Consider the following 144,179-nt stretch of genomic DNA (forward strand, 5'->3'; position numbering starts at 1 on the left):
AGAATTGAATGCAATACTCCAGATGCAGCCTAACTAAATTCTTATTAAGTTGCAATACAACTTCCCAGCTCTTGAACTCTCAGTATTACTAAACTATTTTAAAAAATAGTTTGCCATTTGCTCTTCATAGTTTTTTGTGCATCTCATTTGGAAAATAACTTCTTTCTCAAATTGTTAGTATTTGAAACTATAACCTTTATTGTCATTATGATAACCAGTCGTACCATATGACTTACTTACCACCCAATCAACCAATGTAGTCACTTTAAGGGACCTATGAAACTCCAAAGCAATTGACTGCAAAGTCTTCCTTCTTCATTTCTGCTAAAACTGAGTCACAGAGAGATATATCATAGAAACATAGAAACATAGAAAATAGGTGCAGGAGTAGGCCATTCGGTCCTTTGAGCCTACACCGCCATTTATTATGATCATGGCTGATCATCCAACTCAGAACCCCGCCCCAGCCTTCCCTCCATACCCCCTGATCCCTTTAGCCACAAGGGCCATATCTAACTCCCTCTTAAATATAGCCAATGAACTGGCCTCAACTGTTTCCTGTGGCAGAGAATTCCACAGATTTACCACTCTCTGTGTGAAGAAGTTTTTCCTAATCTCGGTCCTAAAAGGCTTCCCCTTTATCCTCAAACTGTGACCCCTTGTTCTGGACTTCCCCAACATCGGGAACAATCTTCCTGCATCTAGCCTGTCCAATCCCTTTAGGATTTTATACGTTTCAATCAGATCCCCCCTCAATCTTCTAAATTCCAACGAGTACAAGCCCAGTTCATCCAGTCTTTCTTCATATGAAAGTCCTGCCATCCCAGGAATCAATCTGGTGAACCCTCTTTGTACTCCCTCTATGGCAAGGATGTCTCTCCTCAGATTAGGGGACCAAAACTGCACACAATACTCCAGGTGTGGTCTCACCAAGGCCTTGTACAACTGCAGTAGTACCTCCCTGCTCCTGTACTCGAATCCTCTCGCGATAAGTGCCAGCATACCATTCGCCTTTTTCACTGCCTGCTGTACCTGCATGCCCGCTTTCAATGACTGGTGTATAATGACACCCAGGTCTCGTTGCACCTTCCCTTTTCCTAATCGGCCACCATTCAGATAATAATCTGTTTTCCTATTTTTGCCACCAAAGTGGATAACTTCACATTTATCCACATTAAATTGCATCTGCCATGAATTTGCCCACTCACCCAACCTATCCAAGTCACTCTGCATCCTCTTAGCATCCTCCTCACAGCTAACACTGCCACCCAGCTTCGTGTCATCCGCAAACTTGGAGATGCTGCATTTAATTCCCTCATCCAAGTTACCCCCAATACCGTGTGCTTTAAGTTTGCACACTAATCTCCTGTGTGGGACCTTGTCAAAAGCCTTTTGAAAATTCAAATATACCACATCCACTGGTTCTCCCCTATCCACTAGTTACATCCTCAAAAAATTCTATGAGATTCGTCAGACATGATTTTCCTTTCACAAATCCATGCTGACTTTGTCCGATGATTTCACCGCTTTCCAAATGTGCTGTTATCACATCTTTGATAACTGACTCCAGCAGTTTCCCCACCACCGACGTTAGGCTAACCGTTCTATAATTCCCCAGTTTCTCTCTCCCTCCTTTTTTAAGAAGTGGGGTTACATTAGCCACCCTCCAATCCTCAGGAACTAGTCCAGAATCTAACGAGTTTTGAAAAATTATCACTAATGCATCCACTATTTCTTGGGCTACTTCCTTAAGCACTCTAGGATGCAGACCATCTGGCCCTGGGGACTTATCTGCCTTCAATCCCTTCAATTTACCTAACACCACTTCCCTACTAACATGTATTTTGCTCAGTTCCTCCATCTCACTGGACCCTCTGTCCCCTACTATTTCTGGAAAATTATTTATGTCCTCCTTAGTGAAGACAGAACCAAAGTAATTATTCAATTGGTCTGCCATGTCCTTGCTCCCCATAATCAATTCACCTGTTTCTGTCTGTAGGGGACCTACATTTGTCTTTACCAGTCTTTTCCTTTTTACAATCATGCAAACGTGCCCTTTACCCACTGAATCTATACCACTCATTTGTACTAATCCAACATTAATTCCTTTTTCTATTCTTCCTGCATTCTCATCCATTCCTTCTCTACGTGCCCACTCACTGGGACAATTAAACCAGCAACATGCACGTCTTTGGGATGTGGGAAGAAACCAGACCACCGGGAGGAAACCCACTTGGCCAAAAGGTTGTCTGCTGAAAGTTCAGAGAAGACATCAGAAGAACTTCAGCCACAGTACATAAAGAAATTTTGGACTGATTTGATGGTGGAGATAGATGTGTCAAATGGCCTCCTTCATCAAAGTCTATCTCTGAACTTATATGTGGACTCTGTGAAAATACTGTATTGAAAACATGGGAGCCAATTTGAATCAACAAAATCCCCTAACGACAATGCCATTGTAACCCAATAATTAGTTTTTAATGGTTATGATTGCTTAATGGTAATTGTATGTTTGTTGAGGAAATGTTTTGAGCAGGGCACCTAGAAAATCCTACTGATCTCCTTCAAATCTGACTGTACAACCTTTAGCACGTGCCAAGAGTATAGTTTGGTTATTTTCTGCTGTCAAATTGTAAAGTTGACACTCATAACTCTGGGTAGTCTACCAGAATTCATCCGAGCTTAAGGAATTTAACCTGCAATTGCCAAGTGAGAGTCTGACTATTAAGCTATGGCTAGCATCTAACCATATTGTAGTAAAATTGCGATAGGATAATATTACGTGTAGAGATGGGAATTGGAAAATACCTGTATTGTACACTATTATTTATTAAAAGTCTTTGCTTCTACTCTAAGACCAGCTCCTATCAAGATTTAAAAACTGATCAGTTTCCAAAGATGAATGTAAAAATATCAATCAAAAAGTACTCCTTATTTGGAAGTGAACAATGTATTCCTTTCAATGTCTTTTATATTAATGCTGCTTGGTCGGTCTATTGATCCATAAATATTCTGGCTTAAACAAACAATAAATTATCTGAGACATGAAGTATGGGAATGTCAGCTCTCCAACACTTATTTTATAAGATACATTGGATATTTCTTCCATGTTTTGATCAATGAGCACACTTGGGTTTGGGAAGGAGAAATAATGGCAGAAGTGATGAAGTAAAGGAACTGCACCAAACTAAATGTGAGAACTCAATGACAAGTTAAACAACATCAGTCTTTCAAGTGGGCCAGCCAGAATGACTTAGGGGTAAAAAAAAATGTGAACAGAGTCCAATTTGAATGAAGTTGAAAAATTGTATCAGTTAGTGGCCTATTTCAGTTTTACAATGACATTTTATTAGTAGAGCTTGTAAGTTTTCACTTTGCACTAAGTCCTGGCAAGACCATCTATAACAGAATAACTGAAAACTGAGCTGATTATTTTTAGAGAAGACAGAAGATACAGGTCTATAATTGTTAATATTTTTATCTGTGCTCTCCAGTTCCCAAGATGAGTCTATGTCTGTGTTCATTCTGAAATGGCTTGCGACACTACTTAGATTGCAGGAACTGTCCTCAATCTCCTAAATTCAACTGTCAGCATTAGATTTCATGTACTCCCATCATGGTCCCATTCAATATAACATAACCCACACAATAATTGCTCTTCAATTTTCTCATTCAGAATTTCAAAATCGATTAGCTTGGCAATTTTCGGTGCTGCCTGCTGACTGGTGCAGCAATATAATTAAAAGGTATATACTTCATCACAGAATATAACAGTGGAAGTGACTCCTTAGTCAATGTTATTGAATAAGAACAGATCTAAAAGCAAAATATTGCAGATGTTCATAATCTGAAATAAAATTGTAGGCGTTGAACACCTTAGAGGTAATATACTAAGCAATGCTGTGAATAACTCTTGACTTGAAAGAGGATTTTCACATTGAAGAGTTGGTTTCACCTTTGAAAGATAAATGTAAAATGGGTGAAAATAAGCTGCAGTATGTTCCACTGCATATTTCCTGTCACAATAAAATTCAACAGAGTTATAAAACAGGCTCTGCTACCCATTTTACATCATCAATGGCATGCTTAGAATTGTACATAATGTTCTAACTGTCGCCCAATTAATCAGAATCAGAATCAGGTTTATTATCACCGGCATGTGACATGAAATTTGTTAACTTAGCTGCAGCAGTTCAATGCAACACATAATCTAGCAGACAGAGAAAAAAATAAAAATAGTAAATAAAATAAAACATAATAATAAACAAGAAAATCAGTTACATATATTGGATAGATTTTTAAAAATCTGCAAAAACAGAAATACTGTATTTAAAAAAAAGTGAGATAGTGTCCAAAGCTTCAATGTGCTTTTCATAGACTTGTAAAAATTACATTTCTGATGCATTGTATTACATTTCTGATAAAACGAAAGTGTTGTCTCATGTGGGTACTGCAACTTCAGGCCAGTTGTCTTCTGAATCAGATGTTAATTCAAGACCATAGCTGTTTTTACCTGAATATATTAGGTGACACACCACCAGACAAGTGGCTGTTTTGCGTTTGTGTTCTGGGAAATATTTGTTACCAAGCAATTTATCAAGAAAAATACAGAATTGCTGACCATAATGTGATAGAGCACTACAGCACAAAAACAATCCCTTCAGCCCATCTAGTTTGTGCTGAACTGTTCTTCCGCCTAGATCCATGGACCTGCACCTGGGCCATAGCCCTCCATACCTCTCCCATCCATGTACTTACTCAAACTTCTTTTAAATGTTGTGCTCGATCCCAAATCCACCACTTCCACTGGCAGCTTTGTTTCACACTTGCACCACCATCTGAGTTAAGTTCCCCTTAAATATTTCACTTTTCATTCTTAACTTATGACCTCTTGTTTCCAGTGTCACAAAACCCTAATGGAAAAAGCCTGCTTGCATTTACCCTATCTACTCACCTCATAATACTTCTATCAAATCTCTCCTTATTCTCCTGCGCTTTAGGGAGTAAAATCCTAATCTATTCAACCTTTCCCTATAACTCAGGTCCTCAAGTCCCGGCATTATCTTTGATAATGTTCTCTGTAGTGTTTCAACTGTTTTCAGTCGTATTGATATTGTTCCTGTAGGTTGTTGACCAGAGCAGCACACAATATTCCAAATTTGACATCTCCAACGACTTACACAACTTCAACATAACATTCCAACTCCCGTACTGGATACCCTTATTTATTAAAGCCAATGTGCCATTAGCTCGCATGACACTATCTACCTGTGATGCCACTTTCAAGGGGTTATGGATCTGAATTCCTAGATTCCTCTGTTCTACTCTTCTCCTTAGGGTCCTACCGCTCACGGTGTAAATCCTACCCTGTTTTGTCCTTCCAAAGTGCAACATCTCACACTTGTCTGCATTAAATTCCATCTGACCTTCTTCAGCCCATTTTTCCAGCTGGTCCAGATCACACTACAATCTATGATAGCCTCCTTGCTGTCATTATTGCTGTCCCAAATCTTGGTATCATTTGCAAATTTGCTGATCCAGTTTACACATTATCATCTAAATCATTAATATAGATGACAAACAACAACTGACCCAGCACTGAACTCTATGGCATTCCACTAGTCACAGGCTTCCAGCCAGAGAGGCAACCATCTCTAGCTTCTCTCAATAAGATAATGTTGAATCCATTTTTATTACTTCAAAGTTAAGCTACAAATTTTGAAGTAAATTTGTTATCAAAGAACATATATGTCACCATTCATAACAGTGCGATTCATTTTCTTGTAGGCATTCACAATAGAAAAAAATATACAATAGAGTCAATGAAAAAGGGGCAGAGTGAGGTGATGATGGCACTAAACAGCGACTTCTTTTCTTGCATCTTTGGAAACAGCTCTATATCTATCTTTGATATCTCTTTTTTTCCTTTTCAAGGTTCTTTTGAAGACTGATGTGGAGTTACACTCTGATCTCGGTTCTTTGAGGGAATGGACCTGTTCTCAGGGCCTTGCGAACGGCTGCTTTTTGATATCCCAAGGACGTGGCCCAGAAGACAGTATGCCTTAAAGGTGCTGGATCTTTGTGGCTCTGCAGACTCAAGGCCGGTGCCCCTGATTGAAACGTTGTGGCAGAACATGGAACATCGGGAGTAGTGGGTTAGCTGTGGGCTGTGCGTCCAGAAACCTGAGCTCTCTGGGTGCAGAGCTCAGAAAAAGCGACACAACAGACTTTTAACATCATAAATCAGCCAGTTGTTTGTTATGTCTCCCCTCTTGCTGTGAAACAGGGACATCTCTTTTTCCCTTATTAGGTAGAGAGAGAGCCTGTGGTATGTCAAATTACTGGGTGAACAAGTAGTCTTTGGGGTACTACTAGTCTGTGTCTGTATTGATGCTTTGCTGCACGCTGGAGTGCTTGGTGGGGGGGCACCAATATTTTTTTGTTGGTGGCAGAGGGGTTGTTGCCTTGCTGCTGCTTGTGTGTGGGAGGGGGAGCTGGGGGGGCTTTGGGGTTTCAATGTTTAATTGTCATTTATTCTTTGGGGCACCCCTCTGATTTCATGGATGTTTGCGAAGAAAAAGAATTTCAGGATGTATATTGTATACATTTCTCTGACATTAAATGTACCTATTGAACCTATTGAAACACAAAGACTGACAAACAACCAATGCGCAAAAGAAGTCAAACTGTGCAAATACCAATAAATAAATAAACAATACTGAGAACATTACTTGTAGCGTCCTTGAAAGTGAGTCCATATGTTGTAAAATCAGTTTAGTGTTGAGATGTATGAAGTTATCCACGCTGGTTCAGAAGCCTTATTGCTGAAAGGTCCTGATCCTGGCAGTGTGGGACCAGAAGCTCCTGCACCTCCTTCCTGAGGGATGGCAGGGATTCTTCATGCTGGATGTTGCTTTCTTGTGGTAGTGCTCCTTGCAGATACACTCAGTGGTGGGAGGGCTTTTTCTGTAATAAACTGGGCTGTAGCCACCACTTTTTGTAGCTTTTCTATTCTTCAGCATTGGTGTTTTCATATCAGGTAGTGATACAATCATTCAGGATATTGTCCACTATACATCTATAGAAATTTGTCAAAGTTTTAGATGACATGTGGAATCTGCGCAAATTTCTAAGAAAGTGGATGTACTGCCATGCCTTCTTTGAATTGGCACTTAAGTGCTGGACCCAGATCAAATCTTCTGAAAGGACAATGCTGAGGAGTAAAACCCTGAACAGCTATGATCCCCTAATGAGGACTGGCTTATGAACCGCTGGCTTCTTTCTCCTGTAGTCAATAATCAGCCCTTTGGTTTTGCTGGCATTAAGTGAAAAATTGTTGTGACATCACTCAGTCAGATTTTCAATCTCCCTCCTATATGCTGATTCATCACCTCCTTTCTTTCAGCTGATAACAGTGGTGGGGGATCTGTGCTTGTGGTGATTGTGGAGGAAATGTTATGGTCAATCTGTACTGACTGGGGTCTGCAAGTGAGGAAATTGAGGATGCAGTCGAATAAGGAGGTCTTGGAACTTACTGATGAGTTTTGATTGCTAAGTATTGAATGCTGTGATGTAGTCATTGAAGAGTATCCTGACTTCATTGTCCAGGTGTTCCAGGGTTGAGTGAAGAGCCAATGAAAATGCATCTGCTGTTGACCTGTTGTAATAATAGACAAATTGGAGCAGACTGAAAGCATCCTTAATGCCAAGCACGAGATTGTGTCACAGGCCTTGCTAAAGTCCACTGCATTTCCTTCATCAGCCTTCCTGGTAGCTTCCTTGAAAAATTCTATAATATTTGTTAGACACAAGCTACCAAGCACAAAGCCAAGTTGACTATCCCTAATCAGGCCCTGTGTATTCAAGTACTTATATATTCTACCCCTTAGAATACCTTACAATAATTTACCTGCTAATGATGTCAGGCTTACTGATCTATAATTTTCTGGCTTATTTTTAAAACCTTTCTTGAGCAATGGAGCAGCATTAGCTATTCTCCAGTCCTCTGGCACCTCACCCATGGCCAAAATGGTTTTAATAACTCTGCCAGGAGTATTATTTCTGCACCAGCCTTCCACAAAGTCTGAAGGGACATCTTGACAGGCCCTGTGGACTTATTCACCCTAATTTGCCTAAAGGCAGCAAGCTCTTTCTCTTCAAATATGGTCCATGACCTCACTACAGTTTTGCCTCAGTTCAATTGACTGTCTGTCACTCAAGTAAAGATGCAAAAACTCAGTTTAAGATCTCCCCATCCATTTTGGCTCCATGCATAGATGACCATGCTGATCTGCAAATTGACCGATATCGTCTCTTGTTATTCTTTTGTTCTTAATATATCTGTAGAAGTTCTCTTTCACCTTGTTTGCCAGAGCAACATTATTTCTTCTTTTCGCCCTCTTGATTTCCATCTTAAGTGTTCGCTCACATGTCTTATAGCCCTGAAGCACTTCAATTGTTCCTTGTTACTTATACATGGTATGCACCTCCTTCTTCTTAACTAGAATCTCAATAGCCCTCAAAAACCAAAGTTTCATAGACCTCTTAGCCTTGCTTTTATTCTAACAGGAACATAAGCTCTGTACTCTCTGTATTTCACCTTTGAAGGCCTCCTATATACCAAGCATATCTTTGCCAGAAAGCAACCTATCCCAGTTTGCACTTGCCAGATACTTTCTGACGCTGTCACAACTGGCCTTTCTCCAATTTAAAAACTTGACCATAGTTATCTTGAAACTAACGGAACGATGAACACTAGATCCAAAGTACTTCCCTCCTGTCGCTTTACCTGTCTCGTTCTCTATCCAGCAACGCATTCTCTCTCTGGTTGGGATCTCTATATATTGATTTAGGAAGCATTCTGACATGTTTGACAAACTCAATCCCATTTAGTCTTTTACAGTATGGGAATCCCGGTCAATATGCAGAAAATTAAAATCACCAACTCTCACAACCTTACTTTTCTTGCAACTGTCTGCTCTCTCTTTCTACAAATTTGCTCTTCTTAATCCTGTTGACTGCTGGGAGGTCTATGAAATAATCCCATTAACTTGGTCATCTCTTTCTTATTTCTAAATTCTACCCATATAGGTCAGTAGACGAGCCCTTCAGCTTGTCCTGACTGAGCACAGCCTTCACATTTTCCCCGATGAGAAATGCCATCCCTTTCCCTTTAATACCTCCTCCTCTACCATACCTAGAGCAATGGAACCTGCCCCTTCTGAAACCAATGGCTAAAATATCTTAATTCCATATGCTGATCCAAGCACTCAGTTTATCTGCCTTATCTACAGCACTCCTTGCATTGAAACGGATGAAACTCAGAACATCAGTCCTACCATGTTCAACTTTTCTGTTCCTAACTTTGTATGTAGGCTTAACATCTGCTTTCACCACAACCATTCCACTATCTGCCCTGGCACTCTGGTTCCCATCCTCTGCACTCTAGTTTAAGCTCCCTTGAGCAGCACCAGCAAACATTTCGGTAAGAATATTTGTCTCCCTCCTGTTCAGGCACAAGGCATCCCACTTCGGTTGTTACATTCCCATTTGCATGCCTTATTACATGCTGCCTGGTGGCTGCATTTTCTATATTACAATACCTCAACACCACCTTAACATTGGCAGTGTTTCAAAATTCTTGATGTTTTGAAACTACTTTATGAAGAAGCTTGCTGCCTGGTATGGAGGTGCCAAATGTGCAGGGTCAAAAGAGGCTGCAGAGGCTTGTAGACATGGCTAGTCCAATCACGGGCACAACCCTTCCCATCACAGGGAACATCTTCAAGGTGCAGCACCTCAAGAAGGCGGCATCCATCATTTATGACCCTCACCATCCGTGATATGTCCTCTTCTTGTTACTGCCACTGCGGAGGAGGTATTGGAGTCCCATACTCAACGATTCAGCAACAGCTTCTTTCCCTGCCATCTGATTTATGAATGGTCCATGGAGACATGATCACTGCCTCACTGTTTCTCTTTTGAAGTATGTATGCAAGTATTTACGTAACTCATAGTGATTTTTGTCTCTTACACCACACTGCAGCCAATCCTCTGACAAGTGGATTTCAATGTTAGTAAGTGCAAGGTCGTCCATGTTGGAAGCAGAAATAGAGGATCAGATTATTTAAAAACGCAAACACGAAGAACTCTGCAGATGCTGAAAATTCAAGCAACACATGTCGGTGAACGTAGCAGGCCAGGCAGCATCTCTTTGTCCTGACAAAGGGTCTCGGCCCGAAACGTCGACTGTACCTCTTCCTAGAGATGCTGCCTGGCCTGCTGCGTTTACTAGCAACTTTGATGTATGTTGCTTGGCTCAGATTATTATTTAAATAGAAATATAGAAACATAGAAAACCTACAGCACAATGCAGACCCTTTGGCCCACAAACCTGTGCTGGACATGTCCTCACCTTAGAACTACCTCGGGTTACCCATAGCCCTCTATTTTTCTAAGCTCCATGTACCTATCTAAGAGTCTCTTAAAAGACCCTATTGTTTCTGCCTCCACCACCACCGCCGGCAGCCCATTTCACTTCTCATCACTCTCTGCATAAAAAACTTACCCCTGACATCTCCTGTGTACCTACTTTCAAGCACCTTAAAAATATGCCCTCTCATGCTAGCCATTTCAGCCCTGGGAAAAAGCCTCTGTCTATCTACACGATCAATGCCCCTCATCATCTTACACACCTCTATCAGGTCACCTCTCATCCTCCGTCGCTCCAAGGAGAAAAGGCCGAGTTCACTCAACCTATTCTCCTAAGGCATGCTTCCCAATCCAGGCAATGTACTTGTAAATCTCCTCTGCACAAAGTTTGGTTTCCACATCCTTCCTGTAGTGAGGCGACCAGAATTAAGCACAGTACTCCAAGTGGGGTCTGACCAGAGTTCTATATAGCTTCAACATTACCTCTTGGCTCTTAAACTCAATCCCACAATTGATGAAGGCCAATGCACCGTATGCCTTCTTAACCACAGAGTCAACCTGTGTAGCAGCTCTGAGTATCCTATGGACTCAGACCCCAAGATCCCTCTAATTCTCCACACTGCCAAGAGTCCTACCATAAAGCAACACACATCAAAGTTGCTGGTGAATGCAGCAGGCCAGGCAGCATCTCTAGGAAGAGGTACAGTCGACGTTTCAGGCTGAGACCCTTCGTCAGGACTAACTGACCCTTTGTCAGGACTACCTTCCTTCAATTAGTCCTGACGAAGGGTCTCGGCCCGAAACGTCGACTGTACCTCTTCCTAGAGATGCTGCCTGGCCTGCTGCGTTCACCAGCAACTTTGATGTGTGTTGATTGAATTTCCAGCATCTGCAGAATTCCTCGTGTTTACGTCCTACCATAAATGCTATATTCTGCCATCATATTTGACCTACCAAAATGAAACACTTCACACCTATCTGGGTTGAATTCCATCTGCCACTATCAGCCCAGTTTTGCATCCTATCAATGTCCTGCTGTAACCTCTGACAGCCCTCCACACTATCCACAACACCTCCAACCATTGTGTCATCAGCAAATTTACTAACTCATCCCTCCACTTCCTCATCCAGGTCATTTATAAAAATCATGAAGGAAAGGGGTCCCAGAACAGATCCCTGAGGCACACCACTGGTCACCGACCTCCATGCAGAATATGGCTCATCTACAACCACTTCTGTGGTCAAGCCAGTTCTGGATCCACAAAGCAATGTCCCCTTGGATCCCATGCCTCCTTACTTTCTCAATAAGCCTTGCATGGAGTACCTTGTCAAATGTTGAAAGATTGCAACATGCTTCCATGCAGAGGGACGGGGCAGTGCCTGTGCATGTATTGCAAAAGTTCGTTTTGTGTGTGCAAGTGCACTATTAGCTTTGTTGTTGGCGAGATTAAATTTAAGAGCAGGGAGGTTATGTACGGGGTACAAGTGATACCTCACCTAGAATACTGTGTGCAGTTCTTGTCTCCCAACTTGAATGATAAACTGGCTTTAGAAGCAGCGCAAACCAGGTTCACCAGATTGATTCCGTTGATGTAGCCATAAGGAAAGCTGGAACTTCCTGGGAATTCAGAAGAATGAGAAGGGATTTTATAGAAACATATACAATTATGAAAGGGATAGATAAGATAGAAACAGGAAAGTGAGTGAGACTAGAACTAGGGGACATGGCCTCAAGGTCTGGGAGAATAGATTTAGGATTGAGATGAGGAGAAACTGCTTTTCCCAGAGATTAGTGAATAAGTGGAATTCTCTTCCCAAGGACCAGTAGAGACGGCCTCATTAAACGTATTTAAAACACAGCTGGATAGATTTCTGCATAGCAGTGGAGTTAAGGTCTATGGGAAAAATGCAGGTGGGTGAAGCTAAATCCATATGGCCAGATCAGCCATGATCTTATCAAATGGCAGAGAACCATTGACAAGCCAGATGACATACTCCAGCACCTATTTCTAATGGTTTTTACAGTATATTCTAAAACAAAGATTCCATGACATACTGTATATTAGTAATAATAAACCTGATTCTGATTCTGTTACAAAAGCCATCTTCAAGCAGCTGAGTAAAGATATGGTAGTGAGTTTAGGAATGAGACAGTACAGATTTATAAGCCTTTTGGAGAATGTAGTATTGTATGCACTTTTTTTTGCAATTGTAAAACACGTATATGTATTCTTTAATGAAGACTTACTCTACAGTTTGGGTAGAGTAGGGAGTTGAGCAAAGGGCTCTAACAAATGCAAAAACCTGAAAATGCACGTGGCCTGAAGTTCTGCCTTGATTTATAATTTTATCTTTGTTTCCCAGAACACAGTTACCTTGGTTGAGCATTTTGATAGACTTTTACAGCAGGCTTAGTCTAGAAGCTGAAAGGGAAGAGTTGGAGAGAGGTTAGTGAGGAATGAGGCTACATTTGCATGTGTGGGAAGGGAGGGGTTTTGTAGTACATTCCTCTGTGTGTATGTCTGGTTGGAGGTGTGAGGGCATTAGTAGTTAAATGTTGATGGCTGACTGGATTGTGGGTGAGACTGTAAGTCAGGGAAATCATAGGTTAAGGGAGTCTGGAGACTGAAGGAGAAGACAGGTTCTCTCTCGGGGGCTGAAATTGGAGAATAAAATGTTTATCTAATGGAAGAGGAAAATGGGTACTGGGTCTGTATTATGTGAGCATAAACATTTTGGAGACTTGGTCACCTGTAAGGTCTGTTATAATGCCACATGCTGAGTACACCACAGTTCCATAATAATGGGGCCAGTTTTTGCTATGGGAGGTGTAGGTATGTTTGTGTTTAAGGGCACCCTTAACAGACCCAAATAAATTGTCTTGTCAACTGATTGTCAATGCAACCAACCTTATCAGAGCCTTAAAGTAGTTCATCTTCACTCTGATCTATCTGAGCAATGAAAAATCTGTTTATTGATGACAATTCAACATTCCTCAAGTGCAGATAGCAAAAGGACAGCTCATATTTCATATCTTGGGAGAAGTTCAACCGAATATTATACATTGACTGTTATTCTCCTTTCTTCTACCTGAGAATAGTCATTGGAAAGCTGAATGGAACTGTGATGTGCTTGCGTAATCCATCATATGATGCTCAATGGAAAAACATTGAGGAGGGGATACTTTCCATCCCCATACAGGCAATTTTGGCTGATAACAACCCACAAAGTTACATAAATACTATTGATAACCCATGGGTGAAATGGACTCTTAAAATATGGAAAACTATTATAAAGAATATAAACTAGAGAGAGACATTGCAATTCTTAAATGTTGTGTGTATGACTTGGATTTTACGCCGAACAAACTGGATGCTAGATTTAAGGACTGGACAGCTAAAGGAATAACAGTTATTTGCAATATAATGAAAGAAGGAACACTGTTCAGTTTTGAAATGCTCAAAGAGAAACACTTATTAGATAAACAAGACTTTTATCGATATTTACAGATGCGACAGTATGTTAATAGGATGGTTAAAAATGTAACCAAGGCAAGTACATGTTTGACAGTGCTATTTAGAAAAGCATATAATTCAGACAATGGTAGTAGAATAAATTCAAGTGTGTATAAGGGTTTGTTAAATCTTAAAACACATTTGTCTTCATACATTAAAACAAAGTGGGAGAAGGAAGGAGGGATAATTATATCTGAGAAAGAATGGACAATAATACGGAGGTATCAATGGAAGTGTACCAGTTCACAGAAATGGAGGGAGTTTGGGTGGAAGAACTTGTTAAGTTATTTTATTGCTCCGTCTCAGAAATTCCATTATGATAGTAACCTTCCCGTTTGCTGGAGAAATTGTGGAAATCAAAATACAAACCATTGTCATATTTTCTGGGAATGCCCCGTTATCAAAGACTATTGGAATGGGATACATAATGCCCTACAAGACATCTTTAAATGTGAAATACCCTTAGAGAGTAAGACCATATATTTTGGGTATATACCTCAAAAATGGTTGAAAAGAGATAAATATTTAATGAATATACTGCTGGTGGCTGGTAAAAAGACCCTTACCAGGAAATGGTTATCACAGGAGAGCCCAATTTTAAATGTATGGATGGAAATTACAATGGACATTTACAAAATGGAGAGGATAACAGCATCTGTTAATCATAATTTGGAACAATTTGATTCATACTGGGAAATTGTTTTAACTACATAACACCTCAAAGGCCTGATTTTATTCTCACAGGTCAATGAATATGTTGTTAAAAAAAAGATCACTCCCTATTCTGTACATAGCTTTCTTCTTTTGATTGTTCTTTCTTTCCTCTCCTTTTGATAAGTGTATACCTCAGATAAATATTATGTGGAGATTTGTGACAAATCTCTGTCCTAGAATACTGACGGACATTTACTGCTGTACCATTGAGAGCATACTCACCAACTGTATCTCTGTGTGATATGGCAATTGTCCCATATCAGACCGCAAAGCACTCCAGTGTGTGGTGAAAACTGCCCAGTGGATTATTGGCACCCAATTGCCCACCATTGAAAACATCTACCATAAACGCTGCCCGGGCAGGGCAAAAAGCATTATCAAGGATGCATCTCACCCTAACCATGGACTTTTTACTCTCCTCCCATCCGCTAGGTGCTACAGGAGCCTCTGCTCCTGCACCAGCAGGCACAAGAAGAGCTTCTTCCCTGAGGCTGTGACCCTGCTGAACCTCACATCACAGCGCTAAGCAGTATTGCACCCATATTGTACTGTCTCAGTACTTTTATATTTGTGTGCTGTTGCACTTTTTTTTATTCGTAGTTATTTTGTAAATAACAGTACTCATTGCATTTCTGGTCAGATGCTAAATGCATTTCATGGGTTTTGTATCTGTACTCGGCACAATGACAATAAGGTTGAATCTAATCTAATGATATATATGTACAGTATCTGAAATACATCTTATGGAAAGTTTTGTTTGATGATGAACTTCAATAAAGAATAAATTACAAAAAAAGGAAAGCTGAATGGAACTGCATTACTCCAGTAACTAAAACATAATTCTAAAATGTGAATGAAGTTATATTTAGTCTTATGAAAGTGAGAACACATAATGCAAACAGTGTGTATTTTGTTTAGCATTAAATAGGTAGAAAATGTTGCTAAATCTCTCAATTTACATGTTTAACTTAAATAACCAAAGCTTGAAGAATGTGGACAACCCACATCGACCAATGAGATTTAGCTATCTGGTTCAGGGAGGAGAGCTTTCAGAACGTAAGGGTCATAATTGGTGACTACAGCATCTTTGAGTCATTATAATTACTGTTTCCAACCTGTCTGAAATATTAGCTTTATTTCCAATGGGGAGTTTTTAGGAATTTCAAGACAAGGGGTAGGGGACTACAACAGTATTTGAACTGTGTCTCATAAGAAGGTTGAAATTCAAAAATAAGTTTGCTGAAACTCAAATTTAACTATGCTTTCTTAAATACCTGGAATTGTGCCCCATTGAACTAACACCATAGATCGAACATCAAATGACTTGGAATTGAACCAACTTTGATCATCTTTAGTTAATGAAAATTGATTCTTGCATTTTTTTCCTCCAAACCAAATCACTGAGTTTAACTATCCATGCGCACAAGTTCTTCATCTTTTGCATACTTGCACATGAACTACTTGATCAACATATCCCTGGGACTACCAAAAACAAAGTTATTATTATTTGTTTTAGGTTAATATAACAGTCAGCTACATATTCATAAGACCATAAGATATAGGAGCAGAAGTAGGCCATTTGGCCCATCAAATCTGCTTCACCATTCAATCATAAGCTGATCCAATTCTTCCAGTCATCCCCACTTCCCTGCCTTCTTCCCATATCAACCTACTCTTACCCACACTGGAGTGTGGCACAGGCAGTAATCTCAAAATTGCTACCTTTGAGGTCCTGTTTTTCAGCTTCTTACCAAGCTCTCTCAAAGAGACATCACCCCTTTCCTGCCTTCCCTGCAGTATATCTGGTTTCCATTCTCCTTCCCATTTCTAACAGAGTCTTCAACATAAGCTGTTAATTTTGTTTCTCCTCCCAATGTTGTGTCCTGATCTGTTGAATATTTCCAGCACTTTTTCAAATGAATGAAAATAATTGCTTTCTCTACCATCTGTAGGACCAAACTATTAAATCTGGGCATTTAGATTAAAAAAACCTTGTTAATCTTAAATTTACATTTAATCTCATCTAATGCTCTGTACATATCACAAGAAGTATTTGATTCACACTTCAACAATTCCCCATCTGTTCATGCATCCTTGAACACTGGCGTTGAAATCAGGAACACATGCTGGATAAGCATTTCACCAGACATCACTTACTTGTGCTTGTTAGCGATCATATTGGCTTCCAAAAGGATTGTTGCAAGCTGTCCAAACAACCATGTGTGGAAACTAAATTATTAATTCCATGATACAAAAGGGCATCAAACTTCCTCTTTTCAAATCTTGTGAGCTCAGTGAGGCAGGAAACTACTTGGGTGTTTGTATGTTAACTCAAGATATATATTTGTGCTTGCACCCATTTCTGACACTTCTTATCCAAAGCTTCTCATTTCCCCTGATAGATACAGGTCCTCCTCAAGTTACGACAGGGCTCCATCGCTGTTATGAATGGTTCATAACTCGACTGGTTTATAACTCAGAAATGAGGCTGCGAATTCAGTTCTGACAGCAGCTGGCAATTCTAACCACATCTGCCAAATGCTTGTCTGTACGTATGAGTTGTACATGAATTGGGTGTTTGCAACTGTAATTTATCTGAATGATCTGTTCAATATAATCTCTCAGATCAGTAGGAGTTGTTAATTTAGCTTCTGCCTTGTTATTTTATTGTGTGTGAAAAGTAGCTGAGTGTTGATCTAAATTAATCCACCACAAAAATACTTGTTTTTAGATATGTGTATATTTGCACTATTTTGATGACATTATTTCACCTCCCAATATTCACCAATAATAAAGCTTCAGACTGTGCTTCTCCTGTCTGTCTTCCACCAGCTGCACTTATTGTCAATCCTTAGGAGTATTAAAGCTTCATGTTACCTCTAATATTTCCACTTTGCTTTTGTTTTTAAACTAGTCTGATATCAAATGCTTAGTATGTGGGTGGGAAGGGATGAGGGGCAATCAAACTCACATTCCACCAACATGACATTCTAAAAAATATAAATTACAAACATTTTTGCTGCTAACAATCAATAGGGCATGTTCTTATTTCTTTTAACTTTTATTTATCAGGAAACATGAAATCTGGTTGGTCATTTGAAATATCTATGCTACACACAGGAAAGGGATATGAATTTAACTGGAAAACAACACACAAATGCACAACATTCTTTAATAAACTGAAAATGAAAACTCTAGAAGCTTAAAAACAGAAACTTTTACAGTCCTAGCCATCCAGTACTATTGTAATAATTGGGTCTTTTTGTTCCAGATTTACAAGTACACCACCAGTTGGTTATATTATCTGTACAAATAAAGATCTAAGCACACATACACGTTGCTGTATGCTTTATTGCACACTTACGAAGCTATGCACAAGTTTTCTAAATAAACAAGGTCATCTTATGCAATTTGTCTTGCATAATTTGGCGTGGCTTTACACAGTTTGGTCGGTTTGGAGCACAGACTGATTAGTTTTAACAGATAAGATTATAAAGGCACTTTGAATTATACGACAATCTGAACATTCTTTCCAAAAATGGCCGTTAATTAAGTTATGGCCAATATTTATTTACCATGGGGCTGCATTTTATTTAAAACATGTGACTTCCTAGCAGCTTACAATACACCAAGAATACGCCCTACCCACCAGGAACAGGGCATAATCAGCCTACAAGCAACTCGGCACCCTTGGTAGTTATAAGGCCAGGGTATGTAGCCACCCAGGGGTTCACATATACGTTGGCAGTGTGAATAACTGCGCCTGCACTCAGCACAGCATATCCCCTGGTGATCCAGCATGGGGTCAAAGGTCATGGTAGCACCCTCGCCGTCTAAGATCCTCTGGAATAACAAAAGAGAGATTTTAATGCAGCAAGAGTTTGAAATTACTCTTCCCTTACCTTTGAAAGATCATTCTTTTCCAAGTAATTAAGGTTATAATAAAATCTCACACTATACTGAAACAAAGAAAGAAAAACAACAATATATTTCAGAACTGTACCGAGGTCAAAAACAGATATTATGCTATGAATTTGCAAATTCTTTTACCAAATAGTATAAACAATTTGACAATAGATTGTTAGCCCATATGCCAAAATTTAGTAGAGTATTTATCAATTACTGTTTATAAATGCTTTATTCATCTATTTCATGTTTACTTCATCAGCAGTCCATGTACTGGATTTTCAGTCAGCTGTCATGTTTTTCAGGTACTCCACCTTGTCTCCCTGTCTCCTCCCAGTGCAAGACAATTCAGTTCACTGGCTTCAGGACTTCTGCCAGTGCTACATTGAATTAGATTAATCACCAAAGGTTAATTCTGTTCCTTCACCATCTCTCATCAAGCCCACTCTCTACTCAAATGTACAACTACCCATCACCCCAGCGCGCTTCACCCTGACAGCTGCTAAATGCTGCTTTGAGCCTCTCACAGCAATGTAGAGACAGTGGAAATCCAGACCTTCCCTCGTTTTGGCTGTTTCTCTAAACTAACCGCATCATTCCATTCAATCCAATTCTATAGTGATGGAAAAAGACAGCAAATTGATAATCGTTGTCAAATATACTATGAGGTGGAATATCCATGGTGTTAAAATAGTAATTAAGACACTATGGTGAATTGGAATAATATTTACTTCATTGCCTGAGGAGGTGTGGGCAGATACTCTCACAACATTTAAGATGTGTTTACGCATGCACTTGAAACAGCAACTCAGAGAAGATGATGGATCAAATGGGGTATAGATGGGTGCGTACGTTGGTGAGCTGAAGGAACTGTTTCTGCACTGTATGACACCAATTATTACTTTTAAATACTATTAGAGAACTTTAGTTATCATATTCCTGGAAGTGAATTTTGTGGAAGTTTTTTTGTTCATTTGTCCTGTAAAATTTGGGGTGTTTGTTCAGGAGATTTCCATTGGAATTTTTCACAACGGATAGGAAAATGACATATTTCATCGTGTGCAAAGTTCTGTTGGTGTTAAACTCAGTGGCCACTTTATTAGGTACCTCCTGTTCTCAATAAAATGGCCACTGAGTGCCGGTCAGTAGCCCTCAGCTACCATAGCCCATCCACTTCAAGGTTTGATGCTTTGTGCGTTCAGAGATGCTTTTCTGCACACCACTGTTGTAACGTGTGGTTATTTAAATTACTGTCGCTTTCCTGTCAGCTTGAATCAGTCTGAACATTCTCCACTGACCTCTCTCATTAACAAGGTGTTTTCACCCACAGAACTGCAACTCACTGGATGCTTTTTGTTATTCACACTACTCTCCGTAGCAATTGCTGTGTGTGAAAATCCCAGGAAATCAGCGGCTTCTGAGATACTCAAACCATCCCATCCAGCACCAACAATCATTCCACCGTCAAAGTCACTTAGATTAAATTTCTTCCCATTCTGGTGTTTAGCATGAACAACAACTAAACCCCTTGACCATGTCTGCATACTTTTATGCACTGAGTTACTACCACATGATTGACTGATTAGATATTAGCATTATTGTACAGGTGCACCTAATAAAGTGGTCTCTCAGTGTATATCGGTAATTATCATATAGATTTTATTATACAGTATAATTTTATATGTATCTCAATACAAAATAAATATATCAGTTACTGATTTAATTGCTTTGCTACTTAAATAAATTTCTGTACTCTCAGAATCCCAAGAATAAGTTCCACCGTTCTGTTGCAATTGCACTTAAATGGATAAAGATCCATTTCAATTGACAGTCATGATTTACAATATCCTGGCAACACACATCAAAGTTACTGGTGAACGCAGCAGGCCAGGCAGCATCTCTAGGAAGAGGTACAGTCGACGTTTCAGGCCAAGACCCTTCGTCAGGACTAACTGAAGGGAGAGCTAGTAAGAGATGTGAAGAGATTTCAAATCTCTTATTAGTTCTTCCTTCAGTTAGTCCTGACGAAGGGTCTTGGCCCGAAACGTCGACTGTACCTCTCCCTAGAGATGCTGCCTGGCCTGCTGCGTTCACCAGCAACTTTGATGTGTGTTGCTTGAACTTCCAACATCTGCAGAATTCCTCGTGTTTGCGATACAATATCCTGAGATGCTTTTATATAACTACATATTAAACTCAATGGGGAAAATTAAAGTTCTCCAGGGTGGTGAAGGTGGGGAGGGGGGTAGTGAAATCTTTTGCATTTACTCATGTGACTTGCGTGCTGCAGAAGGCAAAACTTACAATTGTATGTGTGCAGCCTGCTTTCGTTGCTCTGGCTGAAAACACTTTATAGAAAAGGTTATGGAAAGCATAATCACCGGCAAACACTTTGTAGCTTGTGTCTCCTGGGATTGAGTCTGCAGTTCATTCAGCTTAAAATTTGAATTAATCATTGCATCCGTGTGCGGACATGCATCTCATTAATTCCTAAAGAAAGGGTACAAAATGTCAACTTTTACCAAGTTGAAGGGCATATTCATTGACATCATAACATCTTGCCATACAGACTAATTTCTTTGGGAATCTGATTGAGGATAAAATAATCCGTTCAAAATTATGAAATGTATTGGTAGAGTAGATAAGGAGAAAGTGTTTCCAAAGCAGATGGGTCAGTAAATGTAAGGTAATTGACAGAAGGTCCAGAGAGAAAATAAGGAGTTTTGTTTATTCATTACCTTATTGTGTTCTGCAGGAAAGAAAAAAGATACAATTATAATATTCTTAAGGGAATTTGATGTATGTTTGAGTTAAAAAAAACAATGGAGAGCTTTGTTGAAATGACAAAATAAAGGAACACGTTGGGTTGCTCTTTCAAGGAACTGGTGTGATTAGCTGAAAGACCTTCTCTGTTTTATAATTTAAAAATCTTGACCAGTGTACGATGCTAATTTAAATTCTGGCAAGACATATATGACCACCTGGAAGGTCATTCATGCTCAGTAGGTTAATAGCAGCTGCAGGGTAACTATATTTACATACCTTTTAAAAATGAAAATAATTTATACATTCAGAGATATTCAGTATTTATTCTTGATGAAACAGCCAATATGACCTGAGATCTTCTGACAACTTTAAAAAATATCCTTGGCATTCAGATGTCAGAGAGCAGGACACTTAAGTGCAGAGCTGCACTGCATCAAAGTGGCCGTGCCTCCGGCACAGAGTCTGGCCCTGTAGCTCAGAAGGGTAGGGCAAGGAAGAGGAGGGCAGTTGTGATAGGGGACTCAATAGTAAGGGGGTCAGATAGGCGATTCTGTGGACGCAGCCCAGAGACCCGGATGGTAGTTTGCCTCCCTGGCGCCAGGGTCCGGGATATTTCTGATCGTGTTCAAGATATCCTGAAGTGGGAGGGTGAGGAGCCAGAGGTCGTGGTACATATAGGTACCAATGACATAGGTAGGAAAAGGAAAGAGGTCCTGAAAGGAGAATATAGGGAGCTAGGAAGGGAGTTGAGAAAAAGGACTGCAAAGGTAGTAATCTCGGGATTACTGCCTGTGCCACGCGACAGTGAGAGTAGGAATGCGATGAGGTGGAGGATAAATGCGTGGCTGAGGGATTGGAGCAGGAGGCAGGAATTCAAGTTTTTGGATCATTGGGACCTCTTTTGGCGCAGACGTGACCTGTACAAAAAGGATGGGTTACATTTGAATCCTAGGGGGACCAATATCCTGGCAGGGAGATTAGCGAAGGGTACTGAGGTGACTTTAAACTAGAATGGTTGGGGGGTGGGAATCAAATTAAAGAGGCTAGGCGAGAGGAGATTAGTTCACAACAGGGGGATGGGAACCAGTGCAGAGAGACAGAGGGGTGTAAAGTGAGGGTAGAAGCAAAAAGTAGTAAGGAGAAAAGTAAAAGTGGCAGGCTGACAAATCCAGGGCAAGCATCAAAAAGGGCCCCTTTTCAACATAATTGTATAAGGGCTAAGAGAGTTGTAAAAGAGCGCCTGAAGGCTTTGTGTGTCAATGCAAGGAGCATTCATAACAAGGTGGATGAATTGAAAGTGCAGATTGTTATTAATGATTATGATATAGTTGGGATCACAGAGACATGGCTCCAGGGTGACCAAGGATGGGAGCTCAACATTCAGGGATATTCAATATTCAGGAGGGATAGACATGAAAGAAAAGGAGGTGGGGTGGCGTTGCTGGTTAAAGATGAGATTAACGCAATAGAAAAGAAGGACATAAGCCGGGAAGATGTGGAATCAATATGGGTAGAGCTGCGTAACACTAAGGGGCAGAAAACACTGGTGGGAGTTGTGTACAGGCCACCTAACAGTAGTAGTGAGGTCGGAGATGGTATTAAACAGGAAATTAGAAATGTGTGCAATAAAGGAACAGCAGTTATAATGGGTGACTTCAATCTACATGTAGATTGGGTGAACCAAATTGGTAAAGGTGTTGAGGAAGAGGATTTCTTGGAATGTATGCGGGATGGTTTTTTGAACCAACATGTCGAGGAACCAACCAGAGAGCAGGCTATTCTAGACTGGGTTTTGAGCAATGAGGAAGGGTTAATTAGCAATCTTGTCGTGAGAGGCCCCTTGGGTAAGAGTGACCATAATATGGTGGAATTCTTCATTAAGATGGAGAGTGACATAGTTAATTCAGAAACAAAGGTTCTGAACTTAAAGAAGGGTAACTTTGAAGGTATGAGACGTGAATTAGCTAAGATAGACTGGCAAATGAAAATTAAAGGATTGATGGTGGATATGCAATGGCAAGCATTTAAAGATTGCATGGATGAACTACAACAATTGTTCATCCCAGTTTGGCAAAAGAATAAATCAAGGAAGGTAGTGCACCCGTGGCTGACAAGAGAAATTAGGGATAGTATCAATTCCAAAGAAGAAGCATACAAATTAGCCAGAAAAAGTGGCTCACCTGAGGACTGGGAGAAATTCAGAGTTCAGCAGAGGAGGACAAAGGGCTTAATTAGGAAGGGAAAAAAGGATTATGAGAGAAAACTGGCAGGGAACGTAAAAACTGACTGTAAAAGCTTTTATAGATATGTAAAAAGGAAAAGACTGGTAAAGACAAATGTAGGTCCCCTACAGACAGAAACAGGTGAATTGATTATGGGGAGCAAGGACATGGCAGACCAATTGAATAATTACTTTGGTTCTGTCTTCACTAAGGAGGACATAAATAATCTTCCAGAAATAGTAGGGGACAGAGGGCCCAGTGAGATGGAGGAACTGAGCAAAATACATGTTAGTAGGGAAGTGGTGTTAGGTAAATCGAAGGGATTAAAGGCAGATAAATCCCCAGGGCCAGATGGTCTGCATCCCAGAGTGCTTAAGGAAGTAGCCCAAGAAATAGTGGATGCATTAGTGATAATTTTTCAAAACTCGTTAGATTCTGGACTAGTTCCTGAGGATTGGAGGGTGGCTAATGTAACCCCACTTTTTAAAAAAGGAGGGAGAGAGAAACCGGGGAATTATAGACCGGTTAGCCTACTGTCGGTGGTGGGGAAACTGCTGGAGTCAGTTATCAAAGATGTGATAACAGCACATTTGGAAAGCGGTGAAATCATCGGACAAAGTCAGCATGGATTTGTGAAAGGAAAATCATGTCTGATGAATCTCATAGAATTTTTTGAGGATGTAATTAGTAGAGTGGAAAGGGGAGAACCAGTGGGTGTGGTATATTTGGATTTTCAAAAGGCTTTTGACAAGGTCCCACACAGGAGATTAGTGTGCAAACTTAAAGCACACGGTATTGGGGGTAAGGTATTGATGTGGATAGAGAATTGGTTAGCAGACAGGAAGCAAAGCGTGGGAATAAACGGGACCTTTTCAGAATGGCAGGCAGTGACTAGTGGGGTACCGCAAGACTCAGTGCTGGGACCCCAGTTGTTTACAATATATATTAATGACTTGGATGAGGGAATTAAATGCAGCATCTCCAAGTTTGCGGATGACATGAAGCTGGGTGGCAGTGTTAGCTGTGAGGAGGATGCTAAGAGGATGCAGGGTGACTTGGATAGGTTGGGTGAGTGGGCAAATTCATGGCAGATGCAATTTAATGTGGATAAATGTGAAGTTATTCACTTTGGTGGCAAAAACAGGAAAACAGATTATTATCTGAATGGTGGCCGATTAGGAAAAGGGGAGGTGCAACGAGACCTGGGTGTCATTATACACCAGTCATTGAAAGTGGGCATGCAGGTACAACAGGCGGTGAAAAAGGCGAATGGTATGCTGGCATTTATAGCGAGAGGATTCGAGTACAGGAGCAGGGAGGTACTACTGCAGTTGTACAGGGCCTTGGTGAGACCACACCTGGAGTATTGTGTACAGTTTTGGTCCCCTAATATGAGGAAAGACATCCTTGCCATAGAGGGAGTACAAAGAAGGTTCACCAGATTGATTCCTGGGATGGCAGGACTTTCATATGAAGAAAGACTGGATGAACTAGGCTTGTACTCGTTGGAATTTAGAAGATTGAGGGGGGATCTGATTGAAACGTATAAAATCCTAAAGGGATTGGACAGGCTAGATGCAGGAAGATTGTTCCCGATGTTGGGGAAGTCCAGAACGAGGGGTCACAGTTTGAGGGTAAAGGGGAAGCCTTTTAGGACTGAGATTAGGAAAAACTTCTTCACACAGAGAGTGGTGAATCTGTGGAATTCTCTGCCACAGGAAACAGTTGAGGCCAGTTCATTGGCTATATTTAAGAGGGAGTTAGATATGGCCCTTGTGGCTATGGGGATCAGGGGGTATGGAGGGAAGGCTGGTGCAGGGTTCTGAGTTGGATGATCAGCCATGATCATAATAAATGGCTGTGCAGGCTCGAAGGGCCGAATGGTCTACTCCTGCACCTATTTTCTATGTTTCTATGTTTCTATGTAATAGACTATGGAGTTGGCATGCACTGGTTTAAACTAATTAACTTACCACAGAATCATTGAGTTAAACGGCATAGAAATGGCCTTCTGGCTCACCTTGTCTGTGCCAATGATCATGCCTATCTATGCAAATCTCACTTGCTTGCATTAATTCCATACCCCTCTGTGCCTTTCTCATTCAAAGTATTTGTCCAAGTGCCTCCTAAATGTCATTACTGTTCCTGCCTCCATCACCTCTCTGGCAGCTCATTCCAGATAAAAACTCTTTGTATGGAAAACGTACCCCTTGGGTCCCCAGTAATTTTTTTTCTTCTCACCTTAAAACTATTTCAATACCCTTACCATGGGAAACAAACTCTGACTTCTATCTCTAGCTATTTGTGTCACAACTTTATATAATGTATCTCTATCATCTCAGCCTCCTTTTCTCCAGGAAAAGCTGAACCAGCCTACCTATATCTCCCCATTATCCAAGCCCTCCAATCCAGGCAACATCATTATGACACACACAAGGAACTCAGCAGGCCAGGCAGCGTCTGAGTAAAAGAGTAAACAGTCGCCGTTTTGGGCCGAGACCCTTCATCAGGATTAGAAAAAAAATGATGAGGTTAGAGCGAGAAGGTGGGGGGAAGGAAGGAAGATGTACAAGATGGTTGGTGGTAGGTGAAACCGGGAGGGGGGGAGGGGTGAAGTGTAACGCTCGGAAATTGACTGGTGAAAGAGATAAAGGGGTGGAGAAGGGGAAATCTGATAGGAGAGGGTAGAAGACAACAGAAGAAAGGGAAGGAGGTGGAGCACCAGAGGAAGGTGATTCCCAAGTGAGGATGTAAGATGAGAGAGGGAAATGGGAATGGTAATGGTGAAATGAGGCAATTAGTGGAAGTTGGAGAAATTGATGTTCATGCCATCAGGCTGGAGGGTACCTAGATGTGGTGTAAGGTGCTACTCCTCCAACCTGAGTGTGGCCTCATCGCAGCAGTAGAGGAGGCATGCACTGACATGTCAGAATGGGTATGGGAAGTAGAATTGAAAGAGATGGCCACTGGGAGACTCTGCTTTTTCTGGCAGATGGAGCGCAGGTGCTCGGTGAAGCAGCCTCCAAATCTACATCGGGTGTCACCAACATACAAGAGGCCATATCAGGAGCTCAGATACTGTAGATGACCCCAACAGACTGACAGGTGAAGCGTTGCCTCACCTGGAAGGACTTTTTGGGGCCCTGAATGGTAGTGAGGGAGGAGGTGTAGGGGCAGGTGTGGCGCTAGTTCCACTTGCAAGGATAAGTGCCAGGAGGGAGATCAGTGGAGAGGAACTAATGGACAAAAGAGTCACGTAGGGAGCCAACCTTGCAGAAAACAGAACGTGGAGGTGAGGGAATTATGTGTTAGGTGGTGGGATCCTGTTGGAGATGGCAGAAGTTATGGAGAATTATGTGCCAGACGTGGAGGCTGGTGGGGTAGTAGGTGAGGACAAGAGGAACACTATTCCTGCTGGTGTGGTGGGAGGATGGTGTGAGAGCAGATTGTGCGAAGTTGAAGAGATGTAGGTGAGGGCAGCGTTGATGGTAGAGGAAGGAAAGTCGCTTTCTTTGAAGAAGGAGGACATATCATTAATTCTGGAATGAAAAGCCTCATCCTGAGAGCAGATATGGCAGAGACGGAGGAACTAAGAGAAGGGGATGGCATTTTTACAAGTGTCAGGGTGGGAAAAGGTATAGCCCAGTGACATCATTGTGAATCTTCTCTGCACCCTCTTTAGCTTAATCATATTTTTCTTGTAATGCTGTGACCACAACACTCCAAGTGAAGACTAACTAACATTTTTTACAACTGTAACTTGACATCTCAACTCTTATACTCAAGTCTTGGCCGATGAAGACAAACATGGCATTTGCCTTCTTCACCACCCTGTCTAACTGTGCTGCCACTTCCAGGGAAATATGTACTTGTACTTCTAGATCTCTCTGTTCAACAACAGGTCATAGAGTGAAAGTTCTGTCCTGTTGAACTTGCCTCTATGCATCCTATCACCCTTGTCAGAGTGAAATTCCGTCTGGCATTTCCTAAAAGTCATAATTCCACAGCACCTTGAGAGCTTGAATTCGGTTTCAAGAATCTGAAGATAAAGATTTGCTCCCAGTAAAAGTGACTTTACAGCTATCAGATTTTTGTGAAAACCCTGTCTGATTTTGTAGGTCCCATTTTCATACCAATTTAATAGACCATTGAATGTCCTTTGACTGGTTATTCACTTGTATTAAACCATTTAAAAAAACACACTACAGAGTTAAAGAAAAGCCTTTAAGGCCAATTTCTCAAATCAATCAGGACTATGCATTAAGCGCTAGTCTTGAAGACATTGCCCAGATCACAGGAATGAGAAAGGATAGAAAATAATCCTTGCTTTTTCTGTGATCTACGATTGTATAAACTCTTGCTTGGGAATCAAAATCTCACCTTGGCTTGGGAATACAAAGATGATGATGTTTCATCATCGTGGTTCATGGTCTACTTCCACAAAATTCAATCAAGATGATACAAACTTAACAAATACTGCAAACAATTCTTTTCATTATTTGAACTTTACATTTCCATACAGTAATATCATCTGAGTCAAACACAAATAGAAATATATATTAGATTTCTTCCCAGATAACACAAATATCAATGAATTGAATTACAGTACATTATTGTTTAAATTCTGTTCAAGCATTTCTACCAACTCAGACAAGATTATCAAATACCAAATTGAATATTGAATGTTATGAAATTATAAACAGGTCAAAACACTAAAAACAACTTGAGGCAAGTTAAGTAACAAATAAACTATAGCTGGAGATTTAAATGGAAATGAGTAATGCATGCAGAGATTATATAACTATTCAGCATTTTCATAACTAATTTTATTTTAAGTCAATTTAATAGCAAATGTACATTATTTCAATCAATGATAGTTTTATTGTCATCCTTATCAGCTCTTGATATGTACTGTCTAATGCGGGAACTGTCAGATTCAATTATTCATGAGTGGATCATTTATAGCGCATGGCACATTTGAGTTCCGAATGATAGACAGCATTGAGATGATATAATAGTTGCTCTTTAAAATCTCTTCATATTTAAGCCCTTTTTTCTGTCACATCCTAATTTCAAGTCGATATTTTCTTTATTGGGTTGATAGAATGAGGTCTAGTGGCAGCCAATTCCAATAAAGCCAAAATTAGCAATTATTCATTGATTGAAACTGTGGATGTTTTCTGGAATAGGCTTTGGGTAATAAGATAATTAAACCTTTATAAATACAGTAGGTTTACATTTCATTACAGTTAGAACAAAGGAATCCTCCCCTGAGAGGCACATTTAAAATATTCTGCAAGGCCCAGTCCTCTGTCAATTTTCTTTCCATTCTCATGACAATTTGGCAGACAACAATCAAAAACATCCTCCAGGGGATCTGAGTTGTTATTATAGTCACAATGTACCATAACACATGTAAAAATATGCAAGTATATATTGCATATTCATCGTCCTAAGTTAGTGTGTAACATTACAGTCCCTATACAAAATGTCTACTACAATGCTACACAATTATTTTTCATATTCATTGTCCATTACCACAGAAAGGCACATCCATACTGACGGTTAATCTCAATGCATCAGGGGGTGTGTACAATTACCAACCCTTCATACATCATCAAATAAAGACAATTCAGAATTCCATTGAAGTACAATCTTTACAATTCAATCAGATAATACTAATACTTGTAAAATTATATTTATCACTATTAACACAGCAGATATTTAAAGAAGGATACAGAGGATAACAATAATTAAAAACAAAAACTAATCAAAAAAATAGCCAGAATTCCCTTTGTTTATTTCGGACTGTGCTGCCTAACTGGGGCAGGAGATTGTTGTCTAAGTTTCTAACTAGTGTCAGTTGTGTGCACTTGTTTGGCCATTAAACAGTACACCATGCTTGGACTAAACACTTCTTTAAATAGTGCCAATTGCGTGCGTTTGTGTTCAAAAAGCAATGATTTTTGTCACTGATAGAAACATAGAAATCTACAACAGATTACAGGCCGTTTGGCCCACAATGTTGTGCCGACCATGTTAGAAACTGCCTAGAATTTCCCTACCACAGAGCCCTCCATTTTTCTAAGCTCCATGTACCTATTGTTGTGTATGTGGCCTGGTTACACAACAATGCTATTAGTAAAAACACTGGAGACAGGAGCTAAGGTTCATGGTTCTTTACCGGCAGAAACCGAACTCGGCACACATGTACAGATCAATACGTGCCTTATAGCGCATTCAACGACATGTTACTAAAACATAAAGTAGTCCCTTATTATACTGTAGGCTATATGGTACACTCCTCCCCTTTTATTTTAATAGTGTATCAAATTTTTTTTTACTGGGGCACTATGCTAAACAAATATGTTTACCCTTAACATACAAGTGCCTACCATTTGTTTACTTAGCAACTTAATAATATCAAATTATAACAAAGTAACGTAATAATATCAAATTATAACAAAGTAACGTAATAATATCAAATTATAACAAAGTAACGTAATATTATCAAATTATAACAAGCCTTTTTTTTACTTTTGGTCTAAGACCCATTTATAACTCAAGTCACATATATCAAAGTTGCTGGTGAACACAGCAGGCCAAGCAGCATCTATAGGAAGAGGCGCAGTTGACGTTTCAGGCCGAGACCCTTCGTCCTGACGAAGGGTCTCGGCCTGAAACGTCAACTGGGCCTCTTCCTATAGATGCTGCTTGGCCTGCTGCGTTCACCAGCAACTTTGATGTATGTTGCTTGAATTTCCAGCATCTGCAGAATTCCTGTTGTTTGCGTTATAACTCAAGTCTCTGTGGGGGGGGGGTGTCTTCTCTGCTTCTCCGGGTAACGTCTGTTAATAAACTTGTTTGTTTTAATACAGATTTCCATATAAAAGTCATGAAAAGTTGACCTCTGAGCACAGGGAGTTAAGAAGGTATACGCCTCCAACTTGCTAAGAGTTCTAGGCAGCAGATCGCCTCCGTATAATGAAGACTCCTCTGTGCAGCTGTCCTAGATATATACACATCTTTGTGCTATCACTTGTCTTTCTTACCCATATCTCATTTGCTCCATCTGAACTAATTACAAAGCCAATTTTCGTATTCTCTTTAGATTCCAAATAAATAGGCTGACCTTTATGATACCATCTCTTATTGTAATATAACTTCCCGTCTTCTATTCGTGCTTCATATCTTTGTGCCGGTGATTCAGCAGGAGTGCTGGGAAGATGCTCAGGAGAAGATGGAGATGCTGGTCTTTTTGGAGATTTAAGCTTATTGAGAGTTCGCAGGTCTTCCATTATCTGTTCATCTGTTAACAAGTAAGTTAACTGTGCAGGTGCAGGTTTTCATCTTTTGTCTGTAATTGGAACAAGGTCATTAGGTCTCCTCCTTAGTTTCCTAGTCATTATTGGCTTTCCCTCCATAGAATCTCCTGTGAGTTCCATTGTTAGCCTCTCATTCTCAATCATCTTTTTCTTTCCTTCTAACTCTATCTTTTTATCTTCAAATTCCTTCACTGCTGCTTTCTTCTCTTTGATATAATTCCTTTCCACTTGTCCTGTCTCCAGTTGCAGAAAAAGCTCTGCATTTCATACTCTTTCCTTGTATTGTTGATCTAGTTTCTTCATCCTTTTCTGCTGCTCCTGCAAAGTGCCATCCTGTAACTGCCTTTTGAGAGATGTCAATTTTTCCTGGTATATCTGCTCTTTTATTTCCAGGTAGTCTTCATCATCCTACTTATTGGCAATATCTGTCTCCCTTGTATCCTCTGTATCTTCATCTGAGTCAAGGCCACGGATACTGCGTTTGTCCTCATTGTCGACACTGTCTAGCTCCTCCTTGTTGTTGTAATAGTCGACAATGGGTGAGAGGAGAGCTGCGGACATCTTCCCCGCCGAGCTGCCCTCCTTTGTTGACACATCTAGTGCCTTGATGGTGACCCAATCCAACTGGATTTTCCTGAGCCATTCACGTCCCAGCAACAGTGGTCCTCCATTTTTCAGTACATAGAGGTTCAGCTGCTGTGTTTTGTCTCTGTAGGTCACTGTCACTTTAATTTTACCTTTGGGATGCACTTTCTGTCCTGTGTAAGTCTTTAGCGGTAGTTTAGTTTGTTTCAGAGGTATGTGAGAAAACAGTTGTTCGTAGTTGTGTACAGAGATCACTGTTAAAGCTGAGCCTGTGTCCAACTCCATTTTCAGTCTCACGCCTGCCACTTGTGGAGTGATCCTTATTACTCTTCGATCATCTGTCTCTTTCACGCTGTGAAGTTGCAGACAAGACAGTTCACTTTCGTCTGAGTCGTTTTCATCAGAACTGCTTTCTTCCATTTTGGTTACATTGTTGTATTTTCCTTTCTGGGGTTTCTCGTTTCTCTGTATTTTGTCCTTTTTCTGCTGTTTACTAGCTTTGCATACTCTGCCAATGTGGCCCTGTTTGCCACAGTTTCTGCATTCTTTGCCTTTAAACCAACAGTCATCAGGGTCATGTGACATGTTCCCACAATGGTAATATTTCTTTCCTTCATTTCTGTTCAGTGACATTTTATTCATAGCTTATTCCAGAGATTTTTGTTGTGTCTCTGAAGCACCCCGTGTTGCTATTTCTGTTGATATTGCAATGCTCAGCGCCTTCTCTAATGTAAGGTCTCTTTCACCCAGGAGCTTCTTCTGTGTGGTTTCACAGTGCATGCCACACACTAACCTGTCCCTCAATGCGTCTGATAGACCAGCTCCAAATTGGCAATGTTCTGATAATTTGCGCAAATTAGCACAATATTCAGAAATGCTTTCATTTTTGCTCTGATTCCATTTGTGAAATTTAAATCTTTCAGCAATGACCAGTGGTTTGGGGTTTAAATTAAACTTTAGAACTCCTCCCTTGGAGGGTCAGACACGCTGAGCTAATAGGCTGGTCCTGGACTTATTTCCTGGCATAATTTACATATTACTATTTAACTATTTATGGTTTTATTACTATTTAATTATTTATGGTGCAATTGTAACGAAAACCAATTTCCCCCGGGATCAATAAAATATGACTATGACTATGACTTTGACTACTAAATGCTGTTGGAGAGAGTCTACTATTTGCTTGAACGTTTTGTCAGCTGGCTTTTCAGGGGTTAACATGCTCCATAGCAGGCCATATGTTTTTGCTCCCATAATACTGAGTAAGACGCTGGCTTTCTTTTCACCTTTAACACCATTAGCTTCACAATATGACTCCACTCTCTCAATGTAAGTTGCCCAGTCTTCAATGCCACTATAAAATGCTGTAATGCTTCCAATCATGGCCATCTTTGTTATGTTAATTTAGCCCCATTTTCCCCTTTTTTTCTTTTTTTGACTCATGTGTCCTTTTTTGCTAGTGCCACATGCACACTCCGTCTCGATGTGTGTGTGTCGCTCCTTTCTATCTCCTTTCTGGGGCAGGCAGACCCTCAGCCCCTGGGGGTCAGCACCGGCTGTGGTCTCACCTGGACGTGCTGCAGCTCCGACTGTGTCTCTTGGTCTCCCAACGTCCCCGACCCCGGCTGTACTTCCGCTTCCTTTCGGACTCGTGGCCTCGCTCTGCCACCTTCTCCCGCTCCTTGGCCCATTCCTTGCACTCTTATTCCGAGTGTCGGTATGAATTAAAACATGGCGTTCCGATACAATGTAGGTTCATTAACCTCATCGCCAATTTGTTGTTTATGGGGCCTGGTTACACAGCAATGCTATTAATAAAAATGCTGGAGACGGGAGCTAAGGTTCATGCTTCTTTACTGGCAGAAACCGAACTCGGCACACACGTACAGATCAATACATGCCTAATAGCGCATTCAACAATGTGTTACTAAAACATAAAGTAGTCCCTTATTATACTGTAGGCTATACGGTACACCTATCTAAGAGGATCTTAAAAGACCCTATTGTATCTGCCTCTACTACCTTCGCTGGCAGTGCATTCCACAAACCTACGACTCACTGTGTAAAAAACTTACCTCTGTCATCTCCCTTGACCCACTTCCAAGCACCTTAAAACTATGCCTCCTCATGTTAGCCATTTCAGCCCTGGGAAAAAGCCTTTGGCTATCCACATGATCAATGCCTCTCATCATCTCATACACCTCTGTCAGGTCACCTCTCATCCTCTGTCGCTCCAAGGAGAAAAGGCCAAGTTCACTCAAACTATACTCATAAGGCATGCTCTCCAATACAGACAACATCCCATGCACTCGCTCTATAGTATCCACGTCCTCCAACTTGCAACTACAGTTTTATAGTACTGTAGTATAGCAGTACTGTTAGTGTTCCAATTTGTTCTGTATTCATTTAAATGCATAATTTATTACTCAGTTAATTAGTACTCTGTCTTTTTTCTACTTTTTTAACTATTTCCATGATAGTTGGAAATAGGGCTAATTGGACCAAATGTATTGGTCCTGATGTGTCCCAGTTAACCAGAATCCACTGTATTCTTTTGTGTGTAATTCTAAAATATTTTATGAACATCCTGCTAAGAATGATTATTGCAGGATAATTTTCACTGCATTATTATAAGTCTTCTGCATTACACTCTATTTGTCTGACATCTTTTCCAAATAAACTAGGAATGAGTTGACTTTGTAAGCTGAGGCCCATTCTAAAAGGTGAAGAAAGGATTGCAATCCTTGGACTTGAATAGTGCAAAGCTCTAAGATCAAGGGAAATTGATCATCAAGGTACATATACATTACCATTTACCATGTGTGGAAACTATATGTTTCCATATACTACCATAAGATTCTTCCTCTTGTGGGCATTTTGAAGAAAACAGAAATACAGTAGAATTTTATGAAAAATGATACATAAATAGACAGACTTACAAACTCTAATGACAAAAGAAAACAAACTGTGAAAAAAACATAATACTGAGAATACGGGTTGTAGCAAGGTTTTTGAATGTGAGTCTGTAGGTCATAGGTTCAGTTCACAGTTGTGGTGAGTGAAGTTATCCATGCCAGTTCAGGAGCCTGATGTGTGTAGGGTCATAATTGTTCCTGACCTCCGAGAGGGCCACAACCTTGTCACTGGGTTTGAAGGCTTGTGTGCCTTAATGATCCGGAGAGCTATGCAGGCTGGTTCAGGGCTTTATGCTTTGCCTCTTGATAGGGTCACCCACGCCAAACAGGTCAAAGGGTAGAGGGTAGAGTGGTCCACTGGATCTCCAGGTTCAGGGGTTCAGCTCAGGGCCAACAATGCTTACAGGTACAATAAAACTTTTGCTGAAAGAGCAATGAAGAATCCTTCTACATCTGAGTACAATGGTGCTCCTGAGTCTCCACCTGCGACTTGCATGACTGACACTAGTGGAAACTGAGAGAAAGCTACTGACATAATGAAGGAAAACCTGAACACCACCAGAGATGGAGGCCCTTCATTGCTGCCCTAAAGGCCAGTGGTGTACACAGGCAGAAAGTAACTGTTGCTAAACCTGTTGGCGTGGGATATAAGTCCTGCATGATGGTAGCAGTGAGAGGAGAGCATGGTCTGGATGGTGGGGAGTTTTGCAATGCACACAAGATACTGGAGGAACTCAGCAGGCCAGGCAGCTTCTATGGAAAAGAGGAAACAGTCGATGTCTCGGGCCAAGAACCTTCAACAGGACAAAGACTGAACTAGGCTGCCTGGCCTGCTCAGTTCCTCCAGCATTTTGTGTGCTTCGCTTGGTTTTCCAACATCTGCAGATTTTCTGTTGTTTGGGGTGGGCATTTTTGATGGCTGGCGCTGTTTTCTTGAAGCAGCCCGCCACGTAAATGTACTCAATGGTGGGGAAGGCTTCGTCTGTAATGCACTGGTCTATTTCCATCAAGTTCTGTAGCCTTTTCCTTTGAACAATATGGTCAATTATCAGGATACAAGATCAACATAGATAAAACCCAATTACTTCATATAACGTAACAACAGGAATTCTGCAGATGCTGGAAATTCAAGCAACAGACATCAAAGTTGCTGGTAAACGCAGCAGGCCAGGCAGCATCTATTGGAAGAGTTTCAATCGACGTTTCAGGCCGAGACCCTTCCGAAGGGTCTTGGCCTGAAACGTCGACTGAAACTCTTCCAATAGATGCTGCCTGGCCTGCTGCGTTTACCAGCAACTTTGATGTGTGTTACTTCATATAACTATAGCCCACCAAGAGTAATTGAAAGTAGATATCCCTGGGCATGGCAAACAGAGTCTTTCAAATATTTGGGCATTATTATGCCAAAAGATTTGTCAAAATTATCAGAATGCAATTATCAGCCAAAATATAAAAGATTGAGGAAGATATAACAAGATGGAACCTAATTCCTTTTTTTAGTCTCAATTCAAGGATTGAATCTATTAAAATGAATATACTGCCTGGACTGTTATATCCCTTTCAGAACCTACCAACAGAGATTAATCAGAATCAATTCAATGAATGGAACTAAATGTTATCAAGATATATAGGGCAAACTAAAAGGCCTAGAGTTCATCTCAAAACTTTGCAATTAGCCAAGGAAAAGGGGGGAATGGGGCCTACCTTCTCTTAGAGATTATTATTTTACAGCACAGTTGAGAGCTGTGATAATTTGGTGCAACCCATCATATAACACTCATTGGAAAAACATTGAGGAGGGGATACTTCCCATCCCCATACAGGCAATTTTGGCTGATAACAACCTACAAAGGCACATAAATACTATTGATAATCCATGGGTGAAATGGACTCTTAAAATATGGAAAACTATTATAAAAGAATATAAACTAGAGGAAGATATTGCAATTCTTAAATGGTGTGCATATGACTCGGATTTTATGCCGAATATGCTGGATGCTAAATTTAAGGACTGGACAGCTAAAGGAATAACAGTTCTTTGCAATATAATGAAAGAAGGAAAACTGTTCTGTTTTGAAATGCTTAAAGAGAAACACTTATTAGAAAAACAAGACTTTTATCGGTATCTACAGATGCGACAGTATGTTCATAGGATGGTTAAAAACGTGATCAAAGCAAGTACATGTTTGATAGAGCTATTTAGAAAAGCATATAATTCAGATATAGGCATCTGTTAGTCTCATGTGACCAAGGATTTGTGCCTTGGAAGGTTTCCAGTGCACAGGCCTGGGCAAGGTTGTATGGAAGACCAGCAGTTGCCCATGCTGCAAATCTCCCCTCTCCACGCCACCAATGTTGCCCGAGGGAAGGGCATTAGGACCATACAGTTTGGCACCGGTGTCATTGCAGAGCAATGTGTGGTTAAGTGCCTTGCTCAAGACACAACAAGCTGTCTCAACCAAGGCTCAAACTAGTGACCTTCAGATCATAGACGAACGCCTTAACTACTTGGCCACGCACCAACAGATAATGGTAGTAAAATAATTTCAAGCGCGCAGAAGGGTTTGTTAAATCTTAAAACACATTTGACTTCATACATTAAAACAAAATGGGAGAAGGAAGGAGAGATAATTATATCTGAGGAAGAACGGACAATAATATGGAGGTATCAATGGAAGTGTACCAGTTCACAGAAATGGAGGGAGTTTGGATGAAAAACTTGATAAGATATTTTATTACACCCTCTCAGAAATCCCATTATGATAGTAACCTCCCTGTTTGCTGGAGAAATTGTAGAAATCAAAATGCAAACCATTATCATAGTTTCTGGGATTGCCCCATTCTCAAAGACTGTTGGAGTGGGATACACAACGCCCTACAAGACATTTTTAAATGTGAAATACCCTTAGAAAGTAAGACCATATATTTTGGGTATGTACCTCAAGAATGGTTGAAAAGAGGTAAATATTTAATGAATATACTGCTGGTGGCTGCTAAAAAGTCTCTTACCAGGAAATGTTATCACAGGAGAGCCCAACTTTAAATGCATGGCTAGAAATTACAGTGGACACTTACAAAATGGAGAAGATAACAGCATCTGTTAATCATAAGTTGGAACAATTTGATTCATACTGGGAAAAATGGTTTTACTACATAACATCTCATAGGCCTAATTTTATTCTCACAAATCAATGAATATGTTGTAAAAAATCCACTCCGTACTTGTACATAATTTTCTCCTTTTGCTTGTTCTTTCTTTCCTCTCTTTTCTATAAGTGCATACCTCAGATAAATATTATGTGGAGATTTGTGGCAAATATGATTATATCTGAAATACATCTTATGGAAATGTTTGATGATGAACTTCAATAAAAAATAAATTACAAAAAAAAAACTTGATGAAATCAGTTCTGATACTCTCCAATGTTTTAGGTGGCATGCTGAATGTATGGAAACTTCTAAGGAGCTGTAAGCTGTAAATCCACAGAGATCAATTGATTCTGTGCTAATCTAAACCCACTGTGCTACTGCTCTATTTGTTGGTACTTAAAATATCTCTAATGCAGTAAGATGGACACTATAAAGCTAACAATTCTCATAATAGAATAAAGTTTTTGTGAGCATGCTCATAAGATGCTAATAACAGTCTCAGTGCTATTATTTGCTCAATAGAGCTGGGTACAATTACAAAATCTATTTCTTTAATATATTTTGCTTCAGAGGTTGGTAGACCCAGTAGCATTTTGATGGTTATGGCTGCTGAAATAGCCTTTGAAATGCATGATTTTAATTATCAGTTTACTGATATTGTGCGAGTTTAAAGAATGGACAGGTTTTTTAATGTTTTTGCAAGTGTAAATGTGAGCACAACAGATATCCTTTGCAATTGATCTTGGCAATGATCTGTATGATCTGATTGTGCTAAAATCAATCCTTGTTCCTCAGCAGAATGTTTAAAGAGTAGATTTCTGAGCCTCTTTTTACTCCACAGCTTGTTTCTCTGCATTGTAATTTAATATTTCTTACCACATGAAAAGTTCCCGGCCAGTTTTAGTTACTAGCGCTTGGTCTGGAAGGAAGTCCCTGTGGTAGGATGTGCTGCAGATGCATTATAGTTGCATATCACTCAACAGCCTCTTTTGAGAGATGGACAGCAAAGAGGTTTAATCATTTAAATCTACATTTTCCAACTAAGCCTATTTATTCTAAATAGTTCCTATTAGAAGGAAGCTTTCTCCTTTCTTAGCAGTCCCCTAGGATTGAAAATGACTCAGTTTTGTGACTCTTCAACAGACGGGCCATTTGGTGGCTGGGCAGTTTGTTTGGCTGTATGGTCCTTCCATTATCTACACAGGATTTCTTTGTGTTCTCAATTGATTGCCTTGAGGTTCTCAACATCATCCTGGAAGTTCACCTTGGCCCAATTTTCAAAGTAGACATTGGGGATGCTGCATTTCTTCAAGGAAACTTATAGCAATTCCTTGAATCTTTTTCTCTGTTCCCTGATGATCTTCTCCTATGGCAGGGGTCCTCAGCCTTTTTTGCACCGCGGACCGGTTTAATATTGACAATATTCTTGCGGACCGGCCGACAGAGGTGGTGTGTTAATCACGACCAGAATATAGGTGATAAGTCAACTATAAGTCACTTATCAGTGGCTAATACACTCAATTTTGTTTCTAAGGGTTTATCTAACAAATTTAATATTAAACACACAGCACATATTTTCCTCACATGAATATAGTGATAAGTCAATTATAAGTCATAAGGGGGTTCCTTATGTCCAGTCTATTCTGCAATTTAGTTTTCGTTGCATTCATTGCAGAAAACTTCACCTTGCAGCAATATGATGTTGGAAATGGAAGCAACGTTTTCAGTGCTTTTGTGGCTATCTCAGGATATTCAGCCTTGACTTTGATCCAGAATGCCGGCAGGGATGTTATGTCAAAGATACTTTTCAGCCAGCCGTCATTTACAAGCTCGAGGAGCTGATCTTCTTCCCGCGCTGACATGGATGATTCACTGGGGACATTCACAAATGGGTCACGGACCCATTCCTTTGCACGTCTTGGGTCATTTGCGGTTGGGAAGTAATGCTTGAATTCTGTCGACAGCGAAGATAGGTGTTCGCACACCAGCTGTGAGCCTCAGTCTCTCCCAAATTCCCAGCTAATGTTGGGAACATGTCAAATATGACCCTGTGCACAGTTCCAGTTTGGCTGTAAAAGCAGACACTTTATCTGTCAACTTGAAGACAGTTATCATTCTCCCCTGAAGTGACAAATTGAGTTCATTGAGCAGGTTGAAGATGTCACTCAGATAAGCGAGTTTTGCTATCCACTCCTCGTCACTGAAGTGTGTTGCCAGTGGTGACATTTTACCTGAAAGAAATCTCTGTAGCTGCTCTCTTAACTCAAAAACCCTGGCCAGGGCTCTCCCGCTTGACAGCCACCTGACTTCAGTGTGTAAGAGAAGGCGCTTGTGCTCTGCATCCATTTCCTCGCAAAGCTGCTCAAACAGACGTGAGTTAAGGGCTTTTGCTTTGATGTGATTGATAACTTCAACAACGTCACTCAATACACTGTTAAGATCAGGTGACATTTTTCGGCGAGCCAGCATTTCCCTGTGTGTGACACAGTGTGTAGACTGGCATTCAGGAGCAACCTCTTTGACTCAGGTAGTGAAACCAGACTCGTTAAGCCGTTCCAACAGTTGTGCTTCGATGTCCTCCGCAATGTCATCAATTCTCCTTGAAACTGTGGTGGCTGAAAGAGAAACCTGTGCCATCTTGTTAGCTGCAGCTTCTCCCAATAGTTCACGGCACATGTCCTTGGCAGCAGGCAGAATCAATTCTTCACCAACAGTGAAAGGCTTCTTAGCCTTAGCAATATGGCTAGCCACTAAGTACGACACTCTCAGAGCAGCAGCATTTGTGGAGGTGGTGACTCTCAGCACTTGTTTCTGTCCCGCTTGCTCACGTTTTTTCTGCTCAAAAAACTCAATGGGTCTGTCCTTAAGTGCAGGGTGCTTGGACTCAAGGTTCCGAAGCGGCTTTGAGGGCTTCATTGCCTCATTAGACAGCTTGTCTCCACATATCACACACAGGGGGCTTGGAGCGTGTGAGTCACCGGTCGCAATAAAGCCACATTTTATGTACGACTCATCGTATTTTCTGTTGAAGGAAGCTTTCATTTTTTTTGCAGTCTCCGCTTCAGCTGTCTCTGTGTTATCATCATCGTTAGGCCTTTTATATCCCCTACCGTCTCTTCCAAAGAAACTCTCAAGCAATGTTTGTTTTTTACTCATCAAGTAGTTGTAGGTTAATGACCGGCTGATGTCTCCTCGTGGGTAATGACCTCGTGTGCATTCAAGTTCAACAGTGGGCGTGACAGGGAATGAGGAAAGGTGCAGTTAACTCATATCGTTTCCTCGCGGCCTGGTAGCACATGCTTTGCGGCCTGGTGGTTGGGGACCACTGCCCTATGGCATAGGTCAGAACTGGGTGTCTGCTTTGGGTGACCAGTGTCAGATGTACACATGATGTCACAACAATCTGCTGGTGCAAATGAGCTGGTCCAACAGCTTCCATGAGGGGGAAATGGACTGTTGACCTTTGGGTCAAAGGACTGCATCAGGACGAAGAGCAAGAGGTGGGATGGCTAGTATAAAGAGGAGGGGAATATTGAAAAAAAGAGTCCAAGGTGACTGGTTGCCTGAGGAGACTATAAAAGGTTGGACAGTTTGCGCCAGGTAGGGAAGTTGAGCAAGGGTGGAATTGTGAGACAGTGGTTTCTGGATGGTAGTAGGAGGAGGGTAAAGAGAAAGAAGAAAGGGGAAGGCACAATGTGGGAATTTGAAATGACATCACCAACTGAGTGCACCCAGTCCTTAATGCTAGGGTTGTTAGTCTGAGAGAGGACATTAACATTGCTTATCATTCCTGCAAAAGAGGTTTATTAATTTCAAATTTTATGTTTTACATTTGTCAACTTTGCCTATATTTTCTAATGGAAAGGACCCTTCTCTTTTCTTGGCAGTCCCTCACAACTGAGAATTTTGCAGAGAAAACATAAGTGGTGCATTTCCAGTGCCTTGGGATTCATTCAGAAGCACACAGAAAGTCAGGCATCACTGCTGACCAGTAGACCACGAGTTTGTGTCAGCTCTTGATCCTTAAGTACCCACTTCCTCAATTGATCAAGATTGAGCAGATGTATTGGAGCCCAGACAAATGATGGTTGATGAGAAATCCTGATCTTAACAGTTCTCCTGTGGAGAGTTTAATTAATTATTTTCTATAATGTCTCTATTAATCCCTGGAGTCAAAAAAATCTCCAGAAAGAATACATAACTTGTGGTAAATTAAGACTGGCTGAAAACTTTCATTTAAAAACCCTGTGGGGAACCTAGTGTCAATGCTGAATGTTTCAAACAGGCTGTAATCTAGAAGGATGCCTTGAAGTGTTTGTTCATACAAACACAAATTTGTCTTCTAGATCCTTGTAATATCACCAGAGGTAATATAGACAAGGCAATGCCAAGGTAAGTTTTCTCTTGACACTGTGACCCTGTGACCCTATGACTCTATGACCTGTGACCCTGGAACACTATGACTCAATGACCCTGCAAACTTGTGACCCTGTGACTCCATGACCTGTGACCCTGTGACACTTGGGACCCAGTGACTCTGACTCTGTGACCCTGTGACTGTGACTCTGAGACTCTGAGACTCTGAAACCTTGTGACCCCGTGACTCTATGACTCTGTGACTGTGACCCTGAGATCCTGTGACTATGTGACCCTGTGACACTCTGATACTGTGACTTCGATTTCCTGTGACTCAATGCTCTGTGATTCTGTGAACCAGTAACCTTGAGAACCGGTGACTCCATGATCCTGTGATTCTGTAACCCTGTGACTCCATGACCCAGTGGTTCTGTGACCCTTTGACCCTGTGACCCTCCATGACATGGTGAATTCATGATCACGTGACTCTGTGAAACTGTGACTCTCTGGCCCTGTAACTCTATGCCTCTGTGACTCTGTGACTCTGTGACCCTGTGGCCCCATATCCTTGTGACCTGATCATGTGACCTTGTGACTCAATAACCCTGTGACTCAATGACCCTATTACTCTGTGACTCTGTGACATTGTGACCCTGTTACTTCATGACCCTGTGACCCTGTGACTCTGATCTGTGACCCTGTGACTCTGCGATCCTGTGACCCAGTGACCCAGTGACCCTGTGACCCCGTTGCTCGATTCATGGTTCTAGGTCACATAGACACAATGAAGATAGTAAAGCTGAAAGGGAAATTTTTCCACTCAGATTGTCATGAAGTGTAGCTTAGCATATAAGGATTCACCAAGAAGAAATCTGTCCAGAGACATTCAGGGTTAAAGCTTTAGGAATATTTAAAATTAATGAAAAGGAATTGCATACAATATTGGTCAGTTGTACAGTGAAAGTTGAATGAAAATATATGTTGAAGGACAGAGTTAAGAGTTAAAACTGTAATGTATGGAAATCGGAGATCAAATTAGAGTATAACAGTTTGTAGTCATTTACACACAAATCACACCTTGCTGAGTTACAGATAGAGCTTTTACTTGTGCCACTACTTATTTTAATACACTTTTCAATACCGTTCTGGGTTGTGCTGATCTAAGTCTTGACTACTTTTTGCCCTGATTTGAGCAAGGGAAAGCTAATTGCACTCTTCAATTCCACTTCAGTGGGGTTGTCTTCCAATATTCTATTAGTTCTACATTCACCTGAGTCAATACTGATTCCGTGGGAAGGAGGGCAGGAGAAAGGGAATATTTACATTATTTCCACCTTTAACCATCTATATGGTTGAACCGCCTACAAATTATTCCTCTTCTTTTACTCTTTTAATGCCTTGTGGGAATTTCCGAATGATATGCTTTAGTTTATCAGGGAAGGTGTTACTTTGTTTCTTCTTTTTGGTCCTTGGTCACTCTTCACTCTGGTTTGAGTCTGTTTTTTCCCTCATTTGTAAACTTTTGATGCTAATTTATAATGGCATTTCGTAGATTAGATGACAGTTCCATTACTGAGTGCAACCACTCTTTTGGAAAAGGTCACAAGGGTTTTCTCAAATTATACTTTGTAAGTTCAGAACATTTCTTGTCAAATTTACAGTTATTTTTCACTGCGCCGTACAGCACCAAGTTCATGCCAATTATCAACCACTCATTTACACTAATCCTTTACTAGAGCTATTTTATTCCCCACCTCCCCTCAGACTCTATCACTCTCACACTCGGGGTAATTTACAGTGGCCAGTTAACGTCCCAACCTTTGACATGTGAGAGGAAATTGGAGCACCTAGAGTAAACCCATATGGTCAAATTTCAAGGTAGCCTTGACCTTCTATGTTCTCTTTTCTCTCCCTCCGATTCACCTCTGGTTCTCTTAATATGTTTTCCCTTCCCATACCTTCTCCAGCAATCCCACCATTGCCCTTTTTCTTCCCTCCATCTATCTCTATCTACCAGATTCTCTTCTCTACTTGGTTTCTTCTGCTCTCTATCCCTCTGTTAAATGGTTCCCTTCATCATGTTTCTTTCCTTACTAGATTCCAGCACTTGTAGCCTTTGTGTTCCCGCTCATCACCCTTAGCCTCTGCCTCCACTTTCACCCTCACTTCCTCCAACCTAGCTCCATCTGCCCACCATTCCTCACCCCTACTCCTCCCTCCTTCTTTCTATACAAGCTATCTTCCATTTCTACTCTTAGTTCTGAGCAAGATCTTGACCCAAAAAGTTGACAATTATTTTCTCTCCACAGAATCTGGTCCGCCTATTGTGCTCCTCCTGTAATTTGTTACTTGTTATATTTGTGCATGATTTTGGCTAGATCACACTTAGAGTATTGGTTGCAGCTCTGTTTGCCACACCATAGAAAGGACGCGACTAAGCTAGAGAGAGTGCAGAAGAGATTCACCAGCATGTTTTCTGGAATAGAGAGCTTGTATTGAAATGAGAGGCTAGATTATCTTTTCCCTGGAACACAGAAGGCTGAAGGGTGATCTTATAAAGGACATAAAATAATGAGTGTATATATAGAGCATCTAGTCATAGTCTTTTTCCAAGGACAGGGGAGTCCAAAACTAGAAGTGATATATTAAAGAGGAATCTGAGAACCATGTCTTACACATAAGTACAGCTATTTGGCTTAGGAGGTGACACAGGCAGATACACAGATAGGAAAGATTTACAGATTTACATTGAGCCATATACAGGTAAATGGGATTGAATTGGATAGTCATCGTGGTTGGTATCATTGAGTTGGACCAAAGGGCCTGTTTTCATGTTGTATTATTCCAGGAATACCTATATATTGAAATCTCTGGCATGAAAGTTCCTTGCAAAATGCTGCTGGAACTCAGCAGGTCTGGAAGCATCTATGGAGAGGAATAAACAGTTGACATTTTGGGCCAAGACCTTTTATCAGTCATGATGAAGGGCCTTGGTTCGAAACGTCGACTTTCTACTCCTCTCTATAGATGCTGCATGACCTGCTGAATTTCTCCAGCATCTTGTGTCTGTTGCATCTGCAGAATATCTTGTGTTTATGAAAATCACTTTATCTTGAACATCCTGTGGTGGATAAGATGACTAACTGGACCAGCTACACAAATACTGTACATTGACTACAAAAAGTAAGCTTGCAGTTGGGTGTTCTGCAATATGAAATTCATACGGTACTGGTTTGAAGGAAAAGATGAGCTCCTATATAACTATTTTGGTTTGGCAAACTTGTCCATGTTCAACTGACCTAAATAAGTGTGTCAAATTATGTTTCAGTCTTAACCAATAAGTGCGTACTCAAGAGGTCAATCTGATTGGTCTCCAACTGAAAATCAAACTGGAAGATCCACCCCTTAGTGAAATCCTGGTCTGAGGTGTTCAAGTCAGGTGACCCTGACATGTATTTACGAAACAATCAGGAGTGCCAAAAGACAACACCAGTCTAAGTATGGTGAGGCTTGCAAGCTATAACAGGCTATGAAGCAGAGTTAGAAGACATCACTGGGGACAGTATATCCCTCCCAAATGAGCTGGATGCATTCTGCTTGTTTTGTAAAGAAGGTCAGTGAAATGACACCAAATGCCATGGCACCTGTTCCCATGGTCAGCTTTGTAGATGTCAGCTTGGCCTTCCTGAGTTTGAACCCATCGAAAGTAACCACCCAGATGAAACCCCCAGCCATGTCCTCAGATCCTGCATGAGCCAACTGGCAGGAGCATTCAGCCATCTTTAACCAAGCTCTACCCTAATCTCAGGTTTCCACCCGCTTTATGGAGACTACTATCATCCTAGTACCAAACAAAGATCAGATAATGTGCCTTAAGCTCTCCTCTACAATCACTCTGAGCACTGGTGCCCCACAAGGCTGTGTACTCAGCCCCCTGCTGTACTCACTGTACACCCATGATTGTGTAGCCAAGTTTCCAACAAACTCAATATATAAGTTTTCTGATGACACAACAATTGTAGGCCGTATCTCGGGTAATGATGAGTTTGAGTACAGAGAGGGAATTAAGAACCTGGTGGCGTGGTGTGAAGATAATAACCTATCCCTCAATGTCAGCAAGACGAAGGAATTGGTTGTTGACTTCAGAAGGAGTAGTGGACTGCATGACCCAATTTACATCGGTGGTGCGCAAGTGGAACAGGTCAAAAGCTTTACCTTCCTGTTTCTCAGCTCCACCCATAAGGACTCGGTAGACAAGCCCTCTAATCTGTCCTGCCTGAGCACTGCTGTAATATTTTCCCTAACAAGCAATGCTACTCCCCCACCTTTCATTCCTCTGCCTCGATCACATCTGAAACATCGGAACCCTGGAATATTAAGCTGCCAGTCCTGCCTCTCCTGTAGCCAAGTTTCACTAATTGCTACAACATCATAATTCCACGTGTCAATCCACGCCCTCAACTCATCCGCCTTCCCCGCAATACTCCTAGCATTGAAATATATACACCTCAGAAGATTTTTACCACGACTCACAACCTTTCTATCAGCGGATTTGCTTAAACTTTCAATATCATTTATTTTCACCCCAACCACACTGTCAGCTCTGGCACTCTGGTTCCCATCCCCCTGCAAATCTAGTTTAAAGCCTCCCCAATAGCACTAACAAACCTCCCTGAAAGGATATTGGTCCCCCTGTGGTTCAAGTGTAACCCGTCTCTCTTGTACAGGTCCCACCTGCCCCAGAAGAGGTCCCAATGATTCCGAAATCTGAAACCCTGCCCCCTACACCAGTTCCTCAGCCACTTGTTCCTCCTCCAGAGCATCCTATTCCTACCCTCACTGGCACCTAGCACAGGTAGCAATCCTGAGATTACCACCCTTGAGGTCCTGCTTTTCAACTTCCTACCAAGCTCTCTATACTCACTGTCCAGGACCTCTTCACTCTTCCTTGCTATGACATTGGTACCGATGTGCACCACGACATCTGGCTGGTCACCCTCCGACTTCAGAATGTCATGCAATCGATCAGAGACATCCTTGACCCTGGCACCTGGGAGGCAACAAACCATCCTGGATTCTCTGTCACGACCACAGAACCTTCTATCTGCACCTCTAACTATCGAGTCCCCTATAACTACTGCTCTCCTCTTTTCCCCCCTCCCTTCTGCACTGCAGAGCCAGACTCAGTGCCAGAGATCCAGCTACTGTAGCTAGTCCCAGGTAAGTCATCCCCTCTAACAGTATCCAATGCAGTATACTTGTTGTTATGGTCACATTAGTGGGATTGTATTACAGACCACCCAATAGTCAACGAGACTTGGAAGAGCAAATCTGCAGAGAGATAGCAGGCAACTGCAGGAAACATAACGTTGTGGTGGTAGGGGATTTTAATTTTCCATACATTGATTGGGACTCCCATACTGTTAGGGGTCTAGATGGTTTAGAGTTTGTAAAATGTGTTCAGGAAAGTTTTCTAAATCAGTATATGGAGGGACCAACTAGAGGGGATGCAATATTGGATCTCCTGTTAGGAAATGAATTAGGGCAAGTGACAGAAGTCTGTGTAGGGGAGCACTTTGGTTCCAGTGATCATAACACCATTAGTTTCAATTTGATCATGGACAAGGATAGATCTGGTCCTAGGGTTGAGGTTCTGAACTGGAAGAAGGCCAAATTTGAAGAAATGAGAAAGGACCTAAAAAGCGTGGATTGGGACAAGTTGTTCTCTGGCAAAGATGTCATCGGTAGGTGGGAAGCCTTCAAAGAAGAAATTTTGAGAGTACAAAGTTTGTATGTTCCTGTCAGGATTAAAGGCAAAGTGAATAGGAATAAGGAACCTTGGTTCTCAAGGGATATTGCAACTCTGATAAAGAAGAAGAGGGAGTTGTATGACATATATAGGAAACAGGGAGTAAATGAAGTGCTTGAGGAGTATAAGAAGTGCAAGAGAATACAAGAAATAAATCAGGAGGGCAAAAAGAAGACATGAGGTTGCCTTGGCAGTCAAAGTGAAGGATAATCCAAAGAGCTTTTACAGGTATATTAAGAGCAAAAGGATTGTAAAGGTTAAAATTGGTCCTCTTGAAGATCAGAGTGGTTGGCTATGTGCGGAACCAAAGGAAATGGGGGAGATCTTAAATAGGTTTTTTGCATCTGTATTTACTAAGGAAACTGGCATGAAGTCTATGGAATTAAGGGAAACAAGTAGTGAGATCATGGAAACTGTACAGATTGAAAAGGAGGAGGTGCTTGCTGTCTTGAGGAAAATTAAAGTGGATAAATCCCCGGGACCTGACAGGGTGTTCCCTCGGACCTTGAAGGAGACGAGTGTTGAAATTGCAGGGGCCCTGGCAGAAATATTTAAAATGTCACTGTCTACAGGTGAGGTGCCGGAGGATTGGAGAGTGGCTCATGTTGTTCCGTTGTTTAAAAAAGGATCGAAAAGCAATCCGGGAAATTATAGGCCAGTAAGTTTAACGTCGGTAGTAGGTAAGTTATTGGAGGGAGTACTGAGAGACAGAATCTACAAGCATTTGGATAGACAGGGACTTATTAGGGAGAGTCAACATGGCTTTGTGCGTGGTAGGTCATGTTTGACCAATCTATCGGAGTTTTTCGAGGAGGTTACCAGGAAAGTGGATGAAGGGAAGGCAGTGGATATTGTCTACATGGATTTCAGTAAGGGCTTTGACAAGGTCCCGCATGGGAGGTTAGTTAGGAAAATTCAGTCGCTAGGTATACATGGAGAGGTGGTAAATTGGATTAGACATTGGCTCGATGGAAGAAGCCAGAGAGTGGTGGTAGAGAATTGCTTCTCTGAGTGGAGGCCTGTGACTAGTGGTGTGCCACAGGATCAGTGCTGGGTCCATTGTTATTTGTCATCTATATCAATGATCTGGATGATAATGTGGTAAATTGGATCAGCAAGTTTGCTGATGATACAAAGATTGGAGGTGTAGTAGACAGTGAGGAAGGTTTTCAGAGCCTGCAGAGGGACTTGGACCAGCTGGGAAAATGGGCTGAAAAATGGCAGATGGAGCTTAATACTGACAAGTCTGAGGTATTGCACGTTGGAAGGAGAAACCAAGGTAGAACATACAGGGTTAATGGTAAGGCACTGAGGAGTGCAGTGGAACAGAGGGATCTGGGAATACAGATACAAAATTCCCTAAAAGTGTCGTCACAGGTAGATAGGGTCGTAAAGAGAGCTTTTGGTACATTGGCCTTTATTAATTGAAATATTGAGTATAAGAGCTGGAATGTTATGATGAGGTTGTACAAGGCATTGGTGAGGCTGAATCTGGAGTATTGTGTTCAGTTTTGGTCACCAAAACTGGATATAAATAAGGTTGAAAGAGTGCAGAGAAGGTTTACAAGGATGTTGCCGGGACTTGAGAAACTCAGTTACAGAGAAAGGTTGAATAGGTTGGGACTTTATTCCCTGAAGCGTAGAAAAATGAGGGGAGATTTGATAGAGGTATATAGAATTATGATGGGTACAGATAGAGTGAATGCAAGCAGGCTTTTTCCACTGAGGCAAGGGGAGAAAAAACCAGAGGACATGGGTTAAGGGTGAGTGGGGAAAAGTTTAAAGGGAACATTAGTGGGGGCTTCTTCACACAGAGAGTGGTGGGAGTATGGAATGAGCTGCCAGATGAGGTGGTAAATGCGGGATCTTTTTTAACATTTAAGAATAAATTGGACAGATACATGGATGGGAGGTGTATGGAGGGATATGGTCCATGTGCAGGTCAGTGGGACTAGGCAGAAAATGGTTCGGCACAGCCAAGAAGGGCCAAAGGGCCTGTTTCTGTGCTGTAGTTTCTATGGTTCTATGGTTCCTGGGGGTCAATATCACAAATGACCTGACTTGGTCCAACCAAGCAGAGTTCACTGCCAAGAGGGCCCACCAGCGCCTTTACTTCCTGAGAAAACTAAAGAAATTTGACCTGTCCTCTAAAACCCCCACTAATTTTTATAGATGCACCGTAGAAAGCATTCTTCTAGGGTGCATCACAACCTGGTATGGAAGTTGTCCTGCCCAAGACCGAAAGAAGCTGCAGAAGATTGTGAACACAGCCCAGCACATCACACAAACCAAACTTCCGTCTGTAGGCTCACTTTACACCACACGCTGTTGGAGCAGTGCTGCCAGGATAATCAAGGACATGGCCCACCCAGCCAACACACTTTTCGTCCCTCTTCCCTCTGGGAGAAGGCTCAGGAGCTTGAAGACTCATACGGCCAGATTTGGGAACAGCTTCTTTCCAACTGCGATAAGACTGCTTAACGGATCCTGACCCGGATCTGGGCCGTACTCTCCAAATATCCGGACCTGCCTCTCGGTTTTTTTGCACTACCTTACTTCCCATTTTTCTATTATTTATTTATGATTTATAATCTAAAATTTTAATATTTACTATTTTTAACTATTTTTAATATCTTTAGTATTTAATATTTGTAATCCAGAGTGTGAAGCGCAGAATCAAATATCGCTGTGATGATTGTGCGTTCTAGTATCAATTATTTGGTGACAATATTTATTATTATCATTATTATTAATGACCACTGTCCAGTGGAACTGGCATCCACCATCATGAAGTGGATTGAGAGGCTAGTCACAGCACACATCAACTCTAGACCCCCAGACAACTTGACCCATATAAATCAGCTACCACTGAAACAGGGTGCTATCTTCCTGTCCTACACTTCAGCTCTGGAACTTGATAACTAAGGCACCCATGTCAGACTCCTATTTATTGACTATAGTTCTGCCTTCAACACCATAATTCCAAACAAGCTCACCTTCAAAGTCCTAGATACAAGACTCTACATCCACCTCTGCAATTGGATTCTTGTCTTCCTGAACACCAGACAGTAATCACTAAAGATAGGCAACACACTCCCACTACACCTCCTGCTGCTTCAGGAAAGCAGCTAACGTAATCAAGGAGCTCCCCACCCCAGTCACTATCCCTTCTCCTCCCTTATGTCAGACAGAAGATATCAAAGCCTGACAGTACCTATCATCACTCTGCTATCCCACCCTTCAAATGAACCTCCCATACGTTCAAAGATGAAGCACTCTTGCACTCTTGATTTCCCACTCTACCTTTTTGTGGCCCTTGCACTTTATTTGTCTACTTGCACTGCATTGTCTCTGTAGCTGAAAAACTATCTTCTCTATTCTGCTTTTTGTATGACCTTGATGTAATTTTATTTGGTATCATCTGCTTAGATGGTTACCAAAGCACAAGTTTTTCATTGTATTTTGATACACGTCATAATAATAAACCAATATCAGTATAATTTGCCTCCTGATTTCTATTAGTTTTTCCATCATCTCCAAGAAGTTAATATAGAATGCAATAGAGTACGTTCTACTTGTCTGGTTGAGTGCTGTTCCAGCAAGATTTTTGGAATCATTCAGGGCAAAGTCTGTTTGATTGGTAACCCATCCACTACATTCAACGGTTACACCATTTAAGGTGAAGTGTCATGGCCACAGGGTAGACCTTCTATGTCATTATGGCAGATTACCAAGGCATCTTTGATGAAAACTCTAAAGAATCACAGGTTGTATACCGTAGGAGGACAAGAGGATCATATATCCTGACATCTACTTCAATTTCCTCTTCAAGTCATAAACCATGCTGGACCTGGAACTCTCTCTCAAAGAACTCCAAGGGAGTCCCTGTGAGATAGGAGTTGCAGTGATTCAAAAGGAAAGCTTATCATCACCATCTTCTCAAAGGTATATAAGGAGGGACTGACTTTAAATTCTGATCTAGCCACTGATGCCCATAATCAATGCAAAACGAAAAAGAATGTATTCTTTGAGGCTTTGCACCAGTTACTTGGCACGGATGCCAAGCCATATCTCAGTTCTATTAGCTAATTAACTGTTATTCATGGCCTATGAGAAATAATACTTGTACGTACATGATAAGGGTTTTCTGCATTGAAGGTAGATGGTCCCCCTTCTTCTGGAATGGTATCATTTGCCCTTGCATCTTGAGCTTGTACCTCAGTTGTTTCAACATCAACCTCAGCAGGAACTCCCACAATTTGGCCAAAATCATCCACTGCACCAGGGTTAAACTCAAACTCATAGTAGTAAGGGTCGGGTATCAGAGGCTTCTCATGGTCCACTGATCTTCTCCTCCTTTGACCATCTGTGAAGACAATATTATTTACATTGCAACTTTGAGTAGCTTCAAAATAAATCTTAGTTTTAAATATTCAGTTGTTAATCAGTTTCAGCATTTCAGGACAACTTTCTCTGCTGTATAGTTGGATGGTTCAAACAGGTATGAGAAAAAGATTGAAGAATCTATGAAGCTCATCTATAGATTAAAGGTTCATGTCACTTAATTCAACAGGAAAATACAAAAGAATATATAAGACTGGATTTTTTTCATTTAGCCAATAAATTTATAAACACACCATTGAAGGTCCATCTGGAAAATGGATTCTTATTTTTATTCTTCAATAAAACCCTGTGCAGACTATAAATGTCAACCAGAACTTACATTTTCATCTCTTTTGCTTTATGACTGTCACACATTGCTTTCAAATTTTGATTTAGCCTACCAGATAATTCCACTCGCTTCAGGAGTGAATGTGGTGAAAGACCAGAGTGCGAACGTGGGTGGAGATGGGCAAAGAGCAGAAAGGCGTTGGTGATTATGTGCAGGAAAATAAAGAGAATGTCAAAGAGAAAAAATTATATTGAATTAGTCTCCAATTGATATCAATATTAATTTTGATTACAACGTAATGAGTAATCGAAAGGCAAAAGGAGGAGATGTGTGTTTCATGGTAAACCCTTGGTGCTGCTCTGATGTGGCAGTTTTGTTGAATTCGTGTTCTCCCTGACTTGGAACACCTAATGGCCAAACACCATCCATCTAATTTACCTAGGGATTTATCACCCGCAATCCTGACCACAGTTTACATACCACCAGCGGCCAACTATAATCAAGCGCTCGTGATACTGCATGATGCTGTCTCCAAACAAGAAACTGCCCATCCTGAAGCATTTAAAATCATAGTCAGAGACTTCAACCAGGTTTGTCTGAAGAAAACCCTGCCTAATTACCATCAGCATATAACCTGCCCACTAGAGATCCCAAGAAACTGGACCACTATTATAATAAGTTAAGGAATGCCTATCATTTCATGCCCAGGCCGTATTTCAGTAAATTGAATCACTTGGCCGCCCTTCTCCTACCTGCATACCGGCAGAGGCTGAAGAGAAAAGCTCCAGAGATTAGGACAACAAAGAGTTGGTCGCAGGAGGTAGAGGAGCGGCTATGGGATTGCTTCGACTCAGTGGACTGGGCCATGTTCCGGGACTCACCTGGGGATCTGAGTGAATACGCCATGGTAGCAATGGACTTTATTATAACAGCTGTAGGTGAGTGTGTCCCCACACAATCTTTCTGAGTCTTCCCCAATCAGAAGCCCAGGATGAACCATGAGATCTGAAATCTGCTGAGGGCCAGACCAGAGACATTCAGGTCTGGTGACCTGGAACGTTACGCGAGGTCCAGGTATATTCTCTGGAAAGCCATCTCACGAGCAAAGTGGCAATTCCAGACCAAACTTGATTCAATGAAGGATGCTCGACAGTTGTGGTAGGGCTAGAATACTTCCACCTCTTATAAATTTAAATCAAGCCACATAGGTGACAACAGGGCTTCACTTCCAGATGAGCTCAATGCTCGCTGGCTCACTTTGCTCGCTTTGACTGCCAAAACCTGGAGGAACCATCATGAACTCCCACAGCCCACAAAGATTTCAATCTCTGAAACTGATGTGCAAGCAGCCTTCAGGAGGGTGGACACGCGAGAAGCACCTGGACCAGATGGGGTATGTGGTCGAGTACTCATGACACGTGCTGATCAACTGGCTGAAGTGTTCACTCAGATCTTTAACCCTTCGATTCGGTAGTCTGAGGTTCCCACCTGCTGCAAGCAGGCTTCAATTATCGCGTTGACTAAGAAGAACATGGTGACCTTCCTCAATGACTATCATCCAGTAGCACTTATAAGCATCCATAGTGATGAAATGCTTTGAGAGGTTGGTGATGAATCATATCAACTCCTGCCTGAGAAGTGACTTGGAACTGCTCCAGTTTGCCAACTTGAGCAACAGTTCCACATCAGATGCCATCTCATTAGTTCTTCACTCAACCCTGGAACATCTGGGCAGCAAAGGTGCATTCAGCTCAGCATTCAATACCATCATTCCCTCAACACTACTCAATAAGCTCCAAGCCTTAATACCTCCTTGTGCAATTGGATCCTGGATTTCCTCACTTACAGACCACAGTCAGTTCGGATTTACAACAACATCTCCTCCACAATATCCATCAGCACAGGTGCACCACAAGGCTGTGTGCTTAGCCCCCTGCTCTACCTGCGTTACGTTTATGACAATGTGGCTAAGCACAGCTCCGATGCCATATTTAAGTTTGTTGATGCCACCACTGTCAAGTGTGGTGATGAATCAGCATATGGGAAGAAGATTAAACATCTGGCTGAGTGGCACCATAACAAGAACCTCTCACTCAATATCACCCATACCATAGAACTGATTATTGACTCTGGAGAAGAAAACCAGAGGTCCATAAGGCAGATCTCATTGGAGGATCAGAGATGGAGAGGGTTAGCAACTTTAAATTCCTAGATGGTATTTTTTCGGAGGACCCTGGCCCAGCACATAAATGCAATTATGAAGAAAGTACGGCAGCGCCTCTACTTCCTCAGAAGTTTGCGGACATTTGGCATGACATCTAAAACTTAGACAACCTTCGATAGATGTGTATATGGGAGAGTATATTTACTGGTTGCATCACAGCCTGGTACCGAAACACCAATGTCCTTGGCCAAAAAATTCTATGAGAAGTAATGGATACAGCCCAGTCCATCAAGGGTAAAGCGCTCCCAACCACTGAATACATCTACATGAAGCGCTGTCACAGGAAAGCCGCACCCATCATCAGGGACCCCCACCAGACAGAGGCCATGCTCTCTTCTTGCTGCTGCCATCAAGAGAAAGATACAGGAGCCCCAGGACTCACACCATCAGGTTCAGAAACAGCTAGTACCCCTCAACCATCAGGCTCTTCAACTTGGAGGGATAACTTCACTTTCTCCTAATATGGTTACTATTCTAAAGATTTATTGAGTGTCCCCACAAGAAATGAATCTCAGCAACACACATCAAAGTTGCTGGTGAACGCAGCAGGCCAGGCAGCATCTATAGGAAGAGGCGCAGTCGACGTTTCAGGCCGAGACCCTTCGTCAGGACTAACTGAAGGAAGAGACATGAAAATGAATCTCAGGGTTGTTTATAGTGACATATATGTACTTTGATCTTAACCTTACTTTGAACTTCTAACTTTTTAAAAACAGTCCAAAAGCTGATGCAACTCTCGATCAAAGTCTGTTTTAATAGCCAACAATGCTTGAAAAATAACTGAAAAAGACATACCTGATCTGAACAAAATAGAATGAAATATCAAGCCTGAAGAATAAGCTTAGTAAGGCTCACCTTTTGGTGCAAGGATTCATTTGACAGGAGCACATATTGAAGAAACGCCATGGAGTTTATTGATTTTTATGTGATTACATAGACACAAGAGCTTCTGAAGGTGCTGGAAATCCAAAGCAACACACACATGTGCATGCCTTCAAAATCCCTTTTTTCCCTGGATCTGGAATACCTTGTACTGCTGTGTAAACATTTCTGGCTGCCTAGGGAGTTCCCGGCTGTTGTTATCACTGCTGTGTATATTCCGTTGCAGGCTGGTGTTGACCTGGCTCTCAAGGAACTGTAGGAGACCATCAGCACCCTGGAGACTGCACACCCGGAGGCTGCCTTCATCGTTGCCGGAGGCTTTAATACAGCACCACTGACTAAAGTCTCTCCGAAGTTTTACCAACACATCCAGGAGAGCACATGGGGAGATAGCATACTCGACCACAGCTACTCTCCCTTCCACAACGTTTACAAAACGCTTCTCTGTGCGCCTTTTGGAAAGTTGGCTCATTCCTCCATCTTGCTTCTGCTGATATAAAGGCAGAAGCTGAAAGAAGAGATTAAAACTGCGCACTGTTGGTCCAACGAATCAGCCTCCATGCTACAGAACTGCTTTGATAATGTCAACTGGAATGTCTTCCACAATGAGGATGTCTTCAAGTTCATGGAAGGGGTCATGAGTTTCATCCGGAAGTGCATCAAGGACGTGGTCCCCAAAAATCGGCCAGAGTCTACCAAAACCAGAATCCCTGGATCAACAGTTCCATGTGAGCAGCACTTAACGCGTGAGACAGAGCTGACATTGCTGGTAATCGGCAGGAGCTCAAGAAATGCAGCTACGATCTGTGCAAGGTCATCAAGGCAGTGAAACAACAATACAGGATCCAGACACAACTAGCCACCAACAATACGCCCAGCTGATGGCAAGGTCTGTGCACCATCGCAGACTTCAAAGCTACGTGCAGTGGTGCTGCCAACATCGCTGCCTCTCTCTCAGATGAGCTAAATCTTTTTTACGCTTGGTTCGATGTCGCCAACACTGAGCCCCCTGAGGAGAGCTGCTGAAGTGACCTGCACCTTGGTCATCTCTGAGGCTGAAGTATGCAGATGTTTCCAATGAGTGGACAGTCACAAGGCTGTGGGACCGGACGGCATCCCAGGGTGGGTACTCAGGATGTGTGCAGCACAACTGGCAGGTGTGTTTACAGACATTCTTAATCTCTCCCTCTCCCAGTGTAGAATGCCCTCCTGCTTCAAAACACCCACCATTGTCCCTCTGCCTAAAAAGACCAAGGTAACATGTCTGAATGACTGGCGTCCTGCTCACTCACCTCAATAATAAGCAAATACTTTGAGTGGCTGGTCAAGGATTACATCTGCGGCTTGCTACCACCCACAATTTGCCTACCGACACAACCGATTGACAGATGACGCAATAGTCAGCTCTATCCACTGTCCTTACACACCTGGAGAAGAAGGATGCTCACAAGAGAATGTTGTTCTTTGACTGCAGTTCAGCATTCAACACCATAATTTCTTCCAGGCTTGACAAGAAGCTCAGAGACCTTGGTCTTGACCCTGTCTTGTGTAGCTGGATCCTGGACTTCCTGCCAGATTGCCGGCAGGTGGTAAGAATGGGCTGCCTCACTTCTGCCCCTCTGACCCTCAACACAGGTGCCCCTCAAGGCTGTGTCCTAAGCTCCCTCCTTTACTCTCTGTACACCCATGACCGTGTCACCGCCCATAGTTCCAATCTGCTAATTAAATTTTCTGATGACGCTACACTGATTGGCCTAATATCAAATAATAATGAGGCAGCCTACAGAGAAAAAATCGTTACCTTGACACAGTGTTGTCAAGAAAAAACCTCTACCTCAGTGTTGCAAAAACAAAGGAGCTGGTTGTGGACTACAGGAGGAATGGAGACAGGCTAACCCCTATTGACATCAATGGATCTGGGGTTGAGAGGGTGAACAGCTTTAAGTTCCTTAGCATACACATCACCAAAGATCTCACGTGGTCTGTACATACTGGCTGTGTGGTGAAAAAAGCACAACAATGTCTCTTTCACCTCAGATGGTTGAAGAAGTTGGTATGGGCCCCCAAATCCTAAGGTTTCTACAGGGGCACGATTGAGAGCATCCTGACTGGCTGCATCACTGCTTGGTATGGAAACTGTGCTTCCCTCAATCGCAGGACTCTGCAGAGAATGGTGCAGACAGTCCTGCGCATCTGTAGATGTGAACTTCCCACTATTCAGGACTTTTACAGAGACAGGTGTGTAAAAAGGGCACAAGGGATCATTGAGGACCCAAGAGGAACGTCTGTCAGCTCTTGGGCTGTATTCCCTGGAGTTCAGGAGAATGAGGGGGGGATCTCATTGAAATATTCTGAATGTTAAAAGGCCTGAATAGATTAGATATGGCAAAATTATTTCCCATGGTAGGGGAGTCTAGGATAAGAGGTCACGACCTCAGGATTGAAGGACGTCTATTTAGAACAGAGACGCAGAGAAATTACTTTAGTCAGAGGGTGGTAAATCTGTAGAATTTGTTGCCAAGAGCTGCTGTGGAGGCCATCATTGGGTGCATTTAAGGCAGAGATAGCTAGGTTCTTGATTAGGCAGGGCATCAAAGGGTATGGGGAGAAAGCAGGGGAGTGAGGATGACTGGAAGAATTGGATCAGCCCATGATTGAAACGTGGAGCAGATTCGATGGGCCAAATGGCCTACTTCCGCTCCTTATGGTCTTATTGTCCAAACACAAACTGGTCCAGCTGCTACCATCTGGGAAATGGTACCGCAGCATAAAAGCCAGGAACAACAGACTCCGGGACAACTTCTTCCACCAGACCATCAGACTGATTAATTTGCACTGATACAATTGTATTTCTACGCTATATTGACTGTCATATTATACATACTATTTATTACAAATTACTATAAATTGCACATTTAGATGGAGACATAACGTAAAGCTTTTTACTCCTCATATATGTGAAGTATGCAAGTAATAAAGTCAATTCAATTCAATTCAAAATGTTGGAGGAACACTGCAGGTCAGGCAGCATCCGTGGGGAGGAATAAACAGTCGACATTTTGGTGTTGCAGCCTGAAACATCGACTCTTTATTCCTCTCCGCAGATGTTGCTTGACCTGCTGAGCCCCTCCATTCTTCTGTGTGAATGCACTGCAGTTGGTTCAAGCTCATTTCAGCTAATAACTAACTGCATATGAAGAAAGTTAATAACAGATGCCATGTAGTATTACCCTGAGTTGTGCTGTCTTCTTACACTGACCCATGGAGTTAAACCACTCAAAATGAAATCAAGAAATGCAAACATTGAAAGGACTCTGGCCGTTAAATTTATTTATTATTGATTTTTTAATACATTAATTTTAATTGTAAAAAATTAAGGCATGCTGCCAATTGCACATAATCTGATCTTTGGTTGAATGAACCATTCTGTCATCTTTACAGCGACCAGGGGAATCAGTTCAAGGTTGAAAGCATAAATCTCAAAATCAAACATTGTGTCTTAGGCTAGATTCAATTGTTAATTAATTCTCATTTGTGTCAAGAAGACCTTTTATTTTTCATCAAGAAAGAATATTTTATTAGATTGGACACCATTCCTATGTACTCTTTGTAATCAGAAGTGCAGCAGTCGACAGTAAAATTGACATCACAGTTACCTTTGGTGTAAGTTGGACGAAGCCAGTAAATAGGGAGGTCACCGCACAGTTCCAAAACCTTAGGGCTCAGGAAGGCATGGTCTTCGATTGGTTGGTCTGCAGCCATCCAGATAAGAGACTCTTCTTCAAACTTTGCTGGCATGATTTCATCTTCCTTAAATTGGAGGACAGTAAATAATGCATTTCATTTGGTTATCAATTATTCAAAAATAATGTAGTTATCAACTCTCTGCAATGTTATGGAAATACTAAAGGGAGCTCTACTGTCAACGTATTGCAAGGACTTCTTGTTTTAAACAGTTATTTTATGGATGAAAGTTTCTATGTTCTCAGAACAGAAATCCTCTGTTGTACCAGTTTAGTTGTTATTACTGTAAATATTTAAGGAAACATTTAACAGGATTATTTTACATCACAGTAAAATTTTAACGTGGTGTTTACATTTCCAGAGCTTTTTGTGACTACATTTTCAAATTGATTTTTTAGAAGTATCACCCAAGCAGTACCATTTCTGAAGTATTTTTATGAAGACAGTTGTTCCGTACGGCAACTAGCTCGACTCAGCTCAGCTATGATTATCTTGATCACTTCAATATGAGCAGAGCTGACGCTTCCAGTCAGGTCAGTAATAATTACAAAGACTGGGTGGAGACAAAGGCAACTATGGACCAGGCCGCAGAACATTCTGCAATCTAGAGCACTTTATAATCCTTTTCCTCTTGAAATGGTACCTCCGGAAATATCTAGAATTACACCCATATTGCCACAAGATGGCGACATTAGCTCAGGAGTGACTTCGCATTGATTCACTTACTACAATGATGTTTGCAATCCATCATCAAATGTCGACAAACCTACTGCTGTACTCTGGGACAAGCTCGTGCTGAAGTTATTGGAGATATCATCCCTCCACAAGTGCATAGTTCTTGCGTAGATAGAGAAAACTTCTCCTCTTGATAAGCCATTTCACCAAGGAAAATTCAGAAAAAATCTAATTGACAGAAGAGATATTTCTGAGTGTTCCCTTTTAGGCATCTCTGAGAAAGGGATCTGGTGGAATATCTTGTGAAAAGGGCACCTTGCATTGCTCAGACAGGCATAAAGAAATGCCTTGCTCTCGCTTAAAGGTCTTGTACTCAAGTATCCAGAAGAACAATGTCAGTTGGCAATTTATTTGGCAATTCCACGTGAACAAAGACAAAAAATATCAGAATAGTTTTTGATTTCTTTTCACTAATACAGTATGATCTCATGTTATGAGCATAGATGTTTCTACATACAATCAATGGTGTATAAACATTTCTGTGACTATTATTAGGATTCAGTGAAGTCATGAAAATGTATACTCTCTAACAGTTTAAAGCTAAAAATCTCCAATTAAAATGTCGAAAAAATTCATATAATGACATGTTGAAGTACACATTTCCTGGACTAGGTGCAAAAGGTTAAAACTGCCACAAGGGATTAACTTTCTTGTTTTTTTCTCAGCTTAGTAATGAATGGCCATTAAGTATATTATGCAATCTCTTATACCAACCTGTACTAAAAAACTACTGTAGGCCTTTGAATATTAAAAAAACAATTTATAAATTCCCATATTCTCATATCAAGATGGATTTAAAAATATGCTACATAATACCTTGTAGCATTTAGAGGGCATTTTGTAATAACAGCAAAATTGTTTTTGGTTATCATGCTGAAATTTCCCTAATCTTTCTTGAAGGTGCTGGTATATATTTTGCACTTTAATTAAAACTGATGCTTGATAGTAACACAGTGGCTGATTGCCAGATACTTTCTGTCTGATTTATTAAATGCTCATGCAGTGATTTTGACAACACCATTCCCTTGGTTCTTTTATTCCACTTGTTCTCACAACCCTCATTTCCTTGCTCGATCAATTCTCCGTTTTTGCACAATCCTCCCACCCCCATTTCCATCGCTCACTACACCTCAAACCACCCCCGCCCCCCCGTCACACACCAAATTGAAGTGAACTTCAGGATCATATTTCCCTGAGAGTCATTAGATGGATTGCAATTTATGGATCAGTAGAACTCCATCTCCTGTCACAAAATTTCTAATTGTCCAGATCTGTGCCTCAGAAATCAAATGCTTATTTCTGGACTCTCATTATCTTTCCAACTTGTCTGTTCCTTCAGAATGTAATGACCCTTCTACTTATGCTTTTGTCCCTCCAAATAATTTTCAGATCATCTTTGTCCTTTCTTCATTCTAGATATTACAAAAGCCAATGATCAGAGGATTCCTTACTAAAGCAATCTACCACTTCCTACTGCCTTATTATGCCAGCATGTAATTACCATTAAGTTGCACCTCAGCAGATGATGACTTCGTAAGATTTCCCATTCGATATTTCAGGAATCACTTGGTTTAATAGTACAAATTATATCACTTTATCCAATGACTGTGAGGCTAATTATAGCTGCAAACCATATTTAAGTTTGCTGTTGGCCAAATCAAATGTGTTGTTGAATCAGTATATGGAAGGGAAACTGAGAATCTGGCTGAACAACAACCTCTCACTCAGCGTCACCAAAACCAAGGAGATAATTATTGATCACAAAATACTCTGCAGATGCTGGGGTCAAAGCAACACACACAACACACTGGAGGAACTCTGGGAGGCTCCATGAACTCACCCTCATTAGGGGATCAGAGGTGGAGAGGGTCAGTAACTGTAAATTTTTGGCATTATTATCGTATCAGAAGATTTGACCTTGGATCAGCACGTAAGTGCCATTACAGAGAAGGTATAGTAATGCCTCTACTTTCTTAGAGAATTGTGCAGATCTGTCATGTCATCTACAGATGCACAATGGAGAGTATCCTGATTGGTGGCATCAAAGCCTGATATAGAAACACCAATGCCCAGGAATGGAAAAGCCTACAAAAAGTATTGGATACAGCCCAGTCATCACAGGTAAAATCCTCGCCAGCACTGAGGACATCTACAAGGAGCGCTATCACAAGAAAGCAACATCCACCATCAAGGACCCATAGCGTCCAGGCCATGCTGTCTTCTTGCTATTGACATTGGGAAAGACGACCAGGACACACACTACCAGGTTCAGGAACAGTTATCATCAGGCTCCTGAACCAGTGTGGATAACTTAACTGATTTCAACACTAAACTGATTCCACAACTTATGGACTCACTTTCAAGGATTCTACCACTAATGTTTTCAGTATTATCTATCTATCTATTTATGTATTTCAACAGATTTTTTTCTTTTGCAAATTGATTGATTGTCAGTCTTTGTGTGTAGTTTTCCATTGATTCTATTGCATTTCTTTGTTTTGTGTACACCTGCAAGAAAATGAATCTTTCTTGGAATCATCTATGTACTTTGATAAGAAATTTACATTGAACTTTGAACTTTGAAATTGCTACAGATCTTGATCTGATAAATGATAGATATAATCTGCACATAGTTAATTCAGAAACAAAGGTTCTGAACTTAAAGAGGGGTAACTTTGAAGGTACGAGACGTGAATTAGCTAAGATAGACTGGCAAATGACACTTAAAGGATTGACGGTGGATATGCAATGGCAAGCATTTAAAGATTGCATGGATGAACTACAACAATTGTTCATCCCAGTTTGGCAAAAGAATAAATCAAGGAAGGTAGTGCACCTGTGGCTGACAAGAGAAATTAGGGATAGTATCAATTCCAAAGAAGAAGCATACAAATTAGCCAGAAAAAGTAGCTCAGCTGCGGACTGGGGGAAATTCAGAGTTCAGCAGAGGAGGACAAAGGGCTTAATTAGGAAAGGGAAAAAAGATTATGAGAGAAAACTGGCAGGGAACATAAAAACTGACTGTAAAAGCTTTTATAGATATGTAAAAAGGAAAAGACTGGTAAAGACAAATGTAGGTCCCCTACAGACAGAAACAGGTGAATTGATTATGGGGAGCAAGGGCATGGCAGACCAATTGAATAATTACTTTGGTTCTGTCTTCACTAAGGAGGACATAAATAATCTTCCAGAAATAGTAGGGGACAGAGGGCCCAGTGAGATGGAGGAACTGAGCGAAATACATGTTAGTAGGGAAGTGGTGTTAGGTAAATTGAAGGGATTAAAGGCAGATAAATCCCCAGGGCCAGATGGTCTGCATCCCAGAGTGCTTAAGGAAGTAGCCCAAGAAATAGTGGATGCATTAGCGATAATTTTTCAAAACTCTTTAGATTCTGGACTAGTTCCTGAGGATTGGAGAGTGGCTAATGTAACCCCACTTTTTAAAAACAGAGGGAGAGAGAAACTGGGGAATTATAGACCGGTTAGCCTCACGTCGGTGGTGGGGAAACTGCTGGAGTCAGTTATCAAAGATGTGATAACAGCACATTTGGAAAGCGGTGAAATCATCAGACAAAGTCAGCATGGATTTGTGAAAGGAAAATCATGTCTGACGAATCTCATAGAGTTTTTTGAGGATGTAACTAGTAGAGTGGATAGGGGAGAACCAATGGATGTGGTATATTTGGATTTTCAAAAGGCTTTTGACAAGGTCCCACACAGGAGATTAGTGTGCAAACTTAAAGCACACGGTATTGGGGGTAAAGTATTGATGTGGATAGAGAATCGGTTAGCAGACAGGAAGCAAAGAGTGGGAATAAACGGGACCTTTTCAGAATGGCAGGCAGTGACTAGTGGGGTACCGCAAGGCTCAGTGCTGGGACCCCAGTTGTTTACAATATATATTAATGACTTGGATGAGGGAATTAAATGCAGCATCTCCAAGTTTGCAGATGACACGAAGCTGGGCGGCAGTGTTAGCTGTGAGGAGGATGCTAAGAGGATGCAGGCTGACTTGGATAGGTTGGGTGAGTGGGCAAACTCATGGCAGATGCAATTTAATGTGGATAAATGTGAAGTTATCCACTTTGGTGGCAAAAATAGGAAAACAGATTATTATCTGAATGGTGGCCGATTAGGAAAAGGGGAAGTGCAACGAGACCTGGGTGTCATTATACACCAGTCATTGAAAGTGGGCATGCAGGTACAGCAGGCGGTGAAAAAGGCGAATGGTATGCTGGCATTTATAGCGAGAGGATTCGAGTACAGGAGCAGGGAGGTACTATGCAGTTGTACACGGCCTTGGTGAGACCACACCTGGAGTATTGTGTGCAGTTTTGGTCCCCTAATCTGAGGAAAGACATCCTTGCCATAGAGGGAGTACAAAGAAGGTTCACCAGATTGATTCCTGGGATGGCAGGACTTTCATATGAAGAAAGACTGGATCGACTAGGCTTATACTCGTTGGAATTTAGAAGATTGAGGGGGGATCTGATTGAAACGTATAAAATCCTAAAGGGATTGGACAGGCTAGATGCAGGAAGATTGTTCCCGATGTTGGGGAAGTCCAGAACGAGGGGTCACAGTTTGAGGACAAGGGGGAAGCCTTTTAGGACTGAGATTAGGAAAAACTTCTTCACACAGAGAGTGGTGAATCTGTGGAATTCTCTGCCACAGGAAACAGTTGAGGCCAGTTCATTGGCTATATTTAAGAGGGAGTTAGATATGGCCCTTGTGGCTACGGGGATCAGGGGTATGGAGGGAAGGCTGGGGCGGGGTTCTGAGTTGGATGATCAGCCATGATCATAATAAATGGCGGAGCAGGCTCGAAGGGCCGAATGGCCTACTCCTGCACCTATTTTCTATGTTTCTATGTTTCTAATATGTACAATGAAAAATAATTGTTTTTGTATGATGTCATGTCCAGTACAAAAATCTGACAGCCAATGATAAATGATTTTATATTCTCTGCTAAATGAAAACTTAAAAACAGCAGGTGCTGCAAGCACACAACAGGTCATTCAGCATCTGTGGAGACCAAAACAGAGCCAACAATTCAGATTGAAATGCTTCAGAAACATTAACTTTGATTCAAATAGAATCGTAGAGTCACACTACTTGAAATCAGGCCCTTTGGGCCATCTGGTCCACAACAAAATACAAGAGATTCTGCAGATGCTGGAAATCCAGTGTAACACGCATAATGCCGGAGGGCCTCAGCAAGCGAGGCAGCATCTGTGGGAAGGAATGAACAGTTGACTTTTTGGGCTGAGACCCTTCATCAGAGCGGGAAAGAATGGGTGAAAATGTCAAATTAAGATGGGGGAGGGGAAGGAGTACAAGCTAGAAGGTGATAGGTGAACCCAAGTGAGGAGGAAAGTAGATGAGTGGAGGGGGGTGTGAAGCGAGACGCTGAGAGGTGATATGTGGACAAGATAAAGGGCTGAAGAAGAAGGAATCTGATAGGAGAGGAGAGTGGACCATAGGAGAAAGGGAAGAAGGATAGACACCAGAAGAGAAGTGATAAGCAAGTAAGAAGAAGAGGGGAGACGGGAGCCAGAATGGGAAATGGAAGAAGAGAGGAAGGGCAGGGGAAGAAATTACTGGAAATTAGAGAAAAGCTGTCAGGTTGGAGGTCACCCAGACAGAATATGAGATGTTGCTCCTCCAACCTGAGAATAGCCTCATCTTGGCAGTAAAGGAGGCCATGGACTGACAAGTCAGAATGAGAATGGGAACTGACCATTGACCATTGGTTGGCCACTGGGAGATCCTGCTTGTTTTGGATGGAGCGAAGGTGCTTGACAAAATATTTTCCAAATCTATGTTGGGGCTTACCGATGAGGCACAGAGGAGGCACTGGATGCTGCAGGTGACCCTGACAGTCTCACAGCTGAAGTGCTGCCTCACTGTGAAGGACTGTTTGGGGCCCTGATTGGAGTTGAATGGACAGATGTAGTTTTCTATTGCTTCAGGGTTAAGTGTCAGGAGGGAGATCCATGGGGAGGGGCAAATGAACAAAGGAATCACGGAGGGGCCAGTCCCTGCAAAAAGCAGAGACTGGGGGCAAGGTAAGATCCCAGTGAAGATGGTGAAAGTTGCAGAGAATGGTGTGCTGGATCCAGAGGCTCATAGGGTGGTAGGTACGGGCATGAGGAACTCTATCCCTGTTAAGGCGACTGGAAGATGGAGTGAGGGCAGATGTCTGGAAGATGGAAGAGATAAGGTTGAGGCCAACATTAATAGTGGAGGAAGGGAAACCTCTGTTCTTTGAAGAAGGGGGACATCTCTAATGTTCTGGGAAGCCTCATCCTAGGAACAGATGTGGCAGAGATGGAGGGACTGAGAAAAGGAAGTGTCATTTTTACAAGTGCCAGAGGAGGTAAAGGTATGTTTGAGGTAGCTGTGAGAGTTAGTAGGTGTAGCAAAGATATCAGTAAAGAGTCTGTTTCTTGTAGAGGTTATATCTCCCACAAGAGAAGCCGAAGGTCCAAAACAGGACTTCACACACTCATCAGTTTTCCAGCCAGACATTCATTTACCATATCCTCCTGTTACTCTCACTAGCACATGGTGGCACTGGAAGTAATGCAGAGATTGCTACCCTAAAACAGTTGCTTTTAACTTTTTCCCAAACTCCCTCTTTTAAGACCATGGGCCTTCACCCCTTTCCCTCCCTGTGCCATTTGCGTCGACCTGCACAATGATTTTTGGTAGCTCATGCTCCCCTTTGAGAATGTTCTGTAGCTGGTCCATGAAATCCTTGACCTTGGCATCAAGGAAGCGACATATCATTCCAGAGTCTTACTTCCTTTCTGCCCCCCCCCCAACTATTGAGTCCTCTATCAAGACCTTTCTACCTTCATCTTCTCTACTGAGGTCTCAGAGCCAGTTCTGGTGCCACAGACCTGCCTACTGCTGCCTTTCTTTTGAATGCTCATCCTCCCTAACAGAATACAAAATAGTGTACTTATTTTTGAGGGCAATGGCCACGGGGTGATCTTGCACTATCTCGCTGCTCCCTTTCCTTTCCTGGCGATCACCCAACTACTTTCTGCCTCTACCATAGGTGTGCCCATCTCGCTGAAACACACATCTAAAAACCTCTCGGCATCTCAGATGATTCATAGTGTGTCCAGCTCCAACTCCTGCACGTGGTCAGTCTGCAGCTGCAGCTGGACATCTCGTGGGTGAAGTCCTCAGCGACACTGGAAGTCTCCCAGACCTTCCACAACTTGCAGGAGGAGCATACCACCACTCAAACTGCCAACTGAATGCTCTGAGACTAAAAAAGGAATTCAAGGAAGAAAATTCAATTCTTTATCTGAAGATGCTGCCAGACTTGCTGAGTGCTTCTCAAATTTTCTGTTTTGATTTCACATTCTCCATCTATAATTTCCTAACCAGTGTTGTACAGACCCTTGCCTGCACAGTCCTGTTTGGGTCTGGTGCTACAACTATAAAATAAATGGCAAATATACTGCAGATTATTTTCAGTGGTCATGGGTCTTTGCTGGCTTAAACTCATCCACTAAGATCCAAAACGTAGACCCAGATACCAACTCTGGAAATTCTCCGTGTTTCTTATTGGATGTTTTTGATACTCTGACCAGAGTTGATTATTTGATACAACTCTGTTATGTTACATCAGATCAACCATCTGAAAGCAGGATATAACATCAGAGTTAAGGGTTATTAGCATCGTCATTTCTAAAAAAAATTCTTGAGATGAATCAGCAGTTAAATGCAATTTTGAAAAGACTTGAGGCTCATTTCAATATGTCTCAGTGGGACTGCTTATAAATTCTCTGGATGGAACTACATTCAGATAAAGCAGGTTTCAGTTTACGAAAAGCATCCATCACTTTTCCCTTTAGATAGTCCTGTGGTTAGAACAAATTTGCTTATTTCCTGGCTAATAGTGGTATCTTTATGGTAGGCTTTCACCCTAGGCTTTAAAAAATAGGTGGTGACTGTCAGTAATTGTTTTGGTCCTTATCCCCACCTCCTATCAAAGTTTCCCTGGTACTCACCAGCATTCTGAAATGAAATTCAAAAAATATCTTTGTGACAGCTAGATACAATATTCCTTCTGACTCTTTGTTAACTCAGACATCCCACCTCTCCCGGAAGTTCCGGGAGTCTCCCGCATATTAATAGTGGCTCCCTGATGCCCGCAAATTATATACAATATCATGGAAATCAATTTTTTTGAGAGTGAGTGAGAGAAAAGCAAGAGAGAGCGCGAGAGCGACCATGAGAGAGAGCACGCGCGAGCGAGAGCGAAGGCAAGCGAGCGAGCGAGAGAGAGCGAGAGAGAGTGAGCGAGCAAGCGAGCGAGAAAGCAAACAAGAGCGCTTGAGAGCGCGCAAGCGACCACGAGAGAGAGAGAGAGAGAGCGAAAGAGAGAAAGAGAGACAGTGCGAGCAAGAGAGCACCATGGCAGAGTGTTCCAAAAAAATATAAAACATACGTCACCCCAGACTACACTAAAGTGTACCCCTGCTTAACAGGGGTCAAAATAATGACAGTGTTGCTCGCTGAACTGTTTGCAACAGTGACTTTTCTATTGCCCATGGTGGGTTAAGACTGTAAAAGACATGTTGAGGTGAGTGTAACAGGTGTCATTCGTTCATTAGCATAGCTAACGTTATTTAAACTAGCTGGCTAGCTGCTAAGGAGCTACTCTATTGCAGACATGCCACCTCTCCCGGAAGTCTCCTGCAAATTGATGGTGCTACCTCCCTGAAATGAGTTTTTGCAGGGTGGGATGTCTGTTAACTGTTCCAAACAGAATGGGTTCTAGAATACATTTTACACTATTTTTAGGTCTTTTTCTGTCAAGCAATACAAACTATTTCCTCCAGACGATAGTTGATGGAAAACAACTTCATACCCAAGTGCTGGTTGAATGTATTGGGGTGTAAGCCAAGTAAACAGAAGGTAGACCATATTTTTAACCCTCAGTTATTGGCGTATTTCTAATGATAAGCCAAATGAATATTTGAGTTTCAGGATGCTGAGCTTTACTTAAAATGGGTAATTTATTCAGTGCTCAAAAATCAAGAAACTTTGTTCATACAGTACAATAATAATGGGAAGGGGTTTCCGAGATGTTAAGTAGAACAGGATTAGTTTTATACTGTTGCATTTCTCTTCTACCCATCTGATAACTATTCCAGGTGTCATTATCTGCAGATCAGTCCCTATAGGATAAGGTTCAACAGGGAAGCAGTGACAGCTATGACAGTCCTCATATGTATCCCTCAGACAAGTTTTAACAGCCACGTGGCATTGCCAGCATCTATCAATATTACTATAGCCTTAATTTTAAGCATCCAGATTCTTCCAAACAAGCACTGTTACTGTCCAGTTTTCTGTGCACTGATACGTGGAAAGTGGGGCTGATGTGTTTATTGCTGACCAGCAACATTAGGAAGATCTCATCAACCAATCCACTGACAATCTGACTGCACGGGGCTCGTTCTTGCACTGATTTGGTCACCTGTCCACATTGTGCAGGCGAAGAGAAAGTGTTACTCCTCTTCTCGGTGGTCAGTTGGTTTGTGCCTCTTATCAAAAAATAATGGAAATCAGTTACTGCATTTCTGACATCTCCCAGAACATGACCATGCTTTTCCATAACGGGCAGAAGCACTGTGGGGATGGGAGGGGGCATTTTTGTCTTTCTCTGTGTCATGGGCATAGGTCAGGGTATTAAAAATAATTGTAGAGACTGTCATAACTCTACCCTGTAAAAGAGATCATCAGCCAACAAGACCTAAATCTTTAGAGCAGTGCAGAACTTCTATAACTAATAAGAAAGAAAGAAAAAAATATGGTCTCTTAGAAACAGAGACAGGATAAATTATTACCACAAATAATAAACATCAAGTGCATATTTTGTATCTTCTTTCATTGTGAGAGACACAATAAACATAGCAAAAACAATTATTTCAAAAGTTGTGCAAGAAGCATGGATTTAAAAGCATGATCATTCAATATAATGGGAACTCTTCAAGTAAAGATTATCTGCATCAACTAGAATGGCTGTTTTAAGACAGCTTTTCCTTCAATAGTGGGTCAGAAGCAGGATGGCAACAGGATACAAAAGCATATTGCAACATTAAGGGTGGCACCTGGGTCAAACAAGATAGAGTGGTACCCTTAAAGAAAACCCCTTAGCTGCAACAGTGAATACATCTTGATCCATTGCTACAAGATGAGAGGTTTAAGTTTGATGAATGTCATGACATAGGCCTAGATAAAGACAGGACTCTTAATTTATGCCTATTCAGGACTGTCCTTGCAGTGGTTTCATACGTTTCCTGAAGCAAGATTAACACTTACAGTGCAAGTTGCAGTGGCAATGACGAAGGGATTGTATGGGCCAGTATGAGATTGCCATGTGCCCAGTTTCCTTCAGGAGAAAGCACACACCATCTGCGGCGGAACTACCTACTGCTCATTTTGTATTTCTGTTTATGCCAATCACAAATAATGATCTTATTTACATTTTAATTGGGTCCTGCAACAGATAGGGAATATATGCTACATCAACTTTCTACATCACTGTGTCCTCATTCATATAAAATCTTTCTTGAGTTCCTTCTGCTGTGAATCTGGGCGGCTCTTTGCTGTTTGTTCTCTGAAAACACAACATGAAAAAGTTGACAGCAACACTGACTTTGTGCAAATTCACTTGTCATACAAAACAGCATTACCAGCAGGACTAAACTTTTAGGTACTTCAAAAGAAAAGTGAAAACTGCTAAACCTGAGGTCAGTACCCTGGTGGTAAGAAGTTCCAGATAAACGTCATGAAGCTTCTGACTTTCCTCGGAGTCCTTTTCTTTCTATTTCAAAGAGGAACGTACATTTGGATACTCTGCAAATTGACTTTGGACTCTCTGAATTGGAAAGTAGAGATGTGATGATTGACAGCATACTCCGCCAGCCTGTTCAACTCCTTCAGTGACTAAAATTTCACATTCACGTTTGCCTAAATATCAAGCAACTAGAATTCAAAACCTAAAAAGAAGCACACATTTTTGGCTCGTCTTTGCTCCTTTTTAACCTGGCATGTTAATATAAATGTATTTATATGGAAGTGCAATCCTGTATTTCTGGTTCACAATGCATTTTGTCGCTATTATTGACATGAAACACTTATAAAAATCTCAATTTATATCTCCTGGAAAGTTCTACTGTTCTAGTCTGCTGCTAAAATGGTGTCTTTAATAGATTACTCCTGGCTTGTGTCTCCCAAATACACCCCAGAAGGCTTCTCATCATTGTTTTTGTCTAATTTTCATGCACAAAAGATCTCTTCAGCACTTCTCTTGATTCATCAGTTCCTTAACATCTCTGTGATTAAGCTCTGTGGAGCCATTTACTTACAAATTTTCTTCAATGCAAATGTAGTTCTCAGATCTATACCTTTTAAAAATATTTTCCGTTTCCTGGTGGCCAGGGGTAGTCAAGCCTTTTGAAGAAAGTATCATTCACTCAAGATATAGTTACAAATAAAGGACTCTTCATTGACTAACTTGAGTGAGAATAGTTGGTGCTCTGAAACATAATGTCAGCACCAGTCAACATGAGAGATAAAACTGGGAAACAAAGCTAAATCTCTAGCTCTAATAATCCCTCTTTTAATTGTGGGCTTATATACCACATATAAGATGTAATAAGTAGACTTACTTAGATGGTAATGTTTAAGAACATAGAAAACAGGAACAGCCCTTTGGCCCTGAAGTGTATGGTGACCATGATGTTAATTTACACTAATCCCATCTGTCTAGACATGGTCTGTGGACCAGAACTGCACACAATACTCCAAATGTAGCCATACCAAAGTTCTATACCTCTGCAGTGTGGCTTGCTAACATTTATACTCATTGCCTTGACCGATAAAGGCAGGTATGCTGCACTTCCTCTTTGCCTCCCTATCTGCTTGTGCTGACACTTTCTGGGAGCTATGGACTTGTACCCCAAGATCCCTTCTATACTTCCAAGGGCATTGCTATCAACATTTTTCATATAATTGACCTCCCAAAGTGCAACACCTTACACTTGTCTGGATTAAACTCATTTAGCATTTCTTTGCCCATATTATGTATTGATTCTTTATCCTTAACACCAGAGGTCCCAGTTCTGATGCTTACTCTGCCTTTTTCTGGAGTTTGAAACATCTTTGGTTTCCTAGTTCTGGTAAATGACCATTGGTCCAAAATAATAACTCTTTGTTTCTCCCTCTACAGATGCTGCATAATCTATTGAATATTTACAGGATTTTCAGTTATATGAACCAATTGACTAAAACACAATGAATAAGGCTTTTAAGGTGAATGCACATCTGTGCTCCTGGATTACTCAGACAGGCATTGTGTTCAAGAGTATTGTTCAGTAAAAAGGCTGTGCAGGTTCCATAAAAGAAGATGGGAGGATCAAAATGCAAGGTTTCTGAAAATTTCTTCACAATCTATTTTAATGAAGGGATATCTTGTACTGACATAGTTTCAGATGTCTACTTGTCTTGCTTGTACAGTCACTTATAGATCAAATGTAAGAAAATGAAGAAATATATTTCCTTACTCTCAAATAAAGTAAGAAGTGTTTTTGAATTTCACTAGTTACAAGTTATGTCTAAGTGCCCATTGCATACATTCATTGTCACTCCCAGAAGCAACCTTGTTAAAATGTGCTTGTTATGCCTCATAAATATTGTGTGATTTCATTACATTACTCCCACATGTTCTGAAGTGGTTCTTGTGCTTTTTGCAAGTGCTAATGAGATGGCTGTCCATAAAGTGTCCATGAAGTGTCCATAATTTTCAAACGGTTCTCCTATATTGGCCAAGTATAGAATGCATGTTGGTCAAATTGCTTTCTTTTGCTTTATCTTCTCAGTCTCTTATTATATATGCCATGAGGATGGCAATATATCCTACAGATGTTCTACGATTCCAGATGACCAACATACTGAAATCCATATTTAGCTACTCTTCTACCAACAATTATATTTTGCAGTACCGATGAGTTTGAAATTATCATTCTATTTCTCCTTGAGTTATTGATGCATTGCTCTGTTGGAAGTGGGTTTGCTAAAATAATGGGAGCCCACAGTATTAGTCTATGATATGAAAGTGTACTTATTGGCTAGATTATTAAGGTTAAAGTGGAATGTTTTAAACCTTCATACTTCTTGACCTTGTTAGTTTGTGACCAAATGTAAAATTTCTTTGCTTTCTCTGAAGCATTTTGAGCAATGGAACTTGCATATTTGTTAGCTACCAAAAATGACTTTTCTCTTGAGTCCTCAGTCTGACTTAAAGCTCCCTATCAATATCTATCTGCAGAAAAGGGAAAGATCTTATTTATAAATCTTTGACGTCAGCTTTGTGATTTATATATTTTAAATCATGCAGCAATGGGGCGGGGGGGGGGAATGTTGAGCAATAAACATTTATCATATATATATTTTTTTCCCTCTCACCCCTTACCGGGTGGTGTATGTGTGTATTTTTCCCTCAATCTCGAGTCCTCTGCCAGCGGCCTGGAAACTTGAGGGCTCAGTCCTGCTGAAGGGTCTCAGCCTGAAACGTCCACTGTTCTCTTTTCCATAGATGCTGCCTGGGCTCCTCCAGTATTTTGTGTTTGTTGCTTGGATTTCCAGTACCTGCAGATTTTCTCTTGTTTGTGTTCAGCGCAGTATCCTTGCTGTTCCTAGTAGTGTGCACTCTTCTAGACCGAGATCTCAGATGTTGTTCCCGGAATTTGCTGGTGGCACTCTCCCAGTCTAGGTGTCCTAGCTTCAAGTGCTCCTATCACTACTGTGATCACCCTGGCTTTAACCTTCCACATCATTTCTATCTGCTCTTTCAAGCCCCGGTAATTCTCCAGCTTCTTATATTCTTTCTTCTTGATGTTACTGTCATTTGGGATTGCCACATCCATTACTATTGCTTTCTTCTGTTCCTTGGTCAATATTAATACGTCTGGTTTGTTGGCCAATACCTGCTTATCAATCTGTATTTGGACTCCCAAAGGATCTTAGTTCTGTCATTCTCCACTACCTTCTCGGGTACCTCCCATTTGAACTTGGGACTGTCCAATCCATACTCAGCGCTAGTGTTCCTGCAGCCCGGTTGTGCTGTTCAGTCTATGCTGTCCCTGCCTGCATCTTGCACCTTGCTGCTATGTGCTGGATGGTTTCAGCAGATTCCTTGCACAGTCTACACCTTGGCTCTTGTCTGGTATGACAGACTCCTGCTTCTACTGCTCTTGTGCTCAGTGCCTGTTGTTGTGTAGTCATGGTCAGTACCTCTGTGCTGTTCCTCAGTCCTGCCATTTCCAGCCATAAGACTTTCTTATGTCAGCAATCTCTGATATCTGCTATATGTGATAAATGTCTACTGGTGCATGATTTTAAATTCAGATTCAACATCTGTATAGTTTCACCTCCTAGTTTATCAGTTGGCCAATGTGTTGTTAAATTTATAACTAAAGAGGGACCCTTAGCAAAGTCAGTTTTCCGATCCATATCTTCAGCTTTGATAAATTCAAGGTGGAGTAGATGTGGACGTCCTGCCCTACTTCTGATGCTGTTCCTATTCCTATTCACTTGTTTGTTGCTTTATTTATCTGTCTATTGAACACAGTTTGTGTTTTTGTTGTGGAAGTCATGTCGCCTTCGGTCATGTTCCTTCAGATTGACAGACGATTGTTACAAATTTCTTGCAGGCCTTTTAACAATTGACTTGTCCCTATATGGTCCAATATAAACAGCGGCCCTGTTTCAGTCCACTGACACCTTTCCAACTAGAGTTTGTTACTTAATCTAACCATTTTAAGGCAGACTGAAGCAACTTACATCTGAAGATTCAAACTCATCAGGGACCAGTTCTCCTACTTGTAAATGCACTAAATGTGTTCCTACTGGCAGCATACGGTGCTCATAGCAAACACATATACTTACTGTATGTGAGACTATATACAGATTATCAGATGTAAACCCACTATCCTGGTCAAAAATGTTTTCTGAGCCCTTAGACCAAGAATTCTCACTATCTTTCTTAACAACCTGTCAATTTAATAAAAATCACATTCATTTTTTCAATTAAAATCTTAATTGAACATAGTCCCTCAAATTGCAATTATATATTTTATGAAATCTTCGACTGAAAGGTGTTAGGTGACTGGTCAAAAATTAAAGTCTAATTAAGCATCACTTTCTCTAGATTAGTACATGTATAGAATCCTCATTATTTCAATTTTCCAACCTGCCACAGACATTATTTAAGGTGCCACCTCTTTCTGTCTCAACTGAATGTAATTTGCATATCAGTAATCCTATTAATTAGTCCAGGTGGGCTCTGGCTACTAATAATAGACAAGGGGGAAGGTATAATGTACAGCAGCTGCTCATTTACAATGGAGTTACTGCTACCCTGTCATATGCAAATTGTTCTGATTTTAAAAACTACATGATTAAAATGAAGGATTCCTGAGTTGAACCTACTTTATAAACCATTATTCATCTTGCCTGCTATGTTATCAGGCATTAACCTATTTAGTTTAGTTCGGTTGTGCATTGTGCACACATCTCTGTGTTTTTCATTTCGTACCTTTCTTATGGATTGTCAGCCAGCAGACATCAGATATTTTTTCTCAACAATGTCAGCGTATGAAATTCATAAAATCTGAGCAACTAGGCCAGCGTCCCTTACAAATCTGAATGTCACACTCTTGGGGAACATCTTACCCTGCAGCAGTCTGTATCTTTGACTGACTGACATGGCGAGGAGGTCTAGGGAAATCAAGAGGTCTGCAATTTATGCATACATTCAGTTGAAAGATGCTGCAAACCACAGCTCTAAATAGAATTATTAGATTCACTTTCTCCTTTTAAAGAGTTTGTTACCTGGGTCTTGCAGATCTAAAATCATTAGAAATTCAAATCCACTTAACACCTACAAGCTCAAATGAAACTGCTTCTGTTTTCAGACTCTCGATATCCGGCAGATGTGCTTTAGCTTGCGCTTTGATGTAGCACTTCTCTCCTCCAGCAAAGCGAATTCCTGTGATTCCCTGTTCAACAGAAATTACCTGCAGTTAATAATCTATATGCATGTCTGTAGCTTTTCATGTTACTGGGAAGAAGGAAAAAGTGAAACAATTTGCAGTTTTGTTCTGAGCTATTCAAGGAACAAGTAGCCCTAGTTTAAGAGCAGCCTTCAGTCCCCGAGCCAGAGCCTGTGGTTGAAGGCCCGCTCCAGAGACCTGTGCACTCAATTCAAGCTGCACCGAGGACATGTAAAGCTATCATTCTTTCAGGTGGATGCAAACATTATGTGAAGAAGGATGAGGGGGGCTCTTCCTTGTGTTGCGACTCATATCTCCCTGGTATAATACCACACCAGAAGATTATCAGAGCATCACCACTTTGCTGCTTTGGGAGATTGCTGTGTACTCCATTTCCCACACCACAGCTTAGAAAAAACACATCAATGATATTAAATCACCTGAGATTATAACACACCATGTTAATGCAAATTCTTTCTTTCTTAGCCCTGATATATTTAGCTCATTGGAATGTGGCTTAAACTACATTAATAAAGGTATTACTTACAAAAGCATTGATTCCCAAATAGTCAGGGAATGTAACTGTTTTACATAAAGTAACACAAAGACAATTATCACTCGTCCCCTGTCCCAGTGAAGGAACGTTGGAGGTGAAATTTAGATCGTCAGTTCTCTGTTTGTCCATGGTTCGACTGTGTGGATCTCAAATTAGGCAACCAGCATTTTCACCCAAAGGGGACTGAAATGTTATGGAAAAGTAACCCGGTGCTGGGCTGTAGGAGCCTAATGCAACTTGCAAGAAGCAGAATACAAAACCTGTTCTGCCCAAAGGGCACTGGAAGAATAGAAGCCAGAAGCATCTTAGAAACTGGATGTTTGGAGCCAAGAGGGACAGGCATCAAACCATACAGTGATAGAGCACAGCAGTGCAGAAATAGGCTATTTGGCCCATCTAGTCTATACCAGGGGTGCAGTGCTATCTGGAGCGCACCCGGCACATCTTTAAGAAAAAACGCCAAAGTAAACAAGCTAATTCATTAGGTGTCACCCAGAAGTCAGTCTTCATTAGAGGAACTGAGGTGGAGAGGGTCAATAACTTTAAATTCTTCAGCATTAAGTATCAACGTTTCTCTCTCTGAAAAGTGTCAGAGGATCTGTCCTGGGACCAGCACGTAACCGTCATTACAAAGGGAGCACGGCAGCACCTATACCTTATTAGAAGTTTGTGTAGATTCAACATGTCACCTCGATTCTGACAGCCCTGTCTTTTCAGCCTGTCTGGGCTGGCATTAAAATTGACCAAACAATGGAACAGCTAAAGGCTCCAGTGCCCTGGAAAGAGGAGTGAACATCGCGTAGAGCAAGTGAAATCGGCAATCACCTCTGATCTAGGCCGACATTTACGTGTCGGGTGGCACCTAATGAATTTGCTTGTTTGTTTTGGCTTTTTTTCTTAAAGATGTGTCCGGTGCACTCCGGCTAGCACTGCACCCCTGGTCCATACTGAACTGTTACTCTGCTAGTTCTGTCGACCTGTCCTGCATCATAGCTCTCCGTACCCCTCCCATTCATATACCTATCCAAACTTCTCCTAAAAGTTGCAATCAACATCCACTACCTCTGCAGGCAGCTTGTTCCACACTCTCAACATCCTCAGACTGAAAAGTTCACACTTAGGCTTCCCTTAAGTATTTCACCTTTCATCTTTAACCTATGACTTTTAGTTCTAGTCTCATCCAACCTCAGTAGAAAAGCATGCTTGTATTAAGAAACATAGAAACATAGAAACATAGAAAATAGGTGCAGGAGTAGGCCATTCGGCCCTTCGAGCCTGCACCGCCATTTATTATGATCATGGCTGATCATCCAACTCAGAACCCAGCCTTCCCTCCATACCCCCTGACCCCTGTAGCCACAAGGGCCATATCTAACTTCCTTTTAAACATAGCTAATGAACTGGCCTCAACAGTTTGCTGTGGCAGAGAATTCCACAGATTCACCACTCTCTGTGTGAAGAAGTTTTTCCTAACCTCGGTCCTAAAAGGCTTCCCCTCTATCCTCAAACTGTGACCCCTCGTTCTAGACCTCCCCAACATCGGGAACAATCTTCCCGCATCTAGCCTGTCCAATCCCTTTAGGATCTTATACGTTTCAATCAGATCCCCCCTCAATCTTCTAAATTCCAACGAGTACAAGCCCAGTTCATCCAGTCTTTCTTCATATGAAAGACCTGCCATCCCAGGAATCAATCTGGTGAACCTTCTTTGTACTCCCTCTATGGCAAAGATGTCTTTCCTCAGATTAGGGGACCAAAACTGCACACAATACTCCAGGTGTGGTCTCACCAAGGCCTTGTACAACTGCAGTAGTACCTCCCTGCTCCTGTACTCGAATCCTCTCGCTATAAATGCCAGCATACCGTTCGCCTTTTTCACCCGCTGCTGTACCTGCATGCCCACTTTCAATGACTGGTGTATAATGACACCCAGGTCTCGTTGCACCTCCCCTTTTCCTAATCGGCCACCATTCAGATAATAATCTGTTTTCCTATTTTTGCCACCAAAGTGGATAACTTCACATTTATCCACATTAAATTGCATCTGCCATGAGTTTGCCCACTCACCCAACCTATCCAAGTCACCCTGCATCCTCTTAGCATCCTCCTCACTGCTAACACTGCCACCCAGCTTCGTGTCATCCGCAAACTTGGAGATGCTGCATTTAATTCCCTCATCCAAGTCATTAATATATATTGTAAACAACTGGGGTCCCAGCACTGAGCCTTGCGGTACCCCACTAGTCACCGCCTGCCATTCTGAAAAGGTCCCGTTTATTCCCACTCTTTGCTTCCTGTCTGCTAACCAATTCTCCACCCACACCAATACCTTACCCCCAATACCGTGTGCTTTAAGTTTGCACACTAATCTCCTATGTGGGACCTTGTCAAAAGCCTTTTGAAAATCCAAATATACCACATCCACTGGTTCTCCCCTATCCACTCTACTAGTTACATCCTCAAAAAATTCTATGAGATTCGTCAGACATGATTTTCCTTTCACAAATCCATGCTGACTTTGTCCGATCATTTCACCGCTTTCCAAATGTGCTGTTATCACATCCTTGATAACTGACTCCAGCAGTTTCCCCACCACCGACGTTAGGCTAACCGGCCTATAATTCCCCGGTTTCTCTCTCCCTCCTTTTTTAAAAAGTGGGGTTACATTAGCCACCCTCCAATCCTCAGGAACTAGTCCAGAATCTAACGAGTTTTGAAAAATTATCACTAATGCATCCACTATTTCTTGGGCTACTTCCTTAAGCACTCTGGGATGCAGACCATCTGGCCCTGGGGATTTATCTGCCTTCAATCCCTTCAATTTACCTAACACCACTTCCCTACTAACATGTATTTCGCTCAGTTCCTCCATCTCACTGGACCCTCTGTCCCTTACTATTTCTGGAAGATTATTTATGTCCTCCTTAGTGAAGACAGAACCAAAGTAATTATTCAATTGGTCTGCCATGTCCTTGCTCCCCATAATCAATTCACCTGTTTCTGTTTGCAGGGGACCTACATTTGTCTTTATCAGTCTTTTCTTTTTTACATATCTATAAAAGCTTTTACAGTCCGTTTTTATGTTCTCTGCCAGTTTTCTCTCATAATCTTTTTTCCCCTTCCTAATTAAGCCCTTTGTCCTCCTCTGCTGAACTCTGAATTTCTCCCAGTCCTCAAGTGAGCCACTTTCTCTGGCTAATTAATGCTATCTATACCTTGATAATTTTGCATACCTCTGTGAAATCACCCCTCATTCTCCGAAGCTCCAGGGAATAAAGTCTTAACCTGTTCAATATTTCCCTAAACTCAGGTACTCAGGTTCCAGCAACATCCTTTTAATTTTCTCTGTACTCTGTCAATCTTATTGATATCTTTTCTGTAGGTGAATGACCTGAACTGCACACAATACTCCAAATTTGGCCTTACCCAATGTCTTATGCATCTTCAACATCACATTCTGCAATCAGTACTTTAATTTATGAAGGCCAATGTGCCAAAAGTTCTGTTTTGCCTGGCTTCATTAAAATCCTGCCCCCTGCTACTGCACTGAATGACAGATTGACACATATCAGATTTCCTTCCTTGAAGTTTGACTTATAGCAATTGGATAGCAAATCAAGACACACTTGAATATAAAAATGATTTCAGACAAAGATAGATTGGTATAATTCCTTATGAATCAATATATATGTCATTAACAAGAACCTGAACAACTTAGAAATGTATACAACCTTAAAGGTCACAAGAATATCTCAATGTGTCTAATGAGAACATTGAAGAACAAAATATAGTGCTGAGACAGTTACTAAATAAAAACAGAACACAAACAAAGAAGACAGAAATCCCAAAGTCAGATCAAAGAACCAGGTCTTAGGGGGTCTTGGAAAAGGAGTGGGGGGAGAGGTTTAAGGAGAGAATTTCAAATGGTACTGCTGGTGTTGAAGGCAAAATTGCCAATGGCAGAACAATTAAAACTGGAAATGATGATGGCCAAAATCAGAGGGCTAGAAATATGCTGGGAGGTTACAGAACAAAAGAGATTACAGAAAAAATAGGGGACAAGACCATAAGTGTGTTCAAAAGCAAGGATGAGAATTTCATAGACTACTGTGATTTAAGCAGGCAGGAAAGTTATGGGTCAACAGAACTGTGCAGCTAGGGATATACACAGCAGTCTTGGATGACTTCTGGCTTTTGCAGAGCAGAATGAGGCAGGCCAGCCAGGAGTGTGTTGGGAAAGTCAAGTCTACAGTTAACAAAGACACGTTCTGAGGGTTAAGCAGCACAGGAGATGAGGCTGGTGTGAATCAGGCATTGTTAAGGAGGCACAACTAGAAAGCCTTTGTGATAACAGAAATATGGAGATGGGAACTCATATCTATCACACAGGAGAAACAGATGACCAGTATAGAGAACAGTTTAGGAGAGAAATTGTGGTGTAGAAAATAACCACAAAATGGTGACTTTCGTCTGCCCTATATTTATTTTTTTTATTCAGTATGCTGGGCAGTCTTTTATTTTATGAAAATCTGATGGGGCTCAAATTAGGTGGTGAGTTAAAGCTAGTTGTCTCCACCACTCGTGGAAAATGACAGAGTTCTGGACGATGTGACTCAGAGGCAGCACAGAAATGAGAAGTAGGAGGATGTCAAGGATACTGGAAGCAAAGCTGTGGATATGAGGAGAAGCCATTGCTGAATGTTCACTCTCTATTGTTTAACAGCCAAGAATGAACTAAGTGAATACCAAATGGCAGCGGTGACTTGTGAGAAGAGGAAGGTGAGGTGACTATGTCAATGACAGTAAGATAGTTAGGGAAGACAAAGGGAGGTACATTACTGAGATGCCATTAGTGATTCTAATCAACACTGTGGTGCTGTGAAGAGGTCTGGAAAGTTTCAAACTCAGAATTTTTATGAAGTTGTGTGTGCATTTGGGAGATGATAACATGCATAGGAAGATTGGAGAAGAAAGGAATATTAGAGGCAGGGGAATAGTTTACAGGAATGGAGAGCATGGTTTGGCATTTTGAGGAGGTGAATGATAATGGCATAATACCTAACTATAAGACCCATTAGCAGTGTCACCTGACAAAAGGAGATAGGAAGGGAAATTGGATGGTCAGTAGTCCATTGCAATACAGTGAAGGGTTAGAGATGTGCAGAACAAGTTTGCAGAGGGCATTACGGGGATGAGGAAATATTGAAAAAAGGGAATTTGGGAGTAGGACAGGTTTGGTAGGCTCAGTTCTTTTGACAATAAAATTCCATGGGCTCTTTGCACTCATTGGAGGAGATGGGAGAAAAAATCTAAAAGGCAACTTTTAGAGAGGAAAGAAACTGGAAGTTGAGTTCTGTATTTCAGAATTATCTTGTTTTTCTTTAGTGATTTGTTTTGGTGGGCAAGAGCAGGGATTTGGCAGAGTCAAATCCAATGAGGAATGGGTAAACAAGGTGCCATCCATGTCTATTCATATCTGCATTCTTAAAAGGTGTCAACTATGGAAACATTTCTTAAGATTTAATTCACAGTTTGACTTACAGTTTGAAAATCATGAATTTCCACTGCCTCTTCATTACCACTTCCAGTTCTGAAAGTCTCAAGGTTGTTTTCAGTGTCAATCTCCAGTGATGCATCCTTTACCTTTCCATTGATGCTCATGCTATAATGCATATTGTACACCTGCAATCAGAACAGTGGTGTTATTGGCAATCGGTCACTTTCCACGAATGGAACGTGCACTGCACATTCAACATCTGCTTAAAATGGCTGTGTATTTCTGCTTTGTATAAATATGACAAAGTAAGACAACTGATTCCTCTTTTAACAGAATAAAAATAGAAAATATTGGGAAAACTTAGGCAGATCAGGTACTATGTATGGAGAGATAAACAAAGTTAATTCTTTAGTTTCTTTTCAGCTAGAGTCGAGTGGAGGAGTGATATGGAATTTGTCAGTGTTGCTGTGAATAATAAAAGATGCTGAAAAGACAATGTGATAGGATTGCATTTAGAAAATTCCTAGTTTCCCAGATAACCAAACCAGTTCTGGTTCCAAATGCACGGGGCTATCTATTTTACTCTCTGCTCTCAAATGAGTTATCAGTTTTCAAATGTGCTAAAGATAAAACTCTATTATTTCCTGACTCACAGACTGTTCTTAAACTAGCTCCTAAGAGGTGCTTAAAAGCTAACTTGACTGATGATTAGGAAAGCCTTCCATTCTATCCATGCCTCGTTTGATTCTGTGAACAAATTGGACTATTTCTGTTTTCTGGAGAAGCAGAGGCTGGGTGGAGACATGATGGAAGTTCAGAAAATTGTGAGAGAATAGATAGGGGAGCCAGCTGGTATCTTTTTCCCAGTCTCAAAATGTCTAATTCTAGAGGTGAGAGGGTGTAAGTTCAAAGGAGATTGGTAGGTGCTTGGAATGTGCTTGTCAGGGGTGGCAGTCAAGGCATATAACATAGAGGCATTTAAAAAGCTCCAATGAATGTGCAGAGAATAGTGGGATATAGACATTGTGCAGGAAGGATTAGTTTAGATAAGCATCTAATTACTCATTTAATTAGTTTGGCTTAACATCATGGGCAAAAGGCCTGTTCCTGTGTTGTACTCTTCTATTCTATGTGCATGATTAAGCTCTATCTGTTAATCATCCCCCAGAGATACAGATGAGAACAGGTCCCTTAACCCAAGTGAATTTGTGATGACCATCAACCACACATTTATATTTCAATAACATTACTTAACTTTATGTTTCCCATATTCCCCCAAATCCTGCAGTTGACCACTTACCGACACACAAGGTGTATTTCTTTGAAATGTAGGAGGAAATCAGAACTCTCAGTGGAAACCCTTACAGTCACGGGAAGAACTTACAAGTCCACACAGTGAAGGTCAGATTGAACCTGGGTCTCTGGTACAGTAAGGCAGCTGTGCCATAGTGCTGCCCATGTTAGCAATCATCTGAAATCTGCGCCTTCATGAAAATTTAAAAAGGCTTACATTGCTATGTAATTTCAACTGCAAAGAAGAAAAAGCTAGCCATTTAACTGCTATACTAATGCAGAGGAATGAATGTTGTAAGACACCTATCTTGTATAAGGTATCACTTATCAAACATAAAGGTTATGTACACTTGAATACCTTTCCTTCTGTTAAGTGCCAGTTCAATGGCCTCATTTTTAATATATCATCAGTGTTGATGTGACATACATTCATGTAATTAATTGTTTTATTAGTGCTCTCTGTGAACCAACTGTTCTGATTCATTGCAGTGTATCTGCAACTATAATGTGTGCAAGTAAATGGTGGCAGATCTGTACAATTTTTCTGCTCATGTAGAAGACGGTGGCTTGGCTGCCTGCTTCCACTTCATCAAACTTCTCAGCGTGGAAGAATGAGTGTGTGGTATGACCCACTGAAACACTTCTAAACTTCATTGAGGAACACTGAAATGCAGACTTGATAAAGGAAAATATCACACACACTAAATGAATTATTGGCTCATTTTGAATGTGAAATAAATCATTCTGCATTATCATTGTTTCTTTGTTTCTCATATTGAAAAATATGTACTGAACAGTGTGACAAGAATACACATAGATTAAGATGTAGCTGTCTTGTGCTGGTACCAGTGGGAAGCAGTTGGTCTGCCACCTGTCTTTAGGAGAGAGAGAGATAAGGAAAACAATGGAGCAGCATTTGGAGATGTTAATGAAGGAAGGAGAGCTGTCAAGATCGGCTCCCCCTTTGAACCCTGAACTGTTTGAAGTGATGGACAGGCGATACCCCAGCAGGGGGATAAAAAGGGACAGGTTCGCTAAGGCAGGACACACACACGACACCCGAGGTAACAAGACCCTGGAAGCGGTGCGTCTCTCACAAGTCGGTGGGAAGTACTGGGCCATAAACGCACAGGGTGGAAAGGCACGATCGGCGGGAACCTGGTGTGTGTCCACCCTTGCCTGGGTGCCAGGTTCACCGCAGGGAAACGATCGTATCTGGAAACGGAGGGGTCACGGTCGGTGACCTCAGATGACATCACAAAGGACTCACCCGACAGCTGACTGAGAAGGTCTGTGTGGAAGCTGTGTTGAATATTCATTCGTTTTGCTCTCTCTCTCCTTCCCCGCACTGTCCATCGCCACGGCAGCGATTACTGTGAACTGAACTGAACTAAATTGAACTGAACTTTGTGTCACTTTGAAACTGGTCATTTACCCCTAGACAATGATAGAGCTTGATTGATCCTGTTATCTGAATTCTGTGTACATGTATGTTTATCATTGCTGAACTGTTGCATTCATTATCCTTTTGATTAGAGTACTGTGTTGCTTGTTTCTTTAATAAAACTTTCTTAGTTCTAGTAATCCAGACTCCAACTGAGTGATCCATTTCTGCTGGTTTGGCAACCCAGTTACGGGCTACGTAACAACAGCAATACAAATTTTTCAAAATGGCCAGGATAAATAAATTGGTCAGGCCTGCTGTTTTATTTTTAGACATTTGTTCAACATGAAGCTTTTCCTGTTACTAATGTAATTTCTTTTATAGCATTTTTTACAGGATTTAATGTGGCTCAAGTCTGACATTAGATGATGACAGCTGAGCAGTATTCCCCCCTTTCAGACTACTTTACAAAAAGAGAGACAAACGTTTCTGCTGTTTCCGGGGTAACAGTATGTCATCTTCCTCTAAGTCTGTTATCTGCTCTTTGGATTAGATTCTGATGACATAAATAAGCAAGAGCAAACTGGAAATCCATTTTGCATTTCTCCTGATTTTTTGTTTCTATGGCAGTTAAAATCAGATGGGTGATTTCAATCATTCACCTTTTTCTCTATCAGCCAAAGTCACAATCTATTTCTGCACATTATCAGGTATACATCTAATTGTGTCGGTCTATATTTTGCAGTTACATTTAATGTATTACTCTGGATTAATTCATTTTTAATTCAAAGTTAAAGGTTTATACACCTACATAAGATCACCCCTTGGATACCGTACTGAAAAGCCCAAGGTTATCCAATAATGCCTTACACTCAGACCCAAGAAATAAACAAAAAGAACTCATGGAGGAACTCAGCTGTTTTGATTTCTGGATGGAGTGTGGGAGGAAATGTTGGGATAGGTTTCCACTTCCTACAAAAGCAGGAGTGAGTGCCCGAGGAGTGATGAGTAGGGAGGAATGAGTAACGTAGGGAGTCCCAGAGAGAGAGGATCCTTAGGAAAACTGAAAGGGCTGGGGATGGGAGGATTTGACTGGAGGTATGATCACATTACAGCTGGTTCAAGATACAAGATTCAAGGTTGTTTAATCCCATTTCCTGCACCAAAGTGTAAGGAGAACAAAATAATTGTTTCTCTGGAGCTGATGTAGCACAATAAAAACACAAAAAGATAAAGATCACAATAATAATTTTAAAAAACACAATAGATATAAGTACATAAGATAGCTTATATACATAGATTGATTGTATGGCCATAAAGTGACACAAAGCTGTACATAAGGTGATTGGCAGGAAATAACAAAGTAGTGGTGGAGTTAACGGGTGGAGGTGTTGATCAGTCTTACTGCTTGGTGAAAGTATCTGTTTCTGAGTCTGGTGCTCCTAGTGTGGATGCCAGTGGATATGGTCTGGTGTCAGTGATGCATTGGGCAGTTTTGACTACCTGTTGTAGAGCTTTCCTGCCCACTGTTGTGCAGTTTCTGTACCAAACAGTGATGCAGCATGTGACGATGCTCTCCACTGCGCATCTGTAGAATGATGTGAGTAATAATTGCAAAGGGTCTTCAGTCTCCTCAGAAAGTAGAGGTGTTAGTCAGCCTTCTTGAGGAATGCTGTGTTAAATATGGAGGCTGATGGGAGGAAAGCTAAGGAGAAATGCGGATTTCTCCTTCCCTGACTGTGGGGAGGCAGAGTGAGTGTAGAGGTGCAGGAAATGGAGGAGTTCCTGGTATGGACTTCATCAACCAGGGTGTGTGTGTTGGGGGGAAGGGGACACATTTCCTGATAGTGGAGTTTCGGCTCCATCAACCAGAGTGGGGGTAAAGGGGAGATACTTCCTGAAAATGGAGGTCATGTCAGGCCTGCACGGTAGGCACCTCCGAGTCTCCACCCAGCTAACAGGAGTCACCTGCCACTCATTTCTTACACATCACCTGCAGCCTATTTAAACACAGCTTGCACCCTCAATCCTTGTTCACTCATTCGAACCAGCCAGCCTCAGCCAGTTACTCCTAGTCTTCAGTTACCTTGTTGTGAAATATCTGCTCTCTCTTATTTTGTGGCCCTTCATTGCAGTTTGTTAGTAAAGTTATTGCTCATTGGTTTATCGTCTCCATTGCAATGCATTTGGTTGAAGCCTCCTCTGCATTTCCTGACAATGCTTGCTTAAAGGAAGTCGGCCGTCAACATGAACCCACGATCCAGAAGCAGCAGGAAATCATTGACCATCTGCTCACCACTCTCAACCAACTCTCCATTTCAATACAGGAGCCCTGTGGCTGTATTGAGTTCCTCTGAGTTCTGGACTTTGGTTCCTGAATGCTTTGATGGATCCCCAACCCAATATTGCAACTTTCTGTCCTATTGTGTTTTACAGTTTGAGCTTCAGTCACCTCTGTGTTCTACGGACTCTGCCAAGATTGCCCTGGTCATCTCTCTTTTGACCACCATTTGCAACAGATGTGAGGTTTTCACCACTGAGATGCGTCGGGTTTTCAACCATCTGGGAAGAGGAAGGGAGGCAGTGTATCAGGTACTTCATCTGCATCAAGGCTCACACTTGGTGCTGGGCTACTCTATGGTATTCAAAAGCTTTGTCACGGAGTGCAGCTGGGATGCAGATGCGCTGTTGGCTCATTATCATCACGGCCTCTCGGAGCACTTGAAAAGCAAACTGCCTACCCGGGAGATGCCCACCAACCTTGAAAGCCTCATCACTCTGTCCTTCTGTATTGACAAGCATCTCATGGAACAACCCTCCAGGTCATCTGCTAGAACCCTAGTTCGATTCCAGAACTACTTCAGGCTGCACCATTAACACCTTCAAAACCCGTGTATTTAGGGAGAGCACCCTTAACCCCCCACCCCCCCACAAAGAGCGTAAGTGTCAGTAGAGGAGCAACTTGTGCACTTTCTGTGAAGCAGCTGATCACCAATGCATCAAATGCCCTGTATCCCAGAAAATAGCACCAGGTAGAGATGAGGGATCTTCTATCTGGTAAGCTCCCCTCCAGCCCCTTGTTCCAGCACCATAACCCAACTCACCACTCAGTCCGACTCCGCACCCCGAATACTCTAAATGCACAGGAGGCTCAGATGGATTCTGCCACAGCAGGCAACTTCCCGGACTGGACCCTGTGTATGCAGCTTGAACTCCTTACCAAGCCCATCTATTACCCCTTCTACATCATGGCCATTGATGGATATCCCTTGGGGTCTGGGATAGTCAGAACGCACACAAAGCCTATGCACATGTGCATTGGAGAGCACCGCAGGTCCATCTAATTTCTCCTGATTGACTCATCTAAAACTCCTCTCATCTTGGTTGACTCCTGCCTCTCCACTCATGACCTTACTTCACCTGGTCTTCTGGTTCACTGCTGAGTTGTGGACTCACATGCTACACCACCTGCCTGACTTCACCCTGTAATTCCATTGAGACAGAGAAGACTCTCAACCTCACCAACCTCCCACAGGACTTAGCCATCACCTTCAGTAAAACGGAAGCCAGCTCCCTGCCACCTCGCTGAACACATGAGTGTGCGATTGACATCCTCCTGGGAACACCTCCTGGAAGTCATCGTTCTCCCTCTCGCCTCCTGAGACACAAGCACGAATGACTACGTTGTGAAAGTGCTTCAATCCCACAAGGCGTTTTTCGACCATCCCGGTCCCCAGCTGGTGCAGGATTCTTCTTTGTCAAAACGAAAGATGGGGTCTTTGTCTCTGCATTGACTATTGTGAACTCAATAAAATTACCACTGAGAATCTCACCCCTTGATGGATAGTGCATTCAAAACACACTACAGCTTACAGCTCTTCACCAAACTGGATAATCCAACCTGATCTGCATCTGCCAGGGCGAAGAGTAGAAGATGGCATTTATAACACCCACTGGCCACTATGAATGTTTGGTGCTGCCTTTCAGACTTTCCAACAGTCCAATTGTTTTCTAAGCCTTCAGTCACAAGATCATCCAAGACATGTTACGCAGATGTGTGTTCATCTACCTTGACACCATCCTCATCGTCTCCAAGGACGCTTAACACATCTGCCATGTCCATTCAGTCCTTCAGCATCTCCTTGCAAACAAACTGTACTGCAAATGAGAAAAATGCCAGTTCCTTACCCCAGTCATTTCCTTCCTGGGTTATGTCTTTTCACCCACGGCATAACCGTGGACCGAGAAAGTCTGTACAGTCGTTAATTGCCCTGTTAATGCTCCCTCAAACAGCTACAGTTCTCCTTGGGATTTTCCAACTCCTGCCACCATTTTATCAGGAGCTATAGCCAAGTTACCGCTCCTCTCACCTCCCTCACCAAGTCATTACCTCACGGACAACCTGGTCTGTGCTGTGGACATGGTTTTGAGGAGCTTCAGAGACACTTCACTACCACTCCCATTCTTCACCCTCCAAAGCCCTCCAGACCTTTTGTGGTAAAGGTGGACCCATTTGACATGGGTACCAGCAAGGACCAGATGGGAAGACACACCTTTCTGCCTTCTTCTCACTCATGTTCAACTCTACACGGTGCCGTTATGGAGTAGGAGAAAGGGAGCTACTCACCATTAAGTGGGCCTTGGAGGAATAGAGACATTGGCTGATGGGAAACGCTGAGCCTTCCTGATCTGGACTGACCACCAGAGCCTCATATCCACTTAGCAGACCTCCCAACTCAACCCACATCAGGCTTTCTGGGCTCTCTTCTTCGAGCAATACAACTTCAGCATCCACCGACCCAGCTCCAGAACACTAAGGGGGATGCCCTGCCACTGCAGCTTAACTCAACTGAAATGGAGATCAACCCTCAGCCCACCATTCCATCTTCCCAGGTCCTCACTCTGATCATCTGGAATGTTGACAACCAGACTACCAGGCCCTACACCGCGAGCGTGCTCCAGCGGACACGCACACCTGACAATCATATGTGCGTGCTGGCGACTGTGCAGTGAGGCATTATGGAGCCTGAATTTTCTGCATCGCTGATTCTGGAGGCCCACCATAATCACAGATGTATGTCAGTTCATTACCGCCTGCCCTCAATGTGCCCAGTCCAATTCCTGCAGGCAGTGGCCCTCTGGACTCCTGCAGCCATTACCAGTGCTTTGATACCTGTGGTCCCACATCACCATGGATTTCATCACAGATTTGCCGCCTTCTGATGGGATCATGGTGATCATGATAGTCGTGGACCAGTTCTCCAAGTCGGCCCATGTGGTAACTCTGTTACCTGTCTGGACACACCCCTCTGCTGACTGCCCCTGTGGCTCCTCCCACAGAGTCCTGTATAAAGGTGTTCACCTTGCCCCTCCCCCTCAGTCCGGGGGCAGACACTCACTGTGGAGGTCGTATTGTACAGCGAATAAAAGCCTTTCAGTATTTTACCAAACCTCAGTCTTTTGGAGTAATTGAAGGTGCTTCAATTTTATTCGCTGTACGTTTTAAAACATGGAACAGGCCCTGAGACCAGAAAAATTAGACCTCGATCCGCAAACGCCTGACGCTGGAAACGCTTTTGAACTCTGGCTGGCCTGCTTCGAAGCGTATCTAGAGGAGATTAAAGCGACCGACCCCGTAGCGAAGCGCAGAGTTCTACTCTCCAGGGTCAGTCCACGGGTCTATTCGCTGATCAGAGACCAGCCGAACTACGACGGCGCGATGAACGCACTCAAAAGACAATACCTGCGGCTGATAAACAGCGTCTATGCTCGGCACTGTTTAGCGACACGGCAACAACGGTCCGGGGAATCGAGTGCTGAGTTTGTCCGGGCCCTACAGACACTCGTGCGGGCCTGCAATTGCCAGGAGCTGACAGCGGCGCAGCATGCAGAACTCCTAGTGAGAGACGCCTTCGTTACGGGGACCAGGTCAGTGTACATGCGCCAGCGGCTGCTGGAAAAAGCCGATCTTACCCTAATTTCGGCGATGGAGCTGGCTGATACGTTGGAGGCCGCTCTGCGTAACTCCAAGGCTCTCCAGGCACGTGATCCCCCGATGGCCTCGTGGGCGCCGCAGACCCCGCAACCTGCCGGCAAATCGACCTCGGCTGCCGCCAGTCGTGAGTCCGCGAAGTGCTACTTCGGAAACGCTGCCCGGCCCGACAAGCTACCTGCTCCAGCTGCGGAAAGAAGGGCCACTTCGCCCAGGTCTGTAAGTCAAAACTGCGAGCGGGATCGAGCAGCGCCGTGTGCGAGATGTGGGGGTCGCCATCTTCCCTGCACACTGCCACCACGTGCGAGACATGGGGGCCGCCATCTTCCCTGCCGCCATCTTCCCTGCACACCGCCACCATGTGCGAGACATGGGGGCGGCCATCTTGGTCGGCGCCACCTCCCACCACCTACGACCAACGGGTGCTCACGGGGCACCCCACCACGCCGGACCAAGACAGCGACCCCACCCTGGCTTCCGTGACCCTCGACCAAAGCGCTCCCTACCAGCTCGCAAGGTCAATGATGGACATCCTGGTGGAGGGGCACAGGACAAGCTGCCTGTTTGACACAGGCAGCACGGAGAGTTTTATCCACCCGGCCACGGTGCAGCATTGTGGACTCATGATACGGCCGGTAAGTCGGAGGGTCACCATGGCTTCCAGGTCGCATACAACAGACATCCGGGGGGTCGGGGGGTTGTGTAGCGACACTAGTGGTGCAGGGCACAGAATATCGGGACTTTACGTTACTGGTCATGTCTCAACTGTGTGCCCCTGTGCTGTTGGGGTTGGACTTCCAGAGCCACCTGAAAAGCGTGACAATGAAGTATGATGGGCCCCTCCCGCCAATTACTGTCATAAATCCCCTGTTTTGTAGAGATATGTCACGTACCCCGCTACTGACCACACACACACACCGACCCGCGCATCCCACCCAACATCATGCCAACTGCCACACTACCGACACCACTTGCGGCCTCTCCACCCTCAGGATCCCTCCCCCACCGCTGTTCACCAACCTGACCCCCGACTGTAAACCTGTGGCAACTAAAAGCAGGAGGTACAGCGCGGGGGACAGAGCTTTCATTAAGTCGGAGGTGCAGCGGCTGCTCAGGGAGGGGGTCATTGAGGCAAGCACAAGTCCTTGGAGGGCGCAGGTGGTGGTTGTTCGGAATAGGGAGAAGAATAGGATGGTCATGGACTATAGCCAGACCATCAATAGGTTCACGCAGCTCGACGCGTACCCTCTACCCCGCATCGCGGATATGGTCAATCAGATAGCACAGTACCAGGTGTACTCGACCATAGACCTAAAATCTGCTTACCATCAGCTCCCCATCCGCCAGGAGGACCGCACTTACACCGCCTTCGAGGCGGATGGCAGACTTTATCAATTCCTGCGCATCCCCTTTGGTGTCACGAATGGTGTATCTGTCTTCCAGAGGGCAATGGACCGGATGGTGGACCAGTGCCAACTGAAGGCCACGTTCCCATATCTGGATGACATCACCATCTGCGGTCACGGCCAGCAGGATCACAACAACAACCTCCAAAAATTTCTCCAAGCGGCCAAATCTTTCAACCTCACCTATAACAAGGACAAGTGTGTATTTGGGACCACCCGACTTGCTATCCTTGGGTGTGTCATGGAGAATGGAGTCATTGGCCCTGACCCCGACCGTATGCGCCCCTTGTTGGAACTCCCTCTACCCAATACCCTCAGAGCCCTCAAAAGGTGCCTGGGCTTCTTTTCATATTACGCCCAATGGGTCTCTAACTATGCAGACAAGGCCCGCCCCCTGGTCAAGTCCACCACATTCCCCCTCTCTGCCGAGGCCCACGCGGCCTTCAACGGCATAAAAGGGGACATTGCCAAAGCAGCAATGCATGCGGTGGATGAGGCCATTCCCTACCAAGTAGAGAGTGACGCCTCCGACTTTGCGCTGGCTGCTACCCTCAACCAGGTGGGAAGACCAATGGCGTTCTTCTCCTGTACCCTTCAAGGCCCTGAAATTTGGCACCCTGTGGTAGAGAAAGAGGCCCAGGCCATAGTGGAAGCTATAAGGCACTGGAGGCACTAACTTGCCGGCAAAAGGTTCACCCTGCTAACTGACCAGCGCTCAGTCGCATTCATGTTTAATAATCAGCAGCGGAGCAAAATCAAAAATGATAAAATTCTGAGGTGGAGAATCGAACTCTCCACCTACAACTATGACATCATGTACAGGCCTGGGAAGCTCAACGAGCCCTCCGATGCCCTATCCCGGGGAACATGCGCCAGCAGGCAGATCGACCAGCTATACGCCCTACATGTAGACCTTTGCCACCGGGAGTCACCGAGCTTTTCCACTTCGTGAAAGCCCGGAACCTGCCTTACTCCCTTGAGGAGATCAGGATGATGACCAGGGACTGCCAAGTCTGCACAGAGTGCAAACTGCACTTCTACCGACCCGAAAAGGCACCACTCATCAAGGCCACCCGCCCCTTTGAGCGACTGAGTGTTGACTTTAAGGGCCCCCTTCCCTCCACCGACCGCAATGTGTACTTTCTTAATGTAATTGGCGAGTACTCGCGGTTCCCCTTCGCCATCCCCTGCCCCGACACCACTACCATGTCAGTTATAAAAGCCCTGCACAAGCTCTTCACTCTGTTCGGATACCCATGCTATATCCACAGTGACAGAGGGTCCTCGTTTATGAGTGACGAGCTGCGCCGATATCTACTGGCTAGGGGAATTGCAACCAGTAGGACCACGAGCTATAATCCCCGGGGGAATGGACAGGTAGAGAAGGAGAATGGCACAGTGTGGAAAACCACACTCTTAGCCCTCAGGTCAAAGGGACTGCCAGTCTCCTGCTGGCAGGAGGTCCTTCCCGAGGCACTCCACTCCATCCGCTCCCTGTTATGCACAGCCACCAATGCCACCCCTCATGAGCGGCTCTTTTCTTTTCCCAGAAAATCGACCACTGGAACCACCCTACCATCTTGGCTGACGTCCCCGGGGCCAGTGCTGCTCCGGAAACATGCGAGGAGCAATAAATACTCCCCGATAGTCGAGAGGGTTCACTTACTTCATGTGAACCCCCAGTATGCCTACGTGGTTTTACCTGATGGGCGGGAGGACACGGTCTCCATCCGCGACCTGGCGCCCGCAGGAGCACCGGGCCCCTACCCTGAACACTCCGTGGTGACTATTGACCCCATCCCCACCAATGTATGTACCTACGAGACACCGTGCACCCCAAACCCTATACAGACACCACACAACACTCCCACACCGGGCACGACACACACGCACGAGGGATTAACAACGCCTAACGTGCTGGTACCTCAAGTCAGGCCGGAGCCAGCACAACCGCCATCGCCGGTGCCACGTAGATCACAGAGACGGACTCAACCGCCTGATAGACTTAACCTGTAAATATACTTGTAAATATTGTCAGTCACTTCACCCCACGGGACTCTTTTTAAAAAAAGGAGGGGTGAATGTGGTAAACCATGTATATATGTTGTAACTCGGTTACCTGTCTGGACACACCCCTCTGCTGACTGCCCCTGTGGCTCCTCCCACAGAGTCCTGTATAAAGGTGTTCGCCTTGCCCCTCCCCCTCAGTCCGGGGGCAGACACTCACTGTGGAGGTCGTATTGTACAGCGAATAAAAGCCTTTCAGTATTTTACCAAACCTCAGTCTTTTGGAGTAATTGAAGGTGCTTCAGCCCACTTCATGGTGCTACCCAAGCCTGCGTCAATCGCTGGGACGGTGGACCCAGTTCTTCAGCAAGTACATAGTTTGCCTCCACGACATTGTGACAGACCACGGCCCACAGCTCATCTCCTGCTTCCAGTGAGCCTTCTGTTCTCTCCTCTGCACCTCAGTGAGTTTGTTCTCTGGTTATCATCTGCAGAGCAATGGTTAGTCCAAAAGAGCCAGACAGTAAGTTGAGATGTTTCTGTATGCTTCACCACCTCAAACTCTTCCACACGGAAGGATTTGCTCTGGCTAAATGGTTCAACCTCCGCCGATCTCCTCTACCACAGATATGTCACCATTTGAAGTACATCAGAGCTACCAACCTCCATTATTCCCATGGAGGAGGTCCCGTTCACCAGGGTCTTGGCTGACCGATACCAAATGCTTGGAAAAGTACAAGGAAGATCACCTTAGCTGCCGACTATGCCTAACTGTCGGTGGTGCCCAGCCAGACTATTCTGGCCTGAGGACCATGACTCAATGTCCATCCATGATCAGTCCTTGTGCAGCAACTGCCATAAGCTCTGTATCCAGTTCATTGATCTCTTTAAGATTACCAGTCAGATCAACCCAGCCGCTTACTGCTGCCAGCTGCCATCATCCCTCAGGATCACACCTACCTTCCATGTGTCCTGCCTTAAGCATTGTCCATGGACTACTCAGCCTATCTGAGCCCTCACCACTGAAACTAAGAGTGGTGGAAAGTACATGGTTCACTGGCTGACAGATTCACATTGTGTTCGACAGTGTGGACAGTTCCTGGTTGACTGAGAAGGGCTGAGCCCGGAGGATTGGGTGCCTTCTGGATTCATCTTGGATCCATCACTCATCACAGGACCCATCTGGTTTGTCCTGGGCTATCAGGTACTGGCTGTAGGAGGGGGGAGCTGGGGGGGGGGTCCTGTCATACCTTCATAAGCAGGCACTTCTTAGTCTCCACCCAGCTAAAAGGAATCATCAGCCACTCATTTCCCACTAATCCCCTGCAGCCTATTTAAACCCGCTTCTCATCCTCCCTCCTTGTTCGCTCTTTGAACTAGCCAGCCTCAACCAGTTGCTCCTAGCCTTCAGTAAGTATCCATTCTCCCTTATTCTGTGGCCCCTCATGGCTTGTTATTTTGCAGTTTATTATTAAAATTATCACTCACCGTTCAGTCATCTCCTCTGCTCTGTGTTTGGATCAACCCTCTTCTACATTTCCTGATGGGTTACCTCAGATGTCCTAGAGTGAAAGTGTCGTCTTGAGGACAGATGTAGTGCAGACAGAGAAAGTGAACAAAAGGACTGATATCCTTATTAGTGACAGGATGGGAGGAGATATAGTTGAGGTAGCTGAAGGAGTCAATGCGTTTGCAGTAAATGTTAGTGGATATTTTGTCTTCTGAAATGGAAGCAGAAAGATTAAGAAAGGGAGAGAAGTGTCAGATATAGTCTAAGTGCATTGGAATGCAGGATGGAAATCAGCAGTGATATTGATGCAATTAAGAAGTTCTGCTCAGGTGCAGGAGGCAGAGCCAATTAAGTCAGCGAGTAGTGGAGAAAGGGCTGGTGAACGATGCCAGAGTTGGTTTGGAAAAAACCCACTCCACATAGCCAAAGAAAAGGCAGGCGAAAATGGGTCCATGTGAATGGCTATGCCTATAATTTTCATTTATAGAAAGTGAGAGGAATCAAAAGAGAAGTTGTGAAGGGTAGTGTTAGTTCAAGGGAACTGATTGAATCTATGCTCTAGGAAGAAATATAGATCCGAAGGCAATCCTGATGGAAATTTGAGCAATACAGGGACTGGACATCCATGGTAAAGATGAAGCAGCTGAATAGAAGTGGTTAAAATGGTGGAGAGCAAGTGAATTGCCCTGGATGTAGGGGGACAATAGGAGGACGTGAATTCAACAAGGCAAAAGCAGGCTGGAACAATGCGCCTACCAAGGCAGTCCTGTTTATGAATCCTGAACAGGTGACAGAAATGGGCAGTATGGAATTGGGAAACTAACAGGTTGGAGGCTGTGAATGGGAGATATCTGGAAGTGATGAGATCTGTGATGGTATTGGAGACAGTGGCATGATGATCACTAGTGCAGTCATAGTCCAGGGGTACGTATGAGGAAGTATCTGAGAATTACCAAGGATTTTTGCCAGATTATAACAACACCACCCTTGCCTGCGGGTTTAACAACAAGTTTGAAATTGTGCAGAGTGACTGGAGAGTTGTGCATTCAGAGGGGTGAAGTTAGAGTAGGTGAGAGGAATGGAGAAATCAAGATGATTGATCACATCAGCAGTTGGAGATCTAAAGAGAGGGTAAAAAGTCAGGGGTGTATAAGAGGAGGACGGGTGCTGGAGAAAGGAGAGAGGGCAATCAGAGGGTGTACAAAATACTTGGCAAAGGGATAGACACAGAGCTGGATGCAATGGAAGAAGAACTTGACATCATGATGGGTCTACTGCTCATACAGAGAGACTAACCCTCTTGTTGGTACATCCTTCACCGAGAGAATCTACTCTGCTATGCTGATCAGAGTTGCAGCAATATTCAAGATTCACCGGATTCAGTTACGCCAAGGTTGCACCTTTAACCCTCCAGCTGAGAATCTAGCATTTGGTTGTGCAGTTCAAACGCTTTTTCACTCTTTCAATGACTGTTGAAGCCACTAATATTTCATGTTCTTTTTCCATTTCAACCCTACTAATTTTGATATGCAGTAACTGTGCTTTTTCTTTCTTCTCCTATTTTGCATTTTCTTTCCCCATTAATTCATTCACATTAGCTTGTCCGCCTCAATTTTTGGACTGGTCTCCTCTGATGGTCATAGATCCTCCAGATTTCATATTATCTGGCCGCTCAAGTTCTGAATCCAGATCATTTACACAAATTAGGAACAGAACGACCACAGCATTGATCTGCTGATATCATTCTCGGAAACCAGTTTCCTCCTTTGTTTCAACTTAATTAAATGTATTCATTGTTACTGTTCCTTCAGCTTGTTCTTTATACTAAGAATCAACAGAACTTTGAGTGTAATTAATTGTGTGGAATCCCATGCAAAGCCCTTTGAGAGGAACAGTGCACAGAGACTTAACAACGTTCACAAGAATGATAGCTTCAAAAGCCCAAGGAAGTCAGTCAGACAAAATCTAGATTTATCATTGTCAAGGAGCTTAGACCTCAACAGTGTATTTCTGATTATCAATACCATTTTTTTTGGCATGGGATAGTCGTTAAATTGCTCGTTAAATTCCATGATCATTTATAACATCTGTGGAAAATTTATATGATTTTCAGTCTTCCAATGGTTTCAAAATGCACAGCTCCAGTGATGACATGGTGACACCTGTCCCAAGAAATGGACCCTTTGTTGTCTTCACAACCTGGAATCCACTTGATATGGTCTCAATAACCTCCTGATGCAAGATGTCAGGGCCCAATGTAACCCAAAGATTGACAGGAATTGGCAATATCCCAGGGACAAGATATCTAGGGACCCTTTTGTCCACAGTCCAATATCCTTATCCTGAGTCTAGGTCCAAGTCCATATCCAACGCTTGACCCAGGTGTAGTGTCATCATCTTTGACCATAAAACTGACATAGTAGAAGTGGATTATGGTCTGTTACGAGTAACTGAGATAAACGTCTTTTCCAGCAAGGTGAAAAGAGATATTGGAGAAGTAGTGAGTGGGCCAATGAGAGGGCAGTGATTGAAGCAACAAGATGGCAGCTCAGTGGGGAGGTAGTGAAGCAGTGGTGAGGGTATCAAGCAGTAGAACATAGAACTGTCAGGAGTTACTGAGAGGATCAATGAAACAGAATTGAGGGAATGATGTGATGCGGGGAAGCAATGAGAACTATGGCATTTGTGCCTTTAGACTTGCCTGAAATTATCAGTACTGTATCTGGTTATGCACAGTTGAAATAAAGCCAATTCTCATGAGTGATTCTCACTGGTGGTTTGGTGGAACTCCCCACCAAAAAAATGTGCGTACAACATCTCCCGCCTAACAGTTATTAGTGCTCTCAAATCCTTCAGTGCTGCCTGATTAATACTGTATGGCTCAGAAAATTTATTTATTTTCAGCTAATGAACCTGACTAGAATTTCCATCTCATCTGTAATAAATCCTTAAGGATTAAATTGGATAGTGTTGGAAAACAAGGAAGGGGATCACAATGCATCATTAACCTATGCCTGCTGGGTCTTTTACAAGCTGTACACCAAATCTGTGATACCTTATCATTTTACTGTATTATTCAGCGGCAAACCAATTCTAACCTACTGAATGCCCATCCTAATGCCACCTCCCACCAAATGCTGTACACAGATGTTGATCACACACATTCATACCACTTAATCCTCAATAGCCTCAAGTAGTTAGACCTAACTGTCAAAATACCAACCACACTCTTACACTGGTCCAAATCTCACAGCTCCCAGGTGCATCATCCAAACAGATTGCAGAAATGTGATTGAAGATCTCCTCCCTCTTGCAAGATAAGGTGGGGTCAGCGGCAACCACCTGTGCAGGGCTGGAAAGGTGGACAGTAGTCCAAGCGGAATCTCTGGAGACCTACGGTCAATGTTTTACAAACAGCTTCTCCCTCCATTTATTTCAGTAATGTATAATATTTTTTATGTTTCGAACTGTACTGCCGTGCAAAACAACAAACGTCATGACATTTGTTAGTGATAATAAATTTGATTGTGATTCAGTAATCACTGTGAAATCTTGTTGAAGTAATTACACTTTAATCTGAGGGGAAAGGAAAGGAAAGGAGTGGATATAGAATAAAGAAACTGGACGGAAAGTTTGAATCTGGGCTGAGGACAATGACATGGGATTGATTTTTAGCAGGGTGACTCACTGAGTGAACACCTCAACACCACAGTACTTTGGCAGACGGATTAGTGTTCAGCAGCCAGTAGGCAGCCACTTTTTTCGTTTTTCCATTTCCAGCTGCTTTACTTTCCAGCAGAAATGGGAAGGAAACATTTGGAAATGAGCCTCTTGTTTCGGACAAAATCCCAAAACCTCCATTTCCAGCTCCTTATCTTTCTAGATCCTGTCTCTTGCTGTGCAAAAGGGACAGACATACAGAATATGCAGTTTAGTTTAATATATTTTGCCAATAATAGCCTGGAAAAGAGCAGCATTCAAGAATGACCAACTTTTCATTCATTGAAAATTCCTGTCTGGCAGATTCCTTCCGCGGGGCCAACAGAACAGCCCCTCTGATCTGTGGAATTCCACGACATAAGAAGGGCCTTGTCCTAAACCTGGATTCCTCTCTAGAAAAAACGGCAGCCTTGGCTCCAAAGAGACTGTTCAGTAGCTGGTGAAAATCCACATATACTTTTAATGACCAGCACTGCTGGCAGAATGGGGGTTGTTTAAGGATAGGACGGCAAGGGGAAGACTGGGCTGAGAAGGGGGAAATGCAAAAACAGCCAATCTGGAAAGTTGGTTTTGGTTTCTTCAAAACTTCACCTAACTTTTAGTTACAAATGAGAGAGGCCAGAGTCTTCCCTTCACCACCGTTTCAACATCCACTGGGTATAAAAGAAAATATTTTCCCGTTCCCATCACTGCATATTACCATATAGCTGTGTCAAAAGTTGATTGACATTCTTTATGAGGGCTCATCTCCTGTCGGGATTATTGCTAAAACATTTAACCGTTCACTTTATTCTGCAAAAGTAAAAGGGTTTAAGACGATATAAGTGGGACCCTGACCGGTACTGTACAACAGTGCGAAGGGAAGCGACCATCGTGGCTCGGCCGGCGGTGATCGAAATACAGAGTGACGCCACACACCAGCCGACCCTGGTGCCGCCAAGAGACCATCGGAGCTTCACACAGCTGGTCGCCGGCTTTGCACCTCTACGTTTTGAACAAATCCCCCGTCTACTTCACCCTTTCCGATTGGAAGGAGTGCAGGGGCTAATAATTTCATAAATATCGGTGTTCCATTGCTTACATTTTTGTCATTGACCTTCCAGAAGTAAAAAGCTCCAATCGCTCCGAGGACCAGGAGGGCAGAGCCGCTGATGAGAATCACGGCGCCGATCTTCAACAGGCGGCCGCTGCTCGAGGGTTTGACGGCCACGGTGTAAGCCTTGAACAGGGACAGAAATGAATTCTTAAACGGCAGTAACTTCAAATTAGAAACTCGAGCAAACACGCCGGCACCGCTACTGATTACTGATTACTGTACGCTCACAGCGGGGACACAAATTTAACTTTGACAAAACAGTTTTCAATGAAATTCTGCCATCAGAAATGAATAACTTATGAAACTTTTCCCCATAACCTAAATTGTAACAAATACTGCGCAATTCAGTAAAACCTGTCCGGCAAAACAATGGGTTCGTTATCCCGGCACCTATTACAACTTCTGAACTTCAGTTACCACTTCATTCCAATACGCTGAAATCTTTTTGCAAGATTTTTAAAGTATACAGCTTCTTGTAATATAAAGAGGCGGAAATGTTTTGCAATTATTTGTAATCTATTTCATATTATCAAAGAAACCCTTAAAATTTACACATTTCGTCTCGCTTAACTAACATTTGAAACTTAGTTTGGAAATAGGTCTAAACATTATGTAAATATACCAGGGACGGAGGCACTGAAGACATTTTATCCCTCTCCTATGTACTTACAGGCGGCAGGCATTGCTCCACGTCAGCTGGCCCTGCCAAAGCTATGGGCACTTTTTCTGAAGTTTCTGCCATGGTGTCTGTGCTACACTGACCCTCAGCGTCCGTTGATAATCTCAGTCCCCGCCGCAGCAGGCAGCAACGTGTTCTGAATATCAAATAACTTCTGCCTGCCCCCCGCTGCTCCCTCTAATTCACACACACACCTCTCATATTTCCCTTTACGTCATTTCCAACCGGAAAAACTCATTGGTTAGGAATATGATGAGTAGATTTTATTCTGACTAAGTACCTTAAGAAAGTTTAACGAAAATATGTACGATAAATCAACATATAGAATGCCACACCTAATATGTCCTTTTATGATCTTCCGGAATAGAAATATCAAAAATGAAGTAATTAACATAGTAACGTGTGAATTTGATGCTGAAATGTTGAATTAAGTATGTCCTTTTAGCTGACATTGCTTTATAATGTGGTTTGGTAGAGATAAAATATACCAATAATTAATGACAGTTTATTCATTAGAACTGGGAATGTGTGTGGATTCATGTTCTTTCTCCCTGGCCCATTTTACTTCTAGCAGAACAAGAATAGGAATGGTTAATAATGACTTGTAATGTCTGATACCCAAAGGTCCGATGTGGTTTTTCTGAGAAATTTAGGGATTGTCATTGAAATTTTCTGCCCTGGTTTGAACACTTGTAAAATTATTCTCAGTCGATCTGATACAAGAAATAAAATCAGTCAGGACTCCTATTTCTCAATAGTATTCAGAAACTGGAATGGCAATACTGTACGAAATGGTTACCAGCAGTGAATTATTGGCTCATTTAAGTACCAAAATTCACAGGTGATCTGAGTCACTTATAAGTCGAGTTAACAATGGGAAACTCAACCACAGCTTAGCATGGACATCACTTTCAACAAAAGTAAGGGGTGAGAAAAAGTCCATGCTCAGCAGAATCACTCTCAGCTTAAATCACAATGTTACATGTTCAACTTCCAAACTAGAAATTTGAACATATAATTTAAACTCTCTGTTCATTGAAGTATTCGGGTTAGTCAGAAGACCAGAAGACCATAGGATATGGGAGCAGATTTAGGCCATTTGGCCATTGAGTCTGCTCTGCTATTTCATCAATGCTGATCCATTTTCCACTCAGCCCCTATCTCCTGTCTTCTCCCCATATCCCTCATGCTCTGATTAATCAAGAATCTATCAAACTCTGCCTTAAATATACCCACAGTTGCTTGTGGCAACAAATTCCACAGATTCACCACTCTCTGGCTAAAACAAAATTCCTTCTTATCTCCATTCTAAATGGACATCGCTGTATTATGAGGCTGTGTCCTCTCATCTTAGACTCCTTCACCATAGGAAACATCCTCTCCACATCTACTCTATTGAGGACTTCCAACATTCGACAGGTTTCAATAAGATCCCCCCTCATTCTTCTGAATTCCTGCTTGAGGACTCCCATGTCTCTATGTACTTCAGATGTTTGAATTTTCTTTCCACTTAGAAAATAGCTTTTATTTCTTCTACCAAATGCATGACCGTACACTTCCTTACACTGAATTCCTTCTGCCAGTTCTTTTCCCATTCTCTTCATCTGTTTAAGTCCTCTGTAGCCTCTCTGCTTCCTCAACACTACCTGCCCCTCTACCGATCTTGGTGTTGTCTGCAAGCATGACCACTAAGCCATCAACTTTTCATTCAAATCATTAACATATACAGTAAGGTAAAAAAAAAGCAGTCCCAGACACCTGTGGAACAGCACTAGTAAATGGCAGCCAACCAGAGAAGGCTCTTTATTCACACTCTTTGCCTCTCGCCAATCAGCCAGTTCTCTATCCATGTAATATCTTCCTGTAATACCTTGGACTCCTAACTTGTTAAGCATTCACATATGTGGGATCCTGTCAAAGGTCTTCTGAAAATCCAAGTGCACAACATCCACTGATTCTCTTTTGTCCATCCTGCTTGTTATTTCTTCAAAGAATTTCAACAGATCTGACAGGTAAGATTTTCCCTTAAAGAAACCATACTGACTGCAGCCTGTTTTATCATGTGACTCTAATTCCCCAAAATCACATCCTTGGCAATTGACTCCAATATCTTGCTGACAATTGAGGTCAGTCTAACTGGCCTATAATTTCCCCTGTTCTGCCCCTCTCCCTTCTTGGAGTCACATTTGCAATTTTCCAGTCCTTCAGAACCATGGCAGAACCCACTGATTCTTGAAAGATCATTACTAATGCCTACACAATCTCTTCAGCCACCTCTTTCAGAAACCTGGGCTGTAGACCACCTGATCCAGGTTATTATCTAGCTTCAGACCTTCTAGTTTCCCAAGCACCTTCTCCCTTCTAATGGCAAATTCATTCACTTCTGCCCCTGATGCTCTCAAACTTCCAGCATACTGCTAATGTCTTTGACAGTGAAGACTGATGCAAAGTACTTAATTCAGTTCATCTGCCATTTCCTTGTCCTCCAATACTACCTCTCCAGCAGTCTGATAACTACTCTCACCTCTCTTTTACACATTATATATTTGAAGAAACTTTGGTATCCTCTTTAATATTATTAGCTAGTTTACCTTCATATACCATCTTTTCCTTCTTTATGAATTTTTTTATTGCCTTCTGTTGGTTTTTAAAACCTTCCCAATCCTCTAACTTCCTACTATTTTTCATTCTATTACCCTGTCTGGCTTTTATGTTGGTTTTGACTTCTCTCGATTGTATCATACTGCCTTCAGAATTAGAATACTGCCTTCTTCTTCTTTGGGGATGTACAGTATATATCCTGCACCTACCGAATTGCTCCCAGAAAATTGCTGCTCTACCTTCATCCCTGCTAGTGTTTCTCTTTCAATCAATTTTGACCATCTCCTCTCTCATGCCTCTGTAATTCCTTTTACTCCACTGTAGTACTATTACATCTGACTTTTGCTTCTGCTTTTCAAATTGCAGGGTGAATTCTATCATATTATGATCACTGCCTCCTCAAGTTTCCTTTACTTTAAGCTCTCTAATCAATTCCTACACAACACTGAATCTGGAATAGATGATGCCCCGGTGGGCTCAGACAAGAGCCACTGTAAAAAGTCCTCTCATAGGCCTTCTGTAAATTCTCCTTCTTGGAATCCTGCACCAATCTGACTTTCCCAATCCATCTGCATATTGAAATCCCGCATGGCTATCATATCATTGCCAATTTAGCAAGCATTTTCTATCTCTCGTTGTAATTTTTAAACCACAACCTTACTACTATTTGGAGGTTGGCATATAACTTCCATCAGAGTTTTTTTTCCACTCTTTCAGTTTCTTAGCTCTATCCACAATGATTCTACACCTTCCAATCCTATGTCACCCCTTTCTAGTGATTTGATTTCATTTTTTACCAATAGAGCCAACCCAAGGTGCTACACTTTGCCCAAGGCTGACCTGCAGGCTAGTGGAGAGAAGGTGCACCTTACAGCATCTATGGTAGAGATGTATCTCCACCCCACCACCTGCTATATTTAAGTGTAAGTGTTTAATTCTGCTTATTATCTACATTCACTGAGTGTACATTCATGGTCTTCTGCTGCTACAGCCTGTCCACTTCAAGGATTGATGTGTTGTGCATTCAGGGATGTTCTTCTGCAGGCCACTCTAGTAATACACGGTTCGTTGAGTTACTGTTGTCTTCTTGTCAGCTTGAACCAGTCTGTCCATTCTCTTCTGACCTATCTCATTTATAAGGTGTTTTTGCCCACAGAGCTGCTGAACTGCTGCACACCGGATGTTTTTAGCTTTTTGCACCATTCTCTGTAAACCCTAGAGACTGTTGCATGTGAAAATCCCAGGAGATCAGCAGATTCTGAGATACTCAAACCACCCTGTCTGGCGCCAACAATCATTCTACAGTCAAAGTCACTTAGATCACATTTCTTCCCCATTCTGATGTTTGGTCTGAACAACTGAACCTCTTGACCATGTCTGCATGCTTTTATGCATTGAGTTGCTGCCACATGATTGGATGACTAGATGTACAGGTGTACCTATATCTTCACCTCAGTTGTCTTTCATCAATTAGGCACACTCCATGCATATAAACAGCAACAGAAGCTAAAATGTTTTGTGCCATAAATAAAATAATTTAAATGATAAAAGGATTCAAAACTCACTCGGAGGTAGGAAGCAAGGGGTGGTGGTTGAAGGCTGATTCTCAGAATGAAGGCCAGTGACTAGTGGTGTGTTGCAGGGGTCAGTGTTGGGATCCTTGTTATTCATTATTGATTCTAAATGATTTGAATACAAATGCCAAGTAAATCTGTGGATGACACAAAATTAGGAACTGTTGGTGATGGTTAAGAAAGTGATTGTAGACTACACAGGGACTTTGGTCAGCTGTGAAGTGGGCCAAGGGGAGAATTTCAATACAGGTAAGTATGAGGTGATGCAGTTTGGAATGTTAAACTAGCACAGGATTTATACAATGAACGGTCAGTCAGACACTGGAGATTATAAAGGAACAGAGGGATTTAGGATTATAAATGAACAGTTCATTGAAAGCAGCATCATAGGCATGATGGGGAGAAAGGTATTTAGTACGCTCGCCTTCATCAGTTAGGACATTGAGTATAGGAGCTGAAATATTATGATGCAGTTTTGTAAGCCGTGGCTGTCTCTGCACTTGCAGTACTGTCTGCAGTATTGGTCACCCTATGGTTAACCAGGAATGGGTGCAGAACAGAATTACAAGGATGCGCCAAGACTAGAGGACTAAGTTACAGGGAGAAGTTGGCTAGGCTAGGTTTCTATTCCCTTGAACATAGGAGAATGAGAGGCGAACTTATAGAAATACTTAAAATTATGAGAGGTGTAGTGAAAGTGGATGGTAACAGTGTTTACCCCAGGGCAGGGTACAGATTTAGGGAGAGAGGGGTGAGATTTGAAGGGGACCTGTGGAACAACTTTTTTTTAACACAGAGGGTGGTAAGTTAATGGAATAAACTGCTAAGGAAAGTGGTTGAGACAGGTCTAATATCATTTCAAACACGTGTTTTAGTACACGGAGGAGGAAAACATAAAGGGATATGGGCACAAAGCAGGATATTGAGCACCATGGTCAGCATGGATTTGTTGGGCTGAAGGGTCAGCATCTGTGCTCTGTGATTCCACAGGATATTAATATCAGTTCATTGGGCCAGGCTGCTAGCTGATTTGAATCAGCCCTTCTTTAGTTTCCTAAACAACAATACCTTGCACCTTTCTTCTGATTCTTTTGTGTTAAGCTTTGTTAAGCTTGCCACAAGCTCCATGGGAAAACACAAAGTGTGGTCCAGAATAACTACTGGCAATTACTTTAATTTAACTTGTTGTACCTGTTTAAGATCAAAAATATTTTGTTTCTGGAATTAGAAAATGGAAATGATGCAACACCCTTGAGAACAAGAGAATATATGTACAGATAATAAGTGAACTAAAAACGTATGTTTTAAATATCTTCAATAACAACAAAACCTGAAGAAATTAATCTCCACACTCTAAGCATTAATGATAAGTCCCAGTGAGGGTGACTGGCAGTTTAATAACACTTACCATTTTGGTGAAGAGTACTTAGACTTGAAAAGGCTTGATTTACCTTGAGAATGTCTTTCATATTTACAGTTCAAATACAGGGAGCAGCTTTCCCATGGGGAGTTAGTTGGTAGTTTAGCTGTTCTTGAGCTAATGACAAATTAATGAACATCAAAATAAACCCTGCATTTCTACATTTAATTATGCACCCATTAGCATCAATTGAAATGAAATTTGAAAGCAGAGTGAAGTGCTCATTTGCTCCCATTTAACATGAACAAGTAAAGACAAATTTGTTCAGCTGGTGAATTGTTAATCTTTGACCTTTTCTCCCCATGCCCCTTGGCCAATGTCTAGTCCAACCACTAGAAGTTGCATCTATCCTTGTGTGAGGCAGCTGTCAAAATGCCACTTTAAACAGTCTCACTTTGGTGAGAGATCACAGTCAGCTCATCACTGATGATCAAAATAAATACCTTAAACAACTTCTAGGCTGCACTTCTTCACCAATGAGATTAAAGATTGAGAAACCATAACAGGGAGAACTACGAGGAGAGAATTAGTTTGGGCAAATTCAGTGTGAAGTCTGGTGGAGCGAGAGAAATGCTGTAAAAAGGAAATACTTTGTGTCTCTTCTCAGATGAACCTTTGGTCAATGCACTGGCAAAATGCAAAATGAACTCCATACACTGTATACCTGCATGAAACCATAAGACCATAAGACATAGGAGCAGATTTAGGCCATCTGGCCCATTGAGTCTGCTCTGCCATTCAATCATGGCTGATCCTTTTTTACCTCCTCCTCAACCCCAGTTCCCGGCCTTCTCCCCATAACAAAACACATGATAAATGATTGCATTTTAATCCAGGTAGAGTGATTATCACATCTAAGGGGGGGGGGGTGGGGGAACGTCGACTCAGACCATGAGGGGCCTGCGTCGGGCATTTTCATGCCTTACAAGGCGCAGATTAGAAGTCTGTGTGGGGCGCCACTCCTCGCACAGACACCAGAGCAATGTGTGATTAAATACCTTGCTCAAGGACACAAACACGCTGCCACAGCTGAGGCTCAAACTAGCAACCTTGAGGTAACTAGACAAACACCTTAACCACTTGGCCATTGCCCATCACATCTAAATATTGATAATAAAATCTGAATAATGATATAATAAAAGTGAGTTGCATATTGTTTTTCTGACAATGTGTTTTTTTTTGAAATGAGCAAAAATGAATCTTAGTACAATGAATGCAATTGATGCTGTTCTTAGCTCTGCGTATGATGGTTGTGAACTCAAAACCGATTTCAGAATATGTTTCAGTACTGTACTGAGATGACTGCTCCATTGTCAGAGCAGTCATCATTTTGATTTGATTTTAAACATGCAGTTTGCCCTTATCAGTGATTTAGTGGGTCTCTTTCATTACACTGTATATTCTCATCCAATGACAGAGCCACTCTGGAGTTAGCACTGAGAAATACAATCATTTATGATGTCTTTTGTTCCATTTATATTGTGTCAGGAAATGTAGAGGAGGCGTGACCCAAAAGCAGAGCAGCGGAGATGGTCTAGCAGTAAACAATACTTTATTTATAGACCATAAAATAACAAGCCTTGAGGGGTCACCAAACAAAAGAGAACAAAAATTAAACGCAATAGGCAACAAGGTAACTTTTTACCAAGCAGAATGATGGCTAGGGGCAACTGGCTGAAGCCGGCAGGTTTGATGAGCAAACAAGGACTGGGGTTAAATAGGCTGCAGGTGACGAGTCTGGAACGAGTGGCTGGTGAATCCTGTTAGCTGGGTGGGGACTGGATGGTGTCTGCAGCAGCAGGCTTGACATGACCACCAACCTCACCCCACCCCCTAATAGTTGAACCCTGACAGCCTCTGATGATTCAAATGTCCGGCGGAACTGATCAATAAGCAGTGGATCCAGGGTGTAACTGTACAGCACCCAAGACCTCTTCTCCATGCTGTACCCTCCCCAGTCGACCAAATACCACACTTTTCATCCATGACAATGTGTATTCAGCAGCCAGCGGACTGTATACGTGGGATCTCCATCCAAGGTTCCGGAGATGTACTTTCAGGTGGTTGAGTGGTCCATAGACAACAGGCTTGAGGCAGGACGTGTGGAAGGTAGGTGTGGTCCTGAGGGATGGTGGAACCTGCAGATGGTAAGTGACTGGGTTAATGGAATCAGTGAACTTGAAGGGACCAATGAAGCAGGGCGAGAGCTTGTGGGAGTCGACGTGCAGAGGCAGATCTCAGGTGGGCAGCCAGACGAGGTCCCCAGGTTGGAGTAGTCTGGCTGAGCATTAATGGTGGTTGGCCAGCTGGCAGTGGGTGTGACTGGTGGCTCAGAAGACCCTCTGTGCCCTCTTCAAGTATTCTGGTGTGAGAAAACCAAGACCCTGATGGACAGGACCTCTACTGTGGGCTCCTACATGGGAAAGAACAGGGGTTGGTAGCCATGGAACATTTCAACGGGTGACATTCCTGAGGCAGAAGACGTGTGTAGTTCAGCCCAGAGCAGATGCTTCTTCCATGTGGTGGGTTAGAGGCAGCAAAGCATTGTAGAAACTTCTCCATTGGCTCTTACTGACTGACTGTTATTCTGAGGATGGTAGCCAGGGGACAAACTCACTGAGGTGCGCAGGAGGGAGCAGGTGGCTCACCAGAAGCGGGAAATGGATTGTGGGCACCGGTCCGACACAATGTCCTGAGCGACGCCATAGAGGCAAACTACATGTTGGAGAAGCAGTTCCGACGTTTTAGTGGCTGCAATCACGGTGAACCACCAGAACCAGCATTGCAGAAAATCTATCGTTCATCATGCTCCTGGATAGCCAGAGAGGGATGAAGAGTGGGCCCACTGGAGTGCGTCAGAGCGCAAAGCCACTGGCACGTACATATGGTTGACGGGTGTGTCAGACAGGGCAGGTTTATGCTCTAGGGCCCGTCAGATTTGGTTCTCAAAGCCTAAGACATTTGGGGCAAGGATATGGGAGGGTGGAATGATGTGCTGAGGGTCAGTCTCCATTGCAGCTAAGTTGAACTGTCAAGACAAGGTGTCCACCTTTGTGGTAAGAGATGGTGAAGAAGAATTGTTCAGAGAAGTGACCCCAGCAAGTCTGATATGGTTTGAGTTGGTGGATTTGTTGTACAGATATGTGGTTCTGGTGGTCAGACCAGATCAGGGAAGGCTCCCATCAGCCAAAGTCTCCATTCCTGCAAGGACCATTTAATAGCGAGTTGCTCCCAGTCTCTTACTCCATAATGATGCTATGTAGGGCTGAATTTGCATGAAAAGAAGCTATAAGGGGGTATCTTCCCATCCGGTCTTTGCTGGGAGAAAATGGCCCCACTGCCCAAGTCAGATGTGTCCACCTCTACAAAAAATGCCCAGAGATGTTCAAATTACAGAGAATGGGACTGGAGGTGAAGCATCTCCTGAGTTCCTGCAAAGTGAGATCCTCAGCAGCAGACCAGGTTGTCCATGAGATACGTGACCTGGTGACAGAGTTGAGAGGGGTGATGATTCAGCTGTCATTTCTGATGAAACAGCCAAGAAGTTGGAGAACCTGAAGTAACCTTTTCAGAGAGCTCAGTCGTGGCCATTCCAGGACAGTGCTCACTTTTCCTGGGTCCATGATTATTCCTTGGGATGAGAGGACGTAACCCAGGAAGGAAATGAGCCAGGTTTTGCTTCTTGGAAGTAGATTCATGGATTCATGGATTTGGTAAGTGGGACAGAAGAAACTGATTGCGAGCAAGCATGTTAACTGCTTCTTTACACTCAACCAAGCATCTAAATCAAATAAGTGATTATCTAAGGCGTGAAGTTACAGATACTACAATACTAAATATCAAGTAACACTTCTAACCCTACAGGTACTTCATTAAGTCTCCCAAGTTACACAACTACAACACTAAACATTCAACAAACAAGTGCTTACTGTATCTAAGCATGTGCACAGGCCCTCCTGTCTGCAACACATTTTCCCAGTGGTTCTTCAGCCCTAGTTGTATCCTAATCTGAAGGGAGCTCCTCATGAAAAAGACACAGAGCATCTTGTACGCATTATTCTTATACCTCTGGGGTGCCTGAAGCCCGAAGCTGGTGCTGTTGCACAAAAGCCACCCAAAGGGAGAGAGCAGCACATTTTTTTGAATGGACCTATCAGTAACCGACACGGTAGAAGCGGTTTTTGGCCGGCAGGTATGATAACCCTTCATGACATCGGTGTGGAACTGGCAGTACAGTTGGTTTTTGAGATGCTGAAGGACTGAATGGATGAGAACGACCTGGTCTTGGAGATCCTTGGAGATAGAAACATAGAAAATAGGTGCAGGAGTAGGCCATTTGGCCCTTCGAGCCTGCACCGCCATTTATTATGATCATGGCTGATCATCCAACTCAGAACCCCGCCCCAGCCTTCCCTCCATACCCCCTGACCCCCATAGCCACAAGGGCCATATCTAACTCCCTCTTAAATATAACCAATGAACTGGCCTCAACTGTTTCCTGTGGCAGAGAATTCCACAGATTCACCACTCTCTGTGTGAAGAAGTTTTTCCTAATCTCGGTCCTAAAAGGCCTCCCCTCTATCCTCAAACTGTGGCCCCTCGTTCTGGACTTCCCCAACATCGGGAACAATCTTCCTGCATCTAGCCTGTCCAATCCCTTTAGGATCTTATACGTTTCAATCAGATCCCCCCTCAATCTTCTAAATTCCAACGAGTACAAGCCCAGTTCATCCAGTCTTTCTTCATATGAAAGTCCTGCCATCCCAGGAATCAATCTGGTGAACCTTCTTTGTACTCCCTCTATGGCAAAGATGTCTTTCCTCAGATTAGGGGACCAAAACTGCACACAATACTCCAGGTGCGGTCTCACCAAGGCCTTGTACAACTGCAGTAGTACCTCCCTGCTCCTGTACTCGAATCCTCTCGCTATAAATGCCAGCATACCATTCGCCTTTTTCACCGCCTGCTGTACCTGCATGCCCACTTTCAATGACTGGTGTATAATGACACCCAGGTCTCGTTGCACCTCCCCTTTTCCTAATCGGCCACCATTCAGATAATAATCTGTTTTCCTATTTTTGCCACCAAAGTGGATAACTTCACATTTATCCACATTAAATTGCATCTGCCATGAGTTTGCCCACTCACCCAACCTATCCAAGTCACCCTGCATCCTCTTAGCATCCTCCTCACTGCTAACACTGCTGCCCAGCTTCATGTCATCCGCAAACTTGGAGATGCTGCATTTAATTCCCTCATCCAAGTCATTAATATATATTGTAAACAACTGGGGTCCCAGCACTGAGCCTTGCGGTACCCCACTAGTCACCACCTGCCATTCTGAAAAGGTCCCGTTTATTCCCACTCTTTGCTTCCTGTCTGCTAACCAATCCTCCACCCACACCAATACCTTACCCCCAATACCGTGTGCTTTAAGTTTGCACACTAATCTCCTATGTGGGACCTTGTCAAAAGCCTTTTGAAAATCCAAATATACCACATCCACTGGTTCTCCCCTATCCACTCTACTAGTTACATCCTCAAAAAATTCTATGAGATTCGTCAGACATGATTTTCCTTTCACAAATCCATGCTGACTTTGTCCGATCATTTCTCCGCTTTCCAAATGTGCTGTTATCACATCTTGATAACTGACTCCAGCAGTTTCCCCACCACCGACGTTAGGCTAACCGGTCTATAATTCCCCGGTTTCTCTCTCCCTCCTTTTTTAAAAATTGGGGTTACATTAGCCACCCTCCAATCCTCAGGAACTAGTCCAGAATCTAACGAGTTTTGAAAAATTATCACTAATGCATCCACTATTTCTTGGGCTACTTCCTTAAGCACTCTAGGATGCAGACCATCTGGCCCTGGGGATTTATCTGCCTTTATATGATGATATGGATGCTGTCGAGGTAGACAATTGCACACCTGTGTAGCATGTTGTGGAGGTTCTTGTTAATGATAGCTTACAAAATGGCAGGACAGTTAAAAAGTCTGAAAGTCATCACCAAGTATTTGTATTGAGCATTGGATGTTATGAACACTGTTTTCCACCCATCCCCCTGGTGGATTCAGATCAGTTTGTATGCACTCTGTAGATCCAGTTTGGTGAAGGCCTGGGCACCACAGAGTGTTTCAAATGTGTTATCCATCAAGGGGCGAGGGTTGTGTTTCCTAAAGGGAATATTGTTGAGTCCACAGAAGTAGATGCAGGGACAAGGACCCCCCATTTTTCTTTTTGACAAAGAAGAATCCTGCAAAGTCCGGGGACTGGGATAGGTGAATGAAACTGAGCTGTAGCGTTTTGGTGATGTTGTCATTCATGGCTTGGCTCTCAGCAGGAGGAGAGGGGGAGTACAGACACTCTTTGGGAGGGATGATGCCCAGGGGAGGTCGATTGTGCAGCTGTGTGGTCTTTGAGGTGTCAAAGTGCTGGCTCCCCTTTCGCTGAACGTGCTCGGTAAATTATGTTACCCCTATGGGAATTTGATAAAATCAAGGATTTCCTTCATCCCCATGGAATTACGGGATGAGGTTAATTGAGGTTGCAAGCAGTTGGGTCCCCAGCTCAGCAGAGAACCGGATACCCTGAGTGAAATGAAAATCATGATTGGAGAGCCACCAGTAACCCAGGATGACAGGAGTGTTGAGGGAGTCGATCAGGAGGAATTGGATGGACTCACAGTGCTCTCCAAAACTCGAGGAACGTGTGCTCCGACTGTCCTAGATCTCAGGGAATGTCTGCCAATGGCTGTGATGTTGAAGGGTTGACTGATAGATTCGGTAGGGAGTCCAAGCTGCACGCACAGAGTCCAATCCAGAAAGTTGTCTTCTGCGTTAGACCTTCTGGGTGTGTAGAGCTGACGGAGTGTGGGGGAAGACAGAGAGAGTGAGCTAGACAATGGTGCTGAAACAAGGGGCAGAGATAGGAGGCTCCTGGTCTCTTTTCCAGATAGGAGGCCCCTGGTCTCTACTTGGAGGCCTCATTTCAGGGATGTAGTGGGCATTTCATTCGGCAGTAGTCAGCTACTCCACGGTAGGCACACAGGTTGTTTCTCCACCGACCTTCGTGCTCTTTGGGGGGGTTAAGGGAGCTCTCTTTAGCTGCATGGGTTCTGGAGGTATTGACAAGGAAGGTCCTGCAGCCTGAAATGTTTATGGGTATGAAATGGGGGGTCTGGTTGATGATCTGGAGGCTCGTTCCATAAGAAGCTTGTCAATATGGAGAGCCAAAGTGATGAGATTTTTGAGGTTGGTGGGTACCTCCCAGGTAGACAGCTCACCTTTCAAGTATTCTGAGAGGCCGTCAGCAGGCCAGGCAGCATCTATGGAAAATAGTACAGTCGATATTTCAGCCTGAAACGTCAACTGTACTTTTTTCCATAGATGTTGCCTGGCCTGCTGAGTTCTTCCAGCATTTTGTGTGTGTTGCTCGGATGTCCAGCAACTGCAAATTTTTTCTTGCTTCTGAGAGGCCATGATGGTATTGGGCCAGTTGCACTTCCACATTGCACCTACCCTCCGTTACGAGTGTCTTGAATTCCACAGTGTAATCTAGCTCCCTCCATTATCTGATTTGCTCCCACCATTCCACTTCCTAGATGGTCGAAAACCTGTCGCATCTCAGCAGTGAAATCCTCATATTTGTTGCAAATGCAGATTTTATTGTCCCAGTTAGCAGCAGCCCAGGTCAGAGTTTGCCCAGTCAAGAGAGGATTGAAGAAGTTGCTCTCAGCCTGGTCCACAGAATACCAAGACACCTGATTGTGAAGTGTAAGACTCACTGAGACAGGAAGCTGTGGTGTCAGGTTGGAGATCCATTGAAGCACTTGGGCACAGGAATTTGAGGCTCAGAGGGAGGAAGTTGACTCCTGTGGAGTTGCTGGACCAAGGTGGTGAGTTGATAGAGAGCGGTGAGCAGGTCTCCTGCTGTTTCTGGATCATGTACTAGTTGCGGCAGATGACTTCCTTTAGGTGAGCATGCTCTGCTGAATCAATTGATGGCTCACTCCTCCTGTCGGGAACTGTAGGAGGAGGCTTGACCCAAAAGCAGAGCGGTTGAAATTGTTAAACAGTAAACTAATAGACCATAAAATAACAAGCCACAAGGGGCTATGAAACAAGAGAGAACAGAAACTGAACACAACTGGCAACAAGGTAAACTTTTGGCAATGAGAATGAAGGTTAGGAGCAACTGGTTGAGGCTGTCTTGTTCAATGAGTGAACAAGGACTGGGGTTAAATAAGCTGCAGGTGATGAGTCTTGTACGAGCGGCAGGTAAATCCTATTAGGTGGATGGAGACTGGGAGGTGTTTGCAGGAGCAGGCCTGATATATAGTGCATCTATTATTACTATTATATAGTTGTATGTAGATCGTTTCATATCACAATGAAATGACTCTTTCTAGGTTTAAGTCTGGGTGACACAGTTGTACAGCAGTTAGTCTTGTTGGCACAAAGCTCCAGGAACCTGCGTTTGATCCTGATCTTAAGTGCTCTCTAGGCAAAGTTTGCATATTCTTCCTGAGACTCTCTGAGTTTCTTCCAGATGCTCTGGTTTCTTCCCAAACCCCACGGGCTTGCCAGTATATTACCTGGCTATTGCAATTCCTTTCCGTGTCATGATAACCTAATTGATTGTGACATTTCCCCCTGCCACCTGCGCTACATGTATAGACTCATGGAATCCAATGGGGCAGATTGAACCCACTGGCTCCCCAGCTCTCCACTCAGAGAATCAATCTGCTGAGGTTAAAACTAGCGCCAGAACAGTGGCCTGATACAGCTGGAAGGCAGATTTTCACTCTCAGAGAAAAAACAAGTGAATATCTAAGTTAGTTTAAACATTTTAATTAATAAATGTGTGTATGCACATATTAACTTAAAATAATCTATCCTACAAATGTTCGTATATTCATTTTATTTTTTTTAACAGGTCTCAACCCTCACAAAGATTCAATAATAGCCTGACAACCCACGAAGCACATAGTGAGGAGATGGGTGAGCACTGAACAGGCTGTCAAAATGGTTGTGTCCAGACAATTACATATCAAATAAATAAAGGCACGCACCTGGTGAAGTTAATGTGTACATTCACTCTGCAGAGAGAGCAACAAATCAATGCACATGGGTAAGTTATCAGTCAATAATTAGTGCTGTGGTATTTCATCGCGCTAAAAGAAAAAGATCCATATAGTACAATTCCTGCCCTTTTATATTAATATAACATAAAACTGTATATGTACCAACACATTCAATTTCCCTTTAACAGACCATATTCAATAAAAATGCTTTCACAATAGCAGTCCATAATTGACTTCATTGTACTAAAGATCCAATCTTTTGGGTGGTGCTGTGTTTCTTTCAGGATAGCGCCTTTGGACCTGTGGAGTGACATCAGGTTTGGCAGGTGTCTTGTCAAACTTTCTCTGTTGCAGGTGTTACATTGTTGTTGGTGACATGATCATCACTGAGAGGTAAGTTTGTGGCTGCAACGTGTCTGTTTTGTTGGACACAGTTGACTCAGGTGTGTTCTTTGGCTGAGCATCCAGTATCTGGTCCACATGATGTGTCCATGCCTGATCTCCAACATCCACTGTGTACATCAGTGGTCCAGCTCTTGTCGCTATCCTACCGGCTGTCCACTTGTCTTCTCAGTAATCACACACTAGGAATTTCTGTCCAGCTTCCATGCTGATTTACTTGGCAACTGGCTGTACTGTTTACCCTGCAGTTCCCTCCACTGATCTGGCTTCAGGAGGTCCAAACGAGATCTCAGATTCCTGCTCGTAAACAGCATTGCAGGTGTTTGATTTGTTGTCGCATGAACAGAGTTCTGATACACAAAAAGGAAATTGTCCACCTTGTGCTGTACAGAACTGCCCTCCTTGTCCATAGCTTTAATGGACTTCCTGAATATCTAGATAAGCCTTTCAGCTAACCCATTCGTTGCTGTCTCGAAATATTTGATGCCACTTCTCTTCATGAATAATCTGAACTCTTCTGACTTGTTTTGTGGTCCGTTGTCACTCACAGTTTGTTCAGGTAAGCTATTTCTGGTGAAGATAGTCCTCAGAGCAGAGACAGTCATTTCTGAGGTGGTTGATCTCACTGGTATAACCTCCGGCCACTTCGAATGAGCATCCACGGGGGGGGGGGGGCGTCACGTGATGTCATGGGATTGAGACATGTAAATCGAGCTCTCCCGTAAAAAATTAGCAAAGTACCGTTTAAACAAAGTAAAGTTAATAAATACTTTCCGAAAACTATTTATAAACTTTGTAAGACTACTCTACGATATGCCTCGTAAACCGCAACAGAAGAAGTCTGTTGTTGTGAAGTCGCCGTGAGATGGGAAGAAAAAAGGGCCTACTACAGCGATGGAGCCTCGGATTCAGGTTGGATCTCCTTCGGAGGAGACGCATTTTATCTCTGGTGTAGAAGAACAGGGAGTAATGACGGCGGTAGCGGTCTCTCGGAAGAAGATGCCGGAATTGCGCATGCACAAAGAAGTATGCATGCGCAAATCGACACAACTTAAACTACAGGAACCAACGGCCACTGCAACTGAAAGTGACTCAGAGTCAGAATTGGATACCGCAGAGAATACGGATGAAGAAGAGAAGGAAGAACTGGAAGAGACTGGAAGTAAAGGAGACGACGGAGATATAAGAGAGACTTTATTACAATTAACGGCTGAACTAAGAAAATTAAGAACAGAGCTTAGAGACGTGAAGATGTGCTATGATAAAGCTATGAAAAGACAGGATAAAATGGATAAGAGACTTCAGAAGATGGAAAAAACAATGGAGCATATTAACGATAGAGTGGAAAAAACAGAAAATGATGTATTTGTCTGGAACACGGAAAGAAATCGACTCTTGGAGAAAGTGGACGTGTTGGAAAATTATAGTAGACGAAATAACGTTAAAATTGTTGGTCTTAAAGAAGGTATAGAGGGAGATAATCCAATAGAATTTTTTCAAAGATGGATCCCGAAAACCTTGCAAATGAAAGAGGAAGACTGACCAATTGAAATTGAACGGGTACATAGAGCTCTAAGACCAAAACCACAAGATGACCAATATCCACGATCAATTTTAATAAAATTCTTAAGATTTCAAGACAAAGAAAGGATTCTACAGGCGGCTGCCCAAGCTGCCAAGAAGAGAAAAGGGCCACTGATGATAGAAGGGAAGACAATTTTTTTTTACCCTGACATAAGTTATGAACTTTTGAAGAAAAGGAAGAAATTTAGTCCAGTGAAAAAAGCCCTATGGGATCACAGTTATCAATTTATATTGCGTTATCCTGCAACCTTGAAGATTTTTTTGGCTGGTGGAGAAAAAAGATTTTTTGACGATTACCGGAAAGCGGAGGAGTTTGTACGAGATTCTTTGAATATTCACCAGATACAAGAACAAACCCAGGGGACCGAGATGGATTGAAGATGAAGACTGGATCAAAAATTAGACCTGTTGGATTTTTAGGTGGATGAATATATAAATATATTATTAATTATATGAGGGGGGGGGGAAGAAAGGTTAAAATTTGAGGAATATTAGCTGGGAATAATGACATTAATTTTTTTTTATATATATACAATTTTTTGCTACGGGGGAGCTGGAAGAAACACTGACCAATCGCTACGTTATTCATGTGTGCAAGCGTGGCAATAGCCACGACCAGCACAATGGAGGGGGGTAGTGTTGTGTATCTTTTCATTCACAACATTAGTTGGGGGGTATTTTGTTTTTTCTTTTTTTGTATCTTATCTATCTTTTTTTTTCTTTTTGCCTGGATGATTGGGAGGGAAACACATAGCAACATGGTGAAGTTCAAAGGGATTCCCCAGGGAACTATGAGAGTTGAGAAGCTAAGTAATGTATTAGATTTTAAGAGATAAATATGAAACATTTTTGAATATTTGGAGCCTTTATTTATAGCTCCGATGATGAAGATCTTGGTTCCTTGGGGGAAAGTAACAAATATATATAAAATTTATTTTTAATCCCATGGAGCATGTGCAAACCTTCCAATATTCAGGCAGTTCTTTTTTTTTCTTTTTTTCTTTTCTCTTTAGGTAGGAGTATATATCGGTGGGGGGAGGGTTAAGGGGAGGGGGGAGGGTAGATATTATTTTCTCATGTATCACTTTGAAAACTCAATAAAAATTATATTAAAAAAATGAGCATCCACAGCAATCAGAAACATGGAGTCCATGAATGACCCAGTGAAGTCAATATGCACTCTTTGACATGGTGAAGACGGCCACTCCTTCAGTTGTAATGCTGCCTGTGGGGGTGCATTTTGAACTTTGTGGCATCCTGAACAGCTTTTGGTCAAGTCTTCAATCTATCTTTCTATTACCAGCCACCACACATAGCTCCAGGCGAGATACTTCATCTTGACTGTACCCAGGTGTCCTTCATACAGATTTTCTAACTCTCTGTTGCGAGGGAACCACAACACGAGATCCTCACATCAGTGTTCTTTGACATACAGACAGTTGGTCTTGTCTCACTAAGAAATCTGGAAACATAGGATTATCACGAGCTGGCCATCCTTGCATAGTGATGTCATAGGCTTTTCACAATGTCAGGTTATTCCTTTTTCCTCTTCGTATTTCAGAATTTGTTACAGGCAGTTGGTCCACCAGTGCTGTGTGGAACACTTCCACTGAGTCACAGAATGAAGACTTTTCTTCTTCAGTTGTCAACATCAGAAGAGGTGACAAGCCATCAGCATTATTGTGTTATTTGGTACCATGGAACTCTATGCCATATGAGTGGGCTCCTAGGAATAGTGCCCAACGTTGTGACCGGGTAGCAGACATCACTGGCATTCCCTTCCTAGCATTGAAAATGGACACAAGGGGCTGGTGGTCTGTCACTAGCGTATACTTTTGTTCTTAGAGGTAGTGGTGAAATTTCTTTACTCCACATACTGGACTAAAGGCCCCTCAGTCAATCTGCGCATAGTTGCGTTCTGTGTTTGTCAGTGATCTTGAAGGAAATACGTTTGGGTGTATAGATCTATTTTTCATAATGTGTGACAAAACAGTACCAATGCCATAAGGGGATGCATCGCACCCCAGTCTGAGGGGTTGAGATGGGTCATAATGGGTGAGATGTTATTAGTCTCTTTGTTTCCTTGAATGGTTTTTCACATCTTTCTGACCAATCCCACTTTGCTCTGGTCTGTAACAGTGCATTCAGTGGGTGCAGCACTGTAGTCATATTTGGGAGAAATCGGTGGTAGTAGTTTACAAGGCCCAAGTATGACCTGAGTTGTGAAATATTTTCTGGTTTAGGTGCTGCAGCACTGCTTCAATCTTCTCTTGTGACTTATATAAGCCATGCTTGTCAAAGACATGTCCACGATATGAGATTCATTCCTGCACAACTTACCTTTCTCTCTCTTTGCACACAGAGCATGCACACTCAGCCTGGTAAGCACTTTACCAAGATTCTGGAGGTGCTCCTCATCATTCTTACCAGTCACAATGATGTTGTCAAGGCAACATTGTGTTCCTGGGATATCTTGGAGCACCTGGTCCAATGCTCTTTGCCAAATTGCTGGAGGGGATGTGACGCCAAAGACAAGACGATTATACTGGAACAATCCCATGTGAGTGTAGATTGTGACAAACTTCCTGCTTGACTCCTCAATCTCCATTTGGTGATAGGCTTGTGACAAGTCAATCTTTGAAAACTCCTCTCCACCTGCCAAAGATATTCATGGTGGAGGGTACTGCACAGAACACAGCACAGCGTTGATGCTTACCTGTGAAGTTCCCGTATATGCAAACAGTTCCAGCCTTCCTTTTCTTGATCACCAGGACAATGCGCAAAGCCCAATTGCTCCAATCAACCTTGGAGAGAATGCCAGATGTCTCAAAGCTCTGAAGCTCAGCATCCACTTTAAGACGTCGTGTGTAAGACACTGGACACACTTTTACAGAATCTTGGTGATGCTGCTTCATCCATTTTAATTCTGGCCTTCGTGCCTTTGAGTTGACCAATACCCTTCTCAAGAACCTTCTCATTAGCATTAAGCAGCTGTGATAGTGTCTGGTTAGTACCACTGTTTGGGCTGCAGTTGTCCATTGATGATAGATTGAGAGCTTTTTGTGCCAGTCTTGTGAGATTTTTCTTAACCATTCACATCCAAAAAGAGGTGGCCCTTCTTTTTTCATCACATAAAGCTCTAACTACTGCGTTTGGCCTCCACATGTCACATTCACTTCCATTTTCCCTTTGGGAGACACATTTCATCTGAGTAGGTCTTTAGCATCACTGAGGTCTTTTCTAATGGTTGCTTAGAAAACAGTCTATTGTCATCAGCCTCTGAAATTACAGACAAAACTGACCCAATTTTAGTTTTACACCATACACATGATTTTGCGATCTGCTTCAGTAATGCTATGCAGTTCTAGACATGACAACTCACCCTTGTCAGATTCTGCATTGTCTGATTCAGTTTCACATTCAGTCACTTTATGCATTTGTTTAGGTTTGTGTTTGAAGTTTTTCACTCTGTGTTCTTGTGCTTTTTATCTGACTTGCACACTTTGCAGTGGCCTTGGCTGTGACACTTCCTGCAAATACTTTTTTTGAACCAACATTCATTTTCATCACGGGAGGATTTGCCACACTGATAACATTTTTGACTTTTTACACCATTCAGGGATATTTTATACGTTTCACATTCTAAACTCTTTTTCTGCAGACTCCAACAATGTTTTCAATGGTCAATATCTGTTCTAAGTTTAGGACTCTTTCTGACAATGGCCTCTTTTGAGTGCCACATACAAGCCTGTCTCTTAATGCATCAGAAAGTCTATCTCTAAAGTCACAGTACTGGAAAAGTTTGCGCAGTTCTGCAATGTATTCAGAAATTCTTTCATCCTTTGACTTGTTCCATTTGTGAAACGTAAATTTCTTTGCTATTACTAGCAGTTTTAGGATCAAGCAATTTTGCAGAATTGCAACGATTTCCTCAAACATCTTGTTTGCTGGCTTTTCAAGTTACTAAGTTGATTAAGAAACTGTACATTCTAGCACCCATTAAGCTAAGAAGTGTGGAGAATTTCTTTACCTCATCCACGTTGTTAGCATTACAATACAGTTTAACTCTCTCGATATATGATTCTCAGTCCACATTAGCACTATCAAATTCATCAACTTTCCGACAAAGGTCATCGTCACGTTATTTTTACTTTAGCTTTGCCAGTTGTGCGTCTCTCATTGTGTACCGTGCACTAGTACTCACGTGCCCATTTCTAGCATCTGTGACCGCTTTCTCCGTCCTGGTTCATTCTTTCCTCTCGCTGTCTCTCTCCCTTCCTCTGAGTCAAGTCATCTTGCAATTGTCAGTGCAGTTGGTGATATTCACTTACAATCAGGTTCGTACTCGTCTCTTGTCTATTCACTTTGCAGAGAGAGAGAGAGAGAGAGAGCAACAAATCAATGAACATGGGTAAGTTATCAGCCAATAATTTGTGCTAAGGGCAGTCATTGCGCTAAAAGAAATAGATCGATAGTCAATCTGTGATTGGGATAGTGAAGGAAATGGGAGCACATGGATGAAATCCACATGGTCACAGGGAGAATGTGCAAATTTGATGTGAGGATTGAGCCTCTGATTTGGTCTCTGGTGCTTTGAAATAGTTGCACCACAGTGCCATATTCAAGTGAATGCTGGATATGAGAGAAATTATATTTATATGAGACTAGATGAAGAAAGGTGGAAGGAGACATTCTGCGGGTATTAAAGTGTGACAAATTCTTTGGTCCAATAACTAGTTCATGTGCCATAACTCGTTGGTGATGCTTTGTGATTCATTGTTGATAGTTTGTAGACTGTGACTGGAAATACTAGAGCTGTTGCATTTGTTTCCATAATTATGATGATTAGACTTCAAAGACATGCATTATATCTGAAGCACTTTGAGACATTCCCGAGATTTGCAATAAAGTGTTAATATAAATGCTAATTCTTCCAATATTGGTCTGTCACTGAACATCATAAAGATTGATGGGTTTCTTGCTGGTCAATAAACCTTCACTCCTTCCATTCAGTGCTGTATATTGCACTGGTAATAAGGAAAAGTTCTTATTTACTTATGACATATTCAAAGATCTCATCCTACGTGATTGGATCTATTTTGTGTGTTTGATTTATTTAGACTCTATTAATTTCTTGTGGGAATGTGTAATAACCTGTCTTTATTATGATTTTCAAACCAGGTAATTGTTCTTAATGATACAAATGCAGTGTTGGCTGATCAGCAGGTTGGGATTCCATGCCCCTCACTGTGACCTATTCAAAGCTGTTTTGAGTATTTTCCAAGACATTTCACAAGTACCTTCTTTATGAAATATGGTGATCCTGATACAGGGCATCAACCCAAAACATCGACAAATCAACCCACTACGTTCCTCCAACAGCTTATTTGTTGCTCCAGACTCCAGAATCTGCAGGCACAGTGTCTCCTATGGTTGTCTAAGCTCGTGATAGTAATTTCAGAATTTTGTTAAAAAAGTGACTCTTCTGTTAGTCCAAAATATAAGATTATAAAATCTAACTAACCATGATTCAGATACTGTGTAAAGAAATATTCCCTTGGTTGCATAAGTGAAATGTTCAATATCAAAGTGACTGTATATTTGAGCAAGTTTCTGAAGCTCAATCTCTTGGACTTCAATCATGACAAATTTATGCCAGCAAGTTGGAAACATGAAAATATATGGAGAATATTATCATCCATTGATGAAAGTCTTGCTGCCTCCATGGTTGCATTTTTCTGTGGTTTTCAGAACGCAAATCATACTGGTATTTCCTTATTGGCTTTGTATTGATGAGAATTAAACAATTGACAAATGGCTTCTTTAAAATTATTGATTAATTTAGTTATCCCAAAAATAGAATACAGGTCCACAATCCTTTATCCGAAATTCTGAAATCCGAAAAGCTCCGGAAACCGAAGTTTTTTATTCGTGGAGTGTGGAGCTTGTTTGGCACGCCAATAGCTGACGTCACTCAGAGGCCGCCAGATGTCAGTTGTGGCTCAGCACTCGTATTGGTTACACGTACAATTGTTGTTCGCTGATATTTTGCGTTCACTGTTGACTTTGTGTTTAATTTCACTGTGAAAATATCAAGAAGAGCTGCAAATACCCCTACGAGTAACAATGAGAAAAAGAGAAGGAAGCATCAGGAATAACTCGGAAGGTGGAGTTATTGCGGAAGCTTGATGGTGGTGTGTCTGAGCGGCGTCTTACTAAAGATATGGTGTTGGAACTACCACTGTGTACGATTTAAAGAAACAGAAAGACAAGTTACTGAAGCTTTATAGTGGCAGTGATGACCATTAGCTAATGAAAAATAGGAAAACGCTGCATAGGGCAAAAAATGAAGATCTTGACTGTGTGTTGATTGAGTGGATTAGACAATGAAGAAGTGAACATATGCCACTGAATGGCATGTTGATCATGAAACAATCTAGAATATACCATGAAGAACTGAACATTGAAGGTGAGTGTCAATATTCAGAGGGTTGGCTGCAGACCCATCAGGTACCTGTAGAGTATTTGGCTTTGTTGGCCAGCCATAATGCAACTTAACTAGAGGTACCGGTATGTATTTAGCTCAGTTTGAACCTGTATATGTCCTAGAGTATTTACGTTCTACACTTATTCTAATAAATCATTTACCATGCGTTTGACTGGGTTCATTTGAAGCTGTATATTTTTATGTTTTATTGAATGTTTTTGTTGGAAATAAAATGTACTACTATATTTATGGTCTATAATTATCCCACTATTTCATTTATCAGTATATTACTCTATAAATAAACTGTAATAGTATTTGTGAAAGAGCGCGAATCAGGAAAACCCGGAAGTTCTCTCTCCAGCACTCGTTGTTTGAGCATGTACAGACTTTTTATCTTGTCATTATTCCTTAAACAATACAGTATAACAACTATTTACATAGCATTTACATTCTATTAGGTATTATAATTAATCTAGAGATGATTTAAAGTATATTGGAGGATGTGCGTAGGTCCAGAGCTCCCCCAGGTCCTAAAGTCCACCCGCACTGAGACAGGTTAATTATCAATACAATTATCAATTTTCTGAAATCCAAAAAATTCTGAATTCCGAAATGCAACTGGCCCCAAGGATTTTGGATAAGGGATTGTGGACCTTTACCTAATTTTTCAGCTTATACAATTCAACATCTATAAGCACAATTAATAACTAATATCTGTGGATAAGTATCATTGCATTAATCCCTCAGGGCTGTACATTTGCACATCTTCTTTAAAAGTGCCAGAATGTTAGACCATAAAATCATAGTAGATTTTTCTTGTAAGGTAGGTAAATGGAATGCCAAACTAGAACAAACAAACATTAATATAGATGGCAGGGTAATGGATATTCACTGTCCAGGGCCCGGAAACTTTCTTTTCAGTCACACATAGTTTTCTGAACACAGCGTCTGTGGATATCTAAAGGTCAACGGGTTGTTTTTAAGTAAGTTAAGCTTCGAGATAATATTCTTTGTTCAGCTTCTTGTCATAAACGGGAGCCAATCTTCAGTTCTTAATGCAAGTGGCAACCTATAATCAGTATGAAGTTAAAAGGACAGCTTTGCAAATGGCACTGCTGGCCCACAATGCCTGGGCTGACTTCTAAAGCGATGCAGTATAAGCCAATGAGTTAAGTTAATTGACCTGTATCAAACCAGACGGCGCTGGCTAAGTTATTTTATTCAATGAAGCTTGCAGACCAGATTTCTACTATCACTTAACACATTAAATAGCAGATCTATTAATAATTAGAAGGTCTATGGACCAAAGAGTTAGCTTCACACCATTAATTACGGGTATCTGCAAGCTCTGTCCCCAGAAGATTTAGACCACTTGTGGGAAAAGGTATCCGAAAAAATATCACATATGTGTGAAGTCACTCAAATGGGTAACAGTGGAGAGCAGTCAGTCTTATTAGGAATAGAAAAGAACATTAAGAGGAATGAATAAAAGACAGGGAACTAGAATCCATCTCTCTGCCTTCAACTTATGTGATGGACAATTCGTTCATTTGCTACTCATTGGTATGTCTTTTTAGCTTATAGGATTTGTACCTGCACTTTGGAGTTCTTTCGCGGTTTAGAAATTGTTTAAAATTTGAAAATCTTTTATAAGAAAGAAAATCTCTGTGAGATTTAAATGTGTTTTAAAATTGAAAATGTATCACTAAAATTAATGAAGTGCTTAAACTACTTTGTCAGCTGGAAACATCTTCTCCTTGGGAGGGAATGGGGACCCACCTCTCAAATAGTGGTCATTGGCAGCTCAGCTTGTTGTGGATGGTAAGTAGGGAAGTGAAGAATAGGTAGTTACAGGATAACCTCTCTTTAGAAAGGCTATCTATAATTATCTTTATCAAATTGGACTTAAGATCTTTGTTGAGCTTAGGTCTTCGTGGTCAGCAAACCCAATACCATCACAGCTGTATGCATATGTTAAAAAACCTTATAAAATGAACCTATTGTTTTACCAATGAGTCCAGTGTATCATATCAGTTACTAGCTGGGCTGTCCAAAACTTGGATTGATGTTAAATTAATGTAAGACAAAGATTGGTTAAGGAAGTTTCCAAAAAAATAAGAATCTCATAAACTTAAGCTTTTTATTCAAATGTTCAGAAAGATTTCTGAATTACCTTCGCAAATTTTATATGGAAGTGATCCTTTGTTTGGTGCAAAAAAACCCAGAGTCTAAGCACAGGAGTTTTCTTCTGAGACAGGTGAAAATGTTTTCTAAAATAATTTCCAGACTGTTCCACCTGACAATAAAAGTTTGACAAAGTTCTTCCCAATGTGTCCCATTGCTGCCATCAGGAAGGAGGTACAGGAGCCACACCACTAGCTTCAGGAACAGCTATTTATTTTGTATTTGCACAGTTTGTCTTCTTCTTGTACATTGGTTGTATGTCAGTCCTTGTGTGTAGTTTTTCACTGATTCTATTCTAGTTCTCCATTCTATTGTGAATACCTGCAAGGAAAATGAAGTTCAGGGTAGTATATGGTGACATATATGTACTTTGATAATAAATTTACTTTGAACTTTGAACTCTGAACTTAGTAATCTTCCTTTGGACCATCATGGAAGTAAATAATCCACATATTTTCAAGGATCAATCAGCACTTCTCTGTAGTGAAAAGCAACAGATTTAAATACTGTAGTTTTTAATCATCATTCTTTTATCATTCAGCACCTATCCAAAGCACAGTTCTCATCCTCAATTCCCTGCCTGCTTAACTACCCAGAAGATTTTCTGACTACTTAGTTGTAATACCTGACTGCATTCGCCTACAATATTCAGTCACTACTGGCACCATCCTCTGATCATCCTTGGTTTCCACACCACCAACCTCCAAAATCCACGCAAATCTTCAACTCAGCCTGACTTAGACTTTGTGATCATCCCAGACTAACCTCTTTGCTACCTATGGCCCAGACCGCATGGACTCAACTCTCCTCATGTCCTTAGCATAGACTCCCTCTGGTCATCCCAGTCCCAATGTCCTGCTTGTCAATGGCCCAAACACCCTGTTAGTTCCTGGTTCTGATTCACCGGCTTGCTGACTGCTCACTTACTGCTAACCCAGAGCCCCACTCATCCTAAAACCCTATTCAGAATCACAATCAGAATTAGGTTAATTATCATGACATATGTCATGAAATCTGTTGCTTTGAAGCAGTAGTACAGTGCAATTCAAATGTATGCAATATAATATAATAAGAACTATGTATATATTTTATATATATGAGAATGTTTTGATTTTGGCTAAGATGAGAAGCCCTGCTGCTCAAATTAGGAATGTGAATTGGCCAATCAGTATTGTCGGGAAGACAGTAGTCTGGTACGGGGGCTTTTAGTGAGAGCTGCAGGCGGGACAGAGGGAAGATGCCACAGAAGGCCATTGGAAGGAGAGTCCCTGTTGCACAAAATGCTTTGTGTAGATGAATGGTTCCAAGGAGGAAGGGCCAGTACTCCTGAGACAAAGTCAGTTTGTTCGAGTTGGACTTCTAGGAAAGTTCAGAATGTGGTGAGTGCCTTTGCACAGACCATGGGTCCAGCACGTGAGTAAAAGATGACTCTAATATGGGCTCCAAAGGTCTTGTGCACATTAGATTGGTTTAAATGTAATGAACCCTTTTATTTTCTTTTTCTTTTCTTCTTCCTATTAACTGTTCGATAAAGTTGAAATTGGTAAATATACTTTCTTAAAATTTTATGATGTTGTGACGAGAATACACATAGATTAAGATGTTAGCTGCCCTGTGCTGGCACCAGTGGGCTCAGCAGTTGGTCTGCCACCTATCCAAGACCCTGGAAGCGGTGCGTCTCTCACAAGTTGGTGGGAAGTTTCGGGAGGCTGGTTGCGGGACCAGGCCATAGACGCACAGGGTGGAAAGGCACGATCATCGGGAACCTGGTGTGTGTCCACCCTTACCTGGGTGCCAGGTTCACCGCAGAGAAGCGATCGTATCGGGAAACGGAGGGGTCACGGTCGGTGACCTCAGATGACATCACAAAGGACTCGCCCGAAAGCTGACTGCGAAGGTCTGTGTGGAAACCTTGAATATTCATTCGTTTTTGCTCTCTCTCTCCTTCCCCCACACTGTCCATCTCCCACGGCAGTGATTACTGCGAACTGAATTGAACTAAATTGAACTGAACTTTGCGTCACTTTGAAACTGGTCATTTACCCCTAGACAACGATACAGCTTGATTGATCCTGTTATCTGAATTCTGTGTACATATATGTTTATCATTGCTGAACTGTTGCATTCATTATCCTTTTGATTAGAGTACTGTGTTGCTTGTTTCTTTAATAAAACTTTCTTAGTTCTAGTAATCCAGACTCCAACTGAGTGATCCATTTCTGCTGGTTTGGCAACCCAGCTACGGGGTACGTAACATAAGTGGGGTTCTCGTCCGCGATTTTGAACGCTAAATTTGGGACAGAGTAAATTGATTGCGTCAAAATTCCCGAAAGAAAGAAAAGACAAACAGCAGAAATGGAGATTGAGGAAATTATAAAGGTGCCCACCTTGGAGGCATTAGAGGATGCCAGGAAATCGGAATTGGTAGCTGTGGCCAAACGGTTGAATCTTGCTAAGGGGAAGTCGACAATGAGGAGAGAGGAGATACACAGAGCTATCGTAGAGCACTATGTATCTAAAGGTGTGTTTCCCCAAGGCGAGCTGAAGGTGGTGTCTATTGAAAAACCTGCTGGAGACGCGGTACAGATGCAGCTTGAAAAACTGAGACTCGAGCACGAGTTCCGGGTAAGGCAGTTGGAGCAAGAAGAGAAAGAGAGGGACAGACAGTTGGAGCGAGAACAGAAGGAGAGAGAGTTAGAAAGGAAAGAGAGAGAGTTAGAAAGGCAGGAGAGAGAGAGAGAGAAACAGTTGGAAAGAGAAGAGTAAGAGAGGCAATGGGAGCGAGAAGAGAGAGAGAGGCAGAGGGAAAGGGAATTCGAGCTGGAGAAGTTAAAGATAAGGGCAGAGCAGAGGCCTGTGCAGAACCAAGGTGGAGGGTTCCGGGCGACCCAGGAGGTTAGGCTAGTTTTCCCATTTGACGATACCGACGTGGATCGGTACTTTCTCCATTTCGAAAAAGTTGCTACAAGTCAGGACTGGCCGAGGGATAAGTGGGCTGTTTTGCTTCAGAGTGTACTGAAAGGGAAAGCCCAACAAGCTTACTCAGCCTTGTCCGCGGAAGATGCCCAGAGGTACGAGGTGGTGAAAGAGGCCATCCTCAGGATTTATGAGTTGGTTCCGGAAGCATACCGGCAGAGGTTCCGGAATGCGAGGAAGCAGTGGGACTGCACGTAATTAGAGCCTGCCCGTGAGATGCAGACATATTGTGAGCGTTGGTGCACCTCGAAGGGGGTAGATGGGGATTATGACAGACTGCTACAGCTGATCCTGATTGAGCAGTTTAAAGGTTGAGTCCCTGAGGGTATGAGACCCTACCTAGATGAGAAAGAGGCAGCCACGTTAGCCGCAACTGCTAAGTTAGCGGATGGGTATGCGTTGATGCATAAAATGAAGTTTGCCCCGAGTAAAGGCTACCAGAAGGGTAGTCAGGACGGCGGGGAGAGTCCACCAGAAAAGTCAGAAAGTAAGCCGGGGACTAGTGAGAAGGATAAGGTAGACCGGGACCAGTCTGGTAGGAAGTATCCTGGGGTCGTCTGTTATAATTGCGGGAAAGTCGGACACTTTGCGTCCAGGTGTTTTGCCCCAAAGAAAGAGACAGGAAAAGGAAAAATGGCGATTTTGACTGGCTGTATCGAGCTGGTTAACGAACCGCTAGGAAAGGACAGGTCTGCCAAAGTTCAGGAAGGGCGCGAGAAGTTTATCTCGGCCGGATTGGTGTCAGTGAAGGAGGGGTTAAAACCAGTTCCAGTGCGGATCTGGAGAGACACGGGAGTGTGTCAGTCACTAATATTGAAGAGTGTATTAGAGTTTAGCTCAGAGACCCAGACTGGGGAGGTCAAGGTCAAAGGTGTTGGGGAAGGGACGGAAGCCGTGCGTTTGCACCAGATACACTTACAAAGTAACCTGGTCTCTGGACTAGTCACGATCGGGGTGAGGTCCGAATTACCGATGAAAGGCGTGGAAGTTTTGCTCTGTAATGACCTCGCCGGGGGAATCGTGTTCCCAGCCGTGAGATTGACAGGTCAGCCTGCCAGCATTGAGGCCCCGCCCATGTTCATCCCGGGCCTGCCGAAGTAAATTTAGTTGAGGCGTTTCTGCCAGCCTTGTACGAGAAGGGGGTAGAAAGTGAAAAGAAGGAGTGTAGCAAAACAAGAGGCAGTGAGGGAGCTGGGACAGATGTAGCAGTAGCCAGGAAGGAATTTGTGCAGGCGCAGGAGTGAGACGAGGGGCTGATGGTTTTGGTGGAGACAGCTCTCTCTGATGCAGAATTAAGAAGGGAGCCAGTAGGCTATTGTGTGGAGGAGGAAGTGCTAAGGAAGAAAAGGAGACCAAGTACCGTACCTGCAGATGAGGAATGGGGGGTGGTGCAAAAGAGTTATGGGGATGAGATTTTTAACCTGGCCCACAAGGTACCCCCCGGTGGACATTTTGTGGTGCTGGAGGAAACAGTTGGTGGAATCGTGAAAGAGGTTTACCGGCTGCCCAGGAGGAAGGATGTTATTGATTATGACCGACGCGAACTGAGACGGTCACAGGCTTTTGATATGCTAACAAACCTAGTTGGTGTTAGCGCGGAAATCAATGAAGTTAGCATCCCCCTGATAAGAGAAAAAAAACATTTTGAAAAGATTAGTATGGTATCCATCAGATGGGAGAAGGCTATTGTATTGTTTTGGCCAGGTCTGCTGATAAGGTCTCTCCCTTAATCGCCGAACAAAGAGGAGAAGTAATTAAACGACTCGCACATGTGTGTTTGATTGTCCCGAGGCGATGCAAAGAACTGGGACGTTGAGTGGTGTCTGTTATCCTAGGTCAGCCTAGCGAGCACCAAACCTACAGAATGAGTAATTCAGTAACTAAAGGGCTGACGAACACAGGGGTGTGTATTGGCGATGTCATACGGCTGTCTGAAGCCAGCTTGATAGTGAACCTTGGAAAAAATGAGTTCGGCCACACGAAGGTCACTTACCTGGGAATTGTGGTGACACAGGGGCAGCTGGCAGCGATGCAAGCTACAGTGCAGGCTATTGCTGACATCCCAACCCCGACAGACAAGAGGGCCCTCAGAAGACTCTTGGAGATGGTGGGGTACTGTAGGAAGTTTTGCAATAACTCTGTGGCTACTACCCCTCCCCCTCCTACTAAGCCCTTGCGAGAGAAAACTAAGTCAGAATGGGACGACCCTTGTTATTGTGGTCCGGGACGAAACCCAATGAGAGGTTACATTGATCACAATTCATCAGTGTTTTTGGCCACTATGAAGTTTGCTAAGTTGGAGCCTGGTCTAAGGGATTATTAATAACACATATAAAAGGAACAGAAAATGTGATGGCTGACTGTCTGTCAGGTGTTGACAACTTCAAACTCGCTGTATTAGCCAAATAGCTGATAAAGATGTATATTTGTGTGTGTATCAAATAATGTATTCATGTTTGTAATTTTTACCCCCTGGTAAAAATCCTTAAAGGGGTAAGTGTGACGAGAATACACATAGATTAAGATGTTAGCTGCCCTGTGCTGGCACCAGTGGGATCAGCAGTTGGTCTGCCATCTGTCTTCAGGAGAGAGAGAGATAAGGAAAACAATGGAGCAGCATTTGGAGATGTTAATGAAGGGACAGGAGAGAGTAACGGAAGGAGAGCTGTCAAGATCGGCTCCCCCTTTGAACCCTGAACTGTTTGAAGTGATGGACAGGCGATACCCCAGCAGGGGGATAAAAAGGGACAGGTTCGCTAAGGCAGGACACACACTACACCCGAGGTAACAAGACCCTGGAAGCGGTGCGTCTCTCACAAGTCGGTGGGAAGTTTCGGGAGGCCGGTTGCGGGACCAGGCCATAGACGCACAGGGTGGAAAGGCACGATCAACGGGAACCTGGTGTATGTCCGCCCTTGCCTGGGTGCCAGGTTCACCGCAGAGAAACGATCGTATCGGGAAATGGAAAGGTCATGGTCGGTGACCTCAGATGACATCACAAAAGACTCGCCTGAAAGCTGACTGCAAAGGTCTGTGTGGAAGCCTTGAATATTCATTCGTTTTGCTCTCTCTCTCCTTCCCCCACACTGTCCATCTCCCACGGCAGCGATTACTGCGAACTGAACTGAACTACATTGAACTGAACTTTGCATCACTTTGAAACTGGTCATTTACCCCTAGACAACAATACAGCTTGATTGATCCTGTTATCTGAATTCTGTGTACATGTATGTTTATCATTGCTGAACTGTTGCATTCATTATCCTTTTGATTAGAGTACTGTGTTGCTTGTTTCTTTAATAAAACTTTCTTAATTCTAGTAATCCAGACTCCAACTGAGTGATCCATTTCTGCTGGTTTGGCAACCCAGTTACGGGGTACGTAACAATGTATATGATTTGTTATTTCTGGCTGACTAACATTTCTGTATGGGCAGCATTTACACAGCGTTCGCACAAATCAAAGTTTCATTAATCAGAACATCACAATATTCCTGTTTGATTGAACCCCAAATCATACTGACTTTAGACGTACAGTGTTTATGGAAGGTGACCTTTCACTGTTGAGTCCCGTGGCTGTTAGCAGAGCTAGTAACGAGCCAAGTTTGTATATGAACCCAGTGAGCAGGTTACTTATATATGTGGTGGCTGTCAATTGTGTCCAACAATGACCAGAAACCTGTGCGAGAGACTTTTTAAAGTGAAAAGGCTGTTGCTTGGGGCAATTCCATTCTATACACCTCAGAAGTCTGGGTCTCGTGGTACAAACAAGGGTCAAAAACTGGGGTCTTCCTTTGTTGCAATGGATGACCATGGCATCTTCTGTGCCATGTTATGCCCTTCACTCTCTACGGAGTGTTGCAGAACCATGGATCTGTAGAACCTGGCCGTTGGATCTCACTGTAGATCTTATCTGCCAAGCCCGCCTGAGCTGACTTTGCAAACTAGGACAGGCATGTCCCTATCTCACTGGGGTATAAGGCCACCAGTGACCCTCACCTGGTTTAGTCTGCCTGTCGAAACGGCACACCAAAACAAACAGCTACTTGGAGCCTCAGGTAGGAGCTGAGTGTCCTGTGGGGACCAAAAGTGAATGAGCTGCCTTGACATGGACACAACAAGCCCCTTCACCAGAGGTGCTACCCCTCCCTGGACACCCTGTATATATAATTTCAAATATTAAAAAATTAATATACTGTATAGCAGTACAGTTCAATACATAATAATAAATTACAATAAATATAGTACATATAGAAAAACTAAATTAAATAAATAGTGCAATAGGGTGCAAAAAAAAGAAAAAAGTCGTGAGGTTGATTGTCTGTTTAGAAATCAGATAACGGAGAGGAAGAAGCTGTTCCTAAAATGTTGACTTATTGTCTTAAAGCAGTTGTCTTAGTCTATAACTAAAAGTGCTCCTCTGTTCAGCCAAGGTGGCATGCAGACGGTGAGAAACATCGTCCTGAATTACCAGGATTTTCTGTAGGGTCCTTTGTTCCACCACAGCCTCCAGTGTGTCCAGTTTGACTCCTATAACAAAGCCAGCCTTTCTAATCAGTTTATTGAGCTTGTTGACATCACCCGTATTGACGCCATTGCCCCAGCACACCACTTCAAAGACGATTGTACTGGCGATGACAGACTGGTAGAACATGTGAAGGAGACGCCTGCATACTCCAAAGGACCTCAATCTCCTCAGGAAGCAGAGGCAACTCTGTCCCTTCTTGTACACAGCCTCTGTGTTGGTGCTCTACTCAAGTCTGTCATCCATGTGCACCCCCAGGTACATGTAGGTCCTCACCCCATCCACGTTCTCACCATCAGTAGCAACAAGGAGCAGTGCAGGCTTAGTCTTCTTAAAGCCCATCATCATCTTTGTCTTACTGATGTTGAGCTGCAGATTATTCAGCCTGCACCATTTGACAAAGTCCTCCACCAAGGCCCTGTGCTCATCTTCCCATCCTTCCTTTACACACCCAGCTATTGCTGAGTCATCAGAGAACTTCTGCAGTTAACATGACTCAGGGTTGTACCTAAACTCTGAGGTATGCAGGGTAAACAGGAAGGGAGCCAATACAGTCCCCTGTGGGGCCCCAATGCTGCTTATAGCCATGTCTGACACACAGCTCTGAAGCACCACAAACTGTGGTCTGCCAGTCAGGTAGTCCATTATCCAGGATAAAATAGAAGTGCTAACCTGCATTGAACAGAGCTTTTCCTCCAGTAATGACGGCTTTATGGTATTGAAGGCACTTCAGAAATCAAAAAACATGATTCTCATAGTACTGCCTTGCTTATCCAAGTGGGAGCAGGCTCTATTCAGTAGGTAAATGACGCTATCATCGACTCCAGTGTGCTCAGGTGATATACTCAGGTCCCTAACAAGGGACTTGGCCACTCAGTTTTCTGTTCAAGGCTAACTGCTAACATGTGAACATTGTTCCAAGATCAAACTGCTAAAAAGAGACTATTACTATAAAGTAAAATAGCGAGATCAGGTGATACATTTGCTTCATGCAAAACATCATGATAATATTATGACTGGTATTCACTTCAGTACATAAACTAAATACTCCAAAACTAGAACAACAGGAATTCTGCAGATGCTGGAAATTCAAGCAACATACATCAAAGTTGCTGGTGAACGCAGCAGGCCAGGCAGCATCTATTGGCTGTGCTCACTGCATGAAGATGGCCCACCTGCAGCTTGAGATGCTGCTGACGTTAGTTTCCAAACTGTAAATTATAAGATAAAGGCATGTGCTTTCAGTGGATAGATATGGAAAGCAACTGATTTAAATTCATTGGCTTAGTGATTACTTTGTGCCAATATAGACATAGACATAGTCCCCCTCCCCCTCCCACTTTCAGATCTCTTACTAGCTCTTCTTTCAGTTAGTCCTGACGAAGGGTCTTGGCCTGAAACGTCAACTGTACCTCTTCTTAGAGAAGTTGCCTGGCCTGCTGCGTTCACCAGCAACTTTTACGTGTGTTGCCAGACTAGAAGGTGATAGGTGAAGCGAGGTGAGAGGGAAACCTAAAGGGCTGAAGAAGAAGGAATCTAATAGGAGAGGATTTAGAATCAGAATTAGCTTTAATGTCACTTCCATATGTTGTGAAATTTCTTGTGATGTAGTAGCAGCACACTGCAATACATTATAACATTACAATAAGATTATACAGTGCCTATAAAAAGCATTTGAGCCCCTTGGGAAGCTCTCATGTTTTATTGTTTTACAGCAATGAATCACAGTGGACTTAATTTGTTTTTTTTAAAACACTGATCAACAGAAAAGGGCTCTTTTGTGTCAAAGTGAGAACAGATCTCTAACAAAGTGATCTAAATTAATTACAAATATAAAACACAAAATAATTGATTGCATAAGTATTCACCGTCCCCCACCCCCTTAATATAATACACTAAATAATCACTGGTGGAGCCAATTGGTTTTAGAATTAATTAAGTGGAGATCAGTTTTTGGAGACCTGCGTGCAGTCAAGATATTTCAATTGATTGTAATAAAAGTACACCTGTATCTGGAAGGTCCAACTGCTGATGAGTCAATATCCTGGCAAAAACTACACCATGAAGACAAAAGAACACTCCAAACAATCCATGAAAAGGGTTATTGAAAAGCACAAGTCAGTAGATGGATACAAGAAAATTTCCAAGTCACACAATATCCCTTGGAGTGTAGTTAAGTCAATTATCAAGAAATGGAAAGAATATGGCGCAGCTGTACATCTGCCTAGAGCAGGCTGTCCTCTAAAATTGAGTGACTGTGAAGGAAGGGGACTAGTAAGGGAGGCCACCAAGAGACCTATGACAACTCTGGAGGAGTTACAAGCTTCAGGGCTGAGATGGGAGAAACAGCACATACAATAACTGTTGCCCGGGTGCTTCACCAGTCACAGCTTCATGGGAGAGTCGCAAACAGAAAGCCACTGTTGGCAAAAAACACACATGAAATCTCAGCTAGAGTTTACCAGAAGGCATGTGGGAGACTCTGAAGCTGGCTGGAAGAAGGTTCTATGATCTGATAAAGCCAAAATTGAGCTTTTGCCCATTAGAATAAGCGCTCTTTGACATAAGACAAACACTGCACATTATCAAAAACACACCATTCCTTCCATGAAGCATGGTGGTGGCTGCATTGTGCTGTGGGGATGCTTCACTGCAGCAGGCCATGGAAGACTTGTGAAGGTAGAGGATAAAATGAATGCAGAAAAATGCATAGAAATCCTGGAGGAAAACCTGATGCTGTCTGCAAGGGAACTGCGACTTGGGAGGAGACTTGTTTTCCAGCAAGACGATGACCCCAAGCATAAAGACAAAGCTACACAGGAATGACTTAAAAACAAGAAAGTTAATGCCCTGGAGTGGCCAAGTCAGAGTCTAGAACTCAATCCAATTGAGAATTTGTGGCTGGGCTTGAAAAGGGCTGTCTCTCACGATCCCCATGCAATCTGACAGAGCTTGAGCAGTTTTGTAAAGAAGAATGAGGAAAAATTGCAGTGTGCGGATGTGCAAAGCTGATAGAGACCTATCCACACAGACTAAAGGCTGTAATTGCTGCCAAAGGCACGTCTACTAAATACTGACTTGAAGTTGGTGAATACTTATGCAATTGATTATTTTGTGCTTTATATTTCTCATTAATTTAGATCACTTTGACCAGATCTATTTTTACTTCGACATGAAAGAGTTTTTTTATGTTGTTCAGTGTCACAAAAAGCTGAATTAAATCCACTGTGATTCAATTTCACAGTAAAATGTGAAAACTTCCAAGGGGTAATGGTGGGTTATAGGAACTGTATATGAAAAAATTAAATTAAGTAAATAGTGCAATAAAAGAGGAAAAAATAATGAAGTAGTGTTCATGGGCTCACTGTCCATTCAGAGATCTGATGGTGGAGGGGAAGAAGTTGCTCCTGAAACATTGATTGTGTGTCCTCAGGCTCCTGTACTCCTCGATGATAACAATGCGAGGAGAGCATGTTCTGACTGATGGGGGTCGTTACTGATGGATGCTGCCTTTTTGAGGCATCTCCTTTTGAATGTGTCCTCGATGCTGAGGAGGCTAGTGCCTATGATGGAAATGGCTGAGTTTACAACTTTCTGCAGCATTTTCCAATCTGGTGTAGTGGTGCCTCTGTGTTAGATGGTGATGCAACCAGTTAGAATGTTCTCCATGGTATATCTGTAGAAATTTGCGAGACTTTGGTGATGTACCAAATCTCATCAAACTCCGAGTGCAACGTAACCATTGTCATGTCTGCTTTGTAATTGCATCCACATCTCAGGCCCAGGATAAATCTTCAGAGATTCTGATACCCATGAACTTGACACCGCTTACCCTTTCCACTGCTGATCCCTCAATGAGGACTGATGTGTGTTCCCTCGACTTCCCCTTCCTGAAGTCCACATTCAATTCCTTGGTTTTATCAATTTTGAGTGTAAGGCTGCTGTTGTGTCACCACTCAACCAACTGATCTATCTCACTCCTGTACACCTCCTTGTCATTATCTTAAATTCTGGCAATAGTTGTGTTGTCGGCAAATTTATTGATGGAGTTTGAGGTGTGCCTAGCCACACAGTTGTGGGTGTACAGAGAGTAGAACAGTGGGCTAAGCACACATTCCTAAGGTGTACAAATATTTATTGTCAGCAAGGAGGAGATATTATTTCTGAACCACATAGACTGTGGTCTCCTGGTGAGGAAGTCAAGGATCCAGTTGCAAAAGGGGTACAGAAGCCCAGGTTTTGGACTTGTTGGTTAGTACTGTGGGTATGGTGGCATTGAATGCTGAGTTGTAATCAATAAAGAGCAGCCTGATGTAGGTATTACTATTGTCCAGGAGATCTAAGGCTGAATGGAGAGCCAGTGAGATAGTATGGACTGTCAACCTATTGTGGTAATAAACAAATTATTGCGGGTTTAGGTTCTTGCTCAGGCAGGAGTTGATTCTAGCCATGACCAATCTCTCAAGGCACTTCATCACAGTAGATGTAAGTGCTACTGGACAATAGTCATTGAAGCAGATCACCATGTTCTTCTATGACATTGCTATGACTTTCACCCTTTTGAAGCAGGTGGGCCCTTCGACTGCACCTGAAAGAAATTGAGGATGCCCTTAAACACTCCTGCCAGTTGGTTGGCACAGGTTTTCAGATCTCTAACAGGTACACCATCAAGCCTGATGCCTTGCGAGCATTCTCCCTCTTGAAGGGAGTTCTGTGTGTTTGTCCATCGTTGACGTCGATGAGGACCTCAACACCATTATGATGATGCCGAGACTAGCGCGTGATTTGGATTTAAGTGAGCGAGAGTTGCGCAGCGTCAGCCTCACTCTCTCTTCCCAATTCCCATCTGGATCCAGTGGCAAGACAGAGTCTAGACGGCTAGAGATGGGACTAGGCGCAGTGGATGACCAGGATGTCTTCTGTGTCTTGTCCTGCTCTACACGTTCCACGAAGCTTGCAGAGACCGCCTTCTTGATCATTGGACCTTCCATTGGTCTCGTCCGCTCAATCCGATGGAGTCTGTCTTCACATGCTGGGATAGACAACTCCCTATCTCACCGAGGGTTTGAGACCCGTCGGCTGCCCTCACCTGGTTTAGCCTGCTTGTTGAAGCCGTTGCCTGGGGTGTGGCCACTGCAAACAGCTACGGGGAGCCCCAGGTGAGAGCTGAGTGCCAGGTGGGGACCAAAGGTGGACAAACCGCCCTGAAAAGGAAGCGACATGTTCTGAATTTAGCTTTCGAAACAGATGACAGGGTCACCGGATGCTACATGGATTCACACAGGTGTATATTTATTCTCCATTTCAGAGTGTGCAGAAAAGTTGCTACATTACCCTGGGAGTGAAGCATCACTGTCATAAGGCGGTGGCTGGGAACGGATCCAAGTGCAAGACACAGACACTGAAGTACTAGGGACAGGACTAGGATACAGGGCGATGGCAAGGACATGGGCAGGAAAACCAGGAACCTGGAATAGGACTGAACAAGAGAGCTAGGAGCCCGGGCTTAGACTCCAAGCCAGAGACTGGACAAGGACCCAGTACCTGGGTCTTGCCTCTGGCTCGGACCCCAGAACTAGGCAAGGATGAGGCTTGGCAGGCACGACGAGGCTGGAGTCTTCAGGCTTGAGACTAGAGGCTAGAGACTTGGCTTGGCTTGGCAAGAGGCTGGAGGCAGGAGACTTGAGGTGAGGTGAGGCTGGAGGCTGGAGGCAGGAGACTTGAGGTGAGGCAAGGCTGGAGGCTGGAGGCAGGAGACTTGAGGCGAGGCGAGGCTGGAGGCAGGAGACTTGAGGTGAGGCTTGGCAGGCTCCTCCTGGGCAGGACACGGTTCACCTGGGCAGGGCGCGGATCTCCACCCGACAGAGGCAAGGGACAGGAAGGGACAGAACCAACCCAAGGTAATGGCAAGACGGCCTGGCTTACCTGTGTGGAGGCAAGGGACAAGAAGGAAGCTAGGTACAGGGTGGCTCCAGGACAAGTCTGCAGGTGAGACGAGGTGAGAGTTACTGGCAAGACAAAGCAAGACGAGAACTTCAGGCGAGGCGAGAGTTACCGGCAAGACAAGGCAGGGCTTCAGGCAAGGAAACAGAAGGCAGAGCAAGGGATACAAGGAGTAAGGACAAGAACAATCCAGTAGCCACGCCCTCGTCTCTGGAGGTATTTATGCAGCCAGTCCCAACTAGCATCAGCTGCCTCAATTAGAGCTAAACAAGAACAGAAACAGAGTAAACAGGAAAACCTGGAGCAAGGGTCGATGGACCGGACCGTGAACCAGAATACAGACTTCATGGACCGGACCATGACAATCACACCCATTCCTGATTTTAAGTTTTGCTTTGTAGGAAGTGACACTGCTAATCCGATTCCATCTCTAACTTCAATCTGAATTGTCTTTTTTGCTTTTGAAATAGTCTTTCCCAGGTCATACCTGGAGGCCTCGTATTGTTCCAGATCACCGGCCTTGAATGCCACAGATCTAGCCCTCAGCAGACTACGAATCTCCTGGTTCATCCACAGCATTTGATTTGCGTATGTCAGTTGTTGTCACATGAACAAAGTCACCAGAGAGAAGTATTGGTAGTATTGAAGCAGTCTTTAACAAAATGAGTCACACCAGGCATCATATTGAGACCCACTTAGAAGGAAAAAAGCCCACTTGATCCAACATTACATGGTATTTTATTTGCTGAATATCAAAGGACAATTCAGGACAATTCCATGTTTACAATGCATCCACAATGCTTCCTTTGAATTATACACAGTCTTTACACCTCCCTCTTTGCGCCCACACCACAGACAACCAAATAATGAATTTACATCAGCATTTACACACACAATGCTTTGGGAACTCAGCAGTTCAGGCAACATCTATGGAAAAGAGTACAGTTGATATATAGGGCTGAGACCCTTTGACCTGATGAGTTCTTCCAGCATTTTGTGTGTGTTGCTTGGATTTCTAGCATCTGCAGATTTTCTATTGTTTGTGATTGGACTACCACACTGCAAAGTCTCTTCCAGGGATGCCTACCTTGAAGAAGTTTAAATCTTCTCTTCAATGAAAGTTCAGTAGAAACCCTCTCTCAGTCGAGATCCTCTGTGATCTCTGCTGCCCCACACTGCCTGGTCTGCTGTGTTCCTCCAGGACTCTGTGTGTGTGTGTGTGTGTGTGTGTGTGTGTGTGGATTTCCAGCATCTGCAGATTTTAAATTTAATCTACAGTCTATGGAATGTTGGTGGCTGAAGTCAGTTGCTGAAATTATTTGTTATACATGCTTACCCCAAAATGCCTTAACAATCCCTCCTCTTGGCCCTCCTGGACAAAAATAAATTTGTACCAGGAAAGGCCAACCTTAAGAAGGATCTACTCAAACAGGGCAACAGAAATTCCCTGCTTCAGAATCCTCCCATGTCCATCTACATTCACCCTATCATTGTTAATGGCTCCCAACAAGGCGCTAAGCAGAGAGATTGTTCCAGAAATTTGAATAACAGTCTTTAAAAATGCAGCTTCATTTGTATGGCTGTTGCCTCCTTCCCTGCTGGCCAAATGCACGAATGCAGGTTCATCACATTCTTTATCTGTCATGGTCCGGTCTGTGAAGTCCTCATTCCGGTTCACAGTCTGGTCCATCGACCCTTGCTTTAGGTTTTCCTGTCTACCCTGTTTCTGTTCCTGTTGAGCACTAATTAAGGCAGCTGATTCTCGTTGGGGCTGGCTGCATAAATACCTCCAGAGACCAGGGTGTGGCTGCTGGATTGTTCTTGTCCTTACTACTTGTATCCCTTCCCCTGCCATCTGTTCCCTCGCCTGAAGCTTTGCCTTGTCTTGCTGGTAACTCTCGCCTCACCTGGAGTTCTTGCCTTCTGTTCCCTCACCTGAAGCCTTGCCTCGTCTTGCTGGTAACTCTCGCCTCGCCTTGCATTGCCCGAAGCCTTGCCTGGTCTTGCCGGTAACTCTCGCCTCGCCTGAAGTTCTTGCCTCGCCTTGCATTGGCTGAAACCATGCCTTGTCTTGCCGGTAACTCTCGCCTCATCTGAAGTTCTTGTCTCGCTTTGCATTGCCTGCTTGAAGCCTTGCCTTGTCTTGCTGGTAACTCTCACCTCGTCTTGCCTGAAGTCTTGTCCTGGAGCCACCCTGAACCTAGTTCCCTTCCTGTCCCTTGCCTCTGTCGGGTAAGTCAGGCCAGATTGCCGTTACCCTGTGGTGGGTCCTGTCCCTTCCTGTCCCTTGCCACCGTCGGGTAAGTCAGGCCAGATTGCCGTTACCCTGTGGTGGGTCCTGTCCCTTCCTGTCCCTTGTCTCCGTCGGGTAAGTCAGGCTAGATTGCCGTTACCCTGAGGTTGGTTCTGTCCCTTGTCTCCGTCGGGTGGAGATCTGCATCCTGCCCAGGTGATCCGCGCCCTGCCCAGGAGTACCGCACCCTGCCCAGGAGGACCTTCAAGACCCCAAGCCTCGAGTCTCACCCCAAGCCAAGCTTCAAGACCTCAAGCCTCAAGCCTCTAGTCTCAAGCCTCGCCTCAAGTCTCTGGTCCCCAGCCTCGCCTCAAGTCTCTGGTCTCCAGCCTCACCTCAAGTCCCAGCCCGGGCTCCTAGCTCCCTTGTCCAGTCCTAATCCGGGTTCCTGGTTTTCGTGTCCATGTCCTAGCCCTCACCCTGTATCCTAGTCCTGTCCCTAGTACTTCAATGTCTGTGTCTTGCACTTGGGTCCGTTCCCAGCCACCCCCATATGACATTATCTTCACCCTTTCATTCTCTGATAGATAAACTCTCTTTCCAGAGACACCAGCAAGGTAAATATATCCAGGTATACAGGAAGGGTTTGGGTGGTGTCTATTTGAATGACTCCCCCTTCCGAACTGTCCAGTCAATTGCTGGTCCAAACGCTGAAAGGCCCAGCTCATTTATATTCACTCGTTATTCAGGCTGGGGTGACTATCTTTAGAAGCTACATGCAATTTCTTCTCTTTCTCGGCCTGCCATTGCCATTGAAGTTGTAGAACCTGATGTCTCTGCTGGAACTTAAATCCCTTCCTATCTATTTTCCCCAATATCTTTTCTGTTCTATGCTATACAACTAATCTTGTACCTTCAGCAACCAGTTTTCATTGTAGAGCTCTATTACCATTACACTTCAGCATGCTATTCACAGATTTCTGCCACAATCCATCAACTGTGGTCAGGCCTGGTGTGGCCAGCGGGCTGGTGTTCATCTCTTAGGTTCTCTGTAATTACACTGTTACAGGGTACACTTGTTCCCCGCCTGTCTGTGGGGTCAACAAGAAGGTGCGTCATATGCTTTAACCTCAGTCCACTGTTTCCACTGGCTGCCTTGCTGAGTCTGCACACATTCACAAGTGTCATTTGTTAAAAGTGTGACGGGGTCCTGAATTACCCCTATGAACTGTGCTTGTTTACCCCTATTAACTGTGCTTTTGAAAAGAGAGAGAGAGAATTATTTAACACCAACAACTTGTTTGTAAAAGAGTGAGAGAGACGAAGACTGCTCACAGGTTGTTGATACTTCTCAAGGACAGTCGCCTGTTTGTGCATTTCTTACACAGAGAGAGGAAGGAGGAATTATTTGAATTTCAGCTGGTATCCAGTATGGTGAGATAAATAGGACAGTTGATACACCTCAGGCACATTTTGGACACTGAATAAGCTTTGTTGTGCCCGCAGGAAAAGTGGGTTTTGGAGGATTGATCAGGCGGATCGATCAGTCGCTCTTGCAGTGAAAAGGAAAGGGGTTGACTGGTGGGGAGTTGTCCATGTGTCCACCCTCGCCTGGGTGATAGCTCCACCACAGAAAACCGGTCCCCTTTGTTGTGGTCACAGACGATGACTTTTAAAGGATTTCGAAGGACAACGAGAAGATCAACGGCATCAGCTCACCTGAGGACTTAAATCTCTCCCTCTCTCTCTCCATCACTACTCAACTCAACACCATGAACTGAACTGAACTTTACTCATCATCATAAAATTGTATCTTTTTACCCCAGACTTACAGAAGCCTGACTTTCATATATATTTCTACACTTACTGATATACTTACTTATATATATAATTATTGCTAACCTGTTTGATTTATCTACAATTATATGACTGTGTTGCGTAGTTACTAATAAATATTATTAGTTTATAGCAATACTGGGCTCCAAAGTGTGT

General features: G+C 42.7%; 1 protein-coding gene and 1 pseudogene across 1 annotated transcript; both read right to left on the reverse strand.

The window, feature by feature from the left end:
- Positions 1-18,023: 18,023 nt before the first annotated feature.
- Positions 18,024-101,281, reverse strand: cnmd (chondromodulin). Its single transcript, XM_063052810.1, has 7 exons — positions 101,165-101,281; positions 100,480-100,617; positions 82,131-82,271; positions 75,926-76,039; positions 59,129-59,282; positions 51,828-52,060; positions 18,024-18,503 (listed from the first exon to the last, which is right to left on the reverse strand). The coding sequence occupies exons 1-7, from the start codon at positions 101,234-101,236 to the stop codon at positions 18,279-18,281; spliced, it is 1,077 nt and encodes a 358-aa protein (XP_062908880.1). The 5' UTR covers positions 101,237-101,281; the 3' UTR covers positions 18,024-18,278.
- Positions 30,514-31,440, reverse strand: LOC134348986 (sin3 histone deacetylase corepressor complex component SDS3-like; annotated as a pseudogene).
- Positions 101,282-144,179: the final 42,898 nt, after the last annotated feature.

Source organism: Mobula hypostoma, chromosome 7 (genome assembly GCF_963921235.1).
Source record: "Mobula hypostoma chromosome 7, sMobHyp1.1, whole genome shotgun sequence".
NCBI classification, from domain to species: domain Eukaryota; kingdom Metazoa; phylum Chordata; class Chondrichthyes; order Myliobatiformes; family Myliobatidae; genus Mobula; species Mobula hypostoma.

Excerpts from the sequence above, each read along its gene's own strand:
- cnmd (XM_063052810.1), bottom strand. The coding sequence starts at position 101,236 with ATGGCAGAAACTTCAGAAAAAGTGCCCATAGCTTTGGCAGGGCCAGCT. Across the intron at positions 100,618-101,164 it reads TGGAGCAATGCCTGCCGCCT|GCTTACACCGTGGCCGTCAA; the intron begins GTAAGTACATAG and ends TCCCTGTTCAAG. Across the intron at positions 76,040-82,130 it reads AAATTCATGATTTTCAAACT|GGAATCACAGGAATTCGCTT; the intron begins GTAAGTCAAACT and ends TCTGTTGAACAG.